At 40.7% G+C, this 144,179-nt stretch overlaps 1 protein-coding gene across 3 annotated transcripts; it reads left to right on the top strand.

Annotated features, from left to right (window-relative positions):
- The first annotated feature begins 24,573 nt into the window (after window positions 1-24,573).
- Window positions 24,574-111,480, top strand: ZNF704 (zinc finger protein 704). Of its 3 annotated transcripts, XM_027893066.1 has the most exons (9): window positions 24,614-24,849; window positions 43,408-43,655; window positions 87,232-87,335; window positions 91,448-91,680; window positions 95,298-95,398; window positions 98,005-98,266; window positions 102,308-102,412; window positions 107,921-108,015; window positions 109,776-111,480. In XM_027893066.1, exons 2-9 carry the CDS (start codon window positions 43,429-43,431, stop codon window positions 109,885-109,887), a joined length of 1,239 nt encoding a protein of 412 aa, XP_027748867.1. In that variant the 5' UTR covers window positions 24,614-24,849; window positions 43,408-43,428; the 3' UTR covers window positions 109,888-111,480. The 3 variants fall into 3 exon arrangements, with proteins under 3 accessions (XP_027748868.1, XP_027748869.1, XP_027748867.1); XM_027893067.1 differs by lacking the exon at window positions 102,308-102,412 and having other exon boundaries at window positions 24,574-24,849; XM_027893068.1 differs by lacking the exon at window positions 107,921-108,015 and having other exon boundaries at window positions 24,574-24,849; window positions 109,776-109,894.
- The last annotated feature ends 32,699 nt before the right edge of the window (window positions 111,481-144,179 follow it).

Here is a 144,179-nt window from a genome sequence, read left to right as displayed (position 1 = left end):
GGACAGCAGAAAGTTGAGAGCTTATTTGTAATACAAGGTTTCTGTTGATTAATTAATAAAACTTACTTTACATAGAATCCAAAGGTCAGAAAGAGTGTCTACACAATACAGATATATTTAAGCTAACTCTAAATGATCCAGCTCAGGTGTTGTAAGCAGAATCACTAGAACAATTTAATGCTTCACTTGGTCTGACCTGCTCACATAGCTTACTCCAGCACCCCAATTTCCATAGCAAATGCTTGGATTATTTTGGCATTACATACCATTGGCCTGTGCTTGGTCTATAGATAATACAAAACTTACAGTTCTGGTTTTTTAGAGCTCCAAGATTTTGTTTTTGGAGTTTAAAAGCTTCAGTTTTAAACTGGCCACGTCACTACAAACATGATAACAAAGTGCCTAGAAATACAAATGTCTCTGTAAAGGTAAACATGTTCACTGTTATTGCACAGCTATCTGATTACTGTATGTGGTACTCTCTTGCCAAGCACATTCCTAAATGTTGGCTGTCATTTGTGGTGTTTATTTATTGTTATAATGACACAGTCTGACAAGGGTTTTTTTCTCTGAAAATTCATTGGCTAATTTTAATTAGCATATGTTTGTACAGAAAATATAAAACGAGATTTTGGTTAGTTTAGAAAGCAACTGTGCTGTTTCTTATGATAATGCAACGATCGGCTTAGATTATTTATAAAGTACGTAAGTATCACTTGACTTCAGAATGCTTCATTTGAGATTTCAGAATGCCTCCTGTTCACTGCAAGACAACATAATCAACTCTTGTCCTTTTAATCTTGTAATATTGGGCACGGGGTTTTAAACCTTATAAATATTATTACTTTAAAAAAGACAGTGCTGATGTTTTGAATTCCTAATGTCTACAAATACACTCATATTTTAACTTCCAGCATAGGTTGGATTTGGACTACTCTCTTATTTATGGAACTGCTCTTCCCTACCACGTTCAGCTGTCACCATCTGAGTACCTCTTCTGTCCTTAGTGAAATATGACAGCTGTACAGAGGGCACAGAAACTGCATCACATAGCAGTTCTGAATGGGACATTTCTAATGTACCCATGAGATTTAAGAGCCTGGACTTCAGTCAGATGTTTTGGGGAAATGGCATCCTGTCTGAAGGATATCTGTGGAGGTCTTCACTTTCTTTCAAGGCAAGAAGTTCTGCATCTTGCAAGCACTCTCCTGACATTCAAAGATGTATGTAAAATGCGAATTGTCACAATGTTTAAATGTATTATTAAAAAAACACCTAAGAGCACAACCTTCTTTCTCACATGTCTGAGGATACTGGAATTTGGTCTTTATATCTGAGACTGTTAGAGAACGGTCACATAACAAGTCTCCTCAAAACATCCTAGTAGACAAGTCTTTAAAGGAGCATCTGGGTCCCACTGGTGACTCCTGAGTTTCTGCACGTACTACCTTCATTATTGCCAGCAAGGCCTATCTCATCTCTGTGGCAATGATGACTTAGGAATGGCCCTTTGCTTCACAGTCCTGACCCTTTAACTTAGGAAAGGGGATGTGAGCTGCTCCTCCTCAGGAAAGTGTGCTAAGAGCCTGCAGACCCAGAAAAGAGCATTCACTGTCAGGGCAAGACAGGTACAACCCACTGCAGCAGCTAGGAAGAGAGAAGTAAAGGAACAAAAGCTAACTGTTGTTTGCACTTCACCCATCTCACAGACCCCCGGTTTAGAAATATTTTTACAGTAGAAGAGATTATAATTATAAGGGATAAGTTGCCGAGAATCTCATAGGAGACAGATAAAATTGTTTACTCTTCTCAGTATTCCCTATACCCAGAGAGGCAGGGGCAACTCCTCTTTGCCCAACTGTGATGCAGTTGGATCATCTTTTATCAAGCCTCTGTATCAACAGAACTGAAATGAATAAATAAATTCTAAATACATGGTTTTTTTCAATCATAAACCCAACATGGACAAATGTAGATGCACTAATGTTTAAGAGCCATGTGTAGATCTGGACTTGCACAGATGGGGGGGTTTTAGTAAAAAAACCCCAACCAACTAAACAAACAAACAAACCCAAAGAAACAAAAAAAAACAACCCTAACTGGATTACTTTATTTAAATGGAATTATTTGCATGAGCTGAGGGTGCAGGATAGGGCCCGAAGACTGAGTTTAGAAGAAGTTTGGTTTGGTGCTAGGTATTTTTGTTTGTGTTTTCAGTGAAATATATTTTCTTTCTATTATATTAGTGAATTGATATGAGTTCCAGAAGAAAAACAAAGAATAGTCTGGTATATGGATAATTATGCCTAATAGCTAATTGTTAAATCATGCCTCAGTAAAAGTCACTTAAAATTGGGTGCTATAGGAGCTTCAGCATAAAATTGCTTTACAAATGGAACATTGCATAGTTAGAACATAGTGAATAAGTATTTGTAATTACACTTTCATTTATTTTATCCATTGTTTTATAATGGAAAAAATATGTATTACTGGAATATTTCCCAGCAATGTTCTCTTACATAATGTTCTAGCAACAAAATGTGTTTTCTGGACAACCATTTGAGTCTCTGGTCACTGACACAGAACTGCAAAACATCCTCAACCCACTATGAGCTTGTGCAAAGAGAGGATTAGAACTGTCTCTGCCTATCTTAGAGCAGATACAGTTAAATATACTGTGAAGTTCAGATCTGTAGGCAGTGAGAGCAGTTCAGTGCTTAAATGACTATACTGTATAAAGCTGGAGTCAATGCATGCAGACTTCTGAGATGGCAGTAGCTAAGGCTTGTTTGCTACATGAAGGGTTATTTGGCTTGCTACCTGTTTGAAACCAACACAGTTTTATCAACACCACTGCAGACACTGAAATGCTGTAGTTTTGTAGAATGTATGTTCCATAAATTGTAGCTTGACTGTAATTGCAGGGCTTATCCTACTGTTAGAGCAGTTCGGATCCAACACTAAGTTGCATTTTGTAAATTAACAAATGCCATTAAATTCCTCTCAACACTTTGTAATAATATACAGGAGTTGATGTAATTTAGTCATACCTTTATTCCAAGAATCTTCATCGGATGTTTCTAGCCAATTCAGCTTTTGGCTGCTGAAAGCACAGTAGGCAATTATGGTTATTTACTGTAAATGTAGACAAGTTTTATGTAAATATTTCAGGGGTAAAAATGCTACGTGAACATATGAGGCAGTTATCTAAAACTAAGAACACAGGTCAATAATATAAAATACAGGTTTTATTTATGTACACTAGTATCCTAATATCTACTTGTTTATATGCAGAAAAAAATTGTAAGATTCTGTACTGTACTTTTAAGAGAGGCTCTGCCATCTTCTCTGGTAATGTATTTGCAAATAACTTTTGAATTTAGTGGAAATCCATGTAAATTATGTCAAATGGGAAACATGTTACATTGCAATGAAATAATTCAAAAATCCTGGCAAAATTCATTGGATTGAAATCTATATATAAATTCTATAGCCAGACAGAATAAACCACAATAAATAAGCTTTGTCTTTCGTTTAGTGTTTGTTTGTTTGTTTGTTTTTACCTGTGACTCTTTTTGTTGTTTTCTTAACAAATATTTTATTCAGTCCTTGTAGTCATTCCTTCCTGCAGGTCTTAAAATCTGCATTATTTGATAGAATTTTATTTGCTCTGGGCATTTTGTGTTGATCTCATTATCTGACAAGAAATATTAAGCCTTCTTTGTACTATATAGCACCTTACTCTTCCCAAAGCCACAATCCCATCAAGATTCAAGCATGCACATAAAAGCACCAATTTTACGTTGTCTCTAGACTAAAGCAGGAACTTCCATGAATATTGTGACGCTATGCTCTTTAATGCAGGTAAGAATATTGAGTTTGAGCCTTTGAAAGTTGTGCAGCTTTCAGTATTTTTAAAGGGTTGCAATTACCAGCCTTATGGATTATCTTCTGAAATTGCTGTGGCATTTGATTCCTTTTCTTTGCTAAAGAAGCTCTCTAGGTAATGTTCCCCAGCCATTTGCTGCACTGCTCTGTCAATAGCAAGACATTCATTTGTGTAAAAATACTTTAAGAGCATCCTGAAGCATTTCAGAGGCAGCTGACTTAGTACCACAGCTGAATATGGTACTCTTTTAAATGTGCCAATGGAAGAAAGCTGCTGTAGAGTAGAGCATGAGGCTGAAATAGTCCCTGGCTTGCTGGGATTTGCATTCTCTATGCTTTGCACCTTCCTCCTCATTATCTTTAATTACACATAAGAAAAGAGCAGCTTTACCCGTTTAATACTAGGTAGTTACTGATGAACAGGATCCTGGAAAATTCACAGTGCAGATAGGGATTTTTTATGCTGGGCTGAGAGGCTGAAGAAATTAGACAAGCAAAAAGTATCTGTTCACTGTCAAAGTGATGGCTCCTTAATGTTTAATCTGGGTAAGTGTATTTTAATGCGCAAAGATATAATGTTACAGGTCAAATAGAGGACTTGTAAAAATAAGGAGTATTTCATGTGAAAAATCATTCAAGATCTCAAAAGTGTAAAAGAAGATTGCTTTTTATTGAACCTTTGTTCATGGACCAAGAAACTGCAAAATACATAATTCAGTATAAATTTTTTATTAAGCAACTACTGAATACTACCCAATGCAGGCTGTTCTTCTGAAAAATGCATGCATTATTATTGTCAAGAGAACTGTATCACAGATACCTTTTTTTTTTCAGTTCGTCATTCTGAACAGTTGCTATCAGGCATAAAATAGCTGTATTACAATGGTTAGCTTCGGGTTTTATGCCAACCATGCAGAAATATAAATGTGGCTGGTTGAAATATTGAACAATTTGCCCAGGTTCTGGCTAATCGCACAGCTGCACGCACACACTTGGGAATAGAAGTGCAAGCACTTTCTCTCCACTGATCTCCACTGATCTTTGACATCACTTAAAAGTAAAGCTTCAACCTAATGGGAGCTCGGTATGGAATCAGGAGTATGCTGCAGTGACACCTGGTGTTTAAAATAGAATCATTCCCTGTGAAGTGTGGCTGACAATTTACTTTTAATTGGGTACATACTCACTCAGAGACTCACAGTTCACCCTCTGTTCATGAAGCATAGCATTATATAGGACTAGAAAGCTTTGGAGCTAAAGAGTTTGACATCACTTGGTAGAAAATGTGTCTGACAGATTTGCTTCAAAAGCCCAAAACTGCAGTGACATGAACTTCTAGCACTTTAGCTGGCACGATACTTTAGCGCTACTTCTTCTCAGTTGGTTATTACATAAATGAGATTGACCCTTCATATAACTCACACAACTGGAATTTCTGTGCAGCCTTTGTGGAAGGACTGATAGGCAAGAACAGAGAACTGCCAGTTCAGGCAGAAAACAGGGATCCTGTGTTTGTCGTGGTGCTAAAAAGCATATTAGAGCTACAATAGATATTTCTGAAACGGTTCCTGCTAGAGAGTTTATTGACCAAAGTAGTCAAGATCTGCCTATTTACAGCTGTGACTGAAGTGGAATGTAAATCCTGTCAGCAGTTAATGTAATTAAGGATTTTTAGGATAGGGTACGATAATAATAGCAAGGAATATTATTATTAAATATTTCGGTTTGCCACAAGATGAACAAGAAATAAGGCAGATCTTGTAGCAATCTCTATAATTAGACTGCTGGACTACTTCTATCATGCAAAAGTTTTGTGTGACCTGTTTTGAGAAGCACATATGTGCCCCATATTTATGTAGTTAATCTTTGAAATCTGGCAAAGGCAAAAGTCTAATGCTAGCATTGTGTTTTTTCTTTGTCTCATAAAATTCTGTTGAGGGTTTGGCTGAACTACAAAAGTCAGATTGCCCTAAAAGTCACTGTTTTCTTTCCTGAATTTTTCTGGGAAATTATGGGAGCCTGCAAAACCAACTGAACAAAAACCAACCTCCTGAACCTGAACTTTCTTAGGCTGCACTTTCTTTGTCTCAAGTCAACCAGCAGAGAGCCAAGACTTGTCCAAAAGATACTTGAAGGTTGGCACTCAAACTAGTGTTAAGACATATTCTATTTTCTCACCTGCAGCTTATTCTCAACAGCAAAGTACAAAGAAAAAAAAAAAAAAGGATCTGGGCAAAATCTGTCTGGATGGGATCTGAAGGGAGCAAACAGCTGCTGCAACAAGTAATGTAACGATTCCTATAACCCAGCAGTAGAACCAGCATTGTGCTGTTTCTGGGTTAGAGAGCTGAGGCCGTCACAGGCGGGAGGAGAGAGGCACTAATACCTAGTTCCTTGGGTACTCCTTTAGGTTATTTTAGAAGATAACATTTGCTTTCTGACAGTTTCCATGCACCTCTCCAAGTCACCATGATCATTCAAAGATAGCCAAAATGCAATGACATCAGCAAGCTCCCTCAGCGCTTTTGGGTGCATCCCATTGGGGCCCATGGACTCACATATGTCCAGTTCAGTATTCTCTAACCTGATCTTCTTCCACTGAGGGTATTTCTTCCTTGCTTCAAACTTTCCCTCTGTCTCTATGTCCTTGTACTGCTGAAGGCTGGTCTTTCTCTTAAAGCCTGAGGTGAAGAAGGCATTTAGGACCTCAGCCTTTTCCATGTCCTGTGTCACCAGGACCCCTGCCACCCTCAGTAGCAGCAGGCCCACATTCTCCCTTTTGCCACTGATACAATTATAGAAGCCCTTCTTGTTACTTTTGACACTCCTTACCAGATTTAATTCCAGTTGGTCTTTGGCTTTCCTAAATGTGTCCCTGCATGCTTGGACAGTGTCACTATATTCCTCACAGGCTTCCTGTCCCTGCTTTCACCTTTTTTGTGTGTGTTTGAGTTTTCTGTGAGCTCTCTTCTAATCCATGCAGGCCTCCTGGCATTTTTGCCTGACTTCCTGCTCCTTAGGATGGACCCCTGTTGTCCTTGGAGGAGGTGAATCCTGAATATCAATCAGCTTTCTTAGATCTCTCCAGGGCCTTGTCCCATTGGACTCTTTCAAGGAGATCCCATCCAGCCACCTCACTCACCAAATTAAGGGATTCTTCTTGAAAAGTAGTACTGTGCCCTTATTTTCAATTACTTTGTCTTTAATTGCTTGATCAGGTGTGGGTTTTTTCCCCCACAGAAACCGTGCCAGTGAGGTTTAAGCATTGAAAAAAAAAAAGGCACAAAGTTGTATGAAATATGTGAAAGTATTTGTAAATCTGAAGTTTCTTTCTCTCCAGATTTTGCAGCCTAGGTAACACTTAAAGATTTGGTACATGACTGAAAGATGTTAATTGCCACGGGTCTGTGACACATCTGTAGGTGACACTATAAAGACTGGTAAGCGGAAAGATAAGATGACAAGGATTCTGTCTTTTATAATTTGCAGGTAAAACGCTCATTGGGCAGATGAGTGCAAAGAGATGAGTGGGAATAAAGTCCATTCTGTGTTCATTGTAATAGGATCTTTCTGATACTCTAAACAGTGATGTTATTTTTCTCCATGGCTTCCAAATTTGTACTTGGTCCTCTGGTGTCCATCTACAGTGCTCTCGAATATATGTGGTGCCTAGTGAGCCTCCCAACCCAAACACAGCCCACTTTTGCAGCCCATGTTACCAGAAGATACCGTCAGCTCCGTCATATGGGGTAACATCCCCTGAGCTGCCTCAGCACAGCTCCAGCCTTGGTCCTGCAGGTCCAGCACCAAGCCCCAGCTGAGCCTCCACAGAGGGGGGCTCACCAAGCCCATGCAGATGGGACTGGGAGGTCTCTGCACCAGCACTACAAACTTTGTTGGCCACAAACTAGCCAAGTAAGAGAGATAAATATGTAGTTTTATTTGTTTAAATACATGTATGCCTGTGTGTCGAGAGGAAAAGAGAGAGAATCACAGATTTGGTATCATATAACTTCCCTTTTCAAAGCTCTTCTAATGCATTTTTCCGCTTGTAATTTTCTGAGCAATGGCCTATAGTGAAAACTGGCTGGAATCTCAGGCTAGCTTGAAAACGGAGAAAGAGTCTCTCATCCTGAGGAAGTTTTCAGCTTGTTTGTTGTCAGTGAGGTTCACAGAAGAAGAGAGTTTGGAAGCAGAGAACTCTACCACTGGAAATGTGTGAGCTGAAGGCAAGAGCACTATGAGGTGCTATAGCAACGGCAGCCCCAGTCATGAAGGGAAGATAGTTTGCACCTTTCAGGCACATATATGGAAAAATTAAGACCAAAATTACTATCCTGGTGCCTGAGGTGGCTGTACAGGCATGTTCTTAATAAATTAAATAATTTTAGGTTGATCTAAAAAAAACAAACCTTCAAAATACTAATTGTTCCTTTTTGGACCCAAGCCAAGCAACTTTCCATTTGCTTTAAAAAAAAAAAAAAAAAAAAAAAAAAAAAAAAAAAAAAAAAAAAAAAAAAAAAAAAAAAAAAAAAAAAAAAAAAAAAAAAAAAAAAAAAAAAAAAAAAAAAAAAAAAAAAACACCTTTTAACATGCATGGATGATACTCATAAGGCTATCATAGCCTAGATGCTTAACACAAAATTAAGAGGTGAGTGCTTGGGACCCTTGCACTACTAATGGTATTAAATAACTTCTCCAGAGGAGTCTCAAACAGGCAATAGACTGAGAACTAACTGCTTGAGGGAGTCAGTGAGGAACACAGATGACAATATTAAGGTTCGCCAGCCCAGCCTAGGATGGGCAGGTACTTCTGGCAGTCATCTTGCACAGACACAAACCATTCCAGTGTGTTCTGACAGCTTGTGTCTTGAAACCTGTGTGCTGGTTCAGATGATGACAAATACTATTTGTAGCATGAAAAAATTAGCCTGAAGAAATACTTAGCACATGTTCTCTTCTGGAGAAGTGCAAGTATAAACTCATTCAGAGACTAAGCAACCATGACTGCCTCCGTATGGGGAGCACATGTCCTTTCAGTTAAAAACATCTCTATGTGTGCACCATTGCCCTCTTGGCAAATCTGCATAAATCCAATGCTTTAAAGTACGTGTCATCTCCATTACAGTATGCTGAGAAATGTAAAGTGCTGTGTTAACACTTAAGGCTGCACTCAGAATTGATTTAGAGGAGTGCTTGAACTCATTTGAGATTAAGATCTGGTGAGGCCAGGACATCTCTCATTGATTCCAGTGAAGTCCAGATTTCCCTCCAGTGTTTCAGAATTAGCAACAGAAACTGCACCTTGAAGGACTTGTCCCCAGTGCAATTTTCATACTGCTGGAAGAAGAAAGTTGCAGCACTGAAAACCAGGCAAGTCAAACAGTGACATCTGAAGTGTAGTTTTAATTCATTACAAAGTTAATTAATTTGTTCCTCTGTAAAGTGCATTTGCAACAAAGAAAAAAGAAAAAAGAAAGGAAAACAACAAAGGAAAAAGAATGTAAAAACATTGCATGGGGTTCTTGCTACTGCTAAACTTCTTTTACATAGGTAGAAAAAATAGTTTAAGGTAGATGAACAAATTACAAGGATTTTTTTCAGACAGACTTTACCAACATCTGCCATGTTACTACATCCAGCTTGTGGATTTGACACCAAATGCCTATCCAGTAACTGCTGTTTCATGTTTGCCTTTCCTCACCATACTGAGTGTTCTCTCTTTCCTAGACAGCTGCAAGCCCTTGGCACTATTGGCTCTGAATCCACCAGTGGTCTCTACATGGTCCAGAACTTCAAATGGTCTTCTCAATGCACTCCTGAGGGTACTCTCATCCTTGTAAGTAGGTTTTGGGGTCCCTACATAGCTTTCCTCAGGGCTATTTCATTCATGAGTTGCACTCCCTGTTGGGACAGAAAAAAAAAACCTTGCCACTTAGTTGACAATAACCCCTTAACTCATTTCTGTACCTGATGAACAAATTCAGTAACAAAAGGATGAGAAGAGAGGCAATCCCCAGAATCCATGGCCTTGGCTTCAGCACACTTACTTTATACAACATGCACCCACCCGCTTGTAGGAACAGCCACAAGTAAACAATTTCTGGTCCTGCCCATTTTAATGTGAGCAATATCGTGGTCACTGGAGTGAGGGGTACATCCCTTGCAGCACAAAAAGAAAGCATGTGCCCCAGAAACAATTTTGGACCAGAATGGACATCCAGAGAGATTGCCAAGTGTTCTGAAGGTGGGTACTGCAGGGTACAAGAAACTGTATTGTTTGTGCTTGATGGGGTGGAAGAGCCAGGAAGGGAGGGAAAATAACGGGAGACAGAACACAGTCAAGATAATTTTCATTTCTAAGACTGCAAAGTTGAATCTATGATTAAAATTTCAGTTTGGGGTTCTGGCAGATGTGCAGGGCAGCAAGAACCCTTCATACAGAGGTTTCAGAGTTCTAGAAGGTTTTAAGTTCAAAACAGTGACTTCAGCATTCAACAGCCCTGGCAATACTAAAGAGGAAAAATTCGGCATGCGTTAAGGATCTCAAAAAGAGGCGGAGGGGGACTACTGCCAAAAGCTCTCCGTTTTGAAACTCAGTTTTCCTCAGAAACTCAGTTTCTATTGCTGTTCATTCAAGCTGCAATTCCTACACCTGGGAAAAAAGAGAGACAAAGGACAGGGAGAGGATGAGACTCATAATTTTGAACAACTTTCCACTTCTTGCATTCCCACCCTTGGGTTTTTGATGGTACATTCTTAATTGAAATAATTATTGGCTACACTTCCCAACTTGAGTTTGGTTTAGGCAGTAACAAAGGCTTTTTTGGCAATTGGGCTTAATCTAGAAACTAAAAACAAAGCTCAGTGTTTCTTAAAAACAAACAATGTTCTTACTGTTTGTTAAGGGAGGGTTTTTTTCCCTCTGGTGCTATTTTGAGTTCTAGCATGTCTATTGTACACAGGCTGGAGTGTTCACTCTGGTTGTTTACAACAATTTCCCTCATGTTGCCAGGCTTTTCTTCTATGAAGCATAATTTTGTAGGCAATGCACAAAACAAGCTGCAGTGTAAATAAACTGAATATGTGTGAAAAGTGTTGTCTCAACACCCCTCAAAATTGTCTCTAACCCTAAAACAATCATGAGACCATTAAATACTCATGACAAGTCAAAAACACAGGAGGCACCTCCTTGAATTAAATGTTAAAGGATTGAAGGTTTTTGTCCACAAATGGACAAGAACTGTATCGCTTATTTAAGACCCAGCACATTTGTTACAAACCATTATTAAAACAGAATGACAAAAGAAGCCAGTAACAAGGCTTATAAATTTCTCCCTAAGATGGATGCCACTGGTAAGGACTGCCCCAACTTGAGCAGAGACTCAGACTTCTCTGAGAGCAGTTTCTAAATGCTCAGAAGTAGCCATTGCTGGAATTACCTTCTTCTGAATCTGAAACTATTAGGCTGGCCCCCAAAATGGTTAAATAACTCAGAAGTAGTGTTTTGATAGACTCTATGATCACACAAGCCATCACAGAAAGGAATATTCCTTTCTATTTATCAATTGCTTAAATGATGGTTAATAACACTGTCCAGTTTTCTGATGAGCTGGTGAAAAATTGTGTTCAGAACCTCTGAGAAGTGGCAATTGTAATGCATCTTGGGCTGCCTCAAGAAAGAAGTCAGCTGCACTGTGACACCTAACAGAAAGAATCTCAGGGTTGCTGCCAGTGGGATTCCCCAAATAAAATGTTTACATGTGCTATGTGGAACATAAGCAAGATAAATTCGAAACTTCATGGACAGCTCAAGTTTTCTGGAAGGCTACAACAGACCCTGTGTTTCCTAGAGGCATCAGAGGCATTATGTGTGCTGCATGACTGATCTGCCCATGTGCTGGGTATAGCACATGCTTTGTTTAGCTCAAGTTGATACAGAGTGTTTGGCGCATGTTTGCTCATGTTAGTCCAGTTTACTAACCATAATTCTACTCATTTCTTCAAATGAACACTGTAATTTACTTCTCCACTTCCGTGGAAAGCTAAGGGGGGTGCTTCGCTTCTAGAGAGGAGGAAGGCTTCCAGGAAGGAATTGCAGTGAATGGCTCGAGGAAACCATTGGCTTGCCAAACGGGATTTCAAAAGGAAAAGAGAAATGGATTCCTCCTCCTCCTCCTTTTTCCTTTCTACTAAGCTCAAAAAAGGAAGTTCAAAACATAGTGAGACATTTATTTTAAGACTATCACTGAATCATTCTATGATTCAATTGTAAGAGCTACCTGACTGGCAGTGACGCAGTAAAAGAACTGCATTTCTCCAGGTACCACCTGGTGTGGTTAAAGAGTACAGTAAAACTGAGACTAATTTGCTGTGAATGCTGGTGCACTAGACCATGAGTTTGTGTCAGTAGAAAGCTGCATGTGACATGCAGATTACAAGCTATTTTTTATGGTCAAACTCAATCCTTCATTCAAACAAATGTATTGTCAGAACCCTAATTATTTCTGTTAGAAGCACTGCAGCTTGTTAAAAAAGGGCATAAAGTCTTTCTCTGTAAATTCTTGATCATTGCATTACAATTCCAAGCCACTTGTGAAATACTCTGCCATTTAATTTACAGCCTGTTTCTCTCTATGTGGGCTTTGATTACAGACTCATCAATCATTATACAGTATTAGCCCTGTGATGAAGCATGCACTGGGTTTTTTTTTGCTCTGGCCTGAAATGAATGCCTTTAGTTTCTTACTACCTCCTGTTCCTCATAACTGCTGACAAGCAAATGGGAAAATTTTGCCTTTTATTCAATCATCTTGCTCTTTCCAACAGTGGGAATTTTGGGCAGATGCAGTAACAATCCTTCTGACTTCATCTAGTACTACAAAGTTTCACAGACAGGCTTTTAAATTCTTCATTATCAAGCAAATGTTCTGTGTGGAAGCTGCTTCCCTGACTGTAACTGTGAATGGAATTCAAGTTCAATAAACAGAAAAATTTCAACAGGCCCAGCCCCTGTTGGTACATGTCTGTCTATATGCAAAACTTGTGGCTTATAATTATGCTTTCAGGGAAGAAACACACCAAAATAGTAATATCTCTTGCCATCTCTTGCATCCTCAGGCCAGGTCAGCACACTGGAATCAAGGTGGCTGGAGCATAATTAGAACTCAGGGATTAGAGGTCTGTATTTTTTCACCTGGGATTGAAATGCTCACAGTTGAAAGATGTCTTAGCTACAGTATGACTTGTGCTGGAAGATATGTAAACCTATAAAGCTAATGTGATCCCTGTAGAGCACAGCCCAAAACAAGGATATGGAAACCCTGGGTCTGGTAAGAAGAGCTGGAACTGGCTACCTGAGCAGCAAACACCAGGGTCACACTGCAGAAAAATGTCTATCTGAGTACAAAAACAAATTCCAGCTTCTTAACACTTTATAACAATACAAATTGCACTGAGCAAGATTTAGTACATCCCGGGACAAGTAATGATGCAGGGTGACCTCACACTGCTGGGTGGCAGTTCAGACACTGCCTCTAGAGAAACCTCGCCCTAGATTTAATAGCTCAAAGCCGTGGTTTTCTTTCCCGCCCAACATCATGAACAGCAGGTGGAAGTGATCAGTGGTTCTCAGCTCAGGCTGATCTGGCACTCAGAGCGAGAGAAAAGTGATAGCAATTCTCCCAGGCAGGCTGCTACCCTTGAACACGTTCTTCGTGGCTTATTGCCTGTGAGTGTATCACAGCACTGACACAGCTTTCTTGAAAGGTTTTTATGTCACCTCCTTTGGTTTTATGCTGCTGATGTCAGAGCATGTTATGTATGGAAGCAAAGACCCTGGCTGATCCTCTGGATTCATCACTGGAAATGTGTACCTCAGGGAACAGTACAGGCCTTTGGAATGCAGGTAAAGATAGTGAGTAGGACAAATCTTCAAAGATTCGCATAGAAGAAACTTCTGAAATACTGTAAGTAAATTCTATCCTTTGCTGTGCATGGATTGGTAGGACAACAGTCAAATCCTACACTGGGATCAACTTCACTGTAGAGAAGCTAGCATTAAGGTGTATTTCTTTTTTTTAGCATTACTTAATATTTCTCTTACCTACTTTTTGTCTGTATTTGTGGATCTAAATTTTCTGTAAACTAAGAGCTCTAAACATTTTTGTTTTTACTCTTTTGAGAAAGTTGGCTTAGAAAATTTCTTTAGTTTAATAAGGAATTCACTGTGCTCATCCATTTTCTGAAACCTGTCCCAGCTTTGGAGATTAATTCCTCTTATCCTGGAGCAACTAAAAGAGAAGTCTACAGCTTGACCTGGCAAAAACACAAGGCTTTTGGGATCTGTTTGCTTCTGGAAAATTTAACCCACTATTTTTGAAGGGTTTATCACTTTTTGTCTCATACATCAAGATAAAATAATACTCCCTAAGAAATTTTCAGGAAGCAGAAAAACGCAGACCACCATTCTTGGAGAAAATTTAAAATTTGTAATTTCAGGATCCTGCTTTATTATAGAAGGTTTTGTCCAATACATTTACTAAAGTAGTATGATAAACATCAATATAAGACATGCATGAAAATGACTACTCAATCCATTGTCACAAATATCTTTGAGATCAGTGAAGCGGAGATATTTAGTGACTTGGCACTGCTCAAAACCCACTAATCTCCATGAGCAGACTGAGATTCAAAGCAGACCAGAGAGCAACCCTTTGTTCATCATAATTAAGAATTTGCTGTATTCAAATGAATAGTGGATGTGTGCCAGTGCAGCACTAGTGTTCCAAGAGAAAGGCAAGCTAGGAAATTATAGACCCTTCATCTCAATGTTGGCAATTTGCAAAATAAAGAGTACAACCAAGGAGTACTTTTGTAAAATGCATGTGCAAACGGAGTATCATTCTCTGTAATCTCCTTGCATATAACTAGCAGGGTTAGATGGTGTCTGTTAACTAATCTCCTTTTTGAAAGAACTATGCTACATTTTAGTTACTAAAATTAAAACACTCAAAATAATAATTCATGTGACAGGCTGCTTACCTACTATTCTGTGGCAAAAGAGGTTAATTCTCTAAAATGAGTGTCTGTTATTCTGTAAGAACTTCACGCTACTGTAGGAAAATGGGAATCTAGGTCCCAAGTCCTCTAAGTTTGGGGTTTGCAGACAGCTGAATTTATGAGCAACAAAAGGAGCAATGTGACCACAGAAATAGAGACACAGAAAGAAAACAATCCAAACTTAACAACACCTTTATCAAGTATCTTCAGAATACTTACCTGTGTCATAAGAACTATCCCAACTCTCTTTCACAAGGGTATAATGTCAGTTTGATCACTTAGTCCTCTTCTCCTCTGTCCCAGTAACCTGCTCATGAAGAAGAGTTGTGTTCAAGGCAAAATTGTGAGGAAATAAATATTAGAAACAAAACTATTGGTTTCATCAACATCTCTGCTATCATTCACTGCCCTGGGGCTACTCTCCCGTTCCTACTATTTGATCCCCTTGTCCCTCCACTCATCTTCTGCTGTCCTTCCTCTGTGACTAGAGTCATCCTCTACCACTCCTATTCCTCCTTCTCTGTGTTGTGCTTCCCTGAGCTGCTTTACTCTGCCTTTGTTTTCCACCTTGAGACCGTTTATCCAAACAACGTGTTCCAAATTACTAACTCAGACAAGGCAGCAGATGCTTTATTAAACTCTAGCTGAAGTGATACTCTTTATATTGCCATCTACATCAAATTTGTGCATTGTGTCACCTTTTGACCAAATATATTTAACACCAATAGGAGGGAAAGCCTCTGGGAAGACTCATTCTGGCTTTTTCCTGTGCTCTGCTCTTCCCTGCTGCTCCATTCCTCCCACAACAAAGCCTGGCAGAGCAGCTCATTCATATTAAAAAAAAAAAAAATACACAAATAAGTTTGTTTCATAAACATTGGAAAAGAACTCTTTGTGTTTAGTAACACTTCCAGTACCCGCAAGGTTTTCTTTTTGCTTACATAAATCATAGATTAAAATACAACACACCTCTACCAAAGGAAGCCAGCAAAACAGAATAGCTCAAGTGTTGCTATACAAAACTCAACCAGAAACCAAAAATTAAACGGACTTACAAATTCAAGCCAAGACATTACACCTTAAAAGATAATCAAAAGAAAACACTGCCTCTTCAAAATTCAGTTTTTGTTTTATATCTTCCCTCTGAAAACAAAACCAAAGCCTTAACCACTAGGAAGATAAATAAATGCGATTTAGCATGCGGAATTTAAGACCTTTTCCTGTTTCCCGGGGGTGGTGGGGTGCAGGGTTTGCTGCAGTTGAATTGAACCTGCCACAGCCATGAGCTACAACCTTGACTGCACTTTGGATTATGCATATTATACCCAAATCCCACTTTGTGTTTAACAATATATAATATATATACTCAAGCAGTTACCTGATTTACAGGCACAGTACAAATGTGCTTACATTTGTACTGTGCCTGTAAATCAGGTAAGTGCTTGAGTACAAGTAGTCTCAGCTGTATCACATCAAAGGGTCCTTTTGGTCATCAATTTTAGCTCAACAATCATAAGATGTGACAGAGCCAAGTTTGGGTCATTTTACATATCTGCCGATTTCTCAGCTGTTGTATGAAGTTTCCCAAGTGGTTTTTTTTTTTTTTTTTTTCCCTCTCGCAGAAGAAGATTACAATAGTTTTATTTGGGTATTTTTTTTAAGGAAGACAAAAGTCTTACACAATCATCTAACGTCGGCAACGGGGGCTTTACGATGTTTATTTATAACGCACTGTGGCACCGATTGCGGCAGATCCCAGGAGAAGGGAGAGGGGTTTAAGAGGAGGCGGCCTGCGGAGCGGGGGTGGCCGGGGCGGGGAGCAGCGCCCGCCCCCGCCGCCTCGTCGGATATCCGCAGCCCGGGCGGCGGCGGGACAGGTTCCCCCCGCTTCCCTCCCGGGGCCCACCCTGTCCCCTCCCCTTCCGAGCGCCCGGGCGGTGCCGGGGGCGCCCCCGCCCCTCCCGCGGCGAGCGGGCAGGGCCGACCCCCTCACAGCGCCGCTCATGTTTACGCGCCGCGCTCCGCCGGCGGCTGGAGGAATCCGAGGCAAAAGCCGAACAGGATCGCGGGCGGGAGCGTGGAGCATGGAGCGGGGGTGGCGGGAGCCGGCCCGGCCCGGCCCGGCCCTCGATGTCCTGCGAGGGCAGCGCAGCGAGGGGATGTGCGGGGACCTGCGGGGTGACAGCAAGGGGCGCTGTCCTGGGGTGGGGCAGACAGCCCGCTTCCAAGCGAGTCCGCTCTATCTGCGCATTTCCAGCTCCGTGTATGCGAATTGTTTGTTCCTTTATTCGGATTTTTATTTTTTTCTTTTTAAATGGAGGAGAGAGGGGTGGGAGAGGCAGGAAGAGGTCAGCTGCATTTCCACATGGAGAACGGGGCGGCTTGATCCCGAAGGAGGACGGAAAAGTAAAGCGGGAACAGTCTAGAGCTGACTCGTTCAGCCTTCTGGGGGAAACGGGCCATCAAAACTGTCAGTTTTTCCTGTAAACTCCTAAGGAGAAGGAGAATCTCCAGAGAAACTTCCATCAGGGAGCTTCCGTGAAAAAAACCACCCCAAAGCAAACAAACAACAAACTCCCACACCACCAAAAAATAGCTTTAGTGATCCCTCTGTACTCACTGGAAAACACGAAAGTGCACAACACAGAAAAAAGTCTCCTACCTCTCACGCTAGTGACCTGGATGTCAGCTGGTAATGCAGGCATGGGGGAGCCTCAAGTTATTTGGCTATCTGGTGTTTCTCTTAAATTTTGGTTATGGTGTTAGGACTGATGTCAGTGTGGTATGCAAGCCAAAAAATGCTGAGTGCTCTCTTCAAAGCAGAGTGTTCATCTTAATAACAGAATAAAGAATTTATGCAAATAAAACTATACTATTTTATGATTGGTAGCAAGATGATTAAAATAAAATTGTACCCATTTCTTATTTTATTGGTGTAAATATTTTTATTGCTGATTGACTGGCAGCTATGTAGTCTATTTTTTGGTTCCACAAGATTTACAATGGAGTTTCCATGTAAAAAGTGAGTCTGAAAGTACTTTTATGTGGTCCTGTAATATTTCTGGGTTTTTGAGTGTCTAATTGGTTCATTTTGAAAGGAACAGCTAGTTATTTTCTTTGTAATTGCTACTTCTGCAAGTTCAGCTTTGACTTCCAGAATCAAGATGATTTCTTTGACATTTCACTGAGAAAGAGGAAGTTGACATGCCAGTCTTGCAGTTTTTCTTAGTATATATTTAATCTAATTTGCATGGGATGTTCCACCTGAATTAAGACAATTAATGAATATGTTTGCTTAAAATAGTATTTCAGCTATCATCTTTAGTCTCCTCTATCATCTTTTAATTTCAGTGTCATTTCAGGGGTCATTATTCACACACATGGCTGTTACGACGCATGAATGAGCACAAATAACTTTGAAAGTCCCCCCAATATTTATTTTTGTGTAAAAAAAATCCAATAATTTATATATGGTTATTTCTATTGTGTGCTCAAACATTTGCATTACAGAGGCCTATGTGTCCTTTGTTCCTGCCCTCAGTGTAGACTAGTTGGGTTTTTTGTCCTGCACAGCTTTTGGTAAGAAAAATTGTTTTCTCTCTCTGTTTTTTTTCCCCTTCATGTTCAGTCACCTAATTTAGTAAAAAAAAATTAGTCTTTTTTTTTTTTCAAGTTTATCCCTTTGTTTTCCTCAGACTAGTTAATTTGTAAAAAGGGGAACTGTAGTCATTGTAGTAGTACTAGCATAAAACTCCAATGAGCTGACCTCTTTTTTGGAGGAGGGGGAACAAAGCCTTTTAAGAGACATAAACATGTAGATTGTGTGAAAGTACTAATGACAACAGCAGTACCTCTGTGGAGGGTTTTCTACAAAGCCATGTAGGTCTGGTTGATGTTTATTTTCACACAGTCAAAGGATGTATTGCCCAGAACTCCTTTCCTTTCCGTAGCAGTAAGGCTATTGAGACCTAGTCAGTGTTTCAGAGCAGTAACTGAAAAAGTAATGCGCGATGGCTGATAAATTTTGACGCTTCATTCCAATGCATGGCTGGCACTGGGACCTCCTTCATGCAGAAGGCACAGCCTTGTCTGCAGGGTGGCATTTTGCTGCACAACAGTCAGACGCAGAAGTGACCTTGTGCTCCCCACTCAGTTGACAAGTGGGGCAGAGGCATGTTACAGAAGCGACGATTTCGCTTACTGAAAAGGGGGTCGGAAGGTTGCCACCTCTCCTTTTGAGCAGCATCTGGTAGACAATTTTCTGCCTAATATTGTCAATCATTCCCTTGTTCTTGAAGGTGCCTGGCTGTCCTCCCAGCTGGAGTGAGAACTTCAATGATCGCTATAAAGCAAAACAAATGCAAAGTTTACAAAGGGGGTGTGGAGAAGGCAGGTCCCTGAATAAAGAAGTTGGCAGGGGCTCAAATGCCTGGGATTATGAGGGAAGTGGAACACACACACACTTAATATACATGCTGGTTTGAATACTGAAGCTCAAACAAATACATCTGTTGCACACTAAAAAGTGAAAAGTGAATGACTACTTGAGCAGGTTATGTTTGAAAAAATATGTGGTGGTTTTATGTGCAGAATATTGAGGGTTTCTTTGCTTCCTCTTGCTGCTAGACTTTTAAATGTAAGGAACTAAACCATAGCATCAGTCTGGGAGGAGGTAGGGACAGAGGGGATCTTGCCTCTAGTGATAAAAAGCTGACATTCATGGACAAGGGGAAAAATATTCAGATATTAAAGAAATGTATTGTTCCTTGAAGGCACATTTTGAGAAAAATAATAAAAGATAAAATAGAAAGGAGAGCTAGCAGAGGCAGGATTGTGGGTGGTCCAGTAAAATGCACACTGCCATGTATGTGCCTGCTCCTGTGAGGCAAACTAAAGCGCCCTCGTAGCAATGCTTGTTAGCCGTGCTAGTTCTCGTTGCTGCTTGGCAGCTGCGCCGCTGAGTGATGGTCCCTGGTGGGAGCAGCTCTGGGATCTGTGAGCGAGGTGGTTACAGAGTAGTACCTCCATGAGCATTATGGAAGAATACCTGCTCTTTGAAGGAACTCATTCCCCAGAGTGGTGTCAGGCAAGCTTTGCCCGCAGTGATGATCACTGTACAAAGTAGCAGTAGCTGAATGGAACAAAATGTCAAACAGATCAGTTAATAATTATATTAAAAATGAGAGGAATATTTAACTGTAATAAGTGAGTGATGGACTGTATAAAATGTTTGGAAGAAATAAGTATCATAAGAAAACTTCACCTGATCTTAATCAGTATAGAGTACTTAAGGCAGTGCTAAGGAGAGCTAGATTTTTATATTTTTTTTTGTGGCTAGTGCACAGGGCTGCCCAGTAGATATACTAAGCAAATTAGACAATAATTATTCAAGATGAACTGAAAAGCTGTCACTAATTCACCTTCACAGATTGTTCTAGAAGAACTTGAAGAGGGGGATATATATGCTTATATGTACTTATTATTTGAATTATCTCATATGTCGAGAGAGAGAGACATTTCATTTTTGGAAATATTAACTGATTGTTAAGAATAGAGGCAAAGAAGCATCTGAAACACTTCTGCTGTGTTGGAGAGCTGTGTACACAAAGGGAGTGCGAATGTGCATGTTAACTTTTAATAAGCTTGGAAATCATTGACATGTAAACAGCTATTATTCCAACCAGAGCCTGTACTTTTGTGAGAGGCATATTATGCTGTAGTACAACCATGAGATATCTCTGTTAAGCTAAGTGATACCATATTACCCCCTGTATCACAAGAATTTACTTGATGTCAGGCTGTGGCTATGGGCCAGAATTGTTCAGCAAGTTCACCCCAAGAGTGCTAAGACTGAGTCTCAAGGAAAAAAATGTTGATGCGTGATAGGGGATTATGGCTTGTGTTTGATTCTTAATTCTTTGTGAATGTAAAGATGCTGAAGAGGACTGTATCTAGGACTCCTTGACTATCCTTAGAAGACTTCTTACATAATTTAGCTCCCCTGGGAAGCCTGTGAGGGCAACATGAGTTCAGCTTCAGCTCCATTCATACTGCAAGTCAGACAGACTGGGACAAATGGATCAAACAGTCATTTCTATCTTTTGTTTGTATCAAATACTGCGAGAGAAGTTATTCTTACTACAGCTCCAATCTGGCTCGACTGAGAAGTGCTAGAAATCTTTAACCAATCTGTTGTAGAGTTGTCAACAGTGGCTTCTCGTTGCATTTGATAACCCAGCAGGAGTAAGAAGCCCTAGCAGCTCAGATTACTAATAAAGGTTAGTTTTCTCTAAGCCCCTTCCCAGGACTGCCTTGCCCGTCAGCCCAGTGAACTCTGGACTGCCATTCCTTAACCCTCCTGATCTCAAAACTATTGTATCGCCTCTCCCTCCACCATAATCTGGTTACACTTTTCCTCTGACCGACTGTTGCAGGGCTCCACTGCTGTCCTGCTCCACTTTGAGATCTAAGGGGCCATGATCTGCTGGAGTCCTCTGGGGGAAGAGGCAGCACCTTGGGGGATGGAGCACCCTCCTGCAGGCAGGCAGGCCTGGAATGTTTTGTTGGTTCCTGAGAACCTGCCTGAGCCTCTCTTCTCTGCCTCCTGCCACCAAAACAGGGAACCCAGTTAGTAATTTTTGAAACAATTGCCGAACTGACAAATGGAAGCCTGATAATTGGTTAACAATCTCTGCTTCTGTGTTCACTCACCAAACCTCAGGGCAAGAGGTGTCAAGTCAGCTGTACCTTACAGCAAGTCCCGGAACTAACATGGCAAAAAGGCTGAATAGGGAGTTCAAACAGAGGCTGAAGTGTGAGTTGTCATGGCAGTTAACAGACGTGCCTGTGCAAGCCCAACTATCCTTTATCACCACTGCTTTCTGCAAGAGATCCTTTGGTCTCCTTTCTGTTATGTGCAGTGTTCATGCTGGCTCATATAAGCCATTTCAGTGATAACACATTCAGTGCATATAATTTCTAATTTTTGGTTCTGGTTTTGCTGCAATTAAAGCATGCAGGCCTTTGAAAAAAGTCAAGGAAGTCTCTCAGCATATATCCTGAATACATGGCAGATACGAATAGGACCCTCAGTAACATGATTATAATTCAGATAACTGAACACAGGCCCCTACAGAAAACCACAATTAGTTTTAGGTGCTATTCAAATGATACAAAACATTTCAAATAATTTTAAGACTAGGAGGTATTGGAATGATTCCATTTCCATGCCTTTGAGGTACAAGTATTCAGGAACTCCGAGTATCATAGAAATTCATGTTGGAATTCACATTTAATGGAAAACCTAAACATAATTATGTCAAATCAAAACGTTAAATCTGAACATTCAGCATAGGAATAAAATGAAAAAAAATAATTTCTCCTTTATTTTTCTTCCACAAATCTATCCTTTATGCAACATTAGCTTCAAGAAACTACAACTGATCAACCAGGTGTCAGGAAGCTAAGTGCGCATGCAGTGGCAGGAAAAAAGACAGAACATCTTGTGGCAGCATGTACCAGGGGTTTTGGCTGCTGTTCTGCTGTGAGATGGGCTGAGACAATGTTGCAGTGCAGCTGGTCAAAGCTGTGGTAAAACATCTGGAAGAGACACTTTTGGGTGGGTGGGGAAATACTGCTGACACCTGATACGCCAGAATTTGCCAGCAATTTTGTTGCAGATCTTGTCCAGGGTCGTATAGTCTCTGGGAACCTTGAAAAAATGAACAAAACCAACTTTGTGGATTGGGCTGAAAAAATTCAAACAACTTACATAGTTGGACATGAAAAGTAACTTCATTTTTTCTTTAAGAATGGGTACTGTATTGTCTATAATCTTTTGCCTGGGAAGTTCTGTACGCTATATTCCAGAATGAAAAACATAATCACTTTTTGACAGACGAATTAACCTAGGGTGAAGCTTGGCCCCATGTTGACATATTGGGTGTACATTTGGCCTGTTGGCATGTGGCTAAAACAGAATATGCAGGGAGAAAGGTACTGAACGCTGAAAAGGGAATTACTGTAATTCATTTCTAAATGGGAAAAAATATGTATGGCTCAAAAATAACATGTAAATATAGCCTTAAGACTTATAATGGAAGAGGTTAGGAAAAGCATATGACAACCTTAAATATAATTCAATCTCAGGAGGCATTCATAAATGGCATAGAAGCTTATAATAAATTTAAATAACAACTGTAGTAACTTCAAACTGTTGGGAAACTATTATAGCTTAAAAAAATTTTTCAGAAAGGTATTTTAAGCACAGAATTATGACAATTTAAACCATAACTATTTCCCTAACTGGATAGTTTTCTCCCCAACAGGGTGTAGGTAACACTGCTTAAATTATTGATCTTGAAAAAAAAAAAAACCCCTACATTTTTTCTCTATGTTTTTCCTTTTTTTCTCCTCCAAAAGTTCAATATTTTCCCCCCATTTGTCTTTTTTAGGGGGGAGAGGTAAAATAATTTTTTCTCAGAAGCCCTAGACATCTGGCAGCCTCTTCTGTGGGTGGAGGCTGTCAGGCACAGGGGCTGAGCGCAGCGGGAGGCGTCCGGGTCGGTCGGGTGGAGGCACCATGTAGAATCAATTAGGTTCGAAAAGATCTCTCACATCATCGAGTCTAACCTACGACTGAACACCACCGTGTCAATTAGACCATGGCACTAAGTGCCACATCTAGTCTTTCCTTTACACACCTCCAGGGACGGTGACTCCACCACCTCCTGAGCAGCCCATTCCAATGTCTAATCATCCTTTCTGTGAAGAAATTCCTCCCAGTGTCCAACCTGAACTTCCCCTGCTCAGCTTAAGACTATGTCCTGTCGTTGCGTCGCTTTTTACTTGGGATAAGAGGCCGACCCCCACTTGGCTACAATCTCCTTTCAGGTATTTTTACGTTGTAGAGAGCGACAGGGTCACCCCAGAGCCTCCTCTTCTCCAGGAAAACACCCCCAGCCTCTGCTCAGCCGCTCCTCGTAAGACTCGCGTTTCAGACCCTTCACCAGCTTCGTTGCCCTTCTCTGCACTCGCTCCAACCCCTCTATGTCCTGTCGGGCACTCCCGGCCCTCCCGCCGTTTAGACAGACCCGTCGCCATCAGGGCCGGCCCGGGCCCCGCTGCCCCGGCAGGGCGTCCCGGGCCCGGGGCGGGTGTGTGTGGGGGGCCGGCGCCGCCCGCAGGGGAGCCCGCCCGCCGCTGCGGGCCAAGGCAGCGCGGCCCCGCCGCCCCGCGCCGCGCCTGGCGGAGCCGCGGCCGGCGGGAATCCAGTCCGGGTTTTGACGCCGGGGACCGGCGGCGGCGAGAAAAGCGAGCGGGAGCGGACCCCGCGCCGCGCCCGACAGCCGGGCCGGGCCGGGCCGGGCCGGGCGGCAGCCGGCGGGGAAAGAGGAGGAGGCGGGCGCCGGGAGCAGGTGGGCGAGCGGCTGGGCGGCCGCGCCGGCTACGGGCCCGCCTGGCCGCGCCCGCGGGCCCCCATGGCCGCGGCGCGCCCGCCGCACACACCCACCGCCGCCCCCCGGTGAGCGCCGCCGCCGCCCCTTGGGCAGCTCGGCGGGGCCGCTGCCCGCGGCCGGGGCTGAGCGCGGCGGGAGGCGGCCGGGCCGGCCGGGCGGAGGCACCATGCAGGCGCGGCGCTTGGCCAAGCGCTCCAGCATGGGCAGCCGGCGGCTGAGCGCGGCGGCCGCGCAGGTGGACGCGGTCCGGCCCCCCAAGCCCGAGAGCGCCTGGAGGCCGCCCCGGCGGGAGGGCTCCGCCGCGGCGCTGGAGGAGGAGGACGAAGACGAAGATGTGGTGGTGGAGGTGGAGGAGGAAGAGGAGGAGGAGGAGGGCGGCCTGGGGAGCGCCCCCCCGGCGCTGACCGGCCACGGCAAGGGCCCCCTCCGGGGCAGCCTCAAGGTGCGTCCCGGGAGGGCGAGGGCGGGAGCGGGGCGGGAGCGGTGGAGGGGCCCGCTCGGGGGTGCGGCGCCGGCGGGGCGGGCCGGGCCGGGCCGGGCCGGGCCGGGCCGGCCGGTGTCCCGGGCCAGGCCGGGGAGCAGTGGGGGCGGCCTGCGGCCCGGAGCGGAGCAGGGAAGCGGGCGGGCACTGGGGGCTGTGGGGTCGCCGGGGGCGGACGGGCCGGCGCTCAACAAGTCCCAGGGGAAGCGGCTGCCGGGCTCCGGGGGCGGCCGGTGCGGGCGGCGGAAAGCAGCTAAAAGCGGGTGGGGGGCGTGGGGCGCCACCGGTGTCCGAAGGAGTTTGAGCATCGGGAGTGGAGACTTGGCTGTGTGGGGTGGGAAGGATGTTCATCCCGGTCGTGTGCGCAGAGGTGTTTTGGAGAGCCGTGCCCTGCGGGCTGCCCCGGGTGGCCGTGGGGAGGAGACCTGGGTGGGCGACCTGTGGAAAGTTTGGGAATGGAGCAGTACTATGCAGAGGCCCGATTCGAATTCTATGGAAGCGTGCGCGGAACTCGGTGCGTTTGGGAACAACCTGCTGAACACACCCACCGGCTGAGATCCCGCAGACTTAGGCTTAATGATTTTATCGTGGAGAGTTTTCTGTAATTATTTTCCTCTTGGGATAATCAGGGTAGCAAGATTAAGTCTGTGTGTAGTTCTGCGGAGGATTCATGTGATAGGTGTGCAGTGGTTATGGAAAATGGAAGTTTAGAAGACATCCATTTGAATTACTTTTTTTTCTTTAATCTGGATAATCATTCTTATTTAGCAAGAGTTCAGGTTTAGGGAAGTAGTAGTGCCATATTACCATTGGGGTCTTCCCTGTACCCACAGTTGTAAAAAAAAATTAAAAAAGAAACAAATTCAAAACAAAGAACACGTAAAAAAATCCCTGAAGGAAAGTAGCAGCAGAAATACAAGTTATCTCCATATTACTTCAGAGCAAGATTGTTACAATACTGACAGGATCAGTGTTATGCCACTGGGACATTGGAGTAGGATGAGTCTGTCACAGGCCATGAGTTGTGGTTATGGTGTGCCTGAGTCAAACCATCCATGGTGCTGAGGCCTGACAGGCTGGAACAGCTTGGTTGGTACAAAACCTTTTGACACTTGACTGGTAGCCTTAGAATGAAAGGCACCTTAACGTGCTTCTGGTCTGATCCGTCTCCCGTTCGTACTGAAACTCTTAAGTGGCAGAGGAGGCTTAGAGGAACTTCCTGTATATAACCAATAGAAAAAAAAAAAAGTGAAATTCTCAAGTGGAGCACAGTAATCTGAATTATCAACTGCATTACATAGGTGTAGTCTGTATATAACGTGGATTATCAGAGTGCACTGTTCTGTTTGTCAGCCTTCAACATGCTTTTGAGTAGAAGGGCAGTTAAAGGTAACTGGTATTTCTGCCTTACACTTAGGAGTATGTGTGCATATAAAAGTGTAGTTCTTGCATGTATTTACTTCCTTAGATAGAAAACCTACCTCATAGATGTGATGAGTAGAGTCATACCTATTAGGCTACTTTTAGTATACGTAATCAACTCTCCAGTCATTTTTGGTAACCAGGTGCACATAGTTACCCTCTTTGGAAGAGTACGTCTTACTGTCATGACCTGGCTGGTTTCTGCTTTCTTTGCGTATACTTTCGAGTACTATAAACTAAGAAAACTTACAGTTTAACACTGTAAAGAAATTATCTTTGGTTTCTGTCTATTTCTTTAGTGATTGTTAGTGTGGGAGTACATAAAGCTTAATCTGAGTGTTCTTCCAAGTAATTTTAAAGCAACAGATTAAACTTGAGAGAAGCAGGCATAAAATGAATGCAGAGGTCTAACTGCAGACTGTGGGAGGGTAATAGGACTGGCACGATCTGGCTGTGATTTGTCAAATGGGATACCTGCCAAATGGAGAACTAGCGCGCAATCAGCAGCATTTGACTCCCTGGCCTTCTGAGCTGGGGACTGGGAGCAAAAGAAACTGAAGGGGTGTCCACGGCTGAGAGATCGTAAACTGTTGCAGTGACGAGTACTCTTCAGAACAAAAGATGTCCTGAAAAACTTCAGAATTTAATCAGATTTGAAAGCGAAGTGATCTGGGTACTGTTTTTGCGGTGTATGCTACCTGGATAATGCAATTAAAAAGCATTACATGATGTTCTGGTGTGCGGTGTAGGTACAGGTAATTCACACATAACACTTGATGTGTGTGCCCTTGGATGGAATGGCATTTTAAACCTAGAGGTTTCAGGGGCTCTTGACAAAGTCAGTTCTGTGGACTGCCTGGGATACAGGGATGAATGCATCGTAGGTCTGTGATGGAATTAATATTGTTAAAACATTGCCTGAGAATTTGGTCCAGTAGTCAAGATTAAAAAAAGGAGTTGCACCTTTAGGTCTTAGAGCCATATTGTCTCCTTCAGAAAGAAGTCCACTGTGTGGCTGCACCACTGGTAGTCTGTTTCTGACCCTCACTCTTAAACATGGGGATAGAAAGAGAGGAAGAAGTACTTTATAAAGATGAATCTTACTTCTCCAATTTCTGAAGCCTTGGAAGGAGAAAACAGATATGACAGAAAAGAGAGTAAGAGAGACTGATAGTCATGGGTAATATACAAAATTTGTTTCTTTATATTGCTGTAGCCATGTAGATGTCCAAGTGGAGAACAGTGGAGAACATTTTTGTTGCTGTTTCGCTCGTGCTGTTTGTCATGCTGGAATAGGCATGAGCATGCTGTGTGTGGGCTGGTAGGTAACAGCAGAATAGCCAGAGTGTCTTTGAGAGCTGGTAAAGCCTTGTTGAGAAGCTCTGTGTTTTCATACTTTGTCAGAACTAATTCATTAACCTGTATAGAGAAACAAATAACACCAAGGTGCTGACACTACAGACTCATTTTGCGCTTGAAACTCTTTTTGGGCAGCCTATCCTTGCTTTGGCTGCATTTGGATTTCCAGCAATTTGAAACTACGTGAAAAAGAGTAAGTAGTGTAATTACCAGTACTTTTGTCTTGAAGTGTGGATTAATTTGCAGTCCTGTTTAATTCACCTTTTGTATGAAGCTTAGTTCAGATGCCACAAACAGCCACGTTAGTACCATGCTGCGGTTAATACACCCTATGGAAACTGCTGATTTTGTTGATAAGGAGAAGAGGTTTTGAAGTAGAGGGTCCATCAGTGGCCTGCAATGCTGAGTTTATCAGGTACTTGGAAGAAAACCCCGTTGCAAGTAGCTCTGCTAGTTTGCCTGTAAACCGCTAGAGCACTATGATTGAGAATTTAGGGTAGTAGTGAACATGGGCTTCTGATAACATGCCAGATTGTTGCAGTATTTTCTCTACTGTTATAAATAGTGAAGAGATTAGTGTTTTCTTCTGTTTAGCCTAGTTGAGCTGCCACTTTATCTCCAGCCCAATTTCTGTCCCCAGGCTTAGAGGGTATGGACAGAGGACATTCCTAACCCAGCTGACTGTGGGCACTGCTCCTGTTACTTACCTGTGGAATTACCTATTCCCAGATACTGGTTTGTTTGTGAGCACCTCTTGGTAGTTTAAAGGATGAATTTCCCACAAAAGTATTTGTTCTTACAAATACGTAGCTTTCAAAATCATGAGAAATGATTAGTTGAGAAGTCTGAAAACTAAAGACGCAGAGAGCTGTGTGATGATGCTGGAGGAATATGAAAGCCCAAGGTGTGTAAGGAAGACTTTAACTTCTCACACATTGGGCTCAGTTTTACCCACCTCACAAAGTGAAATTTGTGACAGATACACAGTACAGAGCATTTACAAGCCTATTCCAGAGGGTTCAGAGTAGGGGTGACAGATGCTGGTAGGAGTTTAGTCCATGAAAAAGTATGCTTTGGGGCATGATTTCTGTGGTTTGTTATGTTTTGTGTTGATTTATTTGCTCTCTCTTGTTTGTTTGTTTTAAAGATAGAGACATCTATGTGGTATATGGGATGCAGAAGAATCTTCAGAGTTTGTGTGGAAGAAATCAGTTGCCTGTTACTTACATTTGTTGTTTGGCTGGGTTGAATTTGCTTTCTGCTCCTTTGCCCCTTTTCTCTGCATTCTTTCTAAAGCCTGGTGTGAATTCATTGCTGCCCTTTAAATGAGACTTTCAGCTTTGCTGTTTGAGTGGGCTATAGGCTCATCATGGACAAAACAAAGTGGGGTTTTTTGCTTGATTAACAAAGTGCTATGGATTTAGCTTTCATATGTGTGTTCAAATGTATTGTAACAGGCAATTTGCAGAATGCAAACTTAAAATACTAGATTTGCTTAGTGGAGGAGAGACATACGACACATTAGGAACTTGCACACTAACATAAGAGTAAAATGAAATGTTCCCTCTCAGACTAATAATGTTATTTTTGTAAATACTGCTAGTTATTAGAACACTGAAACTCACATTTTGATCTTGGAGCAGGATCCTGTTAGGTTACGCTGTGTACAAACTCAGAACAAATATGATCCTGCTCTACCCTCTTCTACAAAGTAGAAGAGTAACACGAGATATGAATGGGTATGATGGACTGTGAGGAACAACTAAAGGGTGAGACGAGAGTCAGATAAACACCAGCTGCTTAGACATAATTTAGTAAGGAGATAAACTTAATTAATTTTTAAATTTCAACTGTCATTTGGTTTCTTACAGTTCTCGAGTGGAAACCTGCCTAGTAAAGTTGGTGTGGAAGATACATACTAGATTTGGGATTTTTTTTCTTCCTTATGAAAAATTTAAAAAGTTTATACGTAGTATGGATTACTGGAGGCAGAACTGGGAGTGGTGAGATTGTAGGATGATTCCACTCTCCCATAATAAAGAATGAATGGAAGTAATTTACTAAGGACTTTTTATGTAATTTTTGTAGTTGTTTGGACACAGACCAAACATCACCACTTTGCCCTTAAAAGGAATTGTATTAGAAAACTGTAACTATGCAAGAATAAAGGTGAAGCCACTAACGGTTTTGATCCTTATTTGTTATACTGTTTTTAGTCTAGAATGAGTCCAGTTGAGAATTATTGGTTGGCAGCCTTCAGGTACGCAGTACCTACCAATGGATAGAGATGTGCTAGAGATGTCTGAGGTGGGAAGGGACCTCTGGAGATCATCTGATCCAACCCCGTTGCTCACGCAGGGGCCCCTAGAGCCAGTTGCCCAGCACCATGTCCAGATGGGTTTTTATTATCTTCAAGGAGGGAGGCTTCACAGACTCTCTGGGCAACCTGTACCAGTGCTTGGTTGCCCTCACAAGGAAAAAATGTTCCCTGATACTCAGAGGGAACCTCCTGTGTTTCAGTGTGTGCCCATTGGCTCTGGTTCTGGAATTGGGCGCCACTGGGAAGAGCCTGGCTCTGTGCACCCTCCATTCAGGCATTTACAGACATCTGCAAGATCCCCCTAAGCCCTCCCTTCTCCAGACTGAACAATCCCAGCTCCCTGAGACTTTCCTCATAGGAGAGATGCTCCAGTCTCTTAATCATGGTATTATAGAATGGTTTGGAATGGAAAGGACCTTAAATATCATCTAGATTCAAGCCTCTGGCCATGGGCAGCCACTCACAGAGCCCCACCCAACCTGGCCTTGAACACTTCCAGGGATGGGGCATCCACCACTTCTCTGGGCAGCCTGTTCCACTGCTTCACCACTGTCTGAGTAAAGAATTTCTTCCTAACATCTAATCTAAACTCACCCTTTTTTGAGTTTAAAACCTTTGCCCCATGTCCTGTCACTGTCTGTCCATAAGAAAAGTCCCTCTCCCTCCTTTCTATAAGCCCCCTTAAGGCACTAGAAGGCTGCAGTGAGGTCTCCTGGAAGCATTCTGGAGGTTGAAGTCATCCTGGTGGCCTTTTGCTGCACTTTGTCCAGTATGTCCATGTCTCTCCTGTATTTGGGATCCCAGAACTGAGCCTGTCATTCCACGTGTGGCCTCTCTGGTGCCTGGTGGAGGGGCACTTGCCTCCACCTCCTGTCAGTACTTTTTCTGACACAGGCCAGGACGCTGTTCAACTTGTTCTACCACAAGGGCTTATTGCTGGTTCATGTTCAACTTGGTGTCCACCAGGAACTCAGGGCCTCTTCTACAAAGCTGTTTTCCTGGTGACCTCCTGCATGGGTGACCTCCTGCATGCACTGGTGCCTGGGGTTATTCCTCTCCACGTTCAGGATTTCATATTTTCTCTGGCTGAGGTTCCTGTTGACTTCCTTGAGCTTCCTGTTGGTGCATTTCTCTGACCTGCTGGGATCTGTCTGGGTGGCAGCATGACTGTCTGGTGTATCAGTCACTCCTCTGTGTTTTGTGATCCCTTTCAAGGGACCAAGGTGAAGCTGACCAGCCTGTAGTTCCCTGGGTCTTCCTTGAAGATAGAAGTGACATTTTTTTTAATCCGAAAATTAAGTATTGAGAAAGTGCTTTTCATGGGCTGGTAATTAACATTTGTAATGTGTCCTGTGACAAGTGTGGATGCGGAGACCATCTGTGCCTTTCTTGATCCTGTGCTCTTGGATCTTTCTTCAGATCTGAGGTTACAGAAAAGCCTGAATCCTGTAGATCAGCTTTGAACCTCCGAGTCCTACTCTGTGTTTTCCCAGCTGCTAGATTATAAATTCCAGTGTTATGAGAGCACCAGACAGATCTTATTAGACTGTGGGATAAATCATTGTCTCAAAGATGGGAGCTTTGCTGCTTGGGCAGCAAGGAGCAGGCTGGTCTTTGCTAGTGTCTACTCTGTAAATACTGCTGTAGGTTGAGCAATGATACTTTTATATTTTTTCCCCTCAGAGTAAGACTGACCATTGGCTTTATAATACTTTCAAGTGATTTATTGAATTGCTTACTTCTAAAAATAGTGAGCAGCTTGAGTATTCCTGCAGCTTAAGGCCAGCCCAAAGACTACAGAAGGACAGTAAGCTAAAAGGGAAACTCTTAGTAAGTGTTTTTGTTTATTTACAAAAATTGAATGAAAATTGAATACAAGGTGAATGAAAAGAGCGTTCATTGGCTCTGTGATCAGCTTCAATTTCACAGACTTGTGTTCATGTTTTTCACTGTAGCATGTTGTGGAACAGAGCACGTAGGAATTTAATGTTGTCGCTGTTGCTGAACAATCTGTGATGGGATCACTTTCACTGCTCTGGCACCTTGCCAAACTTTCCAGTCACAAATGATGATTGCAGTGACATTTGTCTCATTGTATTAAAAAGTACATGTGTGGGTGGTATTTGTTGTTTGACAACAAAACTAATGAAGACAGGAAACTGAACAACTTCTGTTTCTTGAACCTTGGATAAAAGCACAGATCTTTTTATTTGTGCTTTTGCAAAACATAGAGAATCCAATTTCCGTTAGATCCTGACCCAGCTGAAGTTGATGAAGAAGTCCGGCTAATTTAAGCAGATTTGGAATTTCAACCCAATTACTTAACCACAAGTGTGAATCCATTAGTCTCCTAAAACCTTTCCACAGCAGTCCTAATAATTCTTAAGTGTTGCTTTAAACTATAGAAGACCATTATGGTCACTGAGCGCAGAATCAGAGGGAAGGTAAAATGCCTCAGTGATTAGATACTGAAGTGTGAAATTCTTTAGCTCATTGTTTTACCATCTTTAATGTATTTTTGTAACATGTTGGATAAGAGGTTATTTGAACTTCAGGTGGGCAGTGCTTTTATGACAAGCAGTCGTAAGACTGGATGATTACTTAAATTTTATTTTCTGCTTCAGCAGATAAAGTGGTTGATGCCTACATCATACTGACATAGAGAGCAAGTTGTGCAGTCACCTTCTATAAACTGGACTTCGTAAAGTTGGTGAAGTAAACATTTGAACCAACCTGATCTCTTAGGTATACATGCATATCCCTTTTAAATGGCAGAAAATTTCTCAGCAAGTTCCTTTCTTTAATATAGTTATGACAAATGTGAGTAGTGCCAGAGGGGGGAAAAAACCCCTGTTTTTTCTACTTTAAAATACTTTAAAGAGAACACAGTGATGCAGTTCTTGCTGCTCTTAGGTCCAGGTTAGTGGTGGTTCATAAGGCCATGGAAAGCGATCTCATCTGGCTTAGAGCTATATGGAAAAAGCAGAGAAATGAGTAAGGGTAAATTGGTGTTTGGTAAGAATTTATGGTGACACATTACTTCAACATGTGTGGCCACCAGTGTTTCAGACAATTGTCCCTACTGTTGCAGAGCAGGAGAGAAGTGTTTGATCGTGAAGGTGTTTCTCTTTCCATGCTGGCAGGTCCAACTGCTGGAACAGCAGCCTGAGCAGCGCAGAGTGCTTTGTGCTTGGGCACTGGGTGTAAACAGACAGTGTTTGCGGATTTGATGTTTCATCAGTTCCAAAAAAGGGTAAAGTATTCTTCTCCCTGTCCTTCTGTCCTTCCTCCAGCCCCCAGCCACTCACTTGTAACCTTGTGTTTGTGCCAAAATTGTATGCTTTTGAGGGCACTGAAACAGTGAGAAATGTGCAGCAGAGCGTCTGTGGATTCTGTAATGTACATCACTTAAGGTGGATCAGGGAAAGGCTTGTCAAGCATCTGGATAGTGCAGAGGAAAAGATGGGATATCACAGCTAGGACATGTATAGGGAGGAAAGAGAAGGTTAGAAATGGACCGAGCCATGATCCTTTAGAAAACAAGCTGCACTGCAGTTGGACTATGCTTCACTTTGGGCTTGGGGGTCCTTCAGGTTCTTAGTGAAGGTTCTTCTCCCATGAGATTTCATTGCATCCCTGTAGTGGTTTGAAAGAGGGCTGGTTTCTGGAGTGACTGAAAAAGAAAAGGTTGTGTTTGGCCTCTGCATGTTTTTACTAGTGTTATTCTATTGCTTCCAGGGATAATGAGCTGTAACTCTGTGATACTATTTCTTTGCATAGTCAGACCCAAAAATAAACTCCTTTTTTTGGCACTTCTTATACTCTGAACAGGAAGACTGCTACATTTTTTTTTGTCTCAAGCCAAACATATATTTAGGAGAACTTTTAACTGGAGGCAATGTTTCTTGTTCATTCACCTCCTCTGAAGGATTGTGCTTTCTACTTCTAGGCTCAAGATCCGATAGAGGAGATAAGGACATGGGCTTAATTCTGATCTTGTAATACCTCTTCCAGGCTTTCAGCGTCAGGATCAGCACTGGCCCTTGAAACTTTCATTCACAGCGCCTATTTCATTCAGAAGTCACAACAGTTGGATACATCTGTGAACTACCTTGGTTTAATTTCACTGAAATCCCATAATTTAAACAAACAAATAAAAAAGAGCAAAGTCTCTTTATTCCCAGATTGTTAAGGCAAATATATTACATTTCCACACCCTTTTAGGTGATCTAAAATCAGCATCTCATCTCAGATGGCTGCTTCCAAAGTCAGATAATAACTTTTGACCTCAGAAATACCACACCTGTGTGTCTTATTTGTGAGAGATCTTGAAAAAAAAGGCAATCTGGTTTTATTTTCACTAGAGATATCCTGCTATATGTCTCTATCCAGGGAGGCTTTCAAATGCAGATGATCCAATGAAGATTTTTTTTTACTGAGAAGCAGTGAGGCAACATTTCCAAAGCCGCCTGCTAAGTATGGGGAGTTCCCTACTGCCTTTTCCGTAATCTGATTTTTGTGAGCTCTCCTTGTCTGATCCTGAGTGAGATTATAGAAGTGATAGTACTTCTTTGAGCTGCTGCCATCCTTACTGATCCCAGATCACCAGCAAATGTAAAGAGAAACAAATGGAGTTTCTTGAAAAATTTCAGCAATTGTCTTGAAATAGTTTAAAGATACTTTATTTCCACATGAAATTCAGGAAGTAAAGGCCATATTGATATATCTGTCCATAAGACATGCCATATACAAGGCTGTATTAAGCTACATAAGCTGTTGTGTACAATTTCTTAATCTAGCCAGGTAGTTCCAACTGCTGGAACAGCAGCCTGAGCAGCACAGAGTGCTTTGTGCCTGGGCACTGGGTAAACAGACTGTTTGCGGATTTGATGTTTCATCAGTTCCAAAAAAGGGTAATGTATTCTTCTCTCTGTCCTTCTGTCCTTCCTCCAGCCCCCAGCCACTCACTTGCAACCTTGTGTTTGTGCCAAAATTAGCCAGAATCAAAATTAGGGGCAGCAAAGATAGTAGGTACTTCACTAATGGGTTATGGGACCCTCTTTGCATATCTTACAAGTAGGAAAAATCATAATTTCATGGAAAATAGATGTTCATAGGCATACAACAGAAAATATGTGATGTTTTGGAGCTTCAGCCAGGGCAGTAAGAATGCCTGGTTTGATGTTGCTCATTAATTGCAGTTTGTAGTTAGAACTAGTAATAAGAACAAAAAAGTTTAACTGAACTTCCCTGCTGCCCCAAATTAGCATGCTTTTAGTTTTGTCTCCAATTGCGGGTTTTTTTAAACTTTCCCAGAGGTGATCAGCAAGACCCGGTTGTATCCTCCTCTTTTCTCCTTCTGTGCTCTTTGGCCAGCCCAGGGCAGATGTTTCCAGGCTCTCTCTTCTCCTTTCCTGTGTCCATAGGTTGTTCTAGTGGCACTGGGCATTGATCTTGCTGTTTTTGCTGCTGGGGAGGGGAGGGAAACCTGCTGCCTGGGAGGCACCCTTCCTTCCTGATTGCATGGCCAGGCACATAGGTCCCTGTGAGAAAAAAAAAAAAAGTGAGCATTGGTTTAGTTCATTTTAAATTCACTTTTTTTGAAACCAGTAATTGGGAAGGCAATTATGGCTGCCCATTCGTGGCCCACAAGTCCTTTTTAGCATGGTGGAGTACCAAGCACTCAATGGTGAACGTGCTTAGCAAAGATTGAACTACAGCATCAGCATTGCTAAATAAAAAATGAACCTGTTTTTTGCAAATATGATCCTCCGCTTTCTTTCTCTTTAAGGCTTTTCAAGGTAGCCTTAATTTTTAGAAGATTTTTTTGAGTCAATGTGTTTCCAAGGCACTTGTTTTATTTAAGAAAAGGAAAACAGGGCTGAAATACCCCTGCTGAGATCCTGCCAGAGATGCCAAGCCTGGGGGCCAATATCCAGTTGAACCCAGGTGGCTGGGTTTGCAGAGCGGTGACCGCAAGTCATCCCCTTGCATGGGCAGCATATCCAGAATACGGAACATGGAGTTATTTCTTTGAGACTTAAACATTGCAAGCAAATTTTGAAGATACACACATTCAATAACTAGTATTAAAATTTGTTAATTGTTACTAATTAGTGTCTGGTTATCCTGGAAGTTATGTCATGTACTTTCTGTGATGAACTTGCTACACCTGCATATGGGATGGGAAAGGAAGCTGCCATACTGTCCCATCCTCATCCCTTTGTTTATGTGGGGAGAGAAAGGCTTCTAAAATATCTCTGAATCATTTTTGTTTAGACCTGAAAATGGTGTATGGGAAGGACCATAGATTCACAGTGTTCCTTGCCATCTCCCCCTGTAATCTTATTAAGACCCTTCTGTCCAGTTTTACTAACATTTATGCTTGTGCCAGTTAGTGCAGAGTTTTAGATGTCACAGGACTGATCCTTGTTTCATCTAGGGTACAAGAGGTACCTGGATGGGTGCTGGATTTCAAATGTGGGAGTGAAGATTTCTGTAAACACCTTAAACTGGTACTGGGATTCATGATTTTAGAAGATGAGTTAGATTTAGCCATGTAAGTGCTGACATAAACATGATGATGATGGGAGGGTAGAAACTTCTGGCTGACCCCAGGTCCTGCTACCTAACACTGTATTGAGAATCCAGGCAACTTAAAATGCTTGGATTTGTATTTTAACATCTAGAAAATATGTTCTATGGGTGGTTTTCTGTATTCAGTTAAATGGTGAAGATAGGGACTTTGTCCTAGCCTGGTTGAAATGATAGTACATTACTGTACATTATTGTGTACTATATATTGTAAAGAACACTTACAGTGACCTTAAAATGCGTTATCTTCTATATTGTTAGACAGCAGCAATTTACAAATGCTTAGAGTGATTAGATTGACGTGATTTATGTGTAATGAGCAACCACTGGTGAAGCGAGTAATTAAATGCAAAGTATACTCAAAAATGTAATAATACATTGAAATTCAGGGCAGATTATTTCCAAGCATCATTACGAGAATCTGTCTTATCTCTTTGTGTTCCAGTATGAATAGAGATCTCTGGCAAAATGGAAATTCAATGCATTCTTTCCTTCCAGTGAGGACACTGTTTTAAAATGTCAAAAATTAGGGCCTTTTTACATAAAAAATTCTGTTACAAGAACTTGAACTGGAAATACTGTACAAAGTAGTATGAGTTAATCAACCTTTGTCCTTCCAGGGATTTAATTTAAATATTTTTTTATTTGCATTTAATTTTGGTAGCAATTTTGGTGTTCCTCATTTCTGCTTGTTGTGATTTCTTTCTTTTTGAGAAAAGTGGCTTATCCTTGTCCCTAGAACATAGCCTGGCTGTTCAGGCTGGCCTGAGAAGGGTCTTGCAGTTATTGAGGTCTTGTTTTTGCTGAACAAACGTATGTCATGTTGCATACGCACATTCATTATTGTTTCCCATTAACAGGCTAGCTGAAATATATTGATTCCGTTTCGCTTCCCCCACTGAGCTGCATATTTGTTCTGCAGTGGATCAAAAATGTTGCTAAAGCCCTGTTAAAAAAAAAAAAAAATTCTGAGAGTTTTGTTTTCTTACCAGTTGGGAGTTTTATTGGCAGTCCTTAATGCTTAGGATGCTTATATCTATTTCAGAAAACGGAAAGAGATGGTCACAAAGCCAGAATGGAAAAGCTGTTTATAAAAAACAGCAGTTGTACAGCAGGTTGGCAGGCGCTAAAACATCTTGTAGCTATTGGTGTTTTTTTAACTGCTGTTTAGTCAAAATAGGTTTTTGATGGAGTTAGACCAACTGATTACATAGTAAATCAGATGGAAATCAAAAATCCTCATCCTAAATGTTAACACCTATGTAGTGTTAATATTGTGTATAGGCCTAGGACTCACAATTAAGTTAAAATTATTTATCTATTGACAGTGCAAATATACAAAATTGGAGCAGTGTTTTGGGTGATTGCTATTGGGGTGGGTGGTTGTGGTTTTTTTGGTATGTGTTTTTTAATTAGCATGCTGCCCCCTCCCCCCTTTCTTGCCTCCCCCAGTCTGGAAAGCAGCCAGTGTGGCTTGTGAGGCATCTTGTTGTTTTTGGAATGAAGTGACACTGAGGTTGAGTCCAGTTACAGTGGTCTGTAGCTGAAGTAAAGGAAATACAGCTTTTGGGTTGAGGGAGAAAAGGAAGTTTGTAGAGAAACAGAAACCTGGCAATGGCATCAGGATTATTAAGGTAAGGTGGGGGGGTTTTTTAAGATAGCTTCCCCAAATGTATTCCCACTAGTATGGGGTTTTTTATCGGGAGACTTGGGTGCAGTCAACTTTTTTATGGATGCTTCCCTCACCCTCATAAAATAGCTTTACTGGTTTTTAGAGGTACTTCTATTACTACTGTTGTAAAATGAGTATCTGTATGAACAAAACATAATGGCACAAAGTAGGCCACAGTTGCAAAATAATTTCATTTACTCAGGTGTCTGGGATTCAAACTGTGCACGGAGTGGACTTTCTCGGACATCTAAGTCCTTCCAGAATCCCGACAGACAGAATGAGGAGAAACCAAAGTTTTCCAGTATTCCTCCAGAAGATTAAGGGAGCCTACTGGGTTCTCACTGCTGTCCTGCTGCCTGACAGCATGGTGCCAGCCTCTCTCTGCCGAGCCTGTGTTTGCTGGCCTGTTTTGTGGCAGGCAGATGCAATCACATGTTCTTCAGCTGGTGTAAAGTGACGCAGCTTCATGGAAGGTGCTGCGTCAAGTCCCAGGGTGGGAAGCAGTGCTGCTTGGGGAGCAATGCTTTGCCCTGGGCAGCTGCCTTCTTCTGCCTGTGTGCTTCTGTCACATCCAGTACCCACTGCCGACTCCTCATCGGGAAATCAGCCCCTGAGTTGTTTGTAAAACAGTCAGCAAAGTAGGCATGGTATGTGGCGTGGCAATTCTTTCACTAGTTTACTGTATTACCCTCTGTCCGTGTAAACCATTACAAAGCCTTTTAAAAATTAGGTTTCTGCTCCTGGTGTGCCCACCTGAGTCCACAGGTACTGCACCAAAAAAAAAAGGAAAGAACATATGTGGGAGTCAGTTTTCCCATTTGAAGATGCATTTCTATACAGTTGGGCCACATAGAGGGCTAATATTCTTGGGAGTTTAATACTTTCCATTGTATAAGAAACACAGACATCTCAATGCCTGTTAAAGGTTAGGGAACTGTTTGAAAATAACCTACTTCAGTTTTTAAGCAGTAATGCACCATAAGCAAGAGAAGATGATAAAGTCCCATCAGGTGGTACTCAAGGGATGACATACATAGGCTGTCAAATCTAAGTCTCCATGTTTGCATATAAATGTGATAGGTCTATTTACTGTAATGTTTGCTGCTCCTTTGAATAGGCAATGCAGTGACTGAGTTATCTGTTTGATCAATAATTGTTTTTGCTGTTCATGGCAAAATCCAAGCTGAAATTTAAGTGAAATTGGTGAAGACTGAAGTTTGACTGCAATGTCAGCATCTTATCGGGACATGCTTTTGGGCATGGCAAAAATTGTCTGCGGATAAGTTAGGACCTAAACTACTGAAAAATTGCAACCTGTACATCCTTTGTAAAGAATAAGGAAAAATTTCTTAAAATTCCTCAAAGTTTGTATCAGTGTCAATCATGCTCATTTAGAGCAGGACTTACATTGTAACACATGGTCTTGATTGGGGCATGTGGAGTTCAGAACTAGCAATTTGGTTATGACAAGATACCACCAAATAAAATTTGTATAGGCAGTTTAAGATGATTTTTCCAATGAAAAATTATTAATATATTTCTGAAGATAGTAACTGTGGTAATCATTTAGCTGTCACATAGAGTATTAAATTTTGTCATTTAATAATAATGAAGCAAGCAAGAATGTAACTTAAAAATAAAACCCTCAATCTAAATATATACCATTGTCTTGACAACTTCAAAACACAAATGGAAAGGCTTTTGTAATAAAGTTTTTAGAAACCAGTGCAAGAGGTGGCTTTCAGGTTTTGCAGGACGATTACACAAGGAGTAAAGGCACATCAGACTCCAGCTCCAGCACTGCCCCGTGCACGAGCTCCAGCGCGGAAGGCACAGGCAATACTGAGCTGCCGCTTCCAAGTGGTGGCGTAACTAAAGTTTCTCTTGCCCAGTCGTGGTGGAAGTTGTCAAAGTAAGGTGAGGGTAACTGCAGAGAGAAACAAAACCAGTCTTTAAAATTTGCTGGTGGTTTATAACTCCCATATCTGTGACTGAACTTCCTAGTGATGTTGGTTGCCCCAGGCCAGGTTGCAAAGGACTCAGTTGAAAATAAACTGAAGGTTGCAAATGGCTTAAGGGTGGAAATACCTAATGAATTGTATAGAAAACCAACCTATTATAAAGATAATTCATCAAATGTGTGAAAAAGACCTAAGTTTTTATCAGCAGTTGATACTGGAGGCCATAAGGTGGCAATTCCAGAGGTATGATGACAAGAAAATCCAAACCATTTGGGAACAACATAGTTATAAAGTTTGAGAACAGCAAAGGAGAGAGAATTGTGGAGTACTGTAAGTAAACTGAAATAAACTGGTGTTACATAACTGGTGTTACAGTGGTAATATCTGTCTGTCTGTGAGACAGGTTGTCTGCTTGGGCTAGACCTTCCACAAAATTCTTGCCGAAACACTGTGGACTTAAAGGGCCACCACAAGCCTCAAAGAGGTTAAAAGAATATGAAGGACCTATGGGAAAAAAAAAAAGTTGCTGATAAGATAGGACAGTCAGTTTATCTGGAAAAATATATTGGAAATTTTCTGTGTTAATCTCAGAACTGTGAGAGCTTGAAATCAAAGGGGTCCTGGTTGTTAATCAGTGTGTTTGCCAGAAAGTGAGGAACCTGATCATTCACGGGACTCAGCGCTCCCCACATCAGTGGCTGCTTGTGTAGGTGGTTGTATTTTTGGCAGAAGACCTCCTGTACCCTTCCAGACAGGGCAGGTCTCTCAGGTGGAAATGGCTTCCATAGACATGGATGAATTAAAATAGAAAAACTGCCTGTGGAGCAGGAGGAGGCTACTGCAGAGTGCCCACTAAGGGAAACTCTTGGCTTTCTCTCATGATCATCTGCTTCTAAAGCAGAAAAGATTCTTTATATGCAGTCACTCTCAAGGGAAAGTTCAGAAAGAGGTTAATATTTCCAAACATCTGTTGAAAACTGAAGGAAAGGAAGAGAGTTAGTCTAAGCAATGGATTTGATCTTCTGCTGTTTCTGGCCATTTAGCCCAAGAATCCAAACACCTTGGCAGCAGCTCTGCAACTTTAGCATTTGCTTCAGTGGTTTTTGTCTTTCCTCACTTCCATATGCCTGCATGGGGCCAGCTATTAATTAGGGCACATTGACATATGGAAACTAAGGTGTTGTTTGAATGTGTTTGAACTGGATGTGGATACAACTGATATATAAGAACAGATTATTTGGTATCACAGTTCAAATATTCTGCTATTTATGTTTTAGGCTTTAGCTGTAGTCTGAGCCTGTAACTTTCTGTCCTCACTATGAGGTCTGTAAAGAAAACTCAGTAATGTATGACACAACGTGTTTGCTGAAATTGAGTACAATATTACAGTTTTATAAATTGAAGACACTTACAGGGTTGGATCTTGGAACTCAGATATTTTTAGGTTTTTTTTTTACTTTAGGACATCACTATTACATCAGTTTTCTGGAAAATTGAAGGCATCTCCATATCTATTAAGATTTTCAGACTTTGAGAAGAGGGCTTATTGTGAATCTAAGAAGTTTTTAAAAAATAAATCAGAATTAAATTTATCTTATTTATATGCCTTCTCTTAATTCTGTAGGATCACATGCTGACTGTTTTGTCTTCCAGACAGATTTTCCCAGTAATGTGTCATCTGTTTGTGTGTGGAGAAGTCTAAAGTGACTAATTCTTTCTACTATTTACATTCATAAAGTAACAATTCTTGTTTTGTGCTTGAAGAAACTGCTAAAAGCCCTTCAGTGGAAGCACTAGAAGCAATTAAATTATCAGTCCTAAATATATTTATGCATTAGTGATTCAATATGCTTTCCCGAACACGACAAAATTACCTTGGCAAGAATGTCTTTCCTGTGAACTTAAAATTGTTTTCACCATTTTTATACCTGCCAGGGTTTGAAATCTATGAATAGAGAGATTTGTGGAGGAAGAAGTATATCTTTATGCATAAATATATACATAGGGACATTGAATAATTTTTTTGGATGATGAAAAGGAGGAATAAAGGGGAAGATTTGACACAGGAGTTTCAGGTTATTGATGCTGTTACTATATGAGGCAACACAGCATGGATATCTCCACTGTAAAGATCAGCAATAATTTACAAATATTTAAAAATTCAGTTTGCCCATCCTAGAAGGTGCCTAGATTTGTCTGAGATAGCGTTTGTGGCACTACTTGCATGGAAGTGACTGTGTTCAAGGTGGGCCATTATGTAGGGCTGTATTTTTCTTGGCTGTTTGAGTTGGGTAGAGGCATTCTCTGGGGAAGTGTACCAGGCCAGGAAATGGCATTTCAGAGGAAAATCTAGATCCTGGGCTTTGTTTTGCTTGCTGGGAAGATGGAGTGGCTTGGTTCTGAGGGCTTTCCAGGCTTTTCACTGCAGCTCTGCAATAGTTTGCTTTATAAACACCAACACATTATATTCCAGAGAGGTAGTGTATTTGTTAAAATACCTATTTGCTTAGATAGTCTTTGCTTATGGGAAGCAGCAGACCTGAAGATCTGGGAAGTCCTCGTAAGCAGAGAGACAGCCTGACACTGCTCGTGTGTGGGGCTGTGCTCCTTGTTGCTGGACAGGCTCCTTATGGAGATCCTGCTGGTATCACTTGCTCCCCTTTACCTTCTGGCAGCTGAGTTGGATCATAGTAGATTATTTTTCTGCTCCTGAGAAACCCTCATTTACAGATACAGCTGTTAAAGAATCCAGTAAGTGGCTCTGAGAAGTGCTTTAGTTTCTTGGTTTCCTTTTGTATGGATAAATTCTGACTTTTTTCTGGAATTTTAGAAGGGCAGCTACGATTTCCATAGTGATGCAGCACAGATGTGTGTACATTAAAGATATGTTGTATATAATGTGGTTTCCAACATTCTAATTCAGATACTGATTCAAATACCTTTTTCATTTAACATTGAGAGGCAAATGATTGCTTTATCAAATGGACTAGAATTGCTTTTTTGCTGGATAGTCTTCAGCACTGTTGAGAAATTAATGGCAGTGTCTGAATTTATGAAGGGCAAAGAAATGGTATTCACTAATTCAAAGAACTAATTAGAAATAAACGTCTGTGGGTATTGGGTTCCCCCCCCCACACACTACATTTTAGGAGCATTAGAGGAAAATTTAATAATTGCTTTCAATTTTTCAGGCAGCCAACATCAAGCGTGAAATGACCTTCCCTGCATTTCAACAGGAGGATGTAAAAAGTGACATCAGTCAAAAACTGCCAGACCAACAGTTTCTCCTGTTTACCACAAAGGAGGAAGATTTAAAAACAGCAGAGACCAAAAAACTAAATAGAGCTCATGAGTATGAAAAGGAAAACACTCGCTCTGTTTGTCTTCTGGAGCAGAAGCGCAAGGTTGTTTCTTCAAATATTGATGTGCCTCCAGCAAGGTAAGAAGAGTTGGAGGGGTTTTTTTTGTTGTCTTTTCTTTTAAGCTTTTTTTCTGCTTTTTCCATGCCTTTTTTTAAAATGGGATATTAGATGCAAGTTTTGTAAATAGCACTATGAACTACTAAGACTAGTATTCGTGCCCAAGCAGTCCCAAGTCAATCACAACTCCCCTATTTGAGAGATCTGCTAGAAAACTAAAGACGCAAATAGCAGAAACTGAGACCATCTGCAGAGTAGGACTCTGTATTTCTTCTTTACTGTTTTTGCTTTTAGAACATGCTGTAGCTGAGGTACTTGCAGAAGAGGATGTATCTTATGAGGTTGTTAACCCAGGTTCACCCTGAGAAGTAATCTTCTATATTAGACACAGAAGCATCTTAATAGCAGTTTATTTTTTAAAATATTTTTACTTTCATACTTGCAAGAATTTATACTCATGGGAATGTGCAGCGCATAGTGAGGATGTGATGTCTTGTGTTCTGTTATATCCCTCTATGGTTATACATCTGGGTCATAATCTGGTCTAGGAAATGGGTTCATAGAAAACTGTGGTGAGGAAAGACCAGTGCAGGGAAATCAAATTTATACAAAAGGGGGATTTTTTTTTATTACTTTTTAATTCCTTTAAATTCTTAATTAATTATTTGAGGATTTGTTGCAAATGCACATAAATGCTTGTGTCTTCAGCATTTGCATCTGTGCATTATACTTTTAATTATGAACAATTTATAGTGAATTATTTTGAGAAAAATAATTGTTCTTTAAAATGAGCCTGACATATATCGCAGCAAGAAATTCAAGGTATGTTTGTCTGGATTTTTTTCTTCCTCATATTTAAGCAGAATAGTAGTAAGAGAGAAGGATAATCTGGAGAAACTGAGAATTTAATACTGGCTAGTGATTTAAAGAGAAGGCCCTTCAGAAATACTGAGTCTAGAACCTTGAACTTCTTGGAAGGACATTACTGCTTTGAAAGAGAAAGGGAATGACTCCTCTAGGAAATGCTGAACATTAATATAAAAGAAACATATTCAGTAGTGCTGAACAGAATCTTTTCTATCATTGGTGAAAAACTGACAATAAATTGGATAATCTGCGTTGCAAGACAAGTGCTGCTTCTTTTTTTTGTTCATGATTTCATGTTGGCATCAGTCTTTCTGCAGAGATTTTTCTTAACCAGGTCAAGAAAAAAGGTACAAATTTCACTTGCATATAATATTCAGTGAAAGGCTTCTTGAGTTTATAGTGCCACTTAAAAAATTTATAGTCAGAATGAATGTTGAATTGTTTTTCGGTTTGTTTGCTTTCTGAAAACCAAAACAAATAAGCAGATTCTGCCATATCATCCAGACCAGAATGACTCCTGTTTTCCTCTGGCTTTCATAGATGACACTTGCGAAAAACACAAGAGTTCATGAATGTTTTGGCAAGATTTTTTCCCCCATAAAAATCTAGTAAAAAGCTATGCATTAAAACCATGAAAATATTAGGATGCTTATTTGAGATTTTCCCCATTAATCAACCGCGTAATGTCTGAGTGCCTGTGTGTCTCAAAGCAAATAGGATCACCACAAAATTTAGGTCAGGAGGGACCTCAGAAAGTCACCCAGGCCAACCTCCTACTCAAACCATATGTTAGCATTTCCATTTAACAATTCAGACAGATAAAGTACAAGATTTAAGTGTATTTTTGTATGACTTCATGCAGATAATCCACTTGAAGTAGTAGTCGAGCTCTCGTTTTCCATAGCTGCAAGATCATCCTTCCTTGGAGGGATGGATATTTTTTCCTGAATGAGCTGGAAAAGAGGATGAATAAATATCTTTAATGCCTTCTTAAGGCTAATTGTTACACCAGTTGTGAGCACAGGCTGCTTTAGATGGTAGGATATAAGTTCATTTGCAAAGGTGTCTTTTAAAGTTGTTCTTTGTTTCTGTATTTTGTTTGGAACAGAAAAATTACCATATTATGTTGTTGCATGTTTTCAGACATGCAAGTTGAGCTCCTGCATTAGCAGAATTAGAGAATGAAATAGAAAACAAACTTAGTCTAAATTCAATAGCATAATAAACATTTTGGTCATTCTTGCTATATTTTTGCAGACAAGGTCAAGCTTTTCTTTTACTCTGAGGTGAATTACTGAACCATTTATCCATAACAGACAGGAAGAACACTTAAACCTTTGCTTGGAGATCTTCCTAAATATTTGTTGTTGTAATGAAGGGAGTGCTCGGTTTCTCTTCCTGTGCAGCACAGTTTGATCTCTAAATCGCATTCCCCAAGAAGAGTCCATGCAGTTGAAATTCTCCTTCCTTCCTTCCAGTCTTCTGTGTAGGACTGTGCTGATAGAGTTTTGTGTTCTTCAGAGGTGAATTCCTCCTCCCTTTGCCTCGTGGCTGGAGTTGTTGGGTTGACTGTCCTCTCCTCTGGTGGGAACATCCATCTGCCTTTGCAGATTGGTCACACCCAGTTGTGGAAGATCATCTTGTATTAATCAGATAATGTTTAAAAAGTGTGGGAGAAATAAGGACTTTAATACAGTCTTCAGTTTCTTACTGCTACATACACCATCTTTAAAAAAAAAAAAAAATCAGCTATTATTTTGAAATAGGAAATTCTATAAAAATGAAACTTGCTACTTGTTTTGTTTTAAAACCCTAGTGGAGCTGAGGGGCTTACCCTTTCACTTCTTATACTGAAGTAAAGGGTAACATTAAATTTTACAGTATCCCACTAAACCCAAGACAATATTTAAGTGATTTTGAGACAGAAGTATACCAAACTGCAGATTCCTTATTAACGTGGGCATATGAGTATCTCCAAAAGAGCTCTGAAAAGTATTTGCAAAAGTAGCTGGAAAGAGCATGGATAAACATGCTTCACTTTGACCACAAAATGAAACAAAGCCCATCCCTTCTTATCTGTTTTTAAGGGTCTCAGTGGATAAGAATGGAAATCTTCGTGAGGCACTGCATCTAAAATAACTAACAGTTCAGAAAACACCAGCAGAATAAATGTCTATTTGAGGCATTTGGTTGCCAGGCTTTCATTATTGCTTATAGACTCTGAAATTTTAGAAATGTGAAAATATCTTAGCTCAGTCCTAGTGTTTTAGGTGAATGGTAGTCAGGTGTGCTGAAAATACAGGAGATGGAACTGTAGAATATGTGGCACACCTTCTACATGTGCCACATCAGTCTGATGTGCACATGCAGGAGGACAGGAAACCATTGGAAACAAAGGACACTTTCGAGTTTTGGCTTATAATGATATCTGGAGAGAAAGGATAGATCCTCACTATTTAATAGCTCAACAGTTATGCACTTACCTGAAGCCTGGGAGATGTGGGTTCAGGTTCTTCTGCTGTTATATTTGGAAGAAGGACCTGAACTGGCGTCTCTGCTGCACAGTGGAGATGTTTCACCATTGAAATGGTGACATATTCAGGTGCTTCATAGGGCAGCTCTTTAACATAATAGTGTCAGGCTAAGTTCAGCAGACCTGAAATAAATATTTTATTGCATGCAGGAGAATTTTAAGATTGAAATTAAATTACATTTTTTAAGTTCGTTATTTATATTTTCTGTTTCATCTTGCAAAAATACGATGGACCTTTCTCTATATGTTAGGTGCTCTGCTGGAAGTATCTTTTAGATTAAAACAGGAGGAGACTGTGACTTTTTCTTAATGATTTTTATGTTTGGAATGCAAAAATGAAATGAGAGGTTAACAGCATTAAGTCTTTTCCCTTTTTATATTTCTTCATTTGGTCATTTTGAACAAAATTTATACGAGCTAAATAGCTTTCCTGCTTCTGAAACTTTGATAAGCATAAATGAAACCGTTCAGCTTGAGTAAATGAATTGATATAATAAGGAAATTTGAATTCCTTACTTTCCCTTTAAAGTGTAAATTTATTGGTGGTTTTGATGCATAAAGGACTGCAGTCTTGGAGAAAGGGGTCTGACCACTCAACTGTGAACTGCAATTATCTCTGAGAATTGAGATGTTATCTGTAGAACAGAGGAAAATATGCTTTAGGTTGACCTCCAGTTCAAACAGGAGCGATCAAACACAGCCAGATCCATGGATCTGGGTAGTGAAAGGTCTTTTTGTAAAGAGACAGTGGTGTCACTGAGGGACTATTCGTGGGCAGAAACAAGCCCAGGTCAGCTGGTTCAGGCAGCTACATCGGTAGAGGTCAGATACAATCAGAGATGATGTCCCCCGTAGGCAGCGGTGTGGAAGTTAACAGAGCCTTCTTGCTTATTTGTATTTTCACCAGTTACTTACCATCATGCAGACTTAGTCCCAAAGAAAGTCAAAAAGAAAGATATAGAAAAAGCCTGGACTGCTGATACAGGGCATGTGAGCTTGTGAGTAGAGGCGCAGTGCAGGCCAGGTACGCAGGGAATGACTTCTGCATCTTGGAGGAATGAGGAGGGAAGAGTGAGCAATGGAGAACAAGACATGAAATTACCTTTTTTTAAGTAAAATGTAGGAATAAATGTCTGGAAAAAATGATTGAGTTAAAGGATCCTTAAGACAGAAGTGTTTTGATGAGTGGCACTTGGAGAACCTTCAAAAACTTAAATGCATTAGTGTCATAAGTGGTGTCCTTTGGGTGTCCCAGAAAGAACTAGGCAGGCGTCATTCCTACCCCTCTAATGGGTGGGAATGTTTGAATAGTTTTGCTTTTGTTAAGCTTTTGCTAGATGACCTCAAAATATTGTGGAATTTGTATTACCATATCACATCATTCTTCTTTTCCCCAGTCCTACTGTACACTGTTGTCTCTGAAAAAAAGAACAAAAGATAAACTTTCTGTCTTTTTCTACATTGTTTGTGCTCTTAAATGACAAGCCAAAGCTAAAGCTCAGCTGCTTAAGCACTTCCTTTTATATTGTTAAAATAATTATTGCACTTAAAACCTATTTTTTGTGCTCTTCTGGTTCACTGTTATTAAGAAGCGACATTTGCCATGAGAATATGTTGGATTTTACTATCTTCAGTTGCTTCTACATTAAAAAAGCTGCTCAATTACTGCAAAAATAATTTTTATTCATGTACCCATATTTTATCTACTGATTAGTTTCTAATTGAATGAAGAATATGTTAAAATAATTGAAATAATCTCTAGGAATTCTCTCTGACATTGCCTCTTTAGACCTTCTAGAATAGCTACAGAAAGTTGGGGCAAAATTAATTGCTGCCGCGTTTTCTGACCATCATCATAAAGAAATAGTACAGACAGTGCTGTATTTTCATCCCTAAATGATTTTCTTGCCCCTTCTCTTCAGGAACATGGCTCTGGGCAACCATCTGATTAGAGAGTGTGTTGTTGATCCATAAGGCCTCTGGGCATGATTGATTATGCATCATGCATTCCCGTGGAAACATTTACATATTTTCTTAGCCAGAAATCTCCAGGAGCCTGACTCCAAGATCAAAAACAGTATCTGCTTAACTATGATAACCTCACTAGGAGGACTTCCCAATCTGCTTGCAGAGGGAAGAGCCTGATGATGAAGTTGTGCTTTTCTCTTTATCCAGAGGTGGTGCTTTTTTCAGAGATTGTCTTCTATTATTCTTCTCTTCTGTTTTAGTTCATTTGGGGCAGCTTCTTTCCTGTATCTCTCACAATATTTGCAGAGGGGATTGATGGGGCAACTTCAGAGGGCATCAGCTATTTGTTGGCTGCTGAGGCTTTTCAGTCAACCTGGATGAAAACAAGAGGATAAGAAACCAGGCTGTGCTTCAGATTTACTGACTGTAGTAGCTCTGTGAGCTTCTGAGTTCTCTAGTTTTCCTGTTAGCCCAAGAGCACTTCATTGAGATGTGAGGTTTTCTTTGGGTTTTTTCACCATCCTATGGGCTGGGTACTCCTGTTGCTTAAATTTCATTTTCTCTATGCCCATTTTATTTAGAAACTTGATTGTTTGGTTGTTTTTCTGTACTGAAAATTACTTGCAGAGTCATTCCCATATTTCAGGACTTCTGTAAAAGTGCTGATAGTTGGCAATACCATGCATTTGAAAGCAGCTTCTCAGAATACCCACACCAGCTAATTATTGAAGTAGTAAATTGTTGCTTTGTTTTGCTAGACTTCTTTAGTTAAATATGTGTGCAGCTTGATTGAATTTCACCCAAGCAGTCATTAGAGCTTGATTATGTTTAATATTGATGGTAAACTACCATCATGGTCTGCTACAAAAAGGTGTGGTGTATTCTAGGATTTTAATGGGAAGAAGAGTCTCATCCAAAGAGCAATCAGAGAATCAGTCTGTTAGCACATTTTGGAATAAAAACCTATTTCTTGATGCTATTTTCTTTGCATTCTAGAAGGACTGTATGCATCCTTTTAACTCTAGATGCCTTTCGTCTGCCTGCAGCAGGCAAAAGCAGTGTAGCAGAAACTTCATTGAAAACTGTAGATTAAATTGCAAATAAAAACTCTGCAGGTAGTTACTGCAGAGCCAAACCGTAGCTCCAGAATTCACCTTGCTTATTTTGCTGGAAGGCATCTTCCAGGTTACTGGCCTGGTTGTGCATAGTGTTTGTTGCTATGATAGCTGAACCAACTTCTCATGATGTTGAGAGAGATGACAGCATTCCTGACAGCTTGCAAACTGTTGGAAACTCACCTTTCAAGTGGTGAGATGGATCAAGTCTCAAAAGTGCTGGGAAACATGGTAAGGCTGTCCCATTCTAGGGATGGCTGACCACTGGGATGGTTGAGCTTGTGCTTCATAGCTGGGTGATACAGACTCAGGAATTACCATTCAGAAGTCCCCATTGCCAGAGAGCCACAGTAACATGTTGGACAGGACTGTTTGTTGAAAAAGGTGTAACATTCTCAGCTGTAGAAAAATTTACTCTGAAATTGTGCATAATGTATCTTTGGCTTTCAGTGGCCTTTGTCAGTTCTTCCGTTTCTGTCCTTTGTGTTGTGCTGTGTGCAGATCTGAGAGTTTCTCGGTATCTGATATTTGACTGTGTTACTGACATCCCCATGATAGTCAGTCAGTTACAGCTTGTTTATTCTCTCACTGGTCTTAGATACACTGGCTGGCCTACCCATCAGGATTTTGCCAGCACAGAATACTCATTAAAGTGTAAATTTTGGATTAGTTAATGTTACTCTTGAGGTATTTTTTCCCTAGTAACGTTCAAAGTAGCAGGAATACGAAACTCATTAATAAAGCAAAGTGTTTTTGCTGTTCTTGTAATGTTGCATTTCATATGATTCTCACGCAATTTGGTATAATGGCAACTGTGTGATTGTAGTCTTTGAGCCTGTTTTACTTGGTCCTGTGAGATCGGGATGTGATGTAAGAGTGACAGACCTAACAAGAATAAGGATGAAGCTCTCTTCTCATGAAACAGTGACTTTGTGTTTGGTGGGGCTTTTTGTAGAACCTGATCATCACACAGACCTCTTAGTTCATTGTTCCCAGGTTTCCATAGTATTAATGCTAGAGGACCGAACTGCTGGTGCACTTCACACCAGCTGGTGACTTCAGCCATATGGATTTTTGGCCAGTGTTAGTGTCCGTATTTTTAACTGTGGACTTACTACCCAGTGAAAAATCAAATGTGTGAAAATTTGATTGTGCAATTAAGTGTGGCAGTGCTAAGTTGCTCTACTGCCTGACATTGGAGTCCGTATTATTTTAGGTAATTACTATTTTCAAAAGAAGGCTTTGCTTGTGCATGTATACATGTATACATCTATACATGTAAGTAAGTTTCCCATTTCTCTAGGAAATCTCGTATTCAAAGCACTGCTGAGAAAGATCTGTTTTCATCTATTGAAGTGTAACTACTTCTCTTTAAATCTTCCACTGGTAGCCAAGACAAAGGGCTACATAATTTTATCTGCGTGATGGAAGTTGCCAACAGACAGTGATCTCGTTACCAAGCAAATTTCAATGAAATCCTCTAAAGTGGCACAGAGGAAAAATGTGTCCCTAATCTGCAGCAACCATTAGGCGCTGGTTCGTGAAGAGCTGCATTCAGTCAGCACTGCTGCTCTATCTGTTAGCCATTGATGTGAATGCATGGCTTGTTCTCAACTCTTCAGTTCCCTTAAAAAATTGAGTGTAATTTCAAAACACTCTTCAACAGCAGGCAATATTCAATAAGAGTAATTTCTTTGTGGCTTGTGTTAGCTGTGGCACAAAAAAAAATTCCTCTTCAAGTGCCATCTGTGCTGAGAAAAAGAAAAAAGTCAGTGGGTCTGTGGTTTGTAACTTGTGTATCCGTGAAACGTGCAAGAATGGGCTACCGTATATGTGGTTACACAGAATACACACATCATAGCTATGTTCATAGCTATAATTTTATTTAAATGCTATAAAACTAACACATTCTAGTTTGTGCAGTGGTATTCGATGTTATATTGTTGAGGTCAGCAAAGATATGAAGCCTGCCTTTCTGCGAGGAGTTATATCACTGACTGTTGTTTGTAAAATATTTTCAGAAGTTTTTCTTTTAATTCCGTTAGTATCATCTGAATGAAAACATTAATTTTGCACATTTTGAAAAAAGGAGGTAGAAAGTGTGACTTTTCTCCATGTATAGTAATATGCTTGTGTAGTGGGAGTTGTGTTTGTATCCCTAAGAAAACTATGCTATAGTGAAACTCATATAACCTTGTATTTTTCTTGTGGTATGTAAGCTCTACAACCGGTTTCTATAGATGAAAGGCTATTTTAAGGTGTGTTTTATTAATAGCTGTAAGAAATATTTTCTAATCTCTAGTATATGGTAATTTATATGCATCAGATACTTTTTTTGCCTATTGCTACTTCAGTTGTTGTAACAATGGGAGCATCGTCAAAGAATGGAACACTGTCTAATCTGCGTGAAACCTCTGCAGGTTTTGGTCATTTGCTAGTGTAGTGGTACTACACTATACTTGGTCATTTGCTAGTGCGGTGGTAGCTAGTCTTTAAAAAAAAAAAACACCTGTGATTTTGTTACTGAAGCAGCACTTGGTAACTTGGTATTGTACCCCATATATACTACATATGAGTTGCAGCATGGCTTTTGTTCCCTGTGGAAAGCCTAGTTCCAAACCTGGATGAACAGCTGGTTTTTGGAAGTTTGCAAGAGTTAACCTGATTATAGTTTTCTCAAACCAACAATAAAAAATAGTTTTTTGTCGTTCAGGTGTGCTAGTTGAGCTCAATACACAGGAAGCTTTGCAGTTTTGCATGGGTCTGTATTTTAAATTCTACCACAAGAATTGCTGCGGGTGACCTGATACTGTATTTGACAAGTGACCTCGGGCCATTTGTGCTTGGTACCCAGTGAACAGAATTGAGGTAGTAGCATCTTCAGTAGTAGCATCTTCAGAGGACAAGGAGGAAGCTGTGTGTAAAATATGAAGTTCTGCTGTTAGTTGTGCCAGCAGAGAAAGTACACCCCCAAGTACCTCGCTCTTCCATCCGTAGAGTAAAAAATAACACATTTTACTAAAAATAACATTACCAAGCAAATGTATCTTTACACTTTGCATAGAACCAATGTTTAGAAACATTTGTTCGTTCTCATTTTAGGATAAAACATTCTCTCTTAGGGACTATGTATGTGAAATGGTTTGTTAATAACCACATCTTCAAAACAACCTCCTTGGGGAACTGAGCGAAAAGTATAGAACAGCATTGTCAATATACAGGAGCAGAGTGTTGTCCATCTTTCTCTCTAGGACCCTGTCAGAAGCCCCTGGGACACCTGAGCTGTGTTATGGTAATTGTTTTCTGCAGCATCAACACTGGCATACTGCACTGAGGCTGCTACTATGTTGACACATGTATTTCTTTTACAGTAATAGCAGTATTCCAGATGGTAAATGGAGTCAACAGGCAATTGATGCTTTTAATAAGTTTTTCTTACATCGTAAGTTGTTGTACCTGTTGCTCACATTTGATCCTAATTGGATTTGTTTTGTTACTCAAAACTTAACATCGTGGCTGTTTATTTGAGGAAGAACAGAGGGTGATATTTCCACCAGTAGACATACTGTCATTATCGTCAGCTTTACAATGAAGTTAAGCCTGTGTTTCGGTAATGCTTTCTCCAGGAAAACCTCCATTAAAATACTTGGTAGTCTTTTACCTAATTTTGCAGGTGAAGGACATTCATCCTGTACTGTGCTCCCAAACTTGTGCTTCCTGGTGTGTCTGCCTGCTTTCCCCCTTCTCCTTAATTTGAATCATCTCTTTTGTTTTCACTGTGTATGTCCAATTGGTTCCTCCCTTTAAGCTGAGGCAGGCAGTGAAATGAGCTGTAAGAAAAGGTATTTAGTATTTTCCTATGTTCACACACACAGTGCCATGTACTGCACTGTGCACCTGACAGCTTGGTGTGAGGAGACTCTTTACCTGGCTGGGAGAGGAGGGAAAGGATGATGAAGAGGGTGTGCTGGGCCTATTTTTATATTTATTTCTAATGAGAAGGGAGTGTGAAAAAAAAAAGGGTTTATGTCACTTCCTCATAGGTCTGTGCTGATGATTTAGAAAGAATATTTTAGCTGCTATTTCCTAGCTTGTTAATTCCTGAGAACTGTGTCCTGGAGTCATGCACCTGTGTCATTGTCCTCTTGGACTAAATGATTTATCCTCCTCTCTCCAAATACCAAGGCTATTAGTATGGGGCGTGGTCATGGTATCTCTTGCTTCTCACTGTTGGTTAATTTATTTTACATAATGGTAGTTACTTTTATAGGGTGCACTGGGCCCTTGGCTCCAAGATTACAGATGAGTAGTTCTCACACTAAGTGCAGAGTAGCTATTAAATAATATGTTCATGGATGTATGCATACATATATATATATAAGTGGAAGGTAAGCTGTGTGTTTGATCACATACTTGTGTGCTCATCTGTTATATCTTGAGAAATGTCTTGCTGATATTTAACCTTTATAAACTAATGTTTCTACTTCTACCTAGCTAGAGTACTTTTAAGTCAGAGGAATGATAACAGCAATAGTAAAAATCTAATTGATGTTGAAAGCCCTTTAAAATATGTCACATAAAAAGGCTTGTGGTTACACTGATTTGTATTTTGTGGTATATATTTTATGATGATGTTGACAGAAATTTAAAGTATTGCAAAGGAAGATACATGAGTCTTCTCTTGCTAATCTCTGAAGGAATTATGTGCAGAGTAATGCACAATTTTGTCACTTTATTGTGTTCTGATCTAAATTAGAAGCTTGAAGAGAGAATCTACATTGAATGTATAATACTGGTCTTACTCAGCTAGATATGCATTACACTTATAATAAATCATTAACAATAAAGCAGCGCAAAACCAAGCTTTCACATCTTAAATTAAGACATAATGAACATGGCTTGTATTGGTCCTACAGATAGAAGCTTTGAATTACATTATGCAGCAAATGTTCTTAGTTATCTTTGGTGGTTTCTTTTTTTTCCCTTGGGATTTTTTTTTTGTTTGGCAACCTGTTGTGCTGACATCCAAACTGTTCACAGTGTTGAGTTTGCCTGTCATTATTGTGGCAGAGGAATATGAGAGGCAGCAATCTGCAGTGGGGAGTTGGATTTATGAGCAGGGAAAAATATAGTTGCTGTTAAAGAAACCATTAGGGCTCAGCAGATGTCCCACCTACCAGTGCTGCCTGGCACGGCCATGGCTTCCTTCTGTGGGACAAGGAGTGAGGTCTCAGCAGTTGCTGCCCCTCAGTCATGGTTGCAGCTAAGCCTCCACAGCAGGAGATGTTGGCCTCATTTCACCAGTGAAATCCCCCTGAGATGGAGGGGACTGCTTGGGTACAACTGAGGAGACCCTGGCTCCTAGGCAGGTTTTATTGTATATACCTGGTAAAATGCAATCCTCGTAAAGGAACTTCAGTTGATCGCAGTACTTCAGTGCCATCGGTGCCTTTTAAAGTGCTGCTGGCTTTGTTGTATTTGCCTCTCGGTGGTCCTAGAAGTATGGTTTACTTAATTGCTATCAAATATGCCAGAAACAGGAAATACAGAAGATAAAATCTTCAGTCATACTTCAAAACTGAAAACAAGCTCTCCCTCTGTTCATCCCTATATCAGAGGGCAAATACTAAGCCATTCTGTGTGTTTCTGCCTTTCTTACCTACATTTTAAACCTAAAGCTTGTCTGAGCTAAGTGTATCCCTTGATGCCATGAGAACATACAAAAGCATCTGGCCTAGAGTGCCCTCCTGCTTTGTAAAATCTGTTGACTCACTGTGCTCTACAACCTCCCACCTATCGCTGTGTATTCTCTTCCTCCTGATTGTTCTCCCCAGGTTCCTTCCATGGGAATGCCCCTCCTCTAGCCATCCCTTAAGAACACCAGCGACTCTCCAAACCTGCCTTCTTTTGAATACTTTATATTTTTCACAGTTGGACTTCTAAAACATTACCTTCAGTTCCAGTGAGGAAAATATTTTTCTTCCTCTCCAAAGGATATACCTCAAATCTCCTCATGCTTATGTGATGTATTCTATAAACAGTGTATGGGATAAATGGTATTGTGCTGAATTAAGGAATTACATGGTCCTCATATTATCCATTGAGTGTATTTGTGCACCTGGAAAATATCCAGGTAACCTTTGCCTGCCCCTCCACATTGCAAAGGAAGGCTCCCAAGAGCTGTGCAAGCTCATGGAGGGAAGGAAGTAGCTGGGAAAAAGCAAATCTGGCTAACTACATACGTGATCCTAGTTGTCGCTTTTTCACTACTGTTTTTGTGAAATTATCAACATTTGTTATATAAGCTGATCATACCCAATTTTTGTTTGGGGGAAAACAGTGAATAACAGACTGAAGTTCAAAATTTGCTTTGGTTGGTGGGAAGTATATTCATATATGTGAGCTAGCCAAAACTAACAGACTTTAATAAGCAAGGGCAGATGTGTATACATGCTAGGATATGTTTCTACACAACACTAAATCACCAACAGGATAATTAAAATTTGCTGAGTAACACCCGTGGTGAGGCCACAAACAACATACACATTAGTTTCTTTATGTAAGCAGTGAGGGACAAATTGTTTCCAGTTTCTGTAAACAGTACAACCTAAAGAAAACACTAGACTTTGAAGAAGCTTATCTTTCTAACTACAAACAAAGAGAACAAAAAAAAAAAAAAAACAAAGCCACAAAAAACTAGAAATGCCAAACAAAATACCCCAAACCAAGCCCTACAAGCCAAGTGAAAGATAGACAACAAAAAAGCCTGGAGAGGAACCATTATGAACAGATGGATAATTTCCTCTGTTCCCAGACTCGTTTTGTCAGTATATACTTCTAAGTCTAATGAGTTGGTTTTTGTTCACTCTATGCTTAAGCCCAAAACGTGCATAGTTATCTCTAAACCATAACAGGAGCTCTCCATTCTGCCAGTTCTGCACAAACCTTGGTGGGTATCTGTTACGGAAATTCCATTTTACGGGGTTAAAAGGACCTTTGTGCCTCCCAGCTCACAAAACCAGGCCCTTTTTTGGGCTCTCGGAAAATGTTGTTTGTTTTTTAGTAGGGCAGCTACCTCTGGAGGACAAGGACTGGAGATGCCAAGGTGCACATGCACTGGACTGCTCTTGCTGTCATGAAGCAAATTTGCTCTGCTTTCGTACATCTTCCATAGTTGATTTTGACGAAAATGAGGTCTAACCATCATCTACAGTACCCAACTTGCAGAGAAAGGTTGTGGGAATCATGAAAGACATTACGGAAATCTAGGTGGTGATCAGTAAAGATTTTCCTTGAAACATATGTGTATATGTACATACAGTAAATTCTTCATGTTAGAGTTCATCTTGATGGGAAAATCGGTGTGGTGTCATTACTGCAGAGCCTTGCCTTTGTTTATGGGGAGAATTGCTGTGGTTTTAATGGAAAATATTTGAACAGATTTTAACAACCTTAAACTCATACCATGTTCTGTTTAAAAAATATGCTGAATACTACTCCAAACTCTTATCTTTTAGGATGTGCATGACTGCATGTTTTATTTCTGGTGTATTGCCAGATTTCCTGTATCATCATTGGTGCCAAGTAATTGCTCATTTATTATACTGGTAGTTTAAATACTGTTGCCTCAGAGACATGTTTAGAAGATATGATAGATAATGGCATAATACGATTTACAGCATTGAAATATTAAAAACATAGGTGGAAAGTCCTCCATGGGTTATATAGGTCTTGCATAATAAGTTGTATTTACCGTTTTTGGTAACTGTCTAATCTGTTCTTAAACATCTTCACCTATTGACAGATTGTCATTTAGGAGGACAGTCAGTTCTAGGGTTTAAATATTTTTACTGTTAGTTAAAACTACAGTTTTTTGCTTTAGTTAAACCCTCCCTCATTGATTTTTGCATGCATTGCATCTTCCCCATACCCCAGTGGGCATGGAGAACAATATAACCCTTTCCTTCTTTTCTTTCTATAACCCTTCCCTTCTTTTCTTCCCCACCATCATTTTACATAGTGGAAGGGACACCTTTTATCATATTTAATATGTATGCTCTTTAATGCAGATTGCATAAATAAAGCTGAAAATTGGCATTCCATGGGTGGATGTCCCATTTCATTTTGGCGTAGATGTTCAGGCTCTGGTATTTTGCTAAGGGCAAGGGATTGAAGCACCCTCCAGGAAACTGGGTGGTCACATTTGGGATAGCTTGGGATGGGAAGGGGATTGAAACACCCTCCAGGAAACTGGAGTGTCACATTGGGATGGCGTGGGATGGGCAGGGGACTGATGCCAGTCAGTAGAGGCACACAGTGGCAGAAACCCTTGAGCATGTTGCAAGCAGGAACCAAAGACGCGTGTGGTTTCTATGTTGTTCACAAAGAATTTGTTGATTGTGCTTTTTAAGCATCTGCATTTTTTGTGGCTTTATTATTATTTTTCCCCCTCTTCCTCTGTTCTACAGTTTTAACACAGAACGTAAAATAGTGGTGAAGAGAATTAGAGAGCCCCACAGCTGGTTCGGTATCTCTGTGGGGTTAGTGAGTGGAACAACCGGGTGAGGCTGATGATGGTTTCATGTGCTAAAAGAGCATGGTCTGAAAACTGAATCCAGCATTTGTTTTTCCATATTAATGCATTGTATGGGCTCAATCTGCTGTAGTTCATGCATGGTTGGGAGCCCAGAAATGCCACTTTATCTGCTGAAGGATAGACACTTTTATCCACTCTAAACTAGTTTAGAGAAGGCATATCTGTTATTCACTTGTAAAAGTAATAGTCTTATCACCACTGCTAGCTCTGCGATTGAAACTATTCTCTCTTTTTTATGCTTAATATGCTTCACCTGCTCCTTCTGCCCACACCTCTCTCCCTGTGTGCTCCCCAAAATGTACACAGGCTCCTGACACCTGAGTGCTGCTGGAGGTTAGGGAGGCTTGCTCTGAGGATTAAGTGCTTGGAATGCAGTTTGTTTACAGCAGGTATAAAGAAGATGCATTGTTTTACGCTCTGAAGGAAGGGGGAAGTTGGCAACCATCCATCTGTGAACTTTGAAACTTGATTACTATTTGTTTGAATAGTGATGCACTAGATAGGTTTTGACAAACTCCAGATTGCAAAACAGTGTTGAAGAAGCATTCGTTTTGCCTGAGTGTGTACATGTGTGTAAAGTGTAGATAAAATATGTATATATATCTGTAAAACCTTGTGGACATGCATTCAAAAAGACTGTGGTTTAGGTAAGTCTTGGGGATTGCTTCTGTTTTCCCTCCCCTTCCCCGCCAAGGAGATTTCAATTGTCTTCTGTTGGAATTGAGTTGAAGTCAGAGCTGGGAATGGTTGAACAGATGACCCAGTGTTAAAAGTGAAGGACCATTTCTGGGGGTATTTTCAGGTGCATCACCCAGTTGAAACTCAGGGCATCTAGAAATGAATCACTCTGAGAATGGCTGCTTTGCCAACTACATATGGTACAAATGGCTTCCTGTGTATTTTCCCTTGTCCATGCCTGCACATTGTTTAGCATCTAATTAGTGTGCTGTGTAATTCAGAAGGGATGATGTTTTCTGCTTTTTAACTGAACTTCAGGCACGCACAGAGCGATGACTATGTTTGGGGGAAAAAATAATTACTCGGTGATACCTTCAAAATTCATCAAGTCTGCTTCATTGTGCAGGATAGCTACTTTGCTGACAATAAAAATAATAGTGCTTAGTACAGCATTTTTATAATTCAGTGCTTTAGAGACAGTAACACGTTCTAAACTAACAGAGAACAGTAAGCAAAAACCACTTTAAAGATGTTCAAGAAGAAATACAGCAGGAGGAAGTGGCTGCCCAGCAAGGCAGAGGCTGTACCAGGATTAGAAGTGGAGACTTCCTGACTGCCAACCCTTCCCCTTCTCCTTCTGATTCCCAAACAGGCTGCTTCTGTTTCTAACTTTTATGCCCCATTTGTACTTTCCATCTAAGGTCTCTTGTTTAAAATTCGCCTCAAAGTTGAGTTGAAAAATAGGGAAAAACCTCTAATCTAACCAAGCAAAATACCTTCTACTTCATATAAAATCTTATGCTCCACTTACAAAAAAAAAATCTGTGCCATTCCTGCCTTGTGTGCCTAATGCCCTTGAAAAAAAAAGTTCATGGTTGTCTGTGGTTCCTCTTAGATGTTAAAATCCTTTTTCTGTTCTCATATTTGGATTGCAGTGGTGGTCAAAAGCATGTATTCTCAAAATGTAATTTATTTGTTTAAAACCTTTTATCTATGGGTGTTTAATTCAAGTCATGTAAAGTGTGGCTTTAAAGCTGCTGAGCACCAAGACTTGCAGTTGTCCAGGGCATTTTGTGGTGAGACTTGTGCATGAGTTTGTCAAACTGAATCGTCCACTTTCTGAAAATCGTGGCATAAGTGAGTTGTCTAGATGGACACAAGGGCACTGTTAGCCTTCATGGGAGATTCTAACTATCTGTCCTGCTGCACATAGCAATTTTAGATTATTGCCAGTCTCTGATCAGTCCAGAGGAGGTATTAAACAGCAAATTTTTATAGAGGTCTGATGATGCAGAAGTGAGATTTTTATGTTTTCATCTGGTTTAAAGCCCACTTTGTAGTCAGGTCATCTTCAACAGAAGAGTGTGCTTCACAGCAGTTGAGGTTTTAAAGAAGAATGAAAGCATCATTCATTCTTATTGTAGCTTACCTTATGAGCAGCTTAGTGTCTGTGATACCAACCCTTGCACCTCACCCCAGATATAAAGTAAGGAGCAGAAGAAGGGTACATTTTTTGAGTAAGACAATCCATTTTCACGTTCTCCACAGCTCAGGCCAGAGGAATGAGGTGGATGACTTTTCTGCCATTAGAAGGTGAGGGGTTCAAAGCACCTGTACTGTTTCCAGCAGTTACACACTTAATCAGCCTCATGAAGAACTACTACAAATGGAAGAGTTAATGTGGGCTATACAGCACATGTGAGTGTTGTATAAGTATATATAAATAAATCAAACAGTGCTGCAGAAAAATACATGTCAGTCAGTCACAATGGTACCAGTGGCTCTTTACAGCATCAGTGGTTCGTGTACCATATGTTTGTTGCTGGTCTCTTGCAGTGTTTTACTTTTGTTCAGTAAGACTCTCCAAACTAAGCATCCCATAGCAAGGATTGACTAGCGTGGAAATGCTTAAAAGATTTTAATCTCAGTTTGATAAATTCTCTTTTGGTCCACATAATGGAAACCTCTGAGCCCAAGAAAACAAAATTGTATTTGAACTATGATAGTCTGTCATTAGTCAAAAAAGCAGAGATAAATCAGCCGAAGAAAACATCCAAGAAGGTGCAATTTTGTCTTCTCTGATGTCTTCTGAAATCCTGTTCTGACCAGGGAGCCCTTCTGCTCTGCCTACTGTCATTTCAGCACTTCTGCTGGTGCCTCAACATCTCTTTGAGCTTTGTCCTACAGATTACATGTTTTGGACCCTGGGATGTGTTCCCTCCCGTTTTCACACCTGGATGTGTTTTCTGGTCCACTGGGACCTACATCAGGGTGAAAACTCTTATTCTCAGCCATGATTTTCCTTCTGCTTCTCACCTGGCACATAGTCCTCTCTTTGCTGGTTATCCTTCTATGTTGTCCAACTCTGTTTACTTCTGACTGTTGTAGCTCTTGAAGTCTTTCTGCTTATTTTATCCAAAAGTCCCTTTTTGGCGTGTTCTCTATATATTTCCTGTGTACCCAGCTGCATGTTTCCCATGGCTTGCACAGCCAGATTTGTTCCACAGATCTTTAGACATTCCTTAAAGTGCCACTTCTGCCAGATGTTACACAACAGATTGACCACTTATGTTTTCAGGCATGCCAGTGTTGGTGCCCCTGCCCATCTTGTATCTAACGGTTTAGATCCCTGCCAGTACTCCTTGACTCTGAGCTTGTGTTATGCAGATCAAAGAAATGTAAACTAAAACGTATCATTTTGAAAAAGCCACATAAGCAAAGCTTGCCTGCAATTATGGTACTTTGTAAAGGGTTTTTAAACCCATCCTTAAAAGATTGTAAATAAGTTATACTTGCTGTAAGCATTCCCCAGGAAAGATGTTTTACATTCCATAGATTTTCAGAATAACTTCTACAGAATTAGATAGGTTTTTTAAAAATTAACAATAAGTAATAAAAATGCACCTATCGCTTTGACTATCCAAGTGGGTGCCATTCTGTACATCCTTTTGTCATTCTGTCCATCCTTTGAAAGCCACCAAAATTCTATATCAATAGAATTTTTACATATTATGACTCTTCATTTATATATTTTCTACTTGGAGAGGTTTATCAAGCACTAAAGGCTAAATTTTTTTTCCATTAGTCACTAAATTGCATTAAATATTTGCTTTGTGCAGATGGAAGCAAAATGTGGAAGAGCTTAGGTAACATTTTGGGTTTTTTCTAAATTGCAAATCTAAAATAACTTTTTAAAACAGAGGCATTACTGGCACATTTTGTTAGCATCTTCTGGGGAGAAGTAGTGGCATATAGAGATTAAACAATCTGTAGTTTAAACTTTCAGGTTAGATTTTGTCCAGATTAACTCAAAGTATCCCATTTGGGGAGTGAAAAGAAGGGAGCAGTTTAAGCTGTTCGACATTATAAGAAGAGTAAATATTGAAGGATAAGTATGTATCCTCAAACTGTGGTAGAATGAAGGAATTTGGATCCGGGGGCTAATTGCCAAAGACTTTGATGCTAACATGGGAGACTTCCAAATAATTCTTCATAATACAAAGTCTGTTTACAAGATTCAAAATCTGCACTTGGATCAGAAGGGATGTTTTGGCTTGTTTTCCTCTGCTGAAATCTTGTTTTCTGAAACCTCGAGCATATCAGTGTGCAACTGTTTACATAGGAGAGCTAGGCAGGATTCCTTGGAATAGAAGGAGATTCAAGGAAGAGCCAAAGTGTTAGTGCAGACACTGTTTTATGGCATCCTGTGTTTGTGCATGTCCCAAAGTCCTACTGAAATCAGAAATCAGGGGTCAGGCTCTCCTGTGATATGAACCTCTGGTGTTCCACCTGCCACCCCCCAAAAGGACTTCGAAATGCTTCACCTGATAGATGAGCCCCGGGGGAGATCACAGAACCACAGAATGCCTGCTGTGTTTTTTTTGGAATTGGTGTTTTGTAGTAACATTTACCTGTGCAGTGCTATAGCTGAAGTGTGGTTTTGTTAATGCATTTATTACATTCTGGGCATGTAAATTTTAGGTCTCTTCATCTTATATCTGAAGTTGTATGTGGGGCTTGCATTAGTTTCAAATAAGAAGGCTTTCTGCTTGTTAATGGAAAAATTACTTCACAGTTTGTTGAGCAAAAGCCTCTTCTGTTTTGTTTTCTGTTAGCATCTGAAAAACGTCCTAGTCCAGGAATAACACCACTGTAGTAGACACTAAAAATGCTATACAAAGTCACAGTCCTAAAGTTGTCGAAGCTAAAAAAGTCCTCTAACCTTAGAGCTTTTTCCTCCTTTACTTCTGCACCAGGCAGGTCATGTCAGACTGTAGTGGTCTTTCGCCCCTCTACCACCCCATCCTTATGGCCTCTGACCAAGTCTTTTCTTTGTTTTTTTTTCAAGCGCTTCTCTGACATTCCTAACACTTTCAAAACACCTCAGTGCTTCCTGCATGTCTGGGAGCCCCTCCTGCCATGGTACACCTCTTATCTTGGCTTAGGCCATGTGGTACTGACTTCTGGATGCATCCTGCTGCCCTGCATCCTTCATCACTGTCAAGTGTGCTGCTTCTGCAGCCTGTGCTTGGTTTCTCTCATTTTCTATTTTTCCTGTGCATCTAAAAAGCTACAGCCTTTTCCTTCGGGGGCCTGCTTCAATTCTCCTGTATATTGCTATCTGCAAAGACAGGAATACACTGTGTGCCTGTTTTTTTCTCCAAACTGTGGGTTTTAGGTAGCACAGTTCAACAGAAAACTAGCAAGCCTGTAAACCTCCTGCAGCCACATTCTGTCATTCTCACTCGAAGCAGAAACTCGGTCCCTTGGTTTTGATCCAGACTACAAGACAAGAAGTGCATATTAAAACTCCATTACTTAGCTTTGGGTGTGTTAACTTCAGGTGTTTTGTTATAAAGACTTCTACAAGGAAACAAAAAAAGGCATCTAAAATTTCAAAATTGCCAAAAGCATATTTTTTGTGTATTTTCTGAGGAATCCATGATTATAAGGTTTAAAACTTTCCTTATATTTCCTTACATTTCTTCCCTTAGTGTAAAGAAAGAAACCTGATCTTTGCATGGGCTGTTTACCAGAGCAGTAGATGCTCTGAGACTGAGAGGTGTTTCCAGTTTTGTTTCATTGAGTGGAATGCTGACTGCATTGGACAGCCAAGCTGTGCTTTCAACTGCAATCAGTAATTTTATAAACTTATCCAGTATAACAATAACTTTAATTATTGAAGAGTATGAAATAGACCTAAATGAGCTTGTTAATATTAATGCTTACTGTACTTTCTGAAGTTAGTAAGCTTGCTACGGACCTGGGCTAGCATATGCTTAAGAGTAAACAAATGCAGTTGCCCTTTCTGTTCATGGACAAAACACCTTGGATTTCTTCAGGTCAGTATCAAAATTGTTCTCGGAGCATTTCTTTTCCCATACATTATTTCTTCTGTGGGATTTTAATTAGCTATTTAGTTTGTTTATTACCCATTATTAATAGGTTCTGACTATTCATCGGTTTTGCATATTTTTGTATCTGCATCCTAAGTGTCTGGTAACTAATTGAAACGTTGTTGGGGAAATGAGAGATTTCAACAGCATGGCTGTATGAACATTTTCTTTAAAAAATATATCTCTTCGAGGACCTAGTTTTGAGAGTGGTTTTGTGATCTAAAGGTCACCAAGTTGCATGTTTGATGAAAAAGGAGGTAAAAGCAATGAGTAGTCCTTTGAAAAGTACTTATGGATCTTATTCTAAGGCATGTCTCTAATTCCTTTTTAAGTATTTTTTGAGTTGGACTGATGAACACGCAGTTTCATTCTGTTCCAGATAGATAGATGTATGTTTTGTGGCTGTGCTGGAGCTGTGACAGATCTAAGAGGACAAACCCCATGATTTTAATGCAGGTCCTCCAGCTTCTGTTCCTTCTACCTAGATATATCTGTATATAAAGAGCTTTTTGGGGAAAAAAAGCTGTGTGAAAAAGTAGCAGAAATCCTGTGTGGGGAGGAGGAGACAGGGAGGGAGTGTGAGTGTGCCCGCGGCTTTGCAAGTATGATGTCATTCTAATTTGCAGTGCTAGGGGATGAGCTCATCAGGGAGGGGCCTTGCAGATTTACAGCTGTGCCAATTCATCTCTGGTTTGATTAACATTCTCCAGGCTCCCTCCTTGAACTAAACAACAGGCACTGCGTTATGAATTATTTAAAGACCTATGAGAGCTTCTACTAAATAAAAACAAGCATCAGTGCAAAACAAAAGAGCGAACTCTTATTTTGCTTCCACAATGTTGTTAGAGAATGGCGTGTCTGCCATTCCCAAAAGGATAAGCAGGTTTTTTTTTTTCTCCCCCCATTCCTGTTTCTTAACATTTTTGCACTACTAGTTTTCAGCAGCAATCTGAATTGCCTTTTGTGGAAGGTGAATATGTAGACCTAATATGTATATGGATAAATATATATTTCTTGTTTGGATGCATTGTAGCATTGTAAAGCTGTATTGTTCCACTCTGTAACTGGGTTCTCATTTCTGATAGTAATTTCAGTATAAAACTTGTGCTGTTAGAAAAAACCCAAGCATTTTCTTCTCTTTCTAGAGGTCACATTTAGACTAATAATGGTTTTGGTTTTTTTTTTTTAATAAACCATGAGAAAATATCTGAGAACTACCTAGGTTTGCCCTCCACTGTTTAAGGAATTTGGCTGCTTTTAATAGAAGATAGTTATGCTTTTCTGTATGCAAATTTAAGAAAATAATTTAAAAATTTTGCTTCCAGTGTGAAAGAAGTTGGCTTCCTAAAATGGCTTGAGATCCAGTCTGGGTTTTTTGTGAGAAACTATGCCATTTTGCAAACAGGTCAGAGCAGCTACTTGAAAATCAGAGTACCTGGAAACTACTTCTAGCGTATTCTGCCTCCTGCACTGTTGCAGGCTGGAGGTGTTACTGCTTTTGTATACTTCGATTCAGTGAAATTCTCTCAGAACTGCATTTAACAGATTTTTCTAAAGATTAAGATGCTAGGTTGAGATGATGCATTCAGAGGGTGAGAACAGAACTGTGCCTAGCATCTGGAAAGTACTTTGGAACCTCTCTAAGAAGCAAAATAAATGTTCAGCATTATTTTAGGTTCTTACAGATACCTTGTTCCTTCTCCTTCAGTGCCACATCTACCTTCTGAGATGAGGACAGGGTGAACTTCTGTATTTCTAAACCTAATTATTGCTACTATCTGTAGCAGCCTTATAGGTTATTCACTCCTGATGTGTAAGGTACTTTAGCCACCTTTTTTTAGATGCATCTGTCTTGGTAGCTGTAGGACAGCAAACAATACAAATACAGGGAAATCTGAAATTAAGCAGAGGTTGGGTTTGAGATATGACAGTGGGTTTACTCTAATATCACTGTGTTCCACTTTCAGATTTGGGTTTGGGGTCTGAATATCCCAAAAGTGAACAAACAGATGAATGTTTTGTTGGGGAATAATACTCAAAAAGCTTGTTGCTGGGGTAAATAACTCAGTCCAAAGGCCAAGCTTTTATCAGTAAGTTCACAAAAAAGTAGCCCGGTAAGAAAATGGTAATTTTCTAAAATTTACTTCAGCTAGGTAGAGCACGGGATTCTGCACTAGCTATCCTCTTCTCTGAAGGGAAAAGAGTATTTTAAGTATATGATACTACAGGTAGATTTTTTAATAAAAATCTCCTGCTACTGAAGGTATGGAAGGACTTAGTATAATTATTGTAGTCTCCATAACTCAAACAGACAACGAAGCAGGATTTTTTTATCTTCATGAAAATATCCTAGGGGCATGGGCAGCAGGTAACAGCTCTTCAGTGCCTATGAAATGCTTCATCTGGGAGACTGCTAGTGCTCCCTGTCCTTCTCCCACTCAAGGAGCATTAGGAGAGTCTGGAGAAAAGCAAAATAGGCTTGCAGTTTTAAGTGTCAGCTTCCTTATAATCAGCTTTATCTGTGACAGACAAATTGCATACCATGCCAGTTTGTATACTTTCAAAATAGTAATCTTTTAATTTCACACCGTGAATGGGAGCAATGCCAAAAAACATTTAACTCAGAGGTGAACTCAAAATAACTTCAGCATTAACAGCCCAGCATGGCCCTCTTAAAAAAAAAAAAAAAAAAAAAAAAAAAAAAAAAAAAAAAAAAAAAAAAAAAAAAAAAAAAAAAAAAAAAAAAAAAAAAAAAAAAAAAAAAAAAAAAAAAAAAAAAAAACCACAAAAAAACCACAAACACAATGTTGAATAAAGACTATTTAATTTCCAGTATTTTATGGCACATTATACACAGTTGTGCTTGAGGATGAACTTAATCTTTGAGATGGCAAGCAGTTTGCACTCAGAGACAAAAGCAAAAATAAGCCTGCTACCCAGATTTAGAAGTTTTGAGACAAACCTCACCTTGATTTTGTTGAAGTAAAGTTTAATTAATTGTTTTGTAAAGTTACCTTGATACTGTTGGTTCCAGAAGTGATGATGGAGGGGGATCTGCTCTGGGTTTCACCGCTGAATTGGTAGCACCAGTTGTGGTGGTGTAACTGATACTGGGGACAAACTTTGTCACTCTTTTGCCATTCCATATGTAAAATTGGGACTATTTTGCTGTACTGAAAAACTAAGTAAGAATGGGATCTGCCTTTCAGAGAGCTGGATGTAAGTATCTTGTGTGAGCTGTTGTTGTGGTCAGGATACCTCCTCAGTACAGAGGCCAGTTGACTTAGAAATCAGTTCATGTTGCCCTGAAGGAAAGCCCAAGTGGAAGATGGAGTTGTCTAGACATAAACACCCAGTGCCATGTTACATGCTGTCAGGTGTTTGAGATGCCTGTGCAGAGCTCTGGATGTGACCCATGAAGTTCCTGAGAGCTTGCTCTGAGAGCAGCAGCTAATGACTTGGGGGGTGGATATGCTAGGGCATCTTGAAGATGCTGGCTACCTAAATTTAAGCAAGCCAAATTTTAACCCTGCTGGTAATGTCTAGTCTTGTGTTCTTCTAGTTATTGTGACCATGTGTTTCTTGCCAGTTAATGGGAGCGCAGGCACATGTATACCTTGTATACCTAAATATAGATATCCTAACCTGGAGCTGAATCCCACCCTGTGTCAACCAGCTTTGCGTGTATTTCGAACTCATTCTTTAACTGAAGCTCAGTGTCAAGTATCCTATGTATTTTGGTTTAAAAATCCTCAAAAGGAGTGTTTTGAAAACAAATTTGTTGCTTAGGCAGTGGTTTGGAAAACTTACTGATGTGTTAAAGACGTTTTGTGTCAGAATGGGAAAAGGCTTCTGTGAGAGAAGAGCTTCTTGACAGAAACCCACACTTCCCTTTGGAGCAGCCCTGGGTACTCCAGCAAACACTCCACCAAGCATTGTTCAAGGCAGTGAGATTAAAATGGAGGGGTTTGAGCAGGGGGATGCAGAGGGAGGTGTAGTGCTGCTTTCCTGCTAGCCTTGATAAAGATACAAAATTGGTTTCAGAACTGCAACTAAAAAGCATCCCTCAATTATGGTAGTTAAGGAAGCATATGGAAACTACAAATCAAGTATGATTTCAAGTGGCTTGCGGGAGAGTGAGAGTAATCAGTGCTCTCAACTATACCCTTTTTGTTCCCAGGAAAGTGAATAATCAAGCTGGAGGCAATATTTTACTACGTTTAAAAGCTTAAATACAGGCATGAGTGTCCTAGATTTGTTACCAAAGCTTTCTGAATAGTTTTTTCTGTTGTTTGCTGTGTTTTTTAAGATACTGGTGACTATAGGTGTGATGGGAAAAGATTGGAAGGAGGGAAACCAACACTTGGTTTCATATATTAACAAACTCAACAGAATGCAGGTTTTAAATTCGAGGCTGGATGTTGATTTCCTGATGTGCAGCTGAGATTTGCAGGTTCCTGCAACTGTAAGAGCTTTGCCTGGAAGATGGGGGATGCAAGTTTGAGCTTTGCTTGCTGGCATCACACCGGAATAATAACTATAAACAGAAGCACAAACTTGTGCTTCTGTTTAGTTATTATTCTGAGAGCTCAAGTTCTGAAAATGGTTGTTTCAGAGGGACCTGACAGGTAGATTTTCATGTGGCCATTTCTAGGACATGGTTTCCAGAGCTGAGTTTTAAATTAATGGGAACATTTTTACCTGGTTTGGAAATGTAAGGCAATCTGTCCACTTAGCTGGCACATAATTCTGCGTTTTCCTAAACAGATAAATAAATCAAAAAATAATTTGAAGTAATTAATCAAAGTCCCTTTTATAGAGCTAAAACCATAATACCAATGCATTTTAATCCTATAATATATACCAAACAGGCATTTTCTGGGGGGACAGAGGTTCTGTTCTAGAGGGGAAAAAAGATGAGTTTTGCTAAGGTTCCTGGTACAAACTAAATTTTTCAGAATTAGAGCCTTAATATTTATGACAAGTGTATTAAAAAGTAAAATATTTGAAGAAAATACATAATTTTCATTAGCTGATAATTTGATTTTTTCTGAGGACTTCTCAAAGCATTTCATGGAGTGCACTGGTTGTACCCAATGTTTTGGTTGTTTCTGCAAGGGTTGGAATAGCCAGTCATGCACAAAAACATTGATTTTAGCACATTTGGCTTAAAAACAGCACAGGGGAAAGGATCACTTGGCTAAAGGAGCCAAGTATTTGCAGAAACTTCTTGTTGAGTCTTTTGTGGTCCCTGCTGGGCGTTCCTCCAGTGGAAAATTAATGGAAATTAAATCAAGTAGCAACTCACCAGGGCTGTAAGCTGATTTCTGAGTAGAACAGGTATTTATTTGCTCTTTCCTCCAACAACTATATCCTTGTCACTGCTGTAAATTAATTTTAAAAACGTTATGCAGTCAATTGCTATTGCACGTTAGCAAGCTCAGGTTCAACTTGTTAAACTTCCCTTGTCAAATTATATCTTAACTAAGAGAAGGAAAGAGCAATATATAACTTCACAAAATATTTCTGGAATGCAAGTATAGGGGGAAAAAAGGTACCCCTTTTGTCATGTCTGCTTTATGTTTAGTAAAGGCAACTGTGGGCTACTGAAGCAAAATTTCAACTAATGATTTCTCCCAGCTGTCTGATGTGGGAAAATGCAGTCCAGAAATATGCTGAAATCCTCCAGACTGTAACTACAGCTTTGCAACATCATCTTCTAAGGCATGGCTTGAAGATGTGTGATTTTCTTCTGACAAAATAGTAAAAGTCATAACTTCCATGGGGGAAAAAAAAAAAAAAAGTGGGAAAATGGAAACTCCAGAATTTGATTTAAGAGTACAGTTAAAATTCTGGCTGCAAAAAAAGCTTCTCTAAATGTTTGTTTTTTACAGACTTCTGCTCATAGAAGTTGAGGCAGAAGTGAGGCTCGAGTCAACAAAAATAAATGTTGACCCCACAGATTTTTCCCTGTGATTTAGCTTTAAGAACAGACATTATTCAGATCCATGCCCGAAATCATTAGAGAAAGTCTCTCTCTTTAATAGCAGTCTCTTCTCTCCCAGCTTTTGAAGTGAATACCCTTTTCAGAATTGACATTGTAGTAACCCCCATCCCACTTGTAACGACTCAGAAATACTGGATATTACTTTTGCAAACATTTTGCAGTGTCAGAGAACATATTGCATGTACTAGAGAAGTACTGTTCCATGTTATATTTGGTGAGAATACAGCCCTTGTTTACTGGATTGTACTCTAAAGTTACTTTTTAAAGTTTCTGTGAAGACAACTTTTAAAGCTGCACATTTCTCTGACTCTAATGAGTCTCCTGCGATTCTTTCAATAGTAGTATTTTTAAGAAAAATCAACTGAGAAAGGAACTGCTTATTCTTGAGGAATAAGAAAAATAAAGGCTGTGATTACTTTTGTGATTACTGCGATATATCCAAAATCTTGGCTGTTCACCATGGCAATAATACCACAGCAGAGTTGTGCTAGACACTTGGGCTTCCCTGACTAACTCAGATGTCCTCCAGTCTAAATTGTGAAGTCAGTTTTACTTCTACACATCTTTGATTCAAGAGTGATGCATGAGGCTGTGTTGATCACATTGTCTGATTGCAACAACTGATTGCAACTTTTTTTTAAGTTTTTTTTTTTTTTTTTTTTAAGTTTTTACCTTAACGTTCTCTGAAAAACTGATCCTTACAAGGTTGTGCTAGGTTGTGTGTTCTGAATTACTGGTTATTCTAGGAAAAGCACACGTGCAACAACATAGTTTTTTATTTTGCTTTAGATTTTCATGAAGTATTTTGAAAAGATGATGCCTTTGACAAACCTTCCACCATCAAGTGATTGAGGTGGTTCAGACATGCTCGTCTGAGTCTGGATACCAAAGTAACATCTGTCTGCTGAAGTTGACAGCGTAGGAGTATGTTTAAACAGCCCAGCACATGTAGCTTTATGGTACAATTGTCTCTTTCACATCAATAGATACAAATGTTTGAATTTATCTGAGATATGTTTCTTGGTAGTGAGGTATGCTGAAGGAAGGTGTGAATTACAGAAGTTGGTCAAAGCTTTTTTTTTTCCTTTTTTTGAGTATATTTGACTGTTGTGTTTCCATTCAGCACTATCCAATTGAAAATCTCTGTTTTCTAATTATTAATCTTTGGCTGAGGCATAGGCCCTAGGTGATACTCAGGGGGGTGTTTATCTAAACACCACTAAACTGGGGACAAACCTTTGTTGTTACCAACAGTTCCATTATCCAGGCAGAAACAAAGAAACCAGACCAATTCAAACCAGTCCTACACATCTCAGTACTGGGAGACTTGGGCTGCTGATGGAGCAGTGGAAACAGGAGGGAGCGGCTTTCTCTTTCTGGGCTTGGTCTCTTCTGTGCAGCCCAGCTAGAAGCGTGCTTGGTCATCAGATGTCAACCTGAAGACTCAGGCACAATAAAATGCTCAGGGATGAAGCCTTTGCTTTTTCACCTCCTGTTGTGTTGGGGTTTTTGCTGAATTTCTGCTTTGGAAAGGCAGGATTTTGCCAGTTCCCACTACTGCAGTCCCGGGGCAATGCAATTGCTGTTGTACTGGCAGGACTCCATGCATTGCTCCTCGTGAGCCAGGTATGACAGCGAGGAGACACACAAACGTCATCCTTAGAGTTATTTAAAGAACAAGGAGAGCCTTTGAATCCAAAGCAGGGATGCTGACATGCTTGGCTTTCCTAAGGCGAGCAGTCAATGCCAGCAGAGGAACCACAGATGGACGTATTGTGTAACAGCCTTGCTGGTCGGCTGGTTGATGTATCCCTTGTGACAGAGCATCCCTTCAGCGCAGCAGTGAGCAGGGAGGGCAGGGAGGATAGCAGGCGTACGGAAACTGTCACACGCTGAATCTGCCCTTGAGTTTATTTTCAAATCTTCTAAACGTGTTCCTGGTTGCAAACTGAGACCAAGGAAAATCAGTCCTAAAGCATGTGTTACTGTTTTAATAGTGTTTTTCATTGTGAAATGTTCTTTGGAGGCTGTGTCATTACAGATGCTTGCTTCAAAGTGATTTATCATGCTCTGCATATTGCTGTTTATAGCTGTATATCTTTTGTTAGGAAATCCCATTTGTGGAGCATGTACAGACACAAGTGGATGACTGATTTTTTTTCTGCCATTATAAGTTAGCAATTATCTTTTAAGATATTCCTTTAAAGTGAATGACAAATATACGTCTGGTGCCTGGTTCTTTATCTTATATGAAATCAGTGAGCAAAAAAATCAATTATAAGGTCCTGTGCAGGACTCAGGGAGGACTTGGTGAAAGGAAATGTTATGCAGGCACCAAACCCTGACTGCCAGCTGTTCATGGCTGAAGCTTCTCCTTTTTATCTGTTTTATTTATTTATTAATGGCTTTATTTGCCTCAACCTTTAAGTTTTCATTAAATTGTAGGGGGTTTATTTCTCCCAGAAATTCTTGGATGGTAGTTGGAAAAGACAGGCATGCTGGGGGAAGTCCCATGTCAGGAGGAGAAGGGAGTATAGGAAAACTGGAACAGGGCATCACAGGGGGACTAAGATGAGAGGGGAGAAGTTGAAGAGGGAGGATGTTTGAATTTATTACAATTGTGGACAGTCTGTGACAGTGTGCAAAGTGGGATGTGTTGCGTTTGCAGTTCTCGGAGCTCTCCAGGCCTACATTTCTAGTGGGTATGATTTAAGATTAAACTAATAACAGTGCTCCTCTGAGACTCCATTCTGAAGAAAGAGGTGCCATTCTCTGTGTTGTGTATGAAGAGAATTCTTTAAATAATTTTAGGCAAAAGTTTAAATGCCAGTGCCTCTGTGACTACAAATGCTCTCATTCATTATCATGGAACATTCCACATGCTCAGCCTCTTCTGTGTTTGTGATATGAAGACAAAGAATCGAGACCATTAGGTCATTACAAATCCCATGAAAATAGAAAAAAAGATGGAAAATGTTGTATGTTGTTGACTAATAGTGGAAAAGAATCCACTTCTTTATAAGGGAGTAGGAAGAGAATTGAGTTCTATAATGGAAAATGATGCCATCTTGTTATTAAAGCCTGTGTTATCTCTGGTAGATGTTAAGTAGAAATAAGGTTAATAGTATCAACAGTAACATGAACATTTTATAAGTGTTCCGTAAGACTTTGGTAGATTTTTACAACATGCATCTGTAGTTTAACACAGAATTCTGCTTCCATGGGATGGTATGGAAAGTGGGGAAGATGGTAATTTTTTGGTGTGATTCCTTTTGGTGACAATTCTTGTACCTCTCAGCAGCAGAAATAACTTTACAGAAGTCTGAGAATTGATAACAAGAGCATAATACCAGACCCACAATAAGTGACTGGCTATTTTATGTCCTGGTAATTATCGCTTGTAATATTTGTTACAGCAGTGTTTTCCGACACAAAACAAAATGAAAACAAACAAAGAGTCAGGCACATTCTGCTGTGTAATTTGAATACTACAAAACCATATTCAGTAACTGAGGCCATACAGCATTGTTGTGTTGTGTTGTGTTGTGGCTTTATAAACAGTTACTAACACAAATACATATATTCCCAAGGAGAATGTTTCCATCTAACAGAACAAACTGGAGAACAAGCTGGACCTAGTACTAACTAGCCAAAGGCTGGGCAGCATGTACTCAGTATCCCTTTGATACCTGCAGGCCACAGTTCTAGTAGTTTCTTGTAATGAAAAAAAAGGTTGAATTCAGAAGAAAGAACACTAAAGATGACAGTAGAGTTAAGCCAGATGCGTTCTTCTGGTACCACATTTTGTGTTAGTGGTTTTGGTCTTTTAAATACAAAGCATTCAAGTAATTAAAACCAAACAAAAACACAAGAAGCCCGCCCCTGGATTCATGGAGCAGACATATTAAATAGCACAATGAATGTTTAATGTTAAAAGCATCTTGGAAAAACACTTAGATTGGAAGTACTTATAAACATTCCTGATACTTCCCTTCAGTTTTGTTCCATCTAAATTGACCATCTAGTATGCTTACGGTGCTTTATCAAAAACAGGTTTCATAGAACTTCTTAATCCATTTCTGTTTCCATATCCCCAGACTTTTTGTTAAGTTCTACCTCTATTTCATTCAAAATGTAAGTATGACTTTTGAGTACTGTTTCCTGTAATGGTGTTACAGATCATAGGTGCAGATCTAGTGCTTGGAAACAAATGACAGGGCAATAATTTTCAGATCTGTTTCGCCCAAATCTACCATCCCAATAGAACTATAGTTGCTAATTGCTGTCCCCTCCACTTTTTCTGCATCCTCTACCACTTTGGAAGGTGTTTTGTATCTTACCACTTGTAGATTATTGAGTGAAAGGTTTCCGCTGCTTTAGTTTTTGATGATTTGATATTGCCATGTTGCAGTTATTGCAGTTACAGGGTCAGATTCTAATTTCAGGTCCAGTTTGTTCCACTGTTATAAAAGAACAGTAGTTTAAAAAAACGTAACCAGTGTAGCTCTGGGCAGCCTGATCTAGTAACCTGTCCCTGCCCACGGCAAGGGGGTCCGAACTACATGATCTTTAAGGTCCCTTCCAACCTAAGCATTCTGTGGTTCTGTGGTATGAAAACTGTGAATTTTCTTTTGTTTGTTTTTCTTTGACATTTCTCCATAAAAGGACAAAGCTTTCACTTCCCTCATAGAACAGTATCAAAGGTGAGAAACCAGAGCTCAGAAATTTTGTGAGGGCTTGAATGACTTACCAGTGGTTATTACAAGAAGCAGTTGTGTATCCATAGTTGTTATGAATCATCACTTGTGCTGCTGTTTTCTGTATGCTAGAACTGCTTTTAAGTGAATAAATCCACTTTAAATAGTGGTGAAGGGGCCCAAAGTAAAACGCTTATTTAGTTTAAGGTAGATATGAAGGTCTGATATAGATACAGTAATGTCATGTCATATAAATGATCTATGACAACTTGCTTGATGGCCTTCAATGCAGTGTGATGCAAAGAAGTGGTTCACAGTACTGGTTTTCCTACCACAACAAACCTTTTTAGTTCGTGCTATTCCAGCAAGCACGATCATTCCCAGCCAAAATGTCACAAGATTTGTGTGTGAAACATCCCTTTTCGCACTGTGACACATAGCCATGGTATGCTTTGAAAGCACAACTCTAGGTCTAGTGCTGTGGTTTTTAACTCTCATTATTTGGAGTGCAGGACACTTGACAAATGATCCTAACACAATTGAAGCAAAATGATGACTTATCTGCCACCACTGCTGTCTGAAAACATCTATCAGTAGGAAAATTGTACCCTGAACTGGGAAATACGGAAACAATTTTAATTGTTTACAGACTAAAGAGGTGCCTTCTACAGGAGATTATTTTAAACCGGGATTGTTAAGAAGAAGCATCTTCAGCTCAGTGAAGATGGTGAAGAAATATGTATAGTGATGAAGTCTCGTGTCTGCTGTCAGTGAACACTGGCAGCTGTTTAGACCAGATGGTCTGGATGGTCCGTACTTTCTCATTTTCTCGTTGAAACCATTCTGCTGTACATAGATACCTAAATTCCTGTGTAGTTATTCCTGCCTGGGGTTTCTTTGACAGTCACGTGCACACACTGTACAGTGTACATGTAGGGGACAATGCTTTTAGGAAGCTCTGACTTTTCCACACGCCAACTGTGCGGATGGCTTGCTTAGCCACAGAAAGCTGGCAGCCCTCACTGGTGATGCTTGGGCATGGCTCTGTGGTGTCACTCACCTTTGGTCATGCCCAGCAGGTTCTGCTCTGCCCAGTGTCTACAGCAGCATTAACGTACTGCCCATTCATCTTCTCAAATGTTGTGGCAGATTTTAGTTATTTTGTAGTGTCTGGTTTTATACACATGATTTTTAAAATACTCATATCCCTGTAACAGATGTTTAAATTATGAGGTGAGAAGATGGCTATCCATGAGGTTGTATTTGGTTCCTGTGGGAAAAAAATGAAGTTATTTAGGATCCTTGAAAGGTTGGAACAATTCTTTAAAAGGCAAGAAGAAACACTGATGTTTGACTTAAATATATTTTATCTTTATAGGAGATGATTCAGAGAAGAGATGATTTTGTGCCCTATTTGTTTCAGGCCATGTGCCCTTGTTCAGACACTTTGTGTGTTAGGCCTCTCCAGGCCTGGAAATCATCTGGTGGTGGTACTTCACAGTTCGTATTGTCAAGTTCAAATTGCAGGTGCTAACCAAACAACAGAAACCTCTCATCTATAATTGTGAGATTCAAAAAAACTCAAATAACAAAAAAACGCAACCTGCCTGAGAAGTCTGAAAGACCTAATGGTAAACTGTGTGTCACCCCAAACAAGATTATATGGTGTAAAGTGTGTGCAATATGGTTTTACTTGCTGCAGAATATATTTTTAATGTGGTGGTATCTATTTTAATCTGTAATCTAGCACTCCCTTTCCTAAAACAGAAGGGCCCAGGCCTTCAGTAGCTCTTCACACGTTGCCAGTGTGTTGTCAGAACATCAGCTCGTCTCCTGAGTCATCATGGCATAGAATTGGTGAAGGCAGTTTCTTGACACTAGAATAGCCTCGGGGACTTTGCTTTGTATTTTTCATGTTTAATTTAGAGCAACTGTGGATTGCTATAAAGTACATCAAACAGTGGCTGGGTCCCTAGCAGACTGAGACATTATCATTCCGAAAACTCCTGTTACCTTTTTTTCCCTTGGCAATGACATATTCCAAACTGTGGCTTGATCAACATGGAAGGACCTTGATGTAAAGAAATGCTGAAGTTACAGGGTATGTTCACATCAAAGAGGCAATGTCTAAGATAGGAGGCAATGTCGTAGCAAATAAAGCAGTGATGAGCTTCTGCTCTCTGTGTCTGATAGTGTGAAAACAACAATTGGAAGAGTAACTAAATCAAACCTGCTAAAAGAGAATATTGGTCTCTGAATAATGTAACTGGATTGCAGTGCTTCCTGTTGTAGAACATGATTGAAACCCAGACACGATGACAATGTTCAGAGGATGGAGAAAACATGGAAGAAAAGAGTATCCAGGGGCACAGGTGATACAAGATGTATTGCAAGATCTAGTGTTCTCTTTATGTTGCGTTTGTTACTTTATTTTGAAGGAAACATTTAGTCACCCTTTCAAAAGAAAGAAAAGTTAATTACCACCAATTAATTCCAACTTCATTAGCTGTAAACAAGAGATGAAGGGAACAGTAGTGGAGTTCTTCTGTTCATTACAGGTGACTGAGCTCTCCTTCTGAGTCAAATCATAGCGATTTCAAGTGGGACAGTGAAATAATACCATCCTTGTAGAAGATGTGGACAACACATATTAATAACTCCTAGAGTAGCTCTGTTCTTGATGGATATACTCACATCAACAAGAGATGAACATGGACTTGTAGATGATCAGGGAAATGAAAAAAGAACCCATCTGAAGAGGTGTACCTGGATGCTCTCCATGGAACGTGTGGACATACGCAAAACAGCTGTGAATAGCTATCACAGGTACTGTTGTCCATGAAGCCCTGCAGAACTGGTCCGAGGACATAGAGATGAAGGGAATTTGGGAGTGGAGAGGACAAGATGAGCTCTGGGTGCTTTCCGTGCTCTGAAGCAGGTGTCTTGAGAAGGGCAGAAACCCAAGCAGTTGTGAGGAGAACCTCGGTGGGTGTCTCTTGAATTGCGGCAGTAGCAAGGATAACCCTGGCAGATAACTTACCTGTTGGCTCCTGTATGCCATAGAAACAATGGTTTAATGGTTCTACTCTGGGATTTGCTATCTTACTTTGACAGGAAGCAGAGGATCATCTCAGAGGTGTTTCTTGCCTGTAGTCTCCAGATCTCTTTCAGCAGTACTGGTGGCTGTGGACAGCCTTGCCCAGAGTCAGTGGCTTTTTTATTTCCAATTTTCTTTGCTTCCTGCTTTAAAAAAATAAGGAATTGGAAAGCTCAAAAAGAGTGACATCTGAATATTAACAGTTAACAGAAACTGACCCTTGGGTCATTTTTGAGACTGATTTGATTACAGCAAAGTGCTTGCCATCTTCTTCACAGTAGTAGATATACGAAGCAACAGGACATAATGCCTGTGGCTCTGCAGTTTGTGAGAGGAAAACTTGCAGGTTTCATCAGTGTGTATTTTATTGGAAAAAAAGGTATATTTTAATGTGTGGAGGCAAAAAAAAAAGTTAAATATTTTTAACTTTACTTACAGCAACTTTCTAGAGATAAATTGTGCTAAACAAATTATCCATGTAGATGCATAAGGACTGTATGTAGGCATTAATATTATAAAATGTATTTTGGGAATGTTAGACTTACATTCATGCAGTATGGGAACCATGCTGTTCGGAGTAAATAATGGGGAAAGAAGGAAGGGCAAAACATTTCTGACCTTGTATTTTCTCTTCTACTTTGGGAAAGACAAAGTTCATTACATCTACTTTAAGTGTATCTTCAGCTAATCACTGGTAAGATAATTCTTCTCAGAAGTTAAGGAAGATCTCTAAAAAAAGAATTTGACAACAGGCTGAGTGAGAACATTGTAAAAGAGACATTAGACATCAGAATGTTCGACTGTGGGGCCAGGTGAGGGTCACAAATGTTGCTTCTCTTCAGCAGCAGTGGGAACCAGCTACCTGGATAGGCAGAGTGTCTTACCCTCTCTGTGCTCTCAGGTGGCATCAGTTCCTCCCTTAGCACCTCAAAATGTTTCTTGGCACAGTTCTTGTTACAGTTGATAAGCTTGGATTCTCTGGGTTTTTTTCCTTTTATTTTGTTACTTTTCCATCTTTTTTCATCTTCAGCATGATAATTCATATTTCATTGAGCAGGACCTCTCAGGCATTGTAGCAAATGTTTCAGCCCCTTTCCCTGAGGAAAGCATCAGAAGTGTGAAATTTTCTTTTTGTAAACTGTACCCCATCAAAGTGATCTCATTTATGAGTGGGGATGTGCCTCTGAACAAGCTAGAACAGTAGCATAAGGCATAGGCAGGAAAGGGATGAACGTGAATATTTTGGATAAGTTTTGGAATAATTGGTCTGTTGCTTCAGAGCGCTATTGAGAGTTGGTTTGCGGAGACCGAGTTATTTCTTATATCAGCAAGTGACCTTTAAAGTAGAGGAAATGGAACAGAAAATCTTCCCAAAAAGTCTTCAAGGTTTGTGGATGACCATAAGGGATAACTGTTCCCTGTAGGGTTCTGTTATTCCACTCTGAATTTAATTTTTGCTTTGCACTCATAATCTATCAAGTGATTACCATTTATTTGATTGCTGTGTTTTGAAGCAGACGATTTCTGTGTCATATTCCTACTTCAGCTTCTGTCATTGCCCCAAGGGCTCTTTGCCAGCTAAGTTTTCCTGATATGTTGCAGCTGTTTGAAAAGTAAAAATTATTCATTGGATCAATTTTTTCAATATATGGAATAAATTGTTCCTGTAAACTGCAGCTTATCTCCCAGTGTGGAATTTAGCTTGCCTCCCTGTTCCTGTTTATGCAGAGCATTTAAAACCGTAGATCTTATCAAAGGCCAATAATTAGAGCCATGTTTTACTACCCATCCTCTCCCTCCCAGCTCCCAGCACTCTGTATCCTGTATTTTGTAAAACAGATAGTGGGATGTAGAGTTCAGTCCTATTCCCATCTGGATAGGTTTGAAATTTCAATTGCCTTCTAGGAAGTCAGACAAATTGCTTGAAAAGCAGTGATAAAAAAGGTTTCTAGGAAAAAGGCATTTTCCATCTGTTTTACAAAACTTAGGCAAACTTTTCTGGGGAGTCTTAGAGGGCAAAGCAGCTGTTCCTGCCACTGGACTGCAGAGGGACAGTGACAGCAGACCATATCTGTGAGGTGTGTTTACAGCAGTCAGCAGAAATCACAGTCGTTTGGCATCCTTTTTGTTGCTGATGCAGCTCTGCCAGCACTCCCCAAAGAGGCCTGGTGTGGTGGTAGCCTCCAGAGCAGACAGGGTAGCATCACTGGGCTGTACTCCCGCAGTGGGGAGAGGGTGCTCCAGGTGCTCCTGGGGACACACCTGGCTTGGAAAGTTGTCTGGCTTGAGGAGGTGGCAGGAATAGCAGAGGGAGAGACAGGCAAGAGCCCTGTGTGTGGGGGAGTACATCAACCAGCCTTTGGAACCAAATATCACAATTTCTTGGATATCTAAATGTACAAAATGGTTGTAAAAATGAATGGATTCTCTTCTGTCAAGTTTTAGTGTTTTTAGTGACAATGGCTAGAGAAATACATGTTTATAAAAACAGGCCTTTTTATTGCACAGCAGTGGAAAATGATACAAGGTCTGATGCGAATTAAGTAAAAGTCTTTGAGAAACCTGCCTGCATTACATATCACTTTCTCTTAATTTCTACTGTTAAAGGTATTTTCTGCTTCAGGATGCTGAGAACCACTTTGTGAATGTCTCCCATCTGTTAGGGCTGATTTGCGGATACTTTTTGTCTTTAAACTATTATGGTCCAAGTGGAAAGTCAGTATCTCAGTTATTGATGACTCTGTTGAGTGTTCTCAGGCTCGATAACACACCAGCCAGACTTCCAAAGGCCCTTTAAGTAACTGAATCACTAAATCTATTCACGTGGCCAGGAGGAGGTGAAGAGCTTTGAGGTGGCCTTTGGTGCATTTTTCGTTTTTGCCTTGAGAAGTGGAGGTATATATGGATTTTTTAGAAGAAAAGATGCTATATTTGTGTAATAGAAGATTTTTATCCTAATTTCTAGTAGCTGTCAGCGTAAAACAAAATCTGCTTGTGCATGACAAGGACGGCAGAAACAGACAGAGAAAGGCCCTTTATTGTGCATAAGAACTAGTCTGCAAATATAGTGTGGAAAACGTTAATTTTATGTTTGGTTACAGTGAGCAAAGGCAGAAACCCCTAGCTTCTAATTAGTGCATTATTATTGTGTCTCTGCTTCAAATATCGAACACCAGTTCTCTTTTTAAATGTGCAAATAGTAATTACCATTACAGTACTATACTGATTTAATATACTATTTGGAAATATTTCTCTTTGCTTTTTGCTTTATTATGAAAAGTTATGGCTTTTACTGAAGAATGCTGAGGACCTTGGACTGCATGTATGGATCATTCTCTCTATAGTTTTGCTTTTGTCTTTGGCAAATGGGTAATTTTTAATCTCCATAATCAGCAGCCAAACATAAGATCAACAAATAAGATCATTTATTTATCTGTACTGTCAGTATTTTGAGTCCTTAGATGATAACCAAGTGTTATTGTAAACATAAAGTATTTTATGGATTAAGAATATTTTGCAGCATGATGTAGATCTTTGCTCAGTGCAGAAGAGTCGTTGTGGTCACTTTGGATGCATGGAGTCACAGCCACAAACATGGCTTTTCTTCTGGTTCTTTGTTAGGATGTTGGTTTTGCCAGTAATGATGAATTGAAGAAAAAAAATTATTTTTTTTTTTACCTGTAGAATGTAATTCAAGGTTTTTATTTCTTTCAGAAGTGTTTCTGTTATTACCAGTGCATGGCTTGCACTGATTACTTAGATGATGGATCCTGTTTTTGGTGTACAAAAGCCTGTAGCAATATGTTTATCAATCAGTATTGGTGCAGTGCCCAGTATGACAGCATCAGTGTGATGTGGCTGTAATCAAGTGATCAGAGTCAGACTTCAGAGGTCTCTTCATGAGAATTTAGCACATATAAGTATGGGAGGGAGATATAAACAGGTATCTAAAGATACTATTATTTTGTCCTAGTTGTAGCATATTAATGCACACATATTTATAGGGTACTTCCTTAACAAAAGGTCCAGGTGTTTTGTGAACCATTGTCATAAGCTGTTTTTTAGTGGAGGACAGTAGCCAGCTAACATAGCATAGTAGCATTTTTGTGCTTGGCTGCCTCTGTCCTTATCAATCCTAGTTAATTTTTAATTTTTTTTTTTTTTTTTACTGTCCCTCTGGTGAGGATAGCAGTAAGTAATAGGTAAGCACATGCCTCTGCCAGGACAAGGGAAAATATAAACCTTTTAATAAATCTGAATGTTTAGGGCATATGAGCTTCAGGTGCGTATTGTTTAGAGAGTAAATTAAGGAAAGGCAAGCTCAACAGTGCTGGAAAGCAGGGATATGTGATTCTAGAGAAGAAGGTTGAATCTGTGACCATCGACTTTTGTAGCCAACATCCACCTGAAGTAATTGGAAATACCCTTCCCTTTCCCCTCCCCTTGGGCACACGTCCTGGTGCAGCAGTTTCTATCCCCATGCATCTTGGTCCTGCCAGCTGCAGGATGCTGCTCTCCCTCTCCCTGGCTTGGTGGGAGCAAAGCCCTGGTGAAGAAACGCTGCCTGGTCTGCATTCCTGTCATGTTGGGGCAGCTCCAGAGTGTAGGAGAGCACTTTCCATGCAGTGAACCTCTGCCTGGTTGCTTTGAGCTTTGCTGCACTGGAGCCAGAGGTTTCTGGTCAGGGAATTAACTGAAAGCTTTGGAGTTGTGGACAGGGAAAATGACGTGTTGTTTTTTTTTTTTCTTTGCTTCAAATGAACTTAGATGTCATTTTGAGTAAGGTCAGTTTTGTCAAAAACACCTGCTACCCCTACCGGTTTCTCTGCTCTAAGAATATTCTCCAGGACCCTTAAAATATGCTTGAATATCCTTTTTTCTAAGAGGAAAAACTGCAGGCTATTTCGTCTAAGGCAGGCAAATAATAATGATAGATTAAAAACTTAAAAACTAGAATAAAATGTGTATTTCTAAAGATTTTTTTGAGAGCAGGTTAATAAAATGGTTCCCAACACAGATATGATGTGACTGATACAGAAGAAAATACAGAAGTGTGATGTAGGTGTGTCTAGATGGGATTAACACTTAGTGGGGAGTGTGAAGGTCACAGTGGCCACAAGCAGGCAGAGGAAATGGGACAGTAGGAGATTGGATATTGTGTTGGCTTGGAGCACTTGCATAGCTTTGGACTTGTCTTGGACCCACTTTTTCTTATCTTTTGCAGCTTAAACCCATCCTTTCCTTGTAGGAAGCTTTGACTGAGGAGTATGTGATGGTTTCTTAACATTGATAAGTTATTGTCAAAAAAGTAGTAAATTCATCAGCAAAACCAAGGAAAGGATTGAGCAAGAGTAAATGTAGTAACTAAGTTTAATTTGGGCTTGGCTATTAAAGAAAAGGAGGCTTCTGTTGGCATGTGTTTGGATTTACAAAGGATGCAGAACTGTCTGGTCTCAAGTGCAGACTGGGTTGACACAAGCACATCCATCGATATGTTGGGAAATGGTTTTTTGGAGACTCGAATGTAGGATTGGAGGAGAGAAGAAATCTTCATAGCTGATGTAGATGATAGTACAACTTATTTAAATTTCATTACACCTAATAACAGTATAAGCGATATCAGGGGTTATAACTTCAGTCCACAGAAAATTACCTCAGCAATGGTGAGGTCAATGTTTTGTGAACAATCCATGTGTAACAAACGAGTTATTCTCCCCTCTGAGTGCAAATACTGTTTAACAGCTGTATGCAGGTTCAGCTTTCCAGCAGAGAAAGCTGGAAAATGCTGGGGCAGTCTTAAAGCATCAACTCTCATGCGATGCTGACTAAATGCAGATGGCTTAAGTGGTTCCTGTCTTCAGTTTTATGCTTGCCTATCTCTTGAAGGCTGCTGCTGCTGCAGTAGTACTGGCTGAGTGATATATGAAATATGTGTGTTTACATTTATGAGCCAAACTGTAAAAATGTGTTTAGGAGCAGAGTCACAGAAGCCAGCACTTGTAGCTGCTAAAATTCTTGTGACTGAGAAGCATGAGAGGAGCATTCCTTGTTTGTTGGATGCAGCTGAGGAGCTCTAAGTACTAAAAATGATCGTGATTCAAAATGGGCAGAGAAAAAGTCCAAAGTTTGTTTTATTTGGGCTGTTAGCCTATTAAATTGGATCAGGTAGAAAAAAGCATTCCAGTAATTGCAAGAGTATGGTTTAGCATGGCTAGAAATGGCAAGGATTCTCATGACTGTTCCTGTCCTTTGTCTACCTGTATAAACTTTCACCTTAGGCTCAAATGCCAATGCGGACAATTTTGGGACATAACAAAGTTACTTGGAGAAAGGGTTAGTTTTTCAGAGCAGCAGTGCTTGTCATTGTAGAGGGGAGAAAAAAAATCAATACAAAAGATCTAGAAGAAGTTAAATTTATAGACTACTTGGGGGAACTTTGGGATTAGGTCCAAATCTACACTCTGACATCTCAACACCAAGTAGGGAAACACTTGCATCAGCTGCTGTGGTGTGATTTTGCAATTCTGCTGAGGCCTGGATGAGAGCAGGTTAGTCCTGTTGCCACACACACAACCTAGTTGGAAGAGTTATTGCAAACACTAGGGATCAGCTTCTGCAGCATATCCGGAACTTGTGCTCACTTTGTCCTCCTGTGTTGCAGAAGTGGAGACATTAGTGGTTCATCCACAGCAGGATAAAGGTGTAGGGACAGTTGGTGTTGTCTGGCAGGAATGGACTACAGAGACACTGAATCTTTCTCAGAAAGTGGATTTTCCTACTGGGATATTAAGTAATTGGAAAATCACATGGCAGGGCTGGTTTTCAGAAGGTGTAGCAGTCTCCATGTCATCCCTGAGGAGGGGTCTTCTGAGCCCAGAGGAATTTGGCATTCTGAGTGAAATACTCCTCTGCAGGCATGAGGACTTGATTGGTGACGTATTCAGGTCTCAGTTGATTATAGCAGATATCCGAGACCTTTCCAGTACTTGACGATGACCATATGGCTGTTGTGCTCTTTGCAAAAGCCTTGGCTGAGGGAAAAGAAGCTTTCTATGGATATAGTCATAATGCAGCAAGAACCATCATCATTGTTTTGGTTCCAGGCACTGATGTGTTGCAAAAGACAGTCGGGAGAGCTAAGCTGTTGTGTGGCATGGGAAAGTGTTCATCAGCATCTGTGTGGGTCCTTGCATTAGCCAGAAAGCAGCTGTGAACTGCTTCATGGACAAGTTCGAGGTTTGCTCACTAAAATATCAAGAGGCTTTGACTGCAGCGTAGTTTCCAGTTAATAAGCCTTCCACCTGGTGAGTGAGATAGGATTCTAGAAAAGGGGGTGCACCCAGCATGTCCTATTTATCTTGGTGACTTACCAATCAGCGGGAAACATCAGATAGCTGGCCACTTCTCATATTGGGCTTTAAATTGGACTCAACGTGACTGGTTAAATAGAGCTCCTGGCAAGGCACAGAATGCAATTCCAGAAACCCCACAATGCAGCATAGAGGGGGGGAAAGTGACCTTTTGTGAGAACAAAATTAACTTGACCTGTACGAAATGAAAAAACGGTTTTGGACATTGGTCGTGTTTGAAAGCAAATGGTTACAAGAAGCTGTCTGCTTTGATTCCACCCACAAGGTAGAAATCCCACAAGGTTGGAAGGCAAAAGTCTGCCAAATTTAGTGGGCTTAGTAGTTTTATTTTGGTACGTTCACTCTTCAGAAATTTTGCATTGTGAGGAAGAGAGTTACTCTTATGAGAAAAATATATAATTTTTACAGACAAAATCCTGCATTGTCTTAAGAAAAACATGACTGCTTGAGCAATGGGACCCTGCTGGCATTGTCTTCTGTCCAAATCTCCTCCTCCCTCCCCTGGAAAACTGGCTGCCCTCCTTACTACCTATTCCCCATGTCCTCTGCTCTGATTTACACAGGTTCCCACCTAAGGGAGTGATGGGCCCCTCTCTTCCCACTCTGCCCATCACACTTGAAAAAAAAATTTTCCCTCTCTCTCTCTCCCCACCCTTGCCCCCCCCCCCGCCTGGTTTTTATGCCGATTTACTAATTATTTGAAATAACTGGTGTATAATCTGTGAAAAATTTAGGATCAGTCTTTTGGAGAGAGTAGGGAAAGGTAAATAGCATTAAGCAAAAGCAACAAACTCACATCCCTTAGATCCAGTTCATAGTTCTTCCTCACCCTGCAGAGAGTAGTGCATGTTATTAATGTTGCTACTAATCTTATCCAGCTTTGCATCTCTGTGTCTTCATCCAAGAAAAAGAAAACCAGCTTAAGTATACACTTAGCTCTAAGAATATGAATAGCTGAAATTCTGAAAAGTAAAGAACAAAGTTGAAGTTACAGAGGGTCGCAGTAGTCCTGACAATTTATACAAAGATGTATTCTCTTTTCCCGCTTCTTTTCCTATTTACACTGAGCTAGTTTGCTTATAGTAGCCACTTGATATGCTCAGGTTGCCAGAAGACTAAAACTTTGAGAACTCTGCGCAGCAGCTTGTTTTTGTTACTGTGCTGTGCTGGCTTAGGGTTTGGGCTGGTATTAAAAAAAAACTTAAAAAAAAGCCCTAAAAAAAGTTAAATATTTGCTGATGTGTTTCCTGCCTCCCACTCACTGTGTTTCAGAAAGTCTTCAGAAGAACTGGACATGGATAAAGTAACAGCAGCCATGGTACTCACCAGTTTATCCACCAGCCCTTTGGTCCGCAGCCCTCCTGTCCGACCCAATGGTAAGCCTTTGGAGCCAGGGGCTCTGGGGAGGGGTGCCAGGACCGTTTATTTGGGGATTTGCATCCAGGGGTTGTGGCCGTGGTGGAGAACAAAGGCTGTCTTCTGGTATGCTGGGGTTCATACTGAGCTTTGCTCAAACCCGGTCAAAGCCTTTGGTGTAGCATTGTTGGAAATCTTTTCTGTAACTGTAACGGCTCCAGTTTATGAAATGGGAGGTGCCCCATGCCATAAATGGGATATGAGCACTGTGTAAGATATCCTGACCTCACTGAAACACTAATTTTCTGAAGATCTTGTTTACATTTGCACATATAGAATCCTAGAATTGTAGAATGGTTAAGGTTGGGAAAGACCTCTGAGATCACCAAGTCCAACCATCAGCCTGGCACCACCACCGTGTTCACCACTGAACCATGTCCTCAAGTGCCATATCCAGTAAGTGTGATAGCAGTTGTTCTTGTCCTCCACTCCATGGAAATCAGATCCCAAAACCACAATGAGGCAAAGCACTTTCAGATCAGAGCCCTTGGCTGAAAGGCCACACACTAGCAATCTGTACAGCAACAGATCTGCTTCTGCAGATGCAGGACTAGACTCTCAATTCCTGTGCTCTTTGTAACTCTCTGATGTCTTCCATCAGATCCATAACCCCTTTAGAGACTACTTCATTCATGGTATAGCAGAAGACACACAAATAAAAATAAATAAAAAAAGGTTTTGGTAATAAAGAGTTTGGTAATTAAATATAATTAATCTATGCAAGCTTGACTGGAGTTACAATAAATTTTTAAGTGTTCTATTTTAACGAATAATTTAAATTAGGACACCCTTGTTAGGATACCTCAGCATTGTTCGTATGACGCTGGCTCTTCTTTTCGCTTACCCTGCTAAACAGACGCTAGATGCCCTTCTCCTGTAAATAACTGGAAGACTGAGGAATACTTACAGATGCAAATTAAGAGGGATGTAGTCTTTGTATTTCTTCAGGCAATCCACTGAATGATGTTCTTAAAAGGAATTCATACCAAATGTCACATCTTTAAACATTTTTGAACAAACACTGTGTTTTTTCCATTTATTTCCAGAAAATGTAAGTTTTATCTTTGTAGCTGGAATTCTAGCCATGAACACCCGTGGCTCTTGTTTTTGTGCTTTCCAGTGTGGAAAACCAGAACTGTTTATGGAGTACCACTGCTCTGAGGAGCCCTGGGAAACCTCCTTCAGTGACATCCCCAATGACTGTCCTGCCTCAGGCAGGAGGTTGCCAGCCCCTGGGGAAGGCCAGCAGAAGGATAAAAACACACCTGCTCTCCAGCTGCTCAGCTCACAGCGGAAGATGGATCTGTGCTGATGTGCCAGGCAGGGATTTGGAGAGGCCGAGGCACACGCATGTCCCCCGCTTCATCCCTGTTCCTGGGGAGCTGCTCCGCTGTGGGTAGGGCAGTACTTGCCACCTCAAACAGTCTGAGCAGCTGACACTTGTCAGGAGCAGCAGTGCACAGTAGCTTCCCAGCAAACCTTTTGAATTGTAATAGGTAAATGGTGGCTGTTAGCTACCTTTGATATTTCTTCGTGTATTCTGAGTGCTCTTTGATATTTCTTCACACAGCTTGTCTGCTTGTTTCCCAAAATCTGGGAAGACTAGTCTGAAAAAGTAATTCACGTGTTTTCAGTAGTCACAGACAAGATTTTGAAGCTGTAGTTGGGCACCTTTTCCCTGAATATCTTAGTTTTGCCTGACTAACTAAGACATACTAAGGACTTAAATAAAAGTGTAAACACTTAATAATATAAAGCTCATTTGGTGTTGCAAGGCTAGGCTCTGATCCCACTAATATGAGCAACAAATGTACTAATGATTAGTTCTTTCTACATTCTTTTCCAAAAAAGGCTAGTAAGGAGCAGTGTCATTAAAGAAACATTGTTTAAACAAATGGACTTTTTCCTAGCAGTAAAAAAAAAAAAAAAACAACAACACATTAGCATTAATATTAAAGACAGATCTGTACTGGAATTATTGGGGATGATCACCCATGTAAACTGGATCAGAGTTTGGCCCTTGTTTCCCTGCAGCTGAGTAATATTTGGTCTGGTTCTCTTTCACACAACTCCAGCAGTGTGAAAAGAGCCTCCAAATAAGAGTAAGTTGCATTTATTTTTATTTTAAACTTTTTCACATTGACAGATTTGTTAGCATTAACGAGAACCAGTGTTTAGGGTTTTTTGCTGTTGTCAGCCTCATTCAGCCTTTTCCATACTTGATTTGCATCTCTTTCTCAGCAAGGTGAGGAGAAGCTGTAAACCCTGAGAATACAAAGTACTACCATAAATATATCAGAAAGCAGTAGTTGAAAGAGTGCTGTTTCCTTTGTTTTTCTTAAGAAATGGAAACTTTAAGCTATGCTAAGGTCACAAGTTGATACCAGATGTATTTCTTGGCTTTGGCACAAGACTGAAGTACAAATACTTGTAAGAGACAAAACCCACCTTCATTACAGTCACATGAAGTCTGTAATCATGAGCCAAAATGTGACATTTTCATATGTTAACTTAGTAGCTACCAGAAATCTATATGTCCTTTTCCAAAGAGGAATTGGAGGGGTAGAGGGGGAGGGTTGATCCCGTTTTTGCTGCATGGCCCTGCTCAGTAAAACAGTAACTCAGGGACTTGGCTGCTGCCTACTCAAGGGGGCACTGCATTCTGTTTTGTGAGCAGCCAGTGTTAATGATTTAGGATTTCATCCAAAACCAACAGAATTAGGAGGAAAAAAAACCAAAAAATTCGTTGGTTTTTGGGTAAGCTTTTGATATCTCACTTTCTTGCTGATATCATTAGTTAACTTACCTGTAAGATATTGAGAAGGAGTGAAGGAGTGACTTCTGCAGAACTCTTAAAGGCAGGCACTGACTTGAAAAGACTCTTCTCACACTTAACTGTTGTTCCGTGAACAGATAAGAAGTTATTTGCTTGCCAGCTCCAAAGTCAGGTATTGCACAATGCTCAAGCACCTACAGTGTCATTGGGAGCAGCTGCCAATGCCTGAGTTAGGGAGAAGCCGCACCTAAACCGTCCCTGCACATGGCCCAAGCACCGTGAGAACCTGGGGCTTCTGGCAGAGCTGCCTGTGGCTGCACCACTGGATGTGCTCAGGCCATGCCTTTGCTGAGCTGATGACCTACATGCTCCTCTCCTGCCAAAAGCCCTTTAGGGGCTGGGAAGAGCGACATGTGAATGTCCAGTGCCTGAGGACCTCAGCACGTGAAGCGTGGCTCAAGCTGTGCCTCGGACTGCATGAGCAGTGCCGTTACTCCCACCCACCGTGCTGTAGAGTATAACCTGTTGGTTTGTGTCTGCCTACCTCCTCATGTCAGGGGAACTGCTGCGGTGAGGAGGCAGTTCCTCCAGGGAGTAGGTGTGGAGGTGATCCAGTGTCTGTATGTTCCACTTCTGAAACCAGACGCCTATCAGTACACCTGTATGAAGAAAATGGGGTATCCCAAGGGATGCATGCCACCTCATGTAGGTGGAGACGTGTGTACTGAGAGATTATGAGACAATAGAGTATAATTATGGTTTTCTTTTGTGTTTTAATACCGGGATGATGATCATATTTTTGCAGATCTGCTTAGTGTTCTGGGGCTCAGAGTGTACGTCTCCTTTCCTGTTGGCCATGTGGGGCTTGCTCTCAGGCCCACTACAGTCACGTGTTCCTGTTAAAAGTTGAGGATGTATTTAGAATCATAGAATAGTTTGGGTTTGAAGGGACCTCTAAAGATCAATTTAAATGTTTTCCTTTAATCATGCGTGCAGTATCTGACTGTTTATTGCTGTTTATGCTCCAAACAGGTTATTTTTCCAAACCCAGCATTTCTTTTTACTTTGTCTTTGTTTTTTTTTGTTTGTTTGCTTGGGGGGGGGATCAAATGTGGAATATGTAATTTGTGTGCAGTGGGATAGATGGGGTGGTCCTTTCTACATCCAATGTTCTCACTTCCTTTATTGAACATACAGTTAATTATCAACATGGCATCTAAGCCTTAGAAAAAAAGAGCTCCTTAGCCCTAAAACAATGATACTTTTGTAATGATGGTTGTTATTGTTTCCTGACAGAATCCCTGAATGGATCTTGGAAAGAAGGAGGATTTGTGCCTTCTAGTACCAGCAGCAGTGGATACTGGAGCTGGAATGCTCCCAGTGACCAGTCCAACCCATCCACCCCATCTCCACCTCTGTCAGCTGATAGCTTCAAAACTTTTCGGACACCTTCCCAGCCAGATGATGGTATTGATGAAGGTGAAACAAGCAACCTTCTCTTCGATGAACCCATCCCTAGGAAGAGAAAGGTTAGCCTTGTGTTAAATTCCATACCCATGGGCAGATAGGATGTTGATAGGCTTATTTTGTTGTGAGAAATCACCCAGTAGCTCTGTCTGTGTATTCTTCCTTGGCATCCAGTTAACATAGGTACTTAGCCTAGTCAATGTGTCTCGTTCAACCTGGTCACCTCCCGCACACACACGCTGCCGTCAGCACCACATACTTCCTGGCAGATGGTGAGGTTCTACAGAGCCTTCTGCTCAGGAAACACTGGAGTAATTTCCAGAAGGTGTTGCCTCTGGCCATTCATGGAATTTCTGTCCTGCTTTGACAAATTCTCTGTGTGCAGGATGCAACAGGCAGCATTTATATGTCATCACAGAAACTGGATATGGCCTTAATAATCCTTGTTCCCTGAAAGTGCTGTTTGTCTGACAGCATGTCAGATACCTTAATACTGTGAAGCTTTCTCTGCGCAAACATATGGAGTGAAAGAAGGAAAGAGAGAGAGCTCAGCTTGGTGGCTTTTGATACAGTTATTAGCATTGGCCAAATTTATCCTCAGTCAGAGTGCAAAAGCAGACTAAATAAAACATGATGTAAAATAAAAAGAAAGGTCCAAAACTAACCCCCAGAAAGCACTCTTATGCTAGCAAGCAAGCTCCTCTGGAAGAAAAAGAAAACAAAGAGATGGCACTAGTCCAAGTTTCCATCCCTCCCAACACAACGGGACAGATTTTTACATACCAAGATGAAAAAGGGCTTTTTGTAAGGAGAAAAAACAGAGAATTTATTCTCCTTAGTGAATTTGTTTCTGGCTCAGTCTGAGACAGTTAATTGCTTCATCACCAGCAGGAAGAAGTTTTAATGATTGTTTAAACCTGTTCAGATTTATCCTTTTGCTCCAGAAGTTGCTTATTTGCTGACCCACGCTGTTCTTCCCTTGATCGTGGGAGAGGATTTTAAAATGTTTGTGTGTCTTGTTAAGAAGGAAAAGTATTTTGGAGGACACCTCTGTTATGATAAATTAGTAGTTATAGATGACTGTTAAACTAAAGACAGAGATGATTTGGAGGCACGTGGGACAGGAGAGTAGGGGTGCAGAAGTGTGCTGGTTTGCCTTCTGCTTCTCAGTTAGTGTTCATCTTAGTTACATCGTTCTCACTGCTCAGCTGTGATGAGACAGATGGGTTTACAGCTGCCATCTTTATTGTTTTCTAAGTTGCTTTCAAATATTTCTATTAATGCACCCACCATAGGTCTATTACACTATCTGTGCTGGTTCACAGGGATTTTGCTTTGTATGGCAAATGTTTTGTGTAGATAAACAATAACATTCCATGCCAAACTTGGTTTTATAAATTAACTTGCTTTCCTGCAGATTTTTTTTTTATTCTGGCCCCAGCAGAATACTTGATTTAAATACAACTTTGCACCTTTAGAAGCTGAAATAAAAATGTTTAGGTTATTTCTTCTTCAAGGCTGCAAAAGTCAGAAAGAATAAGCATGTAAATAGAGTGATTGGTAACCTTACTTCTACTCAAAGTTTCTTCCATTTCATATTAGGAGTCACTTCCCTTTAAGAAAGTTGTTTGCTTAAAAGTTTCCACTAATGTAGTTATTCCTCACCAAACCATTTATGTTCCCTTTTTTTCTTAAGTAAAACATTAAACCTGAATAGGCAATTTTTGGACTAGTCAGAAAGGAAAGCATAGGTTTTGTTCTTTATTTCTACTCAGTGAACTCTCACTTCACTATGTTAAAATCCACTGGTTTTTGCAAACTCCTAGCACTGACAGTTAAGGATCTTATGGCATCAAAACCACAGTGGAGCTAGGAAAATAATTTCACCCTCAAATTGGGGATGGATGTTAAACCCATTCTGTGTTCATAAAGATGCACAGGGTGTTCGTGATGTCACAGTGGGATTCCTAAAACCTAAATGATAAGCATGGCCTTCATCTTGTTGCTGTAGTTGGTGGTTGGTTGTGTGGTTTTGAGCTGATAGTAGTATTTAGTATTATGTTATAAAAGTAAGAAAAGGGTCGGTCAGAATTGCTAGATAAATTGTATTTAATTCGAGGGGGAAAAGGAATTCTGTATCTATCTGAATGATAGTTGTATTATGAAATAAAATAATAGAGAAGGAATTTATGTGCAATTTATGCCAAAGTAGAAGTTTTTCATATAAGCAGTGTGATCGGGTACCTCAAGTCCCAAATCCCATAGCAGCCATACTTTCAAACAGATGTTAGACTGACAAGTCTAGCATGAGAATGTTACTGCAATCAACTTATATTTTAGAAAGCCCATCAACTGAGATTATTTTTTTGTAAGTTATATTCTAATCATCATCTTTCTAGCAAATGCTGAAACCATCCACTGGCATGCAGTTCCAAAGGGTCCAAATTGAAGAAAGCACCAAGTCAACTTTTGTTCAAGATATTCACCTAATCTTACATGTAACTAAAATTACAGAATAGTAATACCGTATTTTGAAGCTCTTCCTCATGTTAATAATGTGTTCTGTAATCATGGAGAAAATTACTTTTGAGAAGTATAAACTACTTAGATTTTTTTTAAATTTAAAATGTACAAAATTGGTTTCATTTTTGAGTAAAATTAGCTTTTAAATATCTTCTGAGTTCTGCAACATCTGTGTTGTTTGTTACCACACAGTGTGCTTTATATTGACTGGTTTTCTCCAGTCTTCAAAATATCCAAGGTTAGGATGCTTATAACCTTGTTGGCTGTGCTCTAAATCAGTGATAACTCAGTTTAGATCAATGAAATTATATTAAAGAATATAAAAAGAATATTAAAATGAGAACATGCACTTTTTTTTTCTTTTACATATTGAACACAACCAGGTGGCTTCTCATTCTCTTGTCCAAATAAGGGTAACAGCAGCTTCTGAATGCAATAAAAGCATTTTTTTCCAGCTTATGGGTGAATATTGACATAGCAGAGGCTAAAGCCATGGTTTTCTGGCACAATAGTTTCTGTATTTTGCAAATTCCGTGAACGGAAACATTTATAAGAACTTGCTTTAGAAAGACCTGAATTTAAGAAGGTTCTTTGCATTAAATGAGAAGTCCTCATCAGTTTTCTTTTTTTGAAAGATGTGTAGACAGTTTTTATCTCATCTACCTCCTTTAGTGGAGGAACTTAAAATGAAAAAGCTTTGCCGGTAAATGAAGAGAGGTGAAGTTTTGTCACAAGCTGCTCCTGCAGCTTTTTACTGGGATTCTGCTGAATTCAGTAGGGTGACACACTTGACAGAAAGTATTAGATCATCACTAATTTGGAGGAACCTTCACAGTGTTTGGTAATTGTTTATCTGTTTTAGGTGGTTTGGTTTTCTTTTATCTTCATATAATTATAGAATCACAGAATTGTTTAAGTTGGAAAAGACCTTTAAGATCATCGAGTCCACCTGTTAGCCCAGCACTGCCAAGTCCACTAGTCCACAATCGTGTCCCCAGGCTACACATCTACACGTCTTAAATACCTCCAGGGCTGGTGACTCAACTATTTCCCTGGGCAGCCTGTTCTGATGCTGGCAACTCTTTCAGTGAAGAAATATTACCTAATATCCATACAACTTCCATATATCTAATCACACTTTACTCATAATTTTCAGAACTCCATGAAGGTGATGTTCAAATGCCTGTGGAAAAACTGCGGGAAGGTACTGAGCACAGCTGCAGGGATTCAGAAACACATACGGACCATTCACCTTGGGTAAGAGAGCAGTCTCTTCGGAAGTCTGAAGGATTTGGTCTAGCAGGGGAGCAATTGCACTTGGCTGGGGAGATGATCTGGATTGTCCTTGGCTTTTCTGTCTCATATCCCTGTGTTTCTGAGGAATTGGTGGAGTAGTGGGTCAAGGGGAATGAGCACTTATTCCAGCAGTGAGGCACTTTCTTTCCTGAAGTTCTGTGAACTTTGCTAGAAGGTCAGACACAGCTCTAGGTCACACTGCACTTCCCTATCAGCCTCACAGCTCAGTGGCATTTACGTGGTACGTGCTGTGTGCACATCACGTCCAGGATGACACTGTGTGGAAGACACATTTCAGGGTCTTGCATGAATACTTTCCAGCTTTGTTTCACATTAGGTCAGGTGCTTGCACCACTTCTGAGTTGAATTAATGCAAAACCAAAAAAAATTAATGCCAAAAAAAACCCCCAAAACCACAAAGCACCTAAGAAACCTGAAAAAAAAAAAAAAAAAAGAAACTGAGCCTCAATTCCATGTTGTCATGGTTTGACCCCAGCTGGCTACTAAGTACCATGCAGCCACTTATTCAATATCCTGTTCCTTCTCTGGTGGGAAAGAGAATTGAAGGAAAAAAAAATAAACCTCATGGGTTGAGATAGGAACAGTTTTAATGATTGAAAAAAAATTAAAACTAATAACATTAATGATAATAATTATGATAATAGTAATTGTAATGAAAAGGAGAGAGAGGAATAAAACTCAAAAGAAACAAGTAATGCTCAATATAATTGCTAACCACGCACTGAGCAGTGCCCAGCCCATCCCCAAACAGCAATTGGTGGCTCCCAGCCAACTCCCCCAAGTTTATATACTGAACATGACATTCTATGGTATGGAATATTCCTTTGGTCAGTTCAGCTTAGCTGTCCTGGCTGTGCTCCTTCCTGGCTTCTTGTGCCCCTGCTCACTGCTGGAGCACAGGAAACCAAAAAGTCCTTCACTTAAAGTAAGCACTGCTCAACATCAACATTATTCTCATCTAAAACCCAAAATCAGTACTGTACCAGCTACTCAGAAGAAAATAAACTATTCCAGCCGAAATCAGGATGCATGGGTATGTTACTTAAACTAGAAGCAAAAGCAAATGAATCTTTTAGGATACAAGTTTGTTTCAGAGCTTTAGTTTGCAACTGAAGTCTCCTGTGCAGTTCACTGAGCGACCTAGCTATCTCATACATAGTTACAGTGGGGATTCATGTTCTTCTCCTGTTAGGTATGTGGAAATCCATCTTTGTTGTGTAGGCCTGTGTTCCCCACTGCTTAAAAATTAAAGTGACCATGTGGAGTTAATCTGATGTGGAGCTCAGGATAGTCTTGAAAAGATCGTAGCAATTATTGTCGGGCTTAAGAGTAATGGTATCAGAAACAGAGAAAATCTCTCTCAAAATGCAGTTAGGAACATAGATTTGCCCTTTATGTTTTGAGGACATCCTTTTTGTGGCATAGGAGAGGGAGAAGTAAACAGCAGAACTTTCCTGGAATTTGGAGTTAGTAACTTTGCTGAGAGAGGAGTTTTGGTGAGTAGCTAGTTACAGCCTGATGGATGGTACTTCTGGTAGAGCCTTTCAAACCTGCTGGATCCACTCTCTCTCAACTAGTCTATTGAGTAAGGTGGTGAGAGGACCTCAGGTAGAGGTATATAGGCAAGCAGGCTGAAAAACTGGCTAGGGGATGGTTTTGGGGTGCATTCATGGGAAAAGGGAGGCCCAGTGTTCAGCCCTGATATGGACATGCAGGTAGGAAGACACTTAGAGCTCTCAGATTTCCTGTATGGAAGATTTGGGAGGAAATACACGTGTGAGCTGTGAGTTACCTGTGTATAGCATGTGGATTATGAATGTACTGCATTAGGGGTTTGACTGGGCTGCTTCAGTGCTAGCATTTGCACTCAGACCTGCAGCAGGTTAAACGTTAAGGCAATTAAACCTGCATCCCTTCCTTCAACAAGTCTGCTTCTGCACCAGAAAGCCCTAGCCCTTGCAAGCCAGCCTGTGTAAGTCCCTTCTCTACCTGTACCTGAGTGAGTTGCATGGTGAGTATGTTTTCTAGCAAATTCTCATGTTATGCTAAGGAAAGTTATGGTGAATGACAGCCATAACTACGTCTGGTCTACTTAAGTAACTTATTATAAGATTACATATTATTTGCTGTAACATTAATAAAGTATATCTTGCCTGTGTCTGTTATCTTTACCTGTCATTCTGTGGCTGCTCTGTCATTGCCAAAGTCAGAGTGCGTTGAGGTTCTTGTTAACTTTAAGGAATGAGAAGGTGATACTTAAGATGAAGGAGTCAAACATCTACTCCAAGGTCAAAGAATTATGCACGAGTAACACAGAAAGAAAAAAAAAAAAGTAATTCCTACTTCTTTTCCCTTCAGACTAGATGATTTTCTTTTCCTCTGCCCCTTCCCTGCAGCCAGAATGCTGATAAAGTAGGTAGGGTTGAAACCTCAAATATTAATTTATTGACAATATGAATATATTTGCTCATGCATCTAGAATTTAAAATTTACCTTGGTGTTTTTGCTTTCATTTAATCAGTTCTTCATTCTTTGTCTTGATACAGACGTATAGGAGAGTCTGACTACAGTGATGGAGAGGAGGATTTTTACTATACAGAAATCAGGCTCAACACGGACTCAGTAGCTGATGGCTTAAGCAGTCTTTCCCCAGTCTCTCCATCTCTAGCATCTCCTCCTTCCTTTCCCACCCAAGATGCAATCCGTCCTGAAACTTCCTGTGCCAAAACTGAGACTAAATTGATGACACCTCTGAGCCGCTCAGCTCCTACCAACCTCTACCTCGTACACACGGACCATGCTTACCAGGTAATGCCAGTCAGTGAGCTCCAGGGATTACAGTGATGTCATTATTGAATAAAGAAATGTCAGATCACAGTGTCTGGGTTTTTAAGAGCCAAGTTTAAAAAGCCATTGCTTTTAATGGGCTGAAAAGTTTTCAAGGGCATCCCAAGGGGGCTGTTTCATTTAAATATAGATGTCTGGTTCTGAGCTAATTGTTTGTTTGTTTATGTACCCGCTGTAGATTTTGGGGTGCTGTTTATCCAACCGCACATAGGTACATACTTTAGATTGAGAAGAATTGCTCTGTGATCCCACTGCCTACATTAGTTAATTTTTCACTGATCATAAGGAGGGCCCAAGGTGCCATGCTCAGATGTGGTCTTCTGCATTGTAAAAATACTTAAATCAGGTGAATCCCTCACAGAGTCTTCATTTCAGCTCTGCTTGTACTGGATGTGTTTGTAGGCAAGTGCCCAAGGGATGCCAGGAACAATTAATTTTCTCAGTTTGTACAGTGTGAGATGTCAGTTTGCATATGTGAAGTAGAGCAAGAAGAAAGAAAAGGCATAGATGGTATCCGTCTACTCTTAAAGGTAATGCTTTTCAAATGGCAAATATTGCTATACCAAAACCTTCCAACTAAGTTTGGACAGAAAGCATTAATTTTAATAGTGCACTAAAATTTGACATGTTTTGGGGTGGATACCATATGAGAAAAGAGGGGTAGAGGCTTTGAAGTAGTGTGGTCCATGACCTATGTATGCACCAGAGAAATGAACTCTGTTAAATTTATCAGGTGCAATAACTTTGATATACAGCATTGTGCAGATAAAACCTTTGTGTGTTTGGAACAGACCCACTAAAAGGCCAGAGGGAACCGTACAGAATTCACAGGCTTGTTTTAGACTTTTGTGAGCATTAAAGCTTGATATCTCAGGTGGAAGCTGCATCAGGTAACACACCAACCTGGGGACTGATCAAGCCAGCTAGGAGAAAAACTTTTATCTCAGTGTGGCTGAAGCCCTGCCTCAGAGAGTGAGGCACCAAGTCTAGGCTACTGAGAAGAGTCTTGCTTCATTTGGGATTTGCAGTAGTGACAGTCTACGCTGCTCTGTGGAGATTCACACCATCGTGTTTGATAAGCAGCCTCTGAATATAGCACTTGACTAAGGAAATCCTAATTCAAGTGTTTAAGGCACTCAAATTGGATTTGAACTGATGTATTCCATACTGTGAGACTACAAGTGCCTGAGCCGTGTCTCCTTTTCATGTTGCTCTGGTTTCAAGACTTTATCTCGTCAGTGAGGAGTGACAAGAGTCCACACTGTTCACAGCTTTCAATTTGGAATCAGGAGGCAAGGTCCCTGCTCAATCATTCAGGCTGTCCTTGCAAGCGAGGCAGCTTCTGCAGAGCAGGTCAGTGGTATCCTATGCCGGGATCCCTCCAGTCCTGTAGGAAGAGCCAGGAGGCAGGGTGGAGATCCAGCTCTCACCAGCCAGAGGAGAAAGTGGAAACATTGGGAGTGAAGAGACAAAATTCACAGCTCAAGGAACTTTGATAAGGGAGGCTGAATAATATTCATCCCAGGATTCCTTTTAAAAAAAAAAAAAAAAAAAAAAGAAAAGGAGCCCAAAGCTGGATCGCAAGAATCTGTTAGTTGCTGTTTCCTGAATGACTGGAAAGTGTCAAGCAGACTACGTGCAGTAAGGAAGGTATAAACAGGAAGTGAGCAGGCAAGTCCTGACACTCTTCTCTGACCCAGTCCTATGGGTGAGGAAAAATTTAGAAAAATAATTGAAGAAGTTGTGGAAAGTACTGCTGTTGAAGTTAACTGCAGTGGAGGAACCCCAGAGAAAGAGGATACTAGAACAGTCTATGAAGCAGTGCAGAAGAACAAATCTTTCTGGATTGAAGGAGAGCATTTGATCTTAAAACTTATAAGCACTATTTGTTAGGCTAGAGATTAAATTTAGTGTAGGAGAGAGAACTGGAAAGTCACAAAGAAAGCAATGAGTTATTTTGAATGTTAGTGGAGCTGAATGAAAAGCTGTTCTTGGCCCTGACGTCATTTTCATAAAATCATTTTTGGTACTACACAAATAGTATAATAAAGTTTGCTGATAACAAACTCAGGAGACATCAGCAGTAAGGGAGTTATATATCATGCTTACATGACTGGATGATCTTAAGAATAATAGGGTTTGGATGCAGTTTAATGTCAGAACATGCAAAGTCCTGCACTTAAGGAACGAGTGAGATTTTTCTGCTTTAAACTGGAGTAGTTAGAAAATTATGTGAGAAGGACACCTCTGTTTATTAATCAAGCACAGAATGACCATGAGCCAACAACAACAGAACTGTGAAGGGGAAAAAAAAATAGTTGTCAGCTCTCTTGGGTAAGAAATACCTAGGAGAGACAGGGAATTTTAATGCTGTTGTACAAGACTCCCATATAACTTCAGCTAAGATCCTGAGCAGAGTTCTGATAAGTCATCAGCATTGAAGAAGGAGGGCAGAGAGGACAGGGACAACGTCTCCAGACCAGGGACTGGTACCTCAGGCAAGCAGGGGTGAGGAGAGGATGCGATGTTGCCTGGGAATAAAGTGAGAGGCTCTTTCAGCATCTAGGATTTCCCCTTCAGGTCTTATTCAAATACCTGAGGAAGTTCCTATGCTGACGCCAGGTTTGAGTACCCCGTGAGGGATACTGAGAAGAGGCAATGCCATCTCACTGCTCATCCAGCTGCCTCCAGTTCTTTCTGTCCTGTTTGAACAGGGGAGTTGCCAGATTTTCTTGATGCCTTTCAGCAAAGTTTTTATATTTTATGGAGCTCAGCGGATGTTTGCTCTGCATGCCTGTGTGGATTCTCTTGGAGCTGTCAGCAGGCTCGGCAGCCCACAGAGCATTGCTGCTGTACATGGAGGCATCTGGTGGTCTCACTTACTTTTCCTTGGAGAGACTCCAGGGGATTGCTTCAGCACTTGTTTACTCTGAAGATTAGTGGGGACTATCAGGTTGTAGTTTGTCATCACTCCTCTGTGCCCGGCAGCTCAGGAAAGAACTCTCTCCCCTGAAGCAGTGAGACAATTTCAGCAGCCTCAAACATAAACACTACTTAAATGAGTGTATTGCAGCACTGTCAGGCACAGGCAACTGAAAGCCAGAAGTGAAAACTCGTTTTAGCAAGTTCTTAATAAGTTTAGAGAGGGATTTTTTTTTTGTGGTGTAAAAAACCTGAAATTCAAGGGTCAAAGTGCGCCTGTGTTCATGGTGGCTGCGCACAGTTCTGCTATGCAGGGTAGCTTCACTGCTGTGAATTTCCTGATTCTGAAAATAAAATGGGATTCAAAAGGAGGCAGGAAAGAATTCCTGAGGACTCATAGCCCAGTGAGAAAACCAAAGTAAAGGCACAAGATGAAAGGTGCACAACTATCTGAGCTCAGATTATCGTGTTTTGCACTCCAGGGCAGCACTGAGTATTACATCCTAGATGGGAAGATCATAAGAGTTCAAAGACCCCAGGAGTCCTTAAATATTTGCTTTAATTTAAGAGCTGGTTTTGGATCCCCAGGACGGTTTTCAACTCCTTGTTTTTCGTAAGAAAGACTGTTTTAATTGGGATGATTGTTAACATTTATCTGATAAACCAGAAATGGCCAGGCCTTACTGTTGACTGGGTTTGTCCAAGAAGCCTCACTACCCTCACTTCAGTTGTGTGAACCAGCTGCTGTCAGTTTAAGTATGGCCTTGTTCATCACCATGGAACAGGTGATCATTTGTAGTATTTTTGCTTCTTGCTGTCATTATTTTAGAAGCTAAGAGTGATCATCTTTGTCTAAACAAGGTTTAGGAGCAATGATATATAAATATAACTGTGTCCCTTCCTTACTGGCTTATCCATGATTATCCGTCTCACAAGGGTAAAATGCTTGTCACCATGCAGTTTTTTTCTGCCTTGGGAAGTCTCTCATAGATTTACCATTTTGAGGAGGGAAAGATCCTTAGAAATGCTTTGGAAGAAGAATGGCTCTTATTGCTGGAATAATATTTTCTTTTCACACAGGCCACTCCTCCGGTGAACATTCCAGGGTCAGCAAAATTCACTCCCAATGGCAGTAGCTTTAGCATCTCTTGGCAGTCGCCTCCAGTTACCTTCACCGGCATTCCAGTAAGTGAACATCAAAAAAAGAAGGAAAAAGTTTTTAGATCTTCCTGTTTTGTTTCACAGTGTGTAGTGATAGAAGTAAATGTGACATAACAGATACCAAAAAGAAACAAATTAAATTCATGCCTCAGTTTGCCAGCATGGCTGGTTTTAACACCTTTGTCAGTCTCTTTAATTCAGTACATTTACTTTTTTTTTTTGCATCACTGTCTACAAAAAAAGAAGTTAATCTATAGTATATTTTTTCAACTATGCTTACAAAACATTCTGATACATGAAAAACTTGGCACTTATGTGCTCCTTTTCTTAAAAAAACTAGATGGAAAATGAGTGAGGTGATGGTTATGCTAACAGGCCAGTTGGATTCAGGCAGTAGGGCTGTTACCTAAATGGACTCTTGAAAGGCAACTGAAAGAAAAAGTAAGATGAAACGCAAAGTCCAGCTTTAGGAGGCTTCAGATGGGTAACCCCTACTGATAGCAGAAAATTGTTATTTTATACAGAAAATGCATTCAATATCTATTGCATTTTGATATTAATATATATTGCACTTTGACAACTTTTTAATGAAGATGTATTAGATGTAAATTTGACACTGACCCTTTCCTCAAAAAAGCCTGATTCCATGGACAGGACTGCAGAAATGCAGTGTTTGCTTAAACATAGACTTCCAGTGGCCCTAACCATACATGCTGTAGGTGTGGGTATGGAGGGGGAGTGAAAAACCTTTATGAAGAGTTCAGAGGGATTTGGCTTCTAGTACCTGGCATGGAGAATGCTGAAAAAACAATGTAAATCACTATTATGAATAGTGGAAAATCTCTATAATAAATATAAATAGATAGTAATGTAATGTATCCTCGTTTTATTGGAAATAATTTTTTCATTATAAATTTATGTTCTCTCATCATAAACTTTTTTCATATCATAACATCTCATTTAATATTACACTTTATGAATTTGTGAATTTTTAAAGTGTGTTATATAAGGCACATTGCTTATCCAAAGAACCATACATCTTTTTTTCTCATGACAGCAAATATTAGACAAGGCAATAAGATACTATTTCCCTCCCTTCTCTTCACCAAGTGAATCTCCAAAGCTTCTTACTGTCAACCTTTGGCAAATCTTGGAGATTTTCTGCAGAGGCTGTGGCATCCTGCAGAGCTGATAAAAAATGAAAGTGGCTGAATCAATTACAATGCACTCTGCCAATGAATATTTATTAAATTCCATCAAGGAACAACTAACAGTGAAAGACATCATGCTGGCAGCAATTTCAACAAGAGTGCCTTGACAGAGCGTGCTATCTGCAAAGTTCCCTGAGAATTTGATTTCCCAACAATGGGGTTGATACGGAGTAATTATGAAACTGGCTCCTTTTGTGGTGTAGCAAAAACTGGTGCCAGGAATCTAAAAATGCAATTAGCCACACTGTAAATCAGAAACTTAAGAGGACAGGATTAGACACGTACATATTGAGTTTACTTGTTCAGGCAACAACGCTGATCAGTGGCTGTAGACTAGAGAGTTCTCAAAAGAATTTAAGAAATGCCAAATCACTTTCTGAGAATTGTATAGAGATGCCAATGATTTAAGGTACAATTTGAAAATACTCCCAACACAAAAGCCTGGGGAAGCAGTGATGCAGAATTATAAACTGCTCAGGGAACCATATAAACTGCTATTACATCTCTAACAACATTTATAAGGCTGTTCAGCAAAGAAAAAAATAATGAGAAAAAAATCTTTTAGATTTGCACACATTTGACTATTCTGTCATCAGCGAGATCATTTATGAGTTACAAAAGCTTGCCTGCAGTGAAAAATTAGGTGCAGTAAGTGAGGGTACAGATGCCAAATGATGTTAAATAAATACCAGTATATTAAATGAAAGTTTTATTTCTCCGGTTTCAAAGTAAATTAGATATTGCTGTATAACAACGGGGCTCTTTTAATTCCCACTCTTACACAGAGTGTAACTACTTTAGAAAAGCTATATTATAGGGGATTTTCTCCTTCTCTGATGATGTTTATTTAAGCCCAGACTAAGTGACAGAGGCAGCATGCTATAAACTCATACCACTGTGTACATACACGGATCCTGGGATTAGACCCAAGTCTGTAGCACCCAAGGGAACTTCAGAGAGTAAGTCCAAACCATTATTTTTTGCCTGACCCTTAATATTTATTCAAGCAGTTTTCTAAAATGGCTTTGGAATACTTTTTTGGTCTGGACAAACTACTGAGCAGGAAAAGATTACGTACAGATTTACAAAAGTGCGTAGGTCTACACATTTTTTCATGTTACTAGTGATGTTGGAATGGAGCCATTCTGCCCTTGACCCATTAGAAGGCTCTTGTATCCTGGTTTTGAGCAGTCATCTTCTAGACATGTATGTCAGTAATTAGGTCCATGAGAGAGACAGAATTTAAAAATAGTCTCCTTTTGTGTTTTGTTTTTTTTTGACACATACTGTAGTGTTTCCACATTCATTCCTGTGGACATTGAATTTCAGTGACACTGAGCGCTCCCTGCTTGCTTTCCTGGGAACCAGGGTGTTCAGACATCATGACTCGCATTAAGCCCTCGCTTTTGGACAGTCTTTAGCAGAATAGCACTGACGGGCCTTTGTGAATGTGAATGTGCTTATCAGCAGGTTCCTGAGTGCCTCTAAACAAGCCAAACATGCAGCTGGACCAGTCAGGGTTCAGTATGTGGCTGATTCAGGCTTGGGGGTATTCACAGCATCTAAACATAGGCATTTATTTAGAAGTCTTGTAGTCATAAGGGAGGAGAAGAGGCTGAGGTCACTTGGTTTGTTCAGGCTGGAGGAGACTGAGGGGAGACCTCATTGCAGTCTACAACTGCCTTGTGACTGGAAATAGAGGGGCAGACACTGATCTCTTCTCTGTGACCACTGACAGGACCCAAGGGAACAGCATGAGGCTGAGTCAGGGGAGGTTTAGATTCTATGATTCTGTAATTAGGGGGAACTTCAATCTCCTTTGTGCTCTCAATCATGCATAAGTTAGATTCCCAAGGCACATGAAAAATACGCTTTTTCTTACTATTTTCCTAAGATAACTTTGCAGGTGCGAGGTTGAATGTTGGCACAGTTATGAGTCACTGCTAGGTGCTGTTCTCTGCGTGAAGCAGAATAAACAGGATGATGTTTGCTCTACCACTTGGGACTGAACTAGGAGAAGAAAATCAGGCACAGCCTGAGGATGTACAAGGAGGGTGAACTAAATTATGCAAGTGGAATGAGCCATGGTGGAGTCTGTATCTGTTGGTAGTGGAGGGCTTAACATAATGACCATAGAGTTCCACTTTTATGTAATGTAGGATAAAAGTCTTCCTGAATACCAGTGAGATCTCCACTGTGTAATACTGGCTTTTACCTGCCTGCTCATAACCCAAAAAGGTTGAACAGGCGAGATCTGTAAGTTTGATAATCTGATGTTTACAGATCACGAATCTCTGTAACCACAGTTTCCCACCTGTAGTTGTAACTGGAGACTCCAGGTCCTTGCTTCAAATGAACACTGTCATTTCACTCTGTGTTAAACAGCACTTCAGAGTGAAAAGCCCCCCTGAAAGGGCAAGGACTGCATTCTCAGGGCTTCCTCTTAATCTGCTCCTAGTGTCCCCTACAGAGGAGAACAGCTGACTGGTATTGTTTAGACCTGCTGCAAAGTCTATCAAGATACACGAAATTCACCTTCAGTGCAATCTGGCTGCCTTGATGTGCCAGCCGGTGGAAACCATCGTGCAGACATCCTCCCTGTCGAGGGTGAGGGGAGTCTGCACACTCCAATTACTGCGCAAACCTGTTCTGTGTTTGGAAGCAGTCAGGATAATTGCTTATAACATAGGAGGCCATCTAAGTACTCTTCTGTTCAGTGGCAACCAGCTAATATATTGAGTGTCAGTTAGTAGTGGTAGACACAAAATAATTTCAGGTTTTTAAAATGTTTCAGAACCCCAGCAGAATGACTGGAGATCTCTGGTTGTTGGTAATGACTGGAGAACTGTGCAGTGTGTGGTAAATGCCAAATACCAGAAAAACGCTATTGCTTTGAATTTTATCTTCAGTTTTTCAATCATTCTTAGGTAAACAAGGGTACAGGTTGATAAAAGATCAGAAAAAGAAGTAGTAGACAACAAGCTGCCCTTAGTATTCTGGAGTGATAGAAGGAGCTAGTGTGATCTCTGGAAGTATAAAACATGACTTATGGTAAGCAGGCCGAGAGTGAGGAAGTTTCTTTCAAGCTTTGCAGGTCCATTTCGTATATCAGTAATGGTCTAAACTTGTTTAGAGTGTGAGCCACACATGCAGTTAAATCAGAAATTTCCATAGTTACCAGCCGAGAGTAAAAGGTGAAAGAGTGGCTGTACTCCATTACAAGCATTAGTTAGTTTTTTGCTACTGTGTAGTAGATATAAAATAGACTTTGTGTCAAAAATCAAAGCATATACAGTAATTCTCTTCAAGTCAGGTCAGTCAGTTCCCATTCTTCCAAATATTGTAAGACTTCAAAAAGGCAGGAGTGAAAACTTGTAGCAGTGCAGAGAGCTATGACCGGATCTGCAGTTCCTGGCTGCAGGAGGCTGATTCGGTGCACCAGATACCCAAATGAAGCTTGCTACATTCAATATACAACAAAAAATGAGTGGGCATAATTTTATTCTAGTGTTTTAGATGTAAAGCTGTTGTGGTCTTTACCCAGGAGCAAAATAAAACTGTAGTGGTAAATAATTTAGGAGTTATTTAAGGGCAAGCATTATGCCATGTGATTACTCAAATAATGTTGCCAGCCCCCAAGCTCACGTAGAAAACTTCTTTGGAAAGTCTCAGGAGACCAAACTACACACATTCACAAAGAGGGTGCCTGCTGAAAAGGTTACTGTGCGGAAGAAAGATAATCCAGTATCCCTTGTCAGCAGCCTTGATCAGAAGGGCTCCCTTGCACTCTTATTAAACCTCAAGGGGACACATTGTAACTGCCCTGCAGCAAAGCCCCTTCTTCAAGATGTCTCTCCACAAAGAATGCCTAGTCACAGAAGGAAGCCAGAAGTGGGAATCCCTTTATTTCATAGCAGGTTACTGGTATTGATCTCAACACAGGACAGAGTTTATTTATCCAGTTATTTTCTCTGCTTAAATTGGAGACAGCTTTCCTAAGAGCTGTTCAGAATTCTTAAGAATGAATGCATATTCATTTCCCAAATACAAAAAGTGATGCTAATCTGTATTCTGATTTGCTCAATGAGGAGCTCTTGAAAGTACAGGGAAACAAAGTGGAGCTGATGCAATGTACCTAATGCTAAGTAGACATCTTTTCTGAATAAACCTGTGGCTTACTTATGTTTGAATGTTATATAATCACCTTTCCTGGGTATCCTTGCCACAATGAATCATAATGTGCATTTTCTGGGAAAAAGTGTTTAATCTGCATTCATATGTGTATGTTCTTCATAAGCAGCCTTTTTGTCTGTATTGGCAGGTTTCACCAACCCATAATCGTCCTGCAGGGAGTGGAGAGCAGAAACAGTCCCACACAGTTCTTTCGTCACCGCCTAGAGTAGCATTTGGCTTGAGGTATGGGACCATTAGCTCCTGCTGACATATCAGCAGCCTCACAACCTGGAGGGCGTTCAGTAAATAAGATCTCAGTGGCCAAAGAAACAGGCAAAGCACACCACCAACCCCAGTTGCAGTTGTCAGGCAGTTTCTTACCAGGATGCTTCAGAGTAAGCATTCAGAACCTATTTTGCTTTTCATTTCCATCAAAGGTAAAGTTCAGGGGAAGAGTGAGTTACTGCAAAATTAAAAAGGCAGACTGTGAAGCAAAACTGCATGCCTTATGCCAGGCACGTCTGGAGTTCAGATGCGGTCCTAAATTTACCCTGTAAAGCAGTGCTGCCCAGATTCCCTGCCCCAACTGAAGCATCCTGAACTGCTTTGTGTGGCTTTGCTTTTTTCCCTGAAAGGCTGGGCCATCTTACATGTTCACCACCATTCAGTCAGAATGGTATTTGACTTCAACTTAATTATAAAAAAACAAATCTCACAATAGATTAGATCAAGGCAAAGCTTTTTATGCCTTGTCTTCCTAGACATAAGCTGCATTCACTTCCACTGAAGTTAACTGGTGTTTGACCAGAACCTACTTTAAAAGTGCTCAAAAATTATGTTAAAAAATCAAACTGTGATGCTGAATTTCTTTTGGTAAAGAAACTCATTATTTCTCACAGTCTTAAAGATGACTATACCCTAAAATGAGACAAAAAAAAATTCATGCTTTTAATTTTCTTTAGAACTCTCAGATCATTGCATATGCTACAAACCAAACTCAGAATCTTCCCCAATTCATGGATTGTGCCCATTAATTAATGTTTGGTGATCAGAAAATGTGTAGGCATGCAAGAGAGGCATCACCAGGCAATTCCCACATATGCCATGCAGTATATAATACCGATATTAAACAATTCTGTCAGTACAGTTATTTCATTTAAAGATGTCTCGACAGCTGGCACTGCTGTAGTGAATGTTGGGTTGCTTGGTGAAGCTTTGCTCCTCAGGTTTGCTGGCTCTCTGGGTGTTGAATAACAAAAGTTCCATTTTAACAGTTACTTGGATCATTTTCTAAACTTGCGAACTTTTGAGTGTGGCTGTAAGATGAAAAGCAGGACAGTTGTTATAGCTGTAACAGCAGGTGCTGCCCGCCTTGCTGGCTTTGGGGACGACAGAGAAGGAGCACATGTGAACGTGCTGCAGGTGAGGGTAAGGGTTAAAACTTTTCACTCACTTTTTTGGTTTTCAGTCAGTGAGCTCAGAGCAAACTGTGCAGGAAGGACTGGCAAGCTTAGGAGCTGGTAGCTTTTCTCCTCTTTGGCATAGCTGCTACCTGCTGGTGGTCAAGGTCTGATGCTATGCCAAGTATTTTTACCACAGCTCTGCAGCACTTCTGCCTGATGTGACCTGGCCTGTACTGTGGAACAGCTATGACTGTCCATCAAGGCATTTCATGAGGCTAAACGACAATTTATTAGTCCAGGTTTAGTTGCTGGCTGAAGTCAGGGGTCGTCCCATGAGCAGAGGAGCAGGCTCAGCAGCTGCTGCAGAGGCTGTGGAAGCCAGGCGAGGAGAAGGCTTGGTCCCTCAGAAATGTGTACTCACAGCCATGTCTGTCCGTCTGCTTCGTTAGCTCCCAGCTGACTTGAAAACAGCCTAAATCCTTTTGGAAACACCAGGGGTCTCTGCCTGCTGCACTCCATTGAGATTGTTATCCTGATTTTAGGGTTAAAAGCAAAGCTACTAAAGCATCTCCTTAACGAGCTTCCCTTTCTCTCTGACAGGAAGCCTAGAGGGGAGGGGAAAAAGTGTCGGAAGGTCTATGGGATGGAGAACAGAGATATGTGGTGTACTGCCTGCCGATGGAAGAAGGCCTGCCAAAGGTTCATCGACTAACGATTGAAATTATGCAGAGGATTTGGGGATGGGGGAGGACAACAGCAGAACCAGATTGCTGCAGCTGCACTGTATCACTTCCCATTTTCCCCTCCAGTGATGTGGTGTTGGGGGTTTTGTTTTTTTGGGGTGGTGTTTTTTTTTTAAGAGCTTTGTATTTCAAAGTGAAGCACTTGTAGCCAAGGAGAAGCACTAATTAAAACCTGTGTGGAGCAATAGAGCAAAAAAAAAAGCAAAACCAAGAACACATGACAAAATTTTGTCTTAGTAAGCATGGAAACCAGAGCAGCTATTAGTGTTCTTCTGTAAAAGAAAGGAAAAAGTTAACTATTTTGCTAACTCTGTGAGCTACTTGCTCCTTCAGATCATTTTTAACCATTTCAGTCTCTGTGCTGTGAACATCTGTATCTGCTAAACTGATTAAGTTTTCTTTTCCTTAAACGAAGATATCTTTTTGAAAGCTTTCTAATAAACACTTCAGAGTCATATAAGCTACAGTTTTCTCAACAAAAGCTGTACTAAGACTGGATACTGCTAAATAATTCTCCTGATACGAATGATCATTATTATATTTTTGAAAAGAGGATGTGGGGAGGAGTTGGGATTTTCGTTTGTTTGGTTGGTTTGTTTGTTTGTTTATAGGGGAAGAGCAAAGTGAATTTGCAAGAAGGACAAGCAGTGCTCCTGGAAGATTTTTAAACCAGTCACAGACCAGTGGAGTGGAACAAAGTAATTTAAGTACGAAATTGGATTTTGACCCTCTAGAGGAAGAAAAGCAGCAGTGTAAAGTCACCAGCAGATATTGTCACGAGAAGCTGAGGGAAGAAAGCCAGTGATGCTTGATTGAAACCCATAAGAATATATTGGCGGTCCAGTAGGTTTCTTACCACTCTTCCCTTTCTGAGAGAGGATGAATAGTAGGACCAGCACGGCTGTTGCTGCAGGAGGCCTATGAAGAACTTGCAGCCACTAGGATTATCTGTAATATCCATTCAGGGACATGATCCAGCCCAGCAGTTCTGCTTTTGCTTCCTTTTCTCATATTTGAGAGATTGTTGTTAAGATAATGGTTTGCTCAGCTTTTTTTTTTTTTCTGTTAAAGCTACTAAAATTTATTTGATGCAAAAAAATGGTAAAGAAAATACCCCCTTTCCACAACATCATCTCAGAAAAAGAAGTACAACAGCAAAGGAGCAGCGTTATTTATGGTAAAAATCAATTTCTTAAATAATTTTGTTATATGAACTAAAAAGTTTCTCTGCTTGCAGTACTTCGATAGGTTTGGGTCATTTAGTTTCTCAGTCCTTTAGGAAGTATACACCGGAGTGCGGCAAGCTGGTGTTCTGTCTCAACTTGTATCAAATTACTGTTAATTAATGATTATTTCAATGCAAAAATAAAGTAAGGATTTACTAGGAAATGAATGTATATGGTTAAATAATACTTGCCTAGAAAAGAAAAGAAAACAAAACACCTTAAAAAAATCAAATACACAGAAGCAAAACTTTACCTATTAATTGCAGCATGCAGGGCTGAAAATGCCTGGATTATTTTTTCTTTCATAATATTTGAACAAATTAAATTTAGACCAAATCTTTTTTTTTTTTTTTTTTTTTTAAATTGTCTAAGCTGGCTTGTTCTCAGTGAAATAAGGGAACTTTTAAATATCTGAACAACTTTCTAAAATCTGGTCCAAAGTTCAATTGATAGCTTTATTAAGTGTGCAGTGCTGCTTGTGCCTATGTAAAAGCACAGAATAACAATGCAGAATTTTGGAATATACACTATGGATTCAGTAAGGTAGCATGGAAAAGAAAAATTTGTAATAGGAGATACTGAAGGTTATCATCTGATTTTCTGTGAACAAGTTAATTGGGCAATCAGGTGCCTAATTTAAGCATGCTATTTCTGCAGTTATTTACAAATTGTGTGATTTACATGCACAAGTGGCAAGATATGCTTGCATGCATGCAATTACTTGATTTTTTGCCCAATTGTGTTTTCTAAGTCATTAAAAAAAAAAAGAAAAATAGACTCTGAAAGCTAGTAAGACCCTGAAATATATACACATATATGTGTGTATGAGTATTTTTGTATGTGTGTATACATCTATGTAAAACTATATATATTATATAGTTTTATATGTGTATATAAAATCTGGAATCAACAGGGAGGAGAAAGATTGTTTTCTTTACAAACAGAAAAAGCAAGACACTAAGGGTCAGTGGATATACATAACCACTGTATTATCTCCTTTCCTCTTAGTAAAACATGGGGCGTGGGTTTTCTTTAAATGTTGTATTTTTTCAATTTCCATAGTAAAATACCTCATAGTAATTAATAGACATTTCATATTCAAACACTGGGCTTGCTGGTGGTGTGCTTACTTTGATAGAACTTTAAAAATTTGGTACTTTTTCAAGATACTCCTGCCAATTTGCCCCCCCCCCCACTCCTATTTTTACAAGCACTCCAAGACTATAAAGCATTCCATGATTAATTTGACTGTTGTCAGACTAACAGTATTTGCCTCTGTATTTGTTGTTCCCCTCCTTTTTGCTTTGGAAGATTTTTTTGAAAATAATGTATCGGATTGTGTATTGTTTCTATAATGTCATGGCATTGTGAGCACCTTTCCTGAGGGCACTTTATGAATTGTTGTAATGAGATTATTCTTTATGAATTTCTACACAGAAGAATGGTTTTGTCGCCAGACCAGATTGCCCTCTGGTACAAATTGGATATGGATTATGTAAGGGACAAAAGCCACAAACCATCAAAACAGGAGAGAAAGCTGGTGTCAACAAGGCAGAGGACAGAAAGGTACTTGATAAATCCTGCCAGGACAAAACTAAGCTACCAGTATTTTTACACAACCTTTAATCAGCAGTTTATATTAAATCAGTTTTGGATCTTATGGCTGTGGCATTTTGATTCATAATTAGGCACTTCTGGAGTTACCATGTCTCACCCATGGCCACGACAGCAGGACGGCACGGCTGTCCGGGCCTGCACCAGTGGCTTTGTGTTTTGAGCTCCAGTCACTTGTCACATGAGCATTTCAATGCCCACCAAAATCCCTTTGTGATCCTGACACACCCAGCAAGGACAGAAATGTCAGCAAAGGCTTTCCTCTGCTGGCAGTAGTGAGCATAATCTGGAGTAACCTCTTCCATTTTCAGTCTCTTGCTTCTGTGTTGCTTTGAGCTGCTTTGCTGTCCTTCTGACACCTGGTTTATCTCACATGTCTGCACTGACCTCTCCAAAACAGTCTGATTTCTCTGTTTTCCCAAGGAAGAGCTAGCCTGAATGCTGTGGTCATTTGTTGTCATCAGTACATGCCAATTCCCCTATTTTCTGTTCCTCTGTGGGAGGTAGGTCATTGTCTCTGACCTCCCAGGGAAACCAGAAGGAATGGCCTGAGCGCATCGTGCAGTCTCTGTGTGCTGCAGGGATTTGGATGTGGGTTCATGTATGTTGAGAGACAGAACTTGATGTAAAAATGTAAGGACCTGTTTTATTGTTACTATTATTATCTATTTAACAACTTCTTGATACTGGTAACAGAAATTGCCAACATCAGTATCAGTGTGGAGATCAACTGTATTAATTCTGAATATTTTGCTTTAGGAGTTTCCTTATTAGAACAAAACTCTTCCCCATTCTCCCATCCCATGAAAGATCTGGAAAATGAGATAGTTTTAGAAGTGGAAAATTTTAATAAGGGACTGCGATCCAACTGCTCCTGTATGAAGCTATTGGACGTTGAAACTCAGATCATCTTAGTCATAAAACGATTTCCACCCAGAACAATGTGCCTGATTCTCTAGTGCCTTGCACAAATGTAACAGGATATACAAGATGCAAAAGTGAGCAAAGACTCTTCTGTTCCAATCTGCAAGTTTACACTTACTTTTAACCAATACCGGTCGTCACCTAGCATGTACCTGTTGGCATGTCAGCCATGCTTGTGCTAATAAGCTGAGCAGAATGCCTGTCTGTCCAATTACTTTTTCCAAATCCTTAGCCTTGTATGAACGTTAGCTGTCTAATTATCTACAAGTTCCTTGCAGCCATTCACTTTTGCCGACATCACTGTCTTCATTCCTTTTCCCTTTTCTTTTATGATAATGACTAGATAGGCAACACAACAGGAGGTAAAGCTTTAGCCAAAAGTTGTTGCAGAACCTGCATGTTGGAACAGATTCCAGCTCCATACAATGTCCCAGATGTTCTTGTCTCTGACTTTATCATTCTGACCCAGTGAGTCGGGATGTTTTTCTATTGCTTGCTGTGGCTTGGGACCAGCTAAAGTGGCCCTGCCGAGAATCCAGGACAGTCGCTGTGAATGTGGCAATACAAAGTGATTTATTTCTTCCCCTGCCTGTAAATATGTTAGAACACCATCACAGAAACAGGACATGAAATTGGAAGCTTGCTAGCCATGTGCAGAGACATAGGTGGTTGCCAGTGAGGCTTTTTTCTGTGGGTTCAAACTATAGGCATCTGGAGAAAGTTGTGCTGCACCTTTTCTTAGAAACACTTTGATACGGAAACATTTACCAAGTCTCATCTTGGTCTTATATTTTATTCAATCTTCCTGAAAGGTGGTAGCACTGGAACTGAGACAATATGGAATGTGGGATTTAACCTGCATTTTTCTGGTAGATAACTGGACAGTTGTAAAGTGTCATAGCATAGATTTTGTTCTAGTATAAGTTCAGCAGTTTTATGGCACCCTTAGAAAAGAGCTAGAAAGTAAGTGATAGGTAAAAATTAACCAAGCTGAGGGTTTAAATGCGTTCTGTGTCTCCTAGACATGAGCAGCCCTTGCCAGCATCCCTGTGGAGCTTGAAAAGCTTCAGGCTTGCAAAACAGCTGATGTACACCTGTTGTTGGTAGTGCCACTTGAACTGCTTTTTCCATCTTGGACTACAGTGGTTTCACATCGACCATGCTCTCACTTCTGTCACAAGTGGGATTTAAGGAGTGTTCTACTTGCAACTTTTTGAGTTTATTCCTCAATACAAAAAAAAGCCATCATGTTCTTTGTGCTACACACAGACCATTTATAATAGCAATCCAGAAAGACCCTGAGAACAGAAATCGGCCTGTTTCTGAAGGCAGAAGATACAGGTTGCTCCTATGCTTGCTCATACTCACAGCTAAATTCATTCAGCTGATGAAATAGAAGGGAATAGATAAATTGACAAACCAGTGTTCTGCTGGTTTTTTTAACACATCTTAACACCAGGAATGATTCTCCTTACATATTCGAATCTGAATGTGAGGTCTCTAATATGCCCTTGAGGGAAATAAATTCAGCAGTTGAAGTACTGTTTCAGCTTTCCTGCTGCTCGGGCACATACACAACATTGTACTAATGAGGTGGTGTTTCAGAATTAAATCCAAATTTTTTTGTAATTCAGTGCTAAAGATGGACTTGAACATTAAGAAATGTTTGAATATTAGCATTTACTTTTTGCCAATTCTCTTAGAAAATTTAGGTTTGATTTTGGTGTCCTTATGTTAGTACGTGATACTCTGCAGCAATTAGTTTATGATGTTTAATGTCCAGATAAACAGAAATTACTAAACTATTTGTAGAAAACTACCATGGGAAAACAGGGAAATAAAAGATAGTTAATACAAATTTCCTCAGGGAACATGAGAGGGCCGTAAAGGGAGGATGTGGGTTTATTGGAATGGAAGATTGCTAGGAAATTGATTTTTTTTTCTATTTTAGGCAAAATTAAAAGAGCAATATATCAGTACTTGAATTATTAAAATTAGAATGAAGCACTAATAGATGAACATGATCCTACTTAATGTTGTAGCTTATAAAAATATAGAAAATTAACTTGAGTCATAACCTAATAAAAATACATTTGTGTAAATCTTTTCAGGATCTTCTGTAAATATAAAAGTGTCTTGTTTATATAGTTGCGTGGTCAAAGCATGCTTTGTCTGTAATTGGATTATGTCTTACCAAATTACTTCAGCAAGCAAAAAAGCGTTATGTCAGCACAATATCCTGGAGAGTTGTGTAGTGCACTTTGAAAAGGGCTAATTAAAATTTAAAAGAATATAAATAATAATTTAATAATTGAAAATTAAAAAGAAAACGTCACCACATTTTTTTCTTATCTGCAAAGGTATCAGCTTCTGTAAACCCAAAGTTTTATCAAACCATGTTAACTAGAATTTTGAAATTTTGCAAATTTTGAAAATTCTCAATTTTGCTTTATTTTTACACAGGAAAAAAATTTTTGGTCCATAGTGATTTTTTACTGTCAACTTTTTCCCATGTCCAGAGATCTGTTCTGCAAATTCCAGATGTGTATACTGAAGTGAATAAAAATCAGGATCTTCAGTATTAGAACCTGAAGATGTAAATAGCATTTACATGGTACCCGAATTCTTAGTATTTAACTGTAGTAACTAATTCTTACAGTGATGCCAACAAATCTTTTGGGGAAGGGGAGCACGTAATCTGTAAATTAGGAGGTATGGCTGCACAGAGGTAGAACAACTGGTATTCCAGGAATAGAGTGTAGGCTCGGGTTTATCAGAGCACTCACATATGTGTTTACCTCAGCTTGCGGAGTTTGCTGATGAGACTCTCCGCGTTTCTGAAGTTTGGCACACGTTTTTATGCTCCTGTGAAATCAGGCCTTGGCAAGAGCAGATACTCTTAAAGCTTTGTCTGAAATATGCACTTTGTGGGACAATCTATCTTTTCCTGGTTTTATGCAATTTACCTTGTATTTAAAAGACCAGACAAATTTAGAGAATTCTTATTATTATTTTTTGCATTGCAAAAGGGAAGGTGAGAAAGAAGACAAGTTCAGCTGCACACTTCAGCATGTGAAAGCATTGCTTAGGCTTGTAAAAGCCGTGTATTTGCCATCAAGCTCAAAGGAATTCATTTGAGCACAAGCAGGTCACATTATATAAATTTATATAGTTCCATCTGTACTCCCTGTACACTCAACACTCCTCCAGGCAACCGGAGGCATAGGAGCTCTGAGTATGCAAGGAAATAAAAGAATTTACCTAAAAACTTTAGGAATACTGTGTTTTTAAACCACAAATTAGATTGTCTATATGTAATTTTTAGTATTAAGACAAAATAGACGGTAGCCTTATTAACCAGGTGCAATACTTACAAAGGGCTAAATTATGGAAACAAGTGGTGTGTATTTGTACATCACTGAAAAATGTGCACTCTCTGAAAACTGACCTTTATAGCACTGGGATCTTATTACCTCTCTGAAATTATAATGTTGGTATAATTTTATAACCATTTATTATACATTATGAAACAGGATTTGGGATTTCCTTAGAACCAAAAGGAGGAGAGGGGAAATTGTAAATCACATAGACTAGTGGTATGTTGTTTTACATGGCAGAAGTAACCTAAAACACCTTTACAAAGCTGTACAGCTTCTGGATTATGGAAAGAAAAAATCTCTTGCCCTTGGTTACAGACATAGTTTAGTCTGAAATTTCCCATGGTGACATGAAAATGCTTACTTCAATGTTCAGTGTTTGTTTTGTCGCTTGCTTTGTGAGAGGGGTGGGATACGTACCTTGGCACCTTTGCACAGCTGTTGGAAGAGTTTCTGGTAATACCAAAGTGGCAGTACTTTGGATATGTCACTTACTGACAGATTTAAGAGCTGTTAAGCATGTGCTATTCAGTCTGTAATCCAACCTACTGATACAAGGCCCAGGGAGAAGGAGGTCTCTCAGGATGGGACCCAAGATAGCCAAGCTTCTGTGAAGGGAGTCACCACCATAGGCCATGTGCTGTTGGCTGGAGCAAGTGCTGTCTTTGTTGTGTCCAGCTTGAGGGAGGTTGGTTATCCTCACACATTCATGGCATGTTCATAGGACAGAATGTTCTTTTGAAGAATATTCTCTTTTTCAAACATTAAAATAAAACAGTGGGTGAACTTTTATGTTAAAGAAAGTCACTGAATAAATTACAGTATTGTCAGTGTTAAAATCCAAAGGGGTGGTTCCCTTTCCAGATCCATTCTGCAGCTCCCATGGGGGCTCTCACAGAGCCCTATAACCTTAACCAAGTCTTTTTCCCAAAGCACTGAGCCCTAAACTGAGGCCAGTGTGAGTTTGATCCCCACATAAAGGAGGCTCTTTCCTACTCTTTCCCAGCTCTTATCCTTTCTAAGTTGGTGTTCTATTGGCAGACCTTTATAAAGGGGGCATCACCTCATCACTGTTCCAGGGGCATTTCTCACATGGCACCAGCCACCCCTGCATTTGCAAGGAGCCACACATTATCTATGTCAGTCGAGGTGTTTGGGGAATATTATTTTAGATTTAGACCTCTACATTTCACCTAACACTGCAGTTCACAGCAGATTAGGTTGACATAAGCTTGTGCTGTTGTTGAAGAAGCTCTTCCTACCCACCAGAGAAGTATCCCAGGTTATGCTGGCTTGAACCACTCCTGTGAGTCTGGGTCTGTATAAAATGGCTAAAGGCTAGATCAGCATATTGCCTGCTGGGTTTGTACCTCTCCTCTTTCTTGTGGCAGGCATGATAATACTGCCCTTAACCCACCCTGTCCTGGCTAGGGTCTCATTAAGATCGTGTAAGACCTGCCTGCATACATTGTTCTTTCTTTTCTTCTTACCAGTCCTGTTTCAGAGAATATAAAGTAAATTCAAGTTCTTTTTAAAAACATTTTTCTGAATTATTTTTTTTAGAACGAGAGCATTTTCTCTTTCACTTCAGTGTAAAATTACTGAGCTTTAATTTGCTCTGCATTGCACTTTATATACATTCTCATTTGTTGGGCCATGTATTTTTGATATATTAAACAATAAAGGTTTTGTTAATCTAGATTTAACTAGAAATTAACCTCGAAACTAAAATGCTTTTATAACATTGCAAGTTCCATAAAATGCAGCAAATAATTTGTTTAGATCAGAGACTTTTTTAATGATACATTGATAAATATTGTACTTCTGAAATTATTTGCCTTTTGGTAAATTTGTTACATTATTGGATATCATGAGTTAAAATGGAATATGAATAAACAGGAGACAAAATTCTAGACACTGTTTGCTTGTACGCAAAACCTGAATTAGTTTAATTAATAGGATTTTTTTAAAAATCAGCCTAATCTAGTTCAAAGAAGTGTGAAACTATTTAATAGGCAAGTTTAGAATGAAAAAAAGCTCACAGAAAAGTTGAAATTAGTTTAACTTAACCACCAAAGAGCTGTGTTTTCCACTGTGCTAAGGCAGTGCTGTCTAGTGGGTGCCTGCGAAGCCCCTTAGCTCTGCAAGGGCTGAACTCGTGCAAGTACAAGGCACCAGCAGAAGCCGTGTGTGAATATGGATTTTCCTGCTTTAAACAGTAGTGCTCCAAGCTGTTACGCTTACAGGCCCACTGCCAGGTTGGCAGTGGTACTTCCATTTGGTTTTTTCTGCCTTCATCTGCACTAATTTTGAGAACTAGTGTCCTAAAGACAACCCTTTTGTTCCTAAATGAGCTAATGAGGAAACTCGTCTTCCCTTTGGTTTTGGTGTTAAACTTACAGCCCTAATACTATTGCATTAGTTTATCTTAAGAATTTGTAGGTGCCGGTTTCAGCACTTTAAACAAAGAGCAGCTACTTTGCTTCAGCACAGAATTCCTTCAAATCGGGGGGAATACATTGAAAAATAAAGACCTTTTTGACTTTTACTTCGTACCAAACTCTTTTATTCCAAATCACACCCAGAAAAGTGGCAAAAACGAAGCACATGGTAGTGAAGGGAGGAGAGAGAGGCTGCGATGAGATATTTTGTTCCCAGCATGGGCCCTTCCTGGGCTCCCCTCGCCCAGGTTGATGAGTGTGTTTGCACAGACCATGCACAGCTTGGAATTCCTGTGAAATCCCTGCAAAAGCTTTTAGTTGGCCACCTCCTAGAGTCCTCAGTTCCTTTTAAGAGACTTGCACATTTTCTGCTTTCTCACTTCTACATCCATGCATAAAAGTCAAAGCCAACTGCTGCTCCAATAGCCTGGCGTGACCCCAACCTTGAGCTGCAAATACATCACCTTGCCATTTTTAATCCAGCTGCAGTTCAGCCTGCAAGGGATAGGCACGATCCAGGTATTTCTGCCTGCTGTAAAGCTGTTGCATCCTTTCATGGACCACTGGGAGTCCCTGGAGGGAGGCAAGTGCACTGCCAGTAGTGTGCAAGCTTTGTGTGTGACATCAGCGAGCACCTGATGCTTGTGCTGAGGAGAAAGCATAGACTGATATCACCTGTGCAGGTGTTGCAGGAGAATTAAGCTTTGTATGAGCACAGAGTGTCTCTGAAAACTCAGTCTGTGTTCAGCTGAGGAACAAGAGCAGTGACAGGCCTCGAAGGTGGTGGTCTGTCAGGCAGCACAAATAACAGCTCTGTTGCCTGACTGGTGGTTGTGTTTCCATGTATGTTTGAAGGAAGGCTTAGAGGAGAAGACGTTGTGTGTAGATGCTACTCCTTTGCAGTCTGGTTTGATTCTGCCCTCTGGGGGCAGCCTGTAGGCCAGCACAGCACATTTAGATAAGGTGCTTCCATGGACTTGCACATAGCGAAAAAAAAAATGTTTTCTGTAATAAGCAGGTGCTTTTCCTTTTCTGTTTCTTTAAAAAAAAAAAAAAAAAAAACCAACAAAAAACACAGAACAAAATGCCACAGTTCAGACCTTTGCCAGACTCCCACTGTCTCCCTTTAGCACTGGCAGCTGGGGAGAACTCCAGAATTCAGAGGGCCTTGGCCATAACTCATCAAAAAACCCCTGCAATCTATTGCTGCTGAAAATGTTTTGGGGCTAGATCAAAACCACACAGACTTGGGCTCTCCTGAATTCCTCTTAAGAATTTTGCTGTCACTTCATATGAAAAGAAGTGCTAAAATCTTTGTACCTGCATCTGTGTCAATTCTGCCTGCTGATCCAAGAGCACTCCAGTAGACTTCAGATATCTAAGGAGTCATTCTCAGTACAAGTCAGGACACTCCAAACATTTCACATGTTTTTGTTACGTTAAAAACATTGACAAAATAAGCAACTAGTCTATTAATGCCTAAAAGTTAATGAAAATAATTGAGTTAAAACACTGAGATGTATCTGCTTGCACTCGCAACTTTAAAGAAAGACTACTGAATTCTTGATTTGCTAAGCACAAGCTCCTGAGTTTTAATAATGCACTAAACCAGCTTTGGACAGACTAACATTTTACAAAAATCAAGAAAGATTTTTTCTTCTCAAGTTATTCAAGTAATTCAGATAATGAATAATTTTTTTCTGGTCGCTGGGTTTTAGAACGAGCAAATCTCATCCTCTTGCACTTCTAATATTCATTGTTTATATGGAAAAAAGTCTTTACTACTTTTTCATTTCCCAGTGAATGATCAGTTTGCTAGCTACAGGCAATGTTTCTTGACTTTAGATTGCAGAATATGCTTTGATAATTTTACTCCTCCATGTGAATCCTGGTTCTCAATTAGTTTTTTCTAGCTTCAGAAATGCTTTTAGTGCAATTTCCATTGATATGGTTGAATAAAAATTGCAAGAAAGAATCTAAGTCAAATCCCAAGTGAATATCAAGTACATGAAAAAACCATGAAGATAAAGTATCATGAGAAAAGTCAATTCATTGCTGAATTAAATATTTATAGAACATGTTGATTAGCAAAGAGCAGTAATCTTTGTTAAAGTTATATTTAGTAGCAAACCACTGTGTTTTAGTGTCGCAAGTGACAAAGCAATTTTTCCCCAGAAAAGGTGCAAATGGAAAACAACACTTAAATAGGTCATTTAAACCAAGATTTTCTCCTTCTGTTTAAGCCACTCCTGCCTGGTACATTACTGTTATGTTCAGGGATGCTCAGGACAACAGACATTCCTCATGGGAAGCAGCTAGGTTCCAAAGTGTCAACTAAATAAATGCAAAGTGAGCAAACTCATAGGACTTTCTAAATACTAGCTCAGGTATTGCCAAAAGAAAAAAAAAAGGAAAAAAAAAAAAAAAAAAAAAAAAAAAAAAAAAAAAAAAAGGCAAGGAAATACTATTCACTACTGACCTAGAATTTCAGCAGTTCAGAAGAATCGTGTTTTGATCTAGCTCACATGCCATAGTTAAAACCAGATTTCTGTTGGTTTGCTTGTTTGTCTTAGAGGGCACTTACCTCTTAACCACCAAAGCAGGGTACATCAGTACTGAGATGACCATGGTTGAATAGGAATCTCTGGAAATCGTAAAGTACATTATTACAGAAACAACAGTCTTTCAATGAAAAACTACTTAATCTCAAAAAAAGCAAAAAGCAGCTAATTCTCTGTTTGGGAAATGCCATTGAGCTACCATTGACTCCCAGGTGGTGTGTTTAACGGGTCTCCTATTGCTTTGTCAGCTTGCATTTTTGTTAAAAGCCGATGGTGATTAAACTACATAGCAAAGAATCTTCCTTTGATCTTTGTAAATGAATGTATACATACAAACTATGCATTTTCACACAGCTGCATACTGTATCTTGAATCGGTTCAACTCCAACCTTTCCCCTAGGTTAGCAACCCCCGAACTTCAGGAGCCAAAGGAGCTCCCATCTCCTTTAGCATTTATTTGTCTCCTGTCTTGTTTCTGCTCTCCAAAACCTGAGATGCAGGATGAGGAGTGCTGAGCAGCAGGGCCCCAGGAGCAGAGTCAGTGGGGACCTGTGGCCAAGGCAGGGACCTGGCATGCTCTATCAGACCACTTTGGGCTCCCAGGCCCAGCATGGCCAAACACAGGGACATGATATCTGTGCTGGCTCTGCCAGAGCTGCTCCAGCCCCTCTTGCTCAGCATCTTGGACACTGGGGCAGCTGAGTGGGACCAGCAACTGCTCTCACACAGGGTCAGTAGGAGTTTGCAGCAATATTTGGTCAGGCTGTGCCAAGGAGGAGCCACTGCACCTGGGCTGGCAGGGACAGTGTTTTTAGCCACCCTGCCAGCCTGGTTTCATTCTGCCCATCACTTCCCCATGGTGCTGTGTGGCACTTAGGAGGCATGGGTGGCTCCTCAGGGGTTGTGGTCTTACTGCTGAGACCTGCTGCCCCGGGCAATACAGTGCTCAAAACACTCAGCCCTTCATCCTGATCATTGCTCGGACTTCAGGGATGGGATGTGGAAGGGACAAAGGATCAGAGCTTGGTTTTAGCATACCTTCTGTTGGAAGGGAGCAGAAAAGATGGAAAATGCATGTCTTGTTCTTGTAGCTGGTGTAATTAAAGGAAAAAGATATTACATGCAACATTTCTTACTTAAATTTTGGGTTGTTGCTGTAGTATACATCAGCCCAGTTTGCAAAATGAATGAAATGTTTCTTACACTTCATGCTACAGGAATAAAGATGCAAAAAGTAGAAGTATTGAGAATATCCTTGCTTTAAAGTAAAGCAAGTTTGGACTCAACAACAAAGAAATATTTTGTTTATATGCAAACTATTTAAATATTTGAGACCAGTATGAAGGCAGTAGTATTCTTATCTATCCAGAGATGTGCACTCATCTAGGTTATGTTTAATTGAAAAATATTTATGCAGTATGTATTTGTATTTGATGGGCTAAGGCCTTTAATTTTGTATTCTTTACAAGAATTAGTGTGGCAATTATGTTTTTCCATTTATTGAACTACCTGCCCACGCTAGTTGTCCACTTACATAAAGAATATTTCCAGTACTTCAGAGGTTTTGGGGTTGTTTTCAAAGGGGGCCTGCCCGAGAGGGTTCCACAGGGGTGCCCAGCGGGGGTGGGAGACTCCCTGGAGTGGGGCAGGTCACCCTTACTGGGGGGTTGCCTGTCACTGCAACAGACAGACACGGATTCATTTCCCTGCAATCTGCAACTGCCCGGTGGGCCTGGGGTAGCTCCAGCTGCAGTTCCTCAAATCAGACTGACACAGTCAGTCCCTTTGCTGTCACTTACTATCACAAAGTTAACTTTTTACAATGAGAAAGAGCTTCCAACTCTGGCACTGATGGAAATACTGAATACTTTTAATATATATATATATATATTTGGAAAGTATTTGAACAAAGTGTTTTGTCTTTTTTTATACAACTTTTAGCCAAATAGAAGTATTCTGATTATTACTTCTGTGGATATCTGTCCACCTGTAAATAAACTCATATATTCAGGTACATGAACCTGAAGAATAAAAAAAAATAAAGACTGTTCAGTGGCTATGCGCTTTGCTAGCTCTTGTTTCCTTTGTACATAAGAGGTACCTGTTTAAATGTTGGGTGGGGTTTTTAATTTAATTGTTGTTCCTCTAAAAAAAAAAAAAAGAAGAAGAAAAAAAACTTTTGACTTTGTTTTCTCTTTTCTGAGTTAATACAAAGATTTTCTAACTTTTTACTGCAGAAATGGATAAATACCTGGTGCTAAGTGAATGTGAGTCAAACTGGCCATAGCAGACACACCAGTTAGAATGCACTTTTCCTGTGGCACACAATGTATTTTCTCAGAAGGGACTTTCAAAGGACTGTCAGATGTTTACATTTCTTCTTGTTGCCCCAAATAGTTTTGAATATTGAAATAACTCCCAAAAATCAAGTCATGATCCATTACTGATGAGACAAATCCTTACACTTAGGTATCTATGACAGCTTTGTACAAATACCATTTTAGAGATAGTTGAAATATTGGGCTTTCATACTTTGTAATGCTTTGATGTGACAATAAATATGCTGTTGCTATCTAGTCTAACCTCATTGTAGACCTGTAACTCCTTGTTTATGGTTATGTCATGGTTTGCACTGGCTTGAATTCAGCCAAATTACTGACTGTTCAGCTGAAATACTCCGACTGTTATGATGTCCACAAAACGTTTATTAAATGCACTTGTATCTAACTGCTGTGGAGTATGTCAAATTATTCATGTAATAAACCCCTTCTGTATAACTTTTGCTGCTTGTTTATGTGAACTTTAGTTCTTTTACAGACATGATGTCAGTGCATCAACCAAGGACCGGCTAGAGTCGGTGAGAGCCTTTGCATCGACTTCATTACAAACAGGACTGAATTCCTTCCCTTTGATCAGAGGGACGATGTTTAGACTTTATGAATAAGACACACAGAACGGGGATGTTGAGTTTTAAATTTTGGCATTTGGTGAATTTGAAGTGCAGCCTTTAGCTAGTGACTGTGGTTTGCCACTTCCAAGCTCATGCTGCTCTTCCTGATCGTTATGCTAGCAACACTTTCCCTATCCTGCTCTTCCCTGGTAGCCAAGGAGCAGCCTCCATGTGCACAACAAGGAACGCTCCCGATAGGCAAAGGATCATTTGACCAAGGCATGCCTTTCTCATGGTAAAGTTAATGAACCGACTGCTTGACACTCACAAGTTGGAGAGACATTCCTGAAACAGGGAGTAGTTTCTTAAAAAAAAAAAAAAAAAAAAAGTGTAAACTGGTATAGTTTCTGTCCAAGTTCTCAACTCCCATTCTAGCTTTGTTAGGTCATATTTAGATTTTCCTTTGGCTGATGCATTCCTGCTCACTGGCTGCAGTGGCAACTCCGATGTAAATCGCAAGGCTATTAAATTTAATGAGTGGTTTTACCACTCTTCTGTTCACACTTTCCTCCCTTCAGGCAACACCTCCTTGCCACACACGTGCACACTCTGTCATCCATCTCCAGCAAAGATCTGTAAACTAACCTGTTCTCTAAGCCAGAGGCAAAACAGCTCGGGCCAAGAGGCCTCACCCTGCTGCCCAACAACGTGCATGGGCACTACAGTCGGACATGTCCAAACAGTCCCTCCTGAACGTGCATTGGATCCAGCAGATTCCCAGGCACTGCTGAGTGAGTGGAGCGCCTTGCAGCTTCTACTGGAGGAGCTGGTTGTCTTCACAGCCCCACTCCTCCCAGGCAGGTACCCAAAGCTGTCTGACTTGTTATCATTAGAGCAGGGAATCCTATGGCTGATTCCTGTAGATACAAAAAGGAAGGGATTTGAAGTCAGCAAGAAAGCGGTTTTAGTGATACTCGCAGAATTTGACAGAATATTCTGAGTTGGAAGGGACCCACAAGGATCATCAAGTCCATCTCTTCAGTGAATGGCCCATACAGGGATCAAACCCACAACCTTGGCTTTATTAGCAACATGCTCTAACCAGCTGAGATAATCTCATATTTCAGGTTAAATTCCACTAATTAAATGCCACTTTGAGAGATAATAATCTCTGCTGTAGTTGACGTTTCTGAAGACAGGCTGTCACAGTGCTCTTTATTCAAAGTTTTCTACACTAAAGGGATATTGTTGGGATTTCAATCCAAAATTCAACCCCTGTGCTCCCTCTGTCCACTGCTGCATGAGTTTTGTCTCTTTCTGAGACCATTCTGTACACTTTTAAGAAAAGTGACTACTTTGGTTTAGAATATTTCACATCCTCATTTACTTCCTGTAGAAAATTTTGAGACAGAATTATTCCTTCTCTGCCTGCATCAGTAACTTCCTCTAAATTAATTCCTTTTAGCTAAAATAATTCACTGCATCCAAATTTAGACTTCAAATACTTTTAGCTGAAAGAAGACAATTTATATTGAAATGTCCTATGCATTTTGTACTTCACATGCTGCCATTGTCTTGTTTTATGCCGCTGCCTTTGAGACCTGTTCTCCAAATGTGGCCTTAACAGAATCATTATGTTATAATATTACTTCTGCTGTGAGGTCCTAGTAGAAATCCACTGCACCAAAAGCAGCTTTTTAACAATGAAAATGTCACTTAGAGAACAATAATATTATTTTGGTGCCCTTAACTGAACACATTTTTTTCCTACTTTATTTGCTTAATTTGCCAGCTTTTTTGCTCCCTCTCCCACACACTCATTTTTATGGTGCCAAGAAAAATATTTCAGTTATAAAAATTGCCGTACTGGTTTGAAGACTAAGGTACATTTCTCTTTTTGACTAACAAAATAAAAAGCAAACATTATGCTAAGATTTATGTTCTAAATTTAGCTTTGAAGAGGAAAGAGAAATAATTTGCACCTTCCTGAATTATACTTTCCTGGTTTATCCCCAGATGATACCACTGTGAACAGAACAGATGCAGTGCTTTTTTTTTTTTTTTTTTTTTTTTTACAATTTCTGGGGAAGGAGAAGAGTTTTCAAATACATTTATTTCAATGCAAGGCAAATGACAAGCTAAAAGCAAACTTGACTCTTCCTTCCCTGACTTTTATATTTTTATATTGTTGGTTCTGTAGGCTTTTTGTCTTTCCTTTTTAATACTATAAGCAGCATATATATGTATGTGTGTGTGTATATATATATATATATATATATAGTGTGTGTATGTATATATATGGTTCATAGACCCTTTTCCTAAAATTACTTTGCAGAATAAGAACATGCAGAAAAAGGGAAAATAATCACAAAGAAAACAGTCGTTTTTGGGGCGAGATGGGGTTAAAAAGATGTGCAGCCTAAAATTGTATTACATCCAACCGTTAACAAAAGCAACTCAGCGCTCACCAGGTGGGAGCTGAGCATTCTCAAGATCAGAAACATTTTTTTCACCGGAGGTACAAACTTATCTAGTGCTGACCTCCTGTGGTACGCAAGGAATCTGCAGTCGCCAAAAATAGTAGCCCAGAGTCAACAGTAGGCGAGGTTGGAGAAATACTGGTAGGCTGGTAACTCGTGGAACACGAAGAGCACGTCCCAGAGGAATACACAGACCACACACCCCTTGAAGTTTTCGTGTTTAGCTCTTCAGCACATAAAAACCCGCACCTTACCCAACACTTAAACATGGTGAACAGATCAGATAAAAACAGTTCTTAAATTTGAGGATTTATCTAAATTCTTTGTGAAGATTTATGAACAGCTTTAGCTGGGAATTTTGTCATTCACCCTTGCAGATCAGAGTTGTGTTTGTACCATCACCAGTGCTGAGTTATCTAAGTGTGTACAAGGCCTAGAGAATCCCTCTCTCATTACTTGTGGTTGAGTGCATTTGACTAAGTAATCTGTGGAAGACTGAGTCTCTTGTCTCCAAAACCTTCCTTGTTGCTCCATTTCCCACCAGCACACCAACACCACAACTGTCACAGTGAGGTGTATATGCTGTACATTTCCTTTATTCACTCCTCTAAGCACTTGTCCATATCATTCAAATCATTTCACCCATTCCATTGAGGCTCCAGAGGATCAGACGATGAGTTGGTAAGTGGGAACCCAAATATTTTTTAAAACATCCCTCAGTGGTGAGCCCATTGAAGGTCACAGGAAGCAGACACTAGTAGCTCTGCCAGGAGTGAACTGTCAAAGCCTGAGGGCTGTGACAAGGAGGAGAGGATTAATCACATCCTTAGCCCGTTCTGAAGTCCAGTTGCACAAGGTATCCTTTCATTTTGGTGCACCTGTACCTATCCAACTAGACCTGCTTCCCAGTTCCCAGGATACACCACACCCACTCTCCAGCCAGTGCAGAGCATCCCCTACCCTCAAAGCCACAAGGTTCTCACTAACAGTGCCCATACAGGCGTTCAACAAACAGGGTGCTCTGAGTCCTGCCTCAGGAAAGGGACCAGATTTGTTCCTGCAGCCTTGCTCCTTTAGCATCGGCAGAAAAAGCACTGTGTATAAAGCAGGCCTTCCCAATGTACCCTCCAAAATGGGAGCACACCAAGGATGCCTTCATCTTCCCACACAGCTGGAACTGCTACTCAAACACAAACATGAGAGCCTTTCTAGCTGCAGATCTTGTGCTTTAAAGTCTCACCCCCTCACAGTGAGCAGAGAGCAAGCCACCCCCAGCGATCAATGCCAGATACGCTTTTAAGTCTTTTTTATCACCATCAACACACCTTCTATCCACCTTAGAACAGAAACTGTCTCTTTATTTTGGTTTTCCTTATTTCTCCCCCCTTTCCTGTAATTTGCAGGTTCCCTGGTCTGGTGTATATTAGTATCACCACGGTTATTTCCCGTCATGCCTGAGGTATGAAGTTAGTAAAGTGGTGACTCACGTAACCAAGTTTAGCCTGAGTTTTTAGCCAGGGCTGACCAGGCTTTTTGCAGGGCTGTAGTGCAGAGGTTTCTGTTTGGAGACTCAAATAATGTCCTCTTTAGGAAGACATAGAAAGGGCTGGTTCCTTCCTTCTGGTCAAAGACCTCTTGACCTATGAAACCGAACAGGATACAGAATAAGAGAAGGAAGGAGAAAGGAAAATGTTTTTTTTTACTTCCACAGCTGTGTAAAAATCAGAAATTTAAAAAAATATCTCCAAAATCCCACTCCCAGGCCAATTCTTTATCTCTTTTCTTTTAGTATTTCTGCTTTCTCACAGAATATTGGTGAGGAGATTTGGCATTTCAAACTGAACTTAGTCTCACTACATGAGGTGATTTTCTGAACTCCTCCCCCTGCCAGCTCTGCTCCTTCACAAAGTCAGCAGTAAAACAAGAAGTACAGTCCCTCACTGAAGATGTTTCATATTGAGAATGGGTACTTGATAAAGATGTATCCTGCACTGCACTGCTACAAGACATGTGGAGGGAGGCACACTGGGTGTAGTGTCAGGGCAGGGGAACTAGAAAGCTATTAGAGGAAAGCAAGATGAAAGTGGAAGGGAAATGAAGTAAGTGGGTGATAAAATAATTCTGTTATATAGGGAGAAAGCCAGAAGGATCAAAGGATCTCTTATTTGCATTTTATCCTCATTTCTGTTCCTTGCAGTTTCCTTCCTCTGCTGTATATTATTATCACCTCTATTATAAAACTTTCTGGTTGCTTGCAATTATCCCCCTTTAATCTCATGCTAGGCTCTTCCTCTTTGATCCACTGCAGTACATACTTTCTTGCCATATGACTGATTGTGTGACTGCTGCATATGTATGTAAAAACATAGATTTATTTCAACATCATTTCCCCTTGTGTCTCCAGTTTAAGTCTCTCAAGTCCAGGCAGAGTTGAGTGTCCTTTACAAAATCCTTTCTGCCTACCTCAGCTAGGGTTGATTCAGCTCCCAATAAAAATTTTACAAATGGAAAGTTCTTTCTATCATCTTCATTTTATTTTTGCACAACTTAACCATTATAATTGTATACAATAAAGGAACACAATATACAGAGAGGGACACCTCTTCCCCTCTTCATGGCAAGGCTAAGCTGAGTTCAACAAAGAAGAGACCAACCTGTCACTGGCAGATCTTTGATTCTTTCTCTTCAACTTCTGGGAAAAAACTCACCTTCTCCTACTGCTCTCTCCCTCCCCTCCCTCCTACCACCTTCTCCTGGGACCACAGCTTCCTCTGTCCATGCAAAATAGGCTGGCATCAGGGCTGAAGCATTACTGAAGAAGGCTGAGACCTGAGGGCAGGGAGAAGAACCCTGAGATGACAGGGAACAGAGTAGAGTCAGTCAGAAAGTCAACAGGGAATATGCTCCTTCTCCAGAAAACAAGCCAGTGCTTCCTTCTCTGCTGGGAAGCAGGAGGCAGAGCAGAGCTGCCCAGCCCAGCCTGGCCCCATCCCTCTGCAGAGGGAGGGCAACTCCCCACTCAAGGGCAGCCACTCTCTCACAGGGCTGACACCAGGCAAGACCAGGTGAAGACCTATGTGCCTTTTTTCCTCCTTCTCACTGGTTTTGGGTCATATTTTCTTAGTTGTGCTCAGTCCTTCAGAGTGCATGAAACACACTGGCTCTGGATGACAGGAAAGCCTCATCTTCATTCTTTTTTGAAGGAAACACTGAAAGAACAGTCTGGATGGTCTGAAGTTGTCAACTGCATGTATGTATTCCGTACTTATGAATGCTGTAAGGAGTGTCAAAAAAACCCGAAGTCCACAGAATGTTTAAGCAGCTTGTAGTGTGAACGTTGTTAATTAAACTTCTTGGTTTTAAAAGGAACATAGAATACGATGGAAAGTTTCCTCTTTGCCTTGTTCACACAGGCTGAATTCCTGTCAAACAGCTACAGTGAGCACCCAAAGAGCTCAGGAAAAAGGAGCCACCGAAAGGAGTTAGGGTATCACCTAAACTGTAACTCTTATCCTGGCCTACCCAAATCTTCCATGAAGCAACACATCATCCAGAAAAGTCAAGCTTTTGTTCTCCTTGGCTGTAAAGAGCATCTGCTCTTCATATCCTTCAGAATAGCAGTTCCCCTTCTAGATTTATTCTGTGTCATTCCTTGACTTCCACATCCACAATTACAAGCTCCCATCCATCACCACCCTATGCTGTCCTCACTAGCCCCTTCCTTGTGAAGAGGAGAGCCATTTGAAATTTTAAAAGAGCAAAAAGTGATTTCATTTTGTTTTCCTTTGCATGAGTTTTGTGCTAATAAGCATGGAACAAAGCATCTGCAGAGATGAGAGTGACAAAATGCATTTAGATTTTTTGCTGGAAGCACTTGCACATGCAGCACTGTCTCTCTGGAATTGAACGGGGCCACAGTCTTTTCTTGTACTTCTCTGCATTGAAATAAATCCAGTAGTAAGATGCAGCCCCTCATGTTCTTGTATTCTTAGATCACAACGTGACCCTGAAGATCTTTATACTGCCACGCTCGCAGACAACACTGAAAACACAAAAAGGATTTGCATATGTTATTGAGTTAGAAAAGAGATCTCAGGATGTTGCTACCTCACATCCTTCACATGCACTATTCTCTTAACGTACTGTCACATCTCAGATGATGCATCTTAACCCTCTTTCTCTCTTTAAAATCTCAAACAACAGTGAGTTAATTGATGCCCCTCTGCGCTCCCTGGTGATCCATTACAATTAGTCACACAACGCCCCATCCCCCCACCCCCCAGTGATTAATTACATTTCCCTCTCAGAAATTCACCTCACTTGATATATTATTGAAGGTTCTACCATTGAGAGCAAGAACTGGATCTTACTCTGCAGAACTGAAAGGTCTGTGCTAAAACACCTTTTGCAGCTGTATCAACACCCACTCACCACATTGCCTTCTTCAACCTTCTCTTTAGTAAGATGCATTAGTCAGACTCCTGAAATAAGCACCTTCGGGGCTTATTTTCCGTTCTTGTGGTTCTCCTTTGAACTCAAGCCAGCCTGTGCCTTCCCAAAACATTAACAACTGTGGTAATAAATACATCTGATAAGAGTTCACAGAGCATTAGCATCAGCAAGTCAACAAATGGCTACCAAGTGTTGGAGAGCGTTGTGTGCAGAGGATGTATCACAGACCGTGGAGGCTCTTGAAGACCTGCAAAGGGCAGCTGCCCTCCTGGGGAGTGTGGATGGGCACAGCTGACATGAATTGACTCACAGGGCTGGATGCCCCAGCTTAGAGACTTCAAAGACTTCGAGTTTGATAGAGGAGTGGGTTGTCTGTCATAGAGATTCAATTTTCTTATGATTAACTGATAAAAGAAGGGATGAAGGAAGGAAGGAGACTCTGTTGGATTATTTTTGCTGAGTAGTGGTGTTATGATTTCCTAGGCTTTAAGAGAAAAGTAATGTTTTGCAGGCATCGCTACTGGAATAATAGTGGTAGCAGTTATGTCAGTAGGCTGGTAAGAGGTATGATGTGTAGTCAGTCTGCTAGTTCATAGCATGAACAAGAAGTTGTGGATGGGTTGTGGGGCTGGAGCCAGAATATGTAGAGCACTGATGAAATATGTGTGCAGATGTACTCTGTCTGATGTGGTGATGTGTCTGACACTCACAGAGGGGAGACAGATATTCTAACTGTTGGTCCCATGAGGTGTGGGCTCTGCTCTCTGCTCAGCCTCGCCTGTGTTCACAGTATAAAGCAGAAGGGCTCTCACAGGCCATCCTGGCAGCTTGGATTTCCTGGGGTGTCAGAAATTCCTAGGCAGCTTCCTGCTGCCAAGAGCCCAGAGTTGTGGAGTGCGGGGAAATCCCTTAGTGGGCTGCTCTCCTAGGGTAAGTGGACTACAATTCCCCGAGTGTGGTGTCCCCCATCATAAGGGGAAGAAGTGAACCATTAGCTGCTGAGGTCTGTCTTGTGTTTTGATGTTTTCTCTTCTGATCTTAAGGTGTGATCTCGAGTCTGTGTGGTGCGTGTTTCATCAGGAATCAGGTTTCAGAAGCAGATGTGAGGACTTTTCTTTTTTCATAGCCTAAAGACTCAAGGCTGTGCTCAGTCTGTTCAGACACTGTTTTCTCTCAGGTACCCACAGCCTGTATTTCAGCAGATACACAAAGGCTATGCACCATCTTCTTCTTGAACTGTGTATTAACCATCCAACACACAGCATGGCAGGCTCTAGTGGGAAGTGAATTGTGCACTGTGCCTGATTCAATCTGCAAAGAGGATACAGACAAGCAGAGTGTAATTATCCAAAGTGGAAGCTGGACAGAGTATGAGTCCGTGACTCCTCCCTGTTACTCCAGGTTTCATCTGGGGGAAGGAGAGAGGGTGCTTGGCAACAGCAATCTCACAATTCAGAAAGGAGACTCTGTAGTGTGTATTTTTCACCTGCTGAGTTCAAACACCGTGTCAGAGCACAGATACAAAGGCTGTAGGGGAGAAGGATGTACATGGACGCCAGATGAAACACTTGGTTACCAGAGCCTTTCAGCCAGCCAGACAGGAACAATTATTGCATTCTCATTGTAGGCACCTTAACTGCAGGTGTCACTGCGAAATTCAGTGCAGTGGTCTTAAGGCATAGGCAAAGACAAGTCAAATTAGAAAAGCCATGCCTCCAGCTGAGGTACAGTCAGCAGTGAGGTTCTCTGAACAGAAACTGACATCTCTAATGACTTGTGACAGAAGATGAAAATACAGGGTTTATATTGTGAAAACTGCATTACTGAAGACTTCTGCTTCAATTTCATGGTAAGACTTCCTTGCCATTTGGTCTATTTCAAATTAATCTGGCTTCTTGCAACTTCTGAATGGTGTTCTTCAACCTCAGCCCTTCTTCTGAGACTTTAGTTTTATTCTGAGCTGACAGTTTGTGGCTGTGCTGATTTCCTTCTTTCACAACAGAGCTCTTCTGCTTGTGCTGCAGACTACTTAGTTACTGGAGGGGAAAATCAAGTGGGAAGTGACATTTCTGTCTAGGAAAACTATGGTAAAGATTAATCCAGTTTATAGTAGTACTGTTCAGTAAACATTTGAATACTTCTTTCCTAACCAAAACTTTGAAGAGCTGGGTCTGTCCTTGATCTGTACTAAGGTCCATAAATAAGAAGATGATTATCAAATATGCCATGTTTTACAGCTGCTTTAAAACTTGCACAAAAAAAAAATTATAGGAAAATACAACCGTGAAGAGGTTAACATTTTTTTTCCTAGAAGAATGAACTATCTGATTAATGACTCAATTATCTTAATTCAAACATGGCTTGCTGGAACACATGGGAAACAAATTTGGGATGATGGTTTTTATCAAGGTATTTTTTCCTCACCACACTCTGTTCTCTGGCTGGAGTGGTGCACTAAAAGAACCATGACAGTGTTGAGTGGGATATAGATCCCAAGGCCTGTAAAGCAGTAAAACTACATATAAGTGTACATCTCCATGTGAAACAAAGCCAAAAGGAAGTGGTTTGAATTGGAAGATGTCAAAATGAAACTTTCCACATGAGAACATTTCTATGTATTTTACTGAGGGATGCTGGTGGTCATATTTTTCAGTCTTTATCCTGAACATGAGACAAAAACATTCTGTTGAAATATTAGAACTGAAAGCGTTCTGATTACTTGTTCAACAAAACACACGCAGCTTTAACTGAGGTCAGTTCAAGTCCAAGTTTCTAACAAGACTGAGAACTGCAAGAGCAACAAAGCTCTACCCAATGCTGGACTGTGCACCCAAGCAGTAGGCTGGAAGTTATTTTCTCCCCTACAGCATGCCGTGCTGGGAAGCATCCTTCCCTCTTACAGAGCTAGGATTGTGCATATGCTTTCTTCGAACACTAACAGAGTAAGTAAAGGGGCAACCTACTGCAGTGTGTTCGTGCTGGCTTTGTCTTACAGCGCTTTCAGAGGTAAGCAATCCTGGTGCACTCCTGACTTACACAACCTACTGTGCAGACTGAGGGCTTATTGCCTGGGAGTTGGCACACTTGGGGTTAAAGGATGTTCACCACTGAGAAAGCAGGGTTGTGTGGCTAACTCAAAGGGCTGGCAGCTTGTGTTCATCACTGCAGAGCCCTTCAAACCAGCACTGCTCAGACTGCAACAAGTGGAGGTCAACACTCTTCCAATCATAAGAAACTTCCAAAGTGTGTTAAGGCTGTGTTTTGAACCAGAGAGGAAATGTGGCTTGCTTAAACCAGTTTGGCTCCTGCACAGTGAAGGCCTGCATGCTTGCAAACCATTTCTGAGGATATCAGAATCTTGGCTTGGCAGGTTACAGCAGACAGAGAATTTTGTGTTGCAAACTCAGCAAATTACTGTCTCTGAGAATAGGCCATTTTAAGTCATCTAGTTTCTGATTTGAAACCAGACTTTTTAAAATCTGTAGAAGATGCCTGTTAGCAGCTCCTTTAATCTATCCCTGTTAAAACACAATCTACTGTGATGAATTACCTCTAGATGTGAGGCAAAGTATACTTAGGGGCAAATGATGGTCCAGGTAAACAAGACTTGGATTAGATGTCCAAGGTGCCCATCTTGTTTGTTGAGGTAACCACAATTCATACTCTTCTATTCCATTATTTTGTGTCATCCATGTGAGTATAATTCACATCTTTGTGCAATTCTCAATTTGCTCCAGGAAGGTAAAACATGAGACACACTGGTTTTGGTCCTGCTTTTTGAAAGGCCAGTGCCTCTTGGCCCTGCTGTAAAGGTAAACTTCTGAGTCCTTCTAATGCACTTCAGTATACCTTAATACCTGGATACTACTTCTGGCACAAGCTAAGGTAGAAAATTGAAGAATGGGCTAGTAGGGACAGCAGCCATAGGGAAAGAACACACAAATGATAAGACAGCCTGTTCTCACCACAGAGCTGTGCTTAGATGCCATGGAGATGTTTTATATTAAGCAAGCAATGATTTCTGCTTCTTTCATCTGCCAGTGTCCAGCTGAAGGAAAAGTAACAAGAGAGACTTCAAAACTGGAGGCATTCTAATGTAGCATTTTCAAAAATGTCTTAAAATTATCTGAGAGACATGATCAGACACAAAAGGGAAAAGGGCTAGAAAGCAGTGGACAGCTAACAAGCACCTTGTGTGGAGTAAAAGGAACGGAGAGGAGGAACTTTGCAAGGCAGGGCTGGGGAAGGAGGGAAAGCCATTGAAATCTTTGGCTTAGATGGCAACATAAATGAGAGGGGTGGAGGCCAAGACTTTTTAAAGCCTGGCTGATAAACTCTATAAAGTACTGCCACAAAGCCCAGCACAAATAGACACATGTGCTTTGCTAAAAGAGTCTTAAAATTTTCTTCTGATTTTTCTTTTCTTCAGCCTTTCTGTATTCCTTTAGCCACTTTTTGCATGTGTTGGTTACACTGCTGTGCACTGTAGTTCATCCCATTGCTGTGTTCAGGTCTTCTCTCCTTGCCATTCCCCTTTACATGCCAAAAGAGTCCACAGAAGGAGTTTGATAAGTTCAGCCCACTGGCCTTTTTAAAAGGGGGATGGGAGATCTTGCTGGTGTCTAAAATGTGGGCTGTTCCAAAGGGCTGGTGGCTTGGGCCTACGATGTAAAGAAATGCTATTTCTGTAAAGGACAAAAGGTACCAACTCAGGTCTGTAAGTGAAGAAGTCAGCAAATAAACAAGATAAACAAAGGAGAAATATAATTTACTTTCTTTCAATTCAGTGCCTATTACACTAATTTCACCACACAAAATGCAAGCTGTTTCAAGTACCCCGTGAACCAAAAAAAAAGGAGAAACAGAGATGTTTTCTTTTAGAAGTGGTTTTCATGTGAAATTCCAAAGATGAAATGCATTTTTAAGCTACTGATTGGCTTTAGAACTATGCTATCCAAAAATCCACTTGAATTTTTTGTAAGATTTCCTTTAATTTCACAGAAATTTTGTTCTCCTGTTCTCATATTTGATTATTAAAATTGCTTGGGGGATTTTAACCATATTTCTGTACTCAGAGGTTCTGAGAAAAGACCAAAATAAAAAATGAAGTACACTTATGAGGCTGTAGGCTTTAGGTCGGAGGCTTTTGACAGTTACAAGGCCAAGCACAGAAACCCTTCCACTTAAGAGCAACGCAAAACCAGTGACAGCTCATTTCAGAAGCAATGCAGGTTTCCTTGGGTCAAGCCAGGATGCTCCTCCTGTAAGATAAAAAGTAGGATCAACACATGTTTCTGAATAGGCTTGTCCTCGCAAGGATCACCGAGTCCAACTCCTGGCCCTGCACAGGACCATCTCCAAGAATCACACCATGTGCCTGAGAGTACTGTCCATGTGCTTCTTGAACTCTGTCAGGCTTGGTGCTGTGATCACTTCCCTGGGGAGCCTGTTCCAGTGCCCAGCCACCCTCTGGGTGAAAAACCTAATATCTAACCTAAAGCTCCCCTGACACAACTTCAGGCCATTCCCTTGGGCCCTGTCACTGTCACCACAGAGAAGAGGATGGTACCTGCCCCTCCACTTCCCCTCATGAGGAGCTGTAGGAAGTCTCTCCTCAGTCTCCTCTTCTCGATGCTGAACAAATCAAATGACCTCCTCAGCCGTTCCTCATGTGGCTTCCCCTCCAGGCCCTTCACCATCCTATTGGCCCTCCTTTAGATGCTCTCTGGTAGCTTTATATCTTTCTTATATTGTGACACCGAAAATTGCATCCAATATTGCACAGATATTACCTTTTCTTCAACATCTGTGTCTTTTCTACCTTAAAAAAGATCTCTCTAAGTATGTACCAGGTGAGCTTGTTACTTGATTTTAAAGGCTGCACAGCCCACCTGCTCTGCTACAGGCAGCTGTTCCAGGGTATAAGGCTCCTTATGAAGCTTCAAGTCAGCAACACACTTATGCAGTGAAACTCTCAGTGACATAAACTTTCCAGGTATTCACACAGCCTAACAGGAGGATAGAGGAACAAAACCTCAGGGATTTTGAAGTACAGCTGTCTTAGAAGTGAGGGCTTGCATTCACTGTCTTGGTTTTAAGGAGAGCAATTTTAAGGTGCATGTGAATCCTCATGTTTCATTTTCAAATTCAACTGGACTGCACTGTTTTCAGATGTTACAAGCTGTGAATCAGACTAACTAAAGTGCTTGGAGTTAACTGCATAGACACTTCTTGCCTGAACAAACACCATCCAATTGTAAATTGTTCTTAACCCTGAAACATTGTCAGTAATTGCTTTCAGTCTTAACTGGCGCGATAGGTCAGAATGAAGTGCTGCCTGGCTTTCCCCTGATTCTCTGCTCAGGCTACTTAGTAAAAGGGCAGTTCTAGGCAAGCCTCTACTCTCCTCTGGTCTTTGTTTCCATTCCCTATTTTTGCTCTTATTATCACACAACACTGAAGGAACACACTCATTCCTATGAAATTACTGTGGTAAGTGGAAACTTTGCAAATAACCCAAATGGGCGACCACAGACATTATGGGAGAACTCAGGGGGTTTGGCGAGGGAGAGGAAGGGAAGCTGGAATTTATTTTGTTGTTTTACAGCTGCTGTATCCCTAAGTTTAGTGGCTGAATAGCTGAAGCGGCACGCTGAAGGAGACAGGTTCCTGACATCTCCCTTCTCCTTCAAATTGATGTTGTTCTCTCAGAGACAAACGCTGGCAGGCTTAGCAGTAATGTCTGAGGCACGAAAGTGCCCAGCTGACATGACACTCACTGCCAGAGGTTACAGACTTGTAGCAGTAGAAGAAAATAGAAATTTTATCCATCTTCTTTCTCCCTTTACCCTGTAGTTCATATTTCACATCCTAGAGGAAACACACATTTTTCTGACAAAAGGAAGACTACTCAGATATATCTGGTGCAGCTGAAATCTGTATTGTTTTTCTTAAATCACTGTATATAAATCACACTCTATAAAGAAACCAGGCAAGCAGCTTCATGCACCCGACATGTTACACCAGCTTGAGACTGTCTGTCCTAACAGATACTGCAGAGCACCAGGACCATTCTGTGGGCTCCTACTACACAGGAGAGGTGTAGGATAGCTAAGCATTTAAAGAAGCTGAAATTTGTGGCAGCGCTTCCTACTAGTTACATGATTACAGTTACATCTGTATTAGACTGAACGGGTCCAGTGCCTGTCCTCTGCCTGTAAGGGCCAGCGACGCTGCCCAGCTTGTGTCCATGTGGCAGCATTCTCCTTCTCTCCTAAAACAAGTCTTTATGATGTCTCCTGGGAACAGTTGCTGGCTGGAGTATGGGCTGCATGGACCAAAGCCATCCCAAGAAGCATGCTGTCAGCATGAACTCATCAGTCACCACTTGTGCCCTATTTAGCTCATTATTTTTTTATTGTAGTTATTTAAAAAAAAATAAATAAAAGTGCTCTTCAGAAGAGAACAAAGTTATGAAAATGATTTATTTGAAAACAGACTTAAGGGCAACTGTGCAACAGGGAAGCAGAGCATGGAGTGCTGTGGGGACACAATGAACAAGTCCTTCCAAAACCATTCAACAGCTCAATCTGCATTATAGGAGTTTTTAGACCATGATTTTAGGAGCAACTGAAAAAGAAAGAAAAAAAGAAAGGAAAAAACAAACAAACAAACAAACAAAAAAACCAAACCAAAGTAACCACGCCTGGCAGCCTAGCTTTTATTTACTGGGAACTGTAAAATAAATTCTGGAGGCAATGTTATTTTCTTAAAGAGTCACTGTCAAATAAAACACAATAGAAAACACGCTTGCATTTCAAATCTATGTGTCTCCTGGTGTTTTATGTCACACAGACTGCAAAACTAGCAGATGCTACAAGCAATGCTTTTTTTCTTTTGCCTGGTGTGTTGGCAATCTCGAGGGCTATTTTGGTGGATCTTCCACACAGCAACAGGAAGGAGAAAACATTTTTGAAAGTGTGATTGTAAAACCACAAAATACTGACTTGGGAACTTGAAGCTGCCCTTATTTCAAACCAAAAGTAACCCAAAAAATCTGTACTAAATTCTCTAGATTCTCCACCCTTACCAGTCACCGTTTCCTCAGCTATAGACAACCTTAAAACAGTCCTTTTTAAAACTGTCACTGCTGGTTGGGTTGTGCTACTCTGTAAATAAAGAGGTTATTTCCTCCTCCAGAATCCTTAAACCTATTTTCTTGCCTCTTTCTTTCCATAAGACAAACAGAGCAAAGGAAACTTCTACCCTTCTAACTTCTGGCTTTACCAGTGCCTGCTACCTGGTATACTGAAATATATTGATCTCTGGCCCAGCAAGCCATCCTCGTGCAGGGCCCAGCTGTCCCAGTCTCTCACTGCCCTCTGGCCAGAGTCTCCTGCAGCAAATCAATAATGTATTCCAGAGCCTGCTTTCCCCTGGGGAATGCAGGCTGCCTCCCTGCATTTTTTTCAGTTCAGAGGAGAAAATGAAGGCAACAGCCACGGTCAGGCTGAACTGCTGGGCTGGGCTGGGCTGGGCTGGGCTGGGCTGGGCTGGGCTGGGCTGGGCTGGGCTGGGCTGCCCTGTAGCAGGCAGGACTTGGGATGCCAAATCAGCTCACTGTCACTCCTTGGGCACTGGGATGCTGCTCACAATCTGCAGCACCTTTCCAGGTGCCTCAGCCAGGCAGTTGAAAAGGAAAAACAGTTGGTCTGACCAGATCTAAATAGGAAGAGAGGTATTTTTGCATAAACAGAATATCTTGAAGGAAATTAGTATTTTAGTCAAATTGAGAGTTAAGAGCTGTGCCTCTTGCACAATTGTGTGAGGATGCAGTCTGTAATTACATGTGGTGTTCTAAGGTGTTTTTTTTTCCCCTGTGCGATTCTACCATCACTGGTGAGCAGAACAGCCAATGACCACTTAGTGAGCCCCTGGTCAATAATTTGATTTCTTTTCTGTTCTGTCTTTGCTTGTGTGTCTTCATATACCAACTGTTGCCCCAGCTCTGCTCTGCCCTGCCAGAAAAATATTCACTGGTGTAGCTCAGGGTCTCAGAGACGGCCGAGTTACTCATGAACACTAATGTAGGTGATTTTACAGGGCTTCTGGAGGATGGGGGCACCATCATTACTACTCAGGACTCAGGGTGTTGTTTTAGGAAAGTTTTCTTCCATGGCAAAGGAAGCTGAAGACATTCCCTCTCTCTTGGCTCCCATCTCCAGTTGCCCAGTCCCACTCTGGCAGCAGTTTGCTGCCTCCGTGGTAGAACTGATACAATACTTGATGAGATTGGCCTGTAAATCATCTGCACTACAGGCCCATAGACAGTTTCATTAGTGCATTTGGGGAGTTGGTAGCTGCCACACAGAGGCAGGGAACAGCATAAGGCCAAATGTGACATGAAGGAACAGAATCTAGCTCTGATACTGCAGAAAAGGTGCATTTAACTAAACCTTAAGGCTGATAAAAAACACGAACGCTTGGATTCTTGGTTTGAGTCACCTCCAACTTTTGTTTTGCTTACTTTTTCAGAGTACTTAGATTATTTTTTTTTTTTTGCACCACTTTATTGGGAGAAGTCTGGTGATCTCAGCTCAAGCTGTAACAGCACAGGATGGACATTTGAGAAAGGGCCACATACCTGCAGTGGCCAGTGCGCTAGAGTTTAAGGTGATGCCCAAAGTTGTGTGCGCATCTCTGTCATGCTGGCAAACAGAGATTCCAGTTCTGCTAAGTGGTGTTTAACTACCTTGCTCCTGTCTCCATCGTACCTCCCTCACACTGCTCACTATACATGTTCCCAAGTCTGCAAAATGAGAACAGGAGCCATCTGGATAACATCCCTCTTCAGTGCCCAGCTACAATTCATCCCCAGAGCACCATCCACCTCATGCCCTGAGGAAGAGAGGCATCCTGTGGAAAACAACACACAATCCTGCCATTGAAACAGGCAACATGCTGAATATGTGCAGGAGGATAAATTAAGAACAAGTCCTGCAGCATAATTTTGCAGGCTATATTAAACGCAAAGAGAGGACGCTCATCATCTGAATTCATGTATGTTGCCACAAGATCATTAGCAGGCTTGATGGATGCTGTAACTCCACAGCATGGCCTTCTGCCATTTGAGCTGGAGGATTAACCTCTGTCACTGGCAAATTGCCATCTTTTACACAGATGAGCAGAGCAAGGGCGTGATGCTTTCTTGCTGTTATTTGTTGACAGCAGAGGAATAGCAAATTGTGGGTGCAACTCCATGTTTCCAGCCGAGCTGGTCCATCAGCAGGGGACATCCCACTCGCCTCAACTCTGTTATAATGATGAGCCCCTCCACTGTTCTGCTTCCTTGCCCTGGTTTTGGGAAGGATTAGCAGGGGTCAGTGCAAGGGATGAGGAAAGATGGTGCAAGGAGGAGGCAGAGGGCTGCACAGCACTGCTCCAGCAGCAGCTGACCCTGGGACCACCTGGGCAGTGGTCAGTCAGCCCCTGAGGGGGGCCCTGCTCCACGTTTGGGAGGCAGCTGATGAAGGGTAGTCTTGCTGCCTTTGTTCTTCCCAAGCAGATTTTAGATTCCTCCCCCACTGTGTTTCTTTCTCTTCGCCTGTTTTTACATTCCAGCTTCCCTGTCTGCCTCCCCGTGCACATTAGATCCCTGCACGCAGCTGCAGCCCCCATACTCGGGTCCTTCCAGACACTGTAGGAGGAGAATTGAGCACCATCTGCCTACACCAGATCCCGCCCGACCTCTCCATCCTGCCCGCCACAGTCAACCCTTCCACCCCCCACCCCGCTATCCCTCCGCATCCTCCAGCCCCGCCACCTCCCCCTCGGCTCCCCGCTCGAATACAATTCCTCCCCTTTCAGCCAGGAAAAAACTTCCCACCAGCTCGGCCCATTGCCGCTTTCCTGGCTTATTAAAAGTAAATAAATATAACAAGTGGTGGGTTGACGAAATTTGGACGATTCTCCCTACATTAAAAAAAAAAAAAAAAAAAAAATCCAAAACAAAACCGCAAAACCAAACCACCCCAGCACTTCGTGGCGCTGATTTTTTTTCAGTTATGGGTTCTGTCCCCCCACTCGGTGGGCGGGAATGCTGTGCCCTCGGCCCGGGAAGCGGCGGAGCGGGATGGGTTTCCATGGCGGCAGGACCGCTCGGTCGGATCGGCGCCTCCTTCCCGCCGCTGCCCGGGAGAGGCGGGAGCGGCCGCAGCACGGCCCGGCCCTGCTATCCCCCACCGGGGGCCTCTCCGAGGAGACGGGAGGGAAATCTTGAGGGAAACGGAGAGCTGATATGGACAAATCTTTATTTTTCACCCCAGAGGATCCTCCGTTACCCTACACGCAAGCTGTGTGAGAGGGACGCAGCCCCGATGGCTGCCTCAGTGCAGCCATTTCCAAGCCAGAAGTTTTCCCCATCCCTGGTCAGGCTAACAATGGTAGCTTGGGTTTTTTTTCCAAGAGACGGCTGGCTCTCCCCAGGATATTTCCATGTCTCTGTGGAAAACGCAACGACGGCTTCCCAGGACCAGAAGTGGAAAGTAGTAGCCAGCACATCGGCACTTGCCATGCCAGGGAAAAGGGTCCATGACCTGTGTCTGAGCCACTATGGGAATGTGGGTTTCCAGGACAGCCCTTTTCCAAGTGCAGTTGAATATTCCACTCTCAACCATTCAAGTTTTTACTAAAATAAATGTATTTCATGAAAAAATCAGTGTTAAGTATCTCTTTGAAAGTCCTACTGCTGATCAGTTGGGGGGGACTGATGTTGTAATCAAACTGGTCTGAAGCAAAAATCACTATTCATTCAAGGATATCTCTATTTTTTCCACACACAAGCAACATTTCAGTTGCAAGAAAGACCAGAAAACACAGCAGCACTGTTAACTCTTTTCATTTTTCTCAGGATTTTGATTCTGAAATCCTTCATGAAAATAGAGAACAAGATGTTCTTGCAAACGCCAGAGTTGTCAAAATTATATATATCATTTAACTTTAAAAAATCAAGATCATTAAATATAGGCATCAACAGTGTATTGCTAGTGTGTGCTATGTAACTGCATACATTATGTCATGTCTTATTCTAGCAAAGAAACCCATTGCTTCCAAAATGATTCACTCCTCCAGCCTGGCACCCAGTTTCAAGTGAGTAGTGCAGAAGAGTAATGCATCCTACACACTCCCTGCAAACTTTGTTTAAAAATCAACCTAAGGAATCCAGGGATGGGCAATGCTCTGCCACAGCCAAACTATATACACATTTTGTCTTATACTGGAGCCCACTTGGCTATGTA

Source organism: Empidonax traillii, unplaced genomic scaffold (genome assembly GCF_003031625.1).
Source record: "Empidonax traillii isolate 1590-97213 ecotype Southwest subspecies unplaced genomic scaffold, ASM303162v1 scaffold378:size984864, whole genome shotgun sequence".
NCBI lineage: Eukaryota > Metazoa > Chordata > Aves > Passeriformes > Tyrannidae > Empidonax > Empidonax traillii.
The sequence above is the reverse complement of the archived record's forward strand: the minus strand, read 5'-3'. Positions and strand labels throughout refer to the sequence as shown.

Bases quoted from the DNA above. Each gene is read 5' to 3' on its own strand.
- ZNF704 (XM_027893067.1), top strand. From the start codon at position 24,574: ATGCAGGCGCGGCGCTTGGCCAAGCGCTCCAGCATGGGCAGCCGGCGG. The intron at 24,850-43,407 runs GTGCGTCCCGGG...TCAATTTTTCAG, and splicing joins CCCTCCGGGGCAGCCTCAAG to GCAGCCAACATCAAGCGTGA. The intron at 98,267-107,920 runs GTAATGCCAGTC...CTGTATTGGCAG, and splicing joins ACACGGACCATGCTTACCAG to GTTTCACCAACCCATAATCG.